Consider the following 142,363-nt stretch of genomic DNA (forward strand, 5'->3'; position numbering starts at 1 on the left):
AGCTAAAGAGAACTTAAACCAAAAGGAGGTTTTGCTGTCCTTATTAGAATGTTCTAAAATGTCAAGGCAGTTGCTTGTGTTTAACTGTGAACAAATAAAATGTATTGTTTTGCACTACTCTGTGTTAAATTCCCTGCAAGCCGACCTCTTTGGGACCAAGCTGTGCCGAGACAAAACATGCAGAAACGAGTTCAGTATCGAAGCATCTTCTGAGTTGTGCGTAGTACAGAGCAGCCAAGTGCTTCTGCCCCTTTTTGCAATGGGGTTCATTGTTAGAAGCTCATTTTTCTGCATGGAGGCAAAGTCTTTTTTCTTCTGTGAAAAACTCGGGGAGGATGTGCCGGTATAATCCCTAACTTAACTGCAAACAATTCAGTACTGCAAATCTGCCTATTAGCTTTGTGTATGGCATTGTTCATGTAGTCTAGAGACTACACAGCAATTAGACAAATTAATAGCTGAAACTGTCAGAGACTGTGGTTTGCAAAGCTGGGGACGCTGTCAGAAGCTGGCTGGCTCGCTGTGTCCTGCCTACGCGCTTTTCTCTTCCGTACCCTGCCCCAGAGCCGCTGTGCATGCAGGAGGGCAGTTTCTCGAACCAAGGGGAGCTTTGGGGCCATTTTGCTGTAGGCTCAGCCTAGGAGGTTAAAGTTGTTTTCTTGGTTTGCTTTTTCTTTTTTCTGGACTGGCACTTTCTTTCTTTCCCCCCCCCCCCCCCCCCCCTGAAATAAATGAATATTTGAAAGGCTGCTCAAAGCAATTTAGAAATTCATACACAAACCTCAGCATTAAGGACTGAGTATAATAATCTTCAGTTTGACCAACGCGTGCATCGGGATGGTGTGAGTGACACACAATCTGTTCGTGAACGCGCTTTGGCCGAGTAACGGTGTTTTTGGAGAATTTTATGTAAAAGTTACCATAAACATTATCTTGGGGTTAGGTGATACAGAAAGTTGTCTGTGGGCCTTCTGCATTGGGATGACTTCTCCAGCCCAGTGGAAGTGAAATGGAAACAAAGCAGAAAGTGACTTTGATTTGCTCTTACCTTATTTTAAATCCATTTTGCATATCCCTTAACAAGCTTAGCATTGAGAAGCTGCACTTGCCAGTGTAAAAAAAAAAAAAAAAAAAATATATTACTCACAGAAGTACATCCACTAGGGTACAAAAAGAGAAAAATAAAGCACCTTCCTTACTGACTAATGCGAAGTAGTATGTTTGGTAGTTCATAACCCAGCTGTAAGTAATAAACATGCAGTAGACATTAGGGAAGGAAGTAATTTCATTTCCTGAATCTAAAGTATCTTTGCTGATTGATCTTGATTTATTGGAACTGCTTAGCTGCTGGTGGATTTTAAAAGTAAGTGGTTACAAAATGGTTTAGAAAATCGGCAAGAGTTGGGTTACTTCCTTCATACGTTCGTAGAAGCAAGAGCTTTGCCAGTAAAGGTTAGTTAGCACTCACGTAGGCTTTACTTTTCAGAAGAAAACTTTCTTCCAAATAATTTTGGCTGATGGTCTTCATGATTTCCATGTTTGTGAGCTTTGCTTGGCGAAACCTTTTTTCTTGAAGTCCTCTTCCGTCCAGGTGCACCCGCTGGTTTTGGGCCCACGGGGCGATCTTTTTAACACTATTTATGGGTTTTTTTCAAAGCGGTCTCTGCTCAGCGATGTGGCGCTTGCTTTTCAGTTGACCAAAAGCTCGGTTTCAACGGGTGCTGCCCCACCGCCGAGGGCACTCGGGCCTCCCGGGGAGCTGCCAGAGCGGCGGGGACGGGGGAGCGCCCACCGCGCTACCGGAGGCGCGGGCGGCCTCGCTGCGGCCTTGCTCGGCTCCCGCAGGCGGCGCAAAGCCCCCTCAGCCCCGCGATGGCGGCGCAGCGGCCTTGTCGGAACCGCTTAAAATCGGTTTTTTAGCAGCCTTTGCCCGCTCGCCCCGCCGCTTCCCGCGGCGTTTCCCGGAGGCGGCCACTAGAGGCCCCACGAAGCTCGCCGCTTCGCCTCGCCCCGGCTGCGGTGGCGGTCTGGGGATGCCGAGGGTCCCCTCTCCCTCCCTGAAGCGCCCACCGCCATCCCTGAGGCCTGATCGCAGCTCCCCGGGGCCTGAGCCGTACCCCGGCCTCTTGGCGGCTGGTGCTGACCCAGGGGTTTAACGCCCGGAGTATTTTGGCCTGGTTACAGGTTGACAAAAGCCCGGTTCGACCCTTGGCTGCATCGAGGGCAGCACAGAGATCCCTCAGAGCCTGTGGAGGCCACCGTTCTGGTGAGATCAGCCACTACCGGCCTGTATCTCGATTTCAGTCTTTGAACAAAAAAAAAGCAGCATTTATTTCCTGGACTGGCTGACAGATCTCTAGGTAAGTCAGTCTGGGGCCCTGCCTGGTTTCTCAGTATCTTGGAATTTTATGCTCACGGAGGCTGAAGTAAAACTTTATTGCACTTCTGTGTTTGGCATTTACATCCTGTTTATGTAAATTCTTCAAACAGCTTGATTTGTAGTAGGGAAAAACAATTCTTACTGTATCTTTTTGTCTTTTGAAGTGTCCATCCACTCTGGAAGAGGAGAACTTGTATGGAAATTAAGTAATTTGTCTAGATGTTTTTGTGAGACTTAACTTTGCAGGCTTCCAACAGATTCTGGTCATGTCATTACCAAACCTCAGACTGCAAGTTTTATGCACTCATTTTTCTGCTTGTGTCTTAAAATTTTGGCTGCATAAGACAGATTGAAAGGATAGGGCTAGGCTAGAAATTATTATTAAGGTTTGGGAACTGTGTTTCTTGCGTGTATCGCAGCCTTTGCTAAGTACGAATGGACAACGGCATTGGCGTTTTAAACAGCAGGGTTCGGAGGTGGTAGGACTGCTCTGACAAGCAATTTGTGCTGTAGCATGGAAGCTGGAAGTGAACTACAAACTGGAGGATAATTTTGGTCTCAGCAGAGCCTGCGTGTTCAAATTTAAACTATATGACAGGGTGAGGAAGGCTGGAAAGAAGATCTGGGAATAGTGTCCCTTGTGTCCCCAACATTTGTCATCTTTTAGTCCACATAGCGTGTACTTGTTTTGAAAAACTTTCCGAGACAGCACCTGTCATCGGACGCTCGTCTTTGGAACGTGAAACACAACAGGGCAGCTGCGAGCAACTTTGATTTTTCTGCCTGAAGCTGCCTCTGCAACAGGGCTCTCAAATAAAGCCTGAGAAGGTGACGGTCACATTTAGCTGGCTGTGGCCCCAGTAGTGCCTAGGAGTCTCCCTGTGACCCTGGCAAGCTTCGTTACCATTTTGAGTTCCAAGGTTCAATTCAGTTGGATCATGATGTCTCCTAAAAATAGGCCTCTGCTCCAGGGTGGATAGATGTGTTGCATTGCAGCACATGTGGACAGGGGAAGGGGAAAAAAGTGCAAAAGAAGGTGGGGTTATGTGAGGAGTACAAATGCTCCTGAAAATACTTCCCATTTCATCTGAGCTACCATTCCTTCCTATGCTCCCTCCTCTGTATTAATTCTCCTTTTTTGGCTGCTTGTTGCCAAAATACAGTTATCTTCAGGCAGAACTTTTCTCACAATTTTAGCAAACTGAGCCAGGTACGCAAGGGGAAATTGTTTATTCAGGAGTGTCTTCCAGCAGGAAGCAAAGAACAGGAGCTAATTTGCCTGTGGGAGGGGAAAAGAGCAGTCAGACACAGGGAAGACACTGCATTATCGAGATCTTAAGTTTGTAGTTAATAGTGCTTGAATAAAAGCACCACCAAAAATGCGTATCGGCTCCAGGGAATGGGGAGAGCCTGGGACTCCGCTGACCCTCCCTAAGCAGGCTGGAAAGCAAGCGGCTTTCAGCACTGGTGTAAAGTCACTGTGCTGGAATTGCAAAGCGCTGGTATAAAAGCAGCGTGAGACTGTTTCAAATGCCTTGCAGTTTTAATGAACTAAGCCTCATAACATCCTTGAAAGCTAGGCAAGCCAGATTCTCATCTCGAAAAAGGGAAAACACAGACATCTCAACTTGCAATTTGAAAAGGAATGATCTGAAAATGGCCTTCTCACTCTCTGCTCCCACCAGATTCCCATGAATCGCGTCGACTGGAAATGACTGTTAGCTTTGCAGAGCTCTGGGGAGGACAGGGGTGTTTTATTCAAGTTTGGATACCGTCATACACCAAACTATGAAGTGCAAAATGAAGTTTGCCCTCCTTTACACCTCTAGCTCTGACAGCAAAGGAGTCAAACGTGTCAGTGAAGGTGTTCTGAGTGGTGCGTACTGGCAGTGGTGTGAGAACCTGCAAGAAGGATGCAGCAGAGCACAGTTCGTGCAGCTAAAGCGCGCTGGCCTTTCCTGTGGCCAGTGGCATGGAAGGGAGACATCATCAGTGTTCTGTAGACTTCGATTCTTTGGTCCAAATAACCAGGCAATTTCAATGGGGGTGAGGGAACTTTAGGGACAAGTCTAAATCGGACTTCTCAGATTAAATCAGACTAAGTCACATGTCTGAATCCATAGTGAGAGGCCTTTGCTGCTCTGCATCACGTCCTTCAGACGTGCAGGTTCTTCACACCTCCGGCTTCGACAAGTGAGTGGGTGTTCCTCAGAAAGAAGTCTGAGAAAGTGTAAAATCCCATTTCAAGTAGCTTACCGAAGATTCGTATCTGAGCAATTAGAACCTGCTTGCTCCTGACTATTCCCTGCTCCCACCGCAGTGCTGGTCCAAGGGACCAGCTGTAGAGCTACAGCTACTTCTGTTGGGATACAGCTTTAAGGAGGGGAGTGGAAACATCAGCAAGGGAGAGAGTACGAATCTGTCCAAGGCTGGCGTACAGGGCTCGCTCTTCAGAAAGCGGACTCAGACAGGAAGGATCTCTAGTATTCGTTTCACTGTCTTTAATCAGCCACCTGATTAAAGGTGGTAAGCAGAAGATGCATGAACTTTGATCCTTTAAAAGGCGTGTCTACCTGGTGGTTTCCAGGGACTTTTAAGTTTCCCACTGTGATTTTCTGTGTCATTTAGATTCTTCTTCCGGACATGCTTACTCCCCTGCACTTGTACATTACCTTTGTTACTAGCTTCAGGGTGCACAGAAGGTGGTGTTTGGGAAATGGCTGCCCTAGCTGGTGCATTCTGGGGTGCCCTCTTCTCAGAGATGGCACCTCCACCACTCACGTTATACAGCGTGTGCCGTGGCAGCTTCTCGGTGTGGGTTACCCACTCCTTCATGCAGTCTAGAACGATGGGGATGAGGCTCACCACACCCCCATAATGATTCTTTGCTTCATGACAGCTCAGGTGATTCACAACATCATGGGGGTATCTGTGGGACAGAAGGAAACAACTGGCAGAGTAGTCCCAGCAATGCAACCCTGGTGAGCCCCCAGCGTCACCCTGAGACCCCCTGGCAAGGCAGAAATGCGCAGCCGGCCATTTCCCCAAAACAGAAAGGCATGGATAGAATTGCATCTTGAGAACTGAGTCCTGCCAAACACGCCGTCCTGGCTGTTGGGCTAGGTCTGGAAGAGTTCAGGAGCATGTACAGCCGCCCCACAGAAATTAGCTACATGCAGAGCGGGAACAGGAGGAAGGAGGAGGTAAACTGCCTGAGCATTGCATGGGACTTCAGGGTACTAACCTGCCTACGTATGCCCTTCCATGCACCAGTAAAAAGAAGGAATAAACAAACAAAACCCCTTTTTGTGAACGGAGGCTGGCAATGTTTTCCCAACAGCTGGAATAGTAAACTGAGTAGCACCCTGTACCCTCACTAAAGCCAGAAAGATGTTGTAACAGAATTGATGGAGAAGTCAAGTGGGAATACGCGTTCTTGTGACAGTCCCCCGGCACTGACAATTGCCGTAAAGAAACTAAGCTGATGGAGAGACCTACTTAGCTCGGATGGTGCTCAGATCGTTGCTGTGGCTAAGGAGCAGCTTGCATCTCTCCAAAATGCCATTGGTTATGTTGTTACCAGCATGCACGGTTTCCAGCTTGTGGCAGAGCTTGCTTAGATCGTTGCAGATGTTTAGGAACATGTTGAGGATACGCCTGTCCGTGGAATTGTTACAGTGATGGTCCATGTAGGACTGTACCTGTAGAGCGCAACATGGGGAAAGACAGTCATGCGTGTTAACTGACGTTCAGCTTATGCTGCAAAGTTGCTCAGGTTAGTGACGAGAAGCTGCTTTCTCTTGTGACTCCGCAGGCGTGAGCCGCTATGGAAACTGCAATACAGTGGCAGGTAGTAAGAGTTCTAGAACATGCCTGAGACGTTTGCTTGTCATTCATCATGACTGAAGAAGGCTGGGGTAACCGATCTGCTCGTCAGCACACCAGGGAGCCTTCCTCCCTCTTTGAAGACGTGTAGGAGTACCGCAGCCAAAGCCACAGCTCTGCTGCAAGCGCTGCAGAAACAGGGTGAGCATGAGGGGGGGTTTCTGTCTGCTCTGAGCAGGGCACCCTCTGCCACTGCCACGGCCGCCTAGGCAGAGCGGGGTGGGAGGTGAGGGCGGCGACCAAACTGGGCCTGGTTTGGAGTAACAGCGTAGATGTGTTTGCACATACGTGCGTTCTCCATGGTTCTTTATTTGGCACCACTGGATGTGACTCCAAACTAAACCCATTTAATCTAAATTGTCCTTCCTAACCTGTTAGAGCAATGATATTCCCTATTTGCCTTGAGCATTTTTGTTACCCAGAGTGAATGGCATTGCATGATGAAATGTTGTGCCAAGAGATTAAGTATCTTCTCCAAAGAAATTACAGGCACTTCAGACGTGAGTGGTCAGAAAATAAAATACTGAGCGGCCGGTTGGCAGTCATAGCTGGACCCTAACACCTTTGGTGCTTTCTGTAAGATTTCAAGACAAGAACGAAGTAGCTGTTCCAACGTCAGTACAGTTCCTGCATACAGAAAAGCCATGCTATGTGCTTGGGCAAATTCTCAGCAGGTTTGTAAGAAAAATAAAAAATGGCCCCTAAGGGTCCATTTCCACTACAGATTCCTCCTTCCACACTGTTCACTGAGCGTTGTGTCCTTGCGACTGGCAGGATTTTTTATTGCTGCTGCGAGCAGAAATAGTCCTAAAGAGAATAGCATTTTAGCCTGGATGTTCACCAATGGGATAACAGGACTTCTTTTTGTCCACATCCACAACAGAGAGTTCATGTACCTGCGTAACCAGGACGGGGACCAGGACCACAGGAACAACGGCTTGCAGGGGCTGCCCAGCTCTGCGGTAGCCAGCTGCTGATGAGCAGCTGAGCTGCAGCTGGGGGAGCTCACGGACAGCCCCTGCACCGGGCCGATGTCATGACCAGAGCCAGGCTCTGCAGTGCTGGGACTCACTGGGTGATTTGAATCTCTGGCTGAAGCAATGACTGAGGAGTTTGTCTCACAAACCCACTTGGGATTTGACTTTACACCCTGCTCCATGTAGAAGTCTTTAAGGAGCTGTTGCCATTGCCTGACCGTGGTGTGCTCTTCGACCTTTCCACCTTACTATGCTCTCCACTTTTTCTCTGAGAAATGTCATCACTCAACACTAAAAATGCTACCACATACAGCTTTCAGGGGTTAGAAATGCAACGATGTGCAAGTGCAAGATCATTTTTTTCTGTACTGTCTATGTTTACATGCAAAGCAAGCTGGCAGTCAAGGCAGCTGTAGGCTGAGCCTACGCATATTTCTGCATTTGTTCCTTTTATTCTTGCGCCCTCCCATGCAAAATTAAAAATAGGGTCGGGCTGATTCAGGAGAATGGTGGTGAAATAAAATGGATGTCTGGTTTTGTCCCCAGTGAGCTTACTTTGGTAGCGGTTCGGTTCCTGCAGAACGCGTCACCAGTGTGCGCTGCACCAACTGCTCCCTGTTCTCCCCAGTGCCTTGCTCTGTTCCCTTTCCCGTCCTCCCCCGGGGTAACGTGGTTGTACCCTCAGGGCTATCCGTGCAGTACAGTTTGCCACCACTAAGTTCACGTTACTGCATCACAAACGATGCCATGGATCAATGTAGTTGCTGATGTTGTTACCTACGAGGTTTCAGCCCCACAACAAGCAGGCCTTCCACCTCCGCCAACAAGCGGAGTCCAAGCTTGCTCAGTACCACTGAAATATCGGCACTTTTAAAAACAGCACAATGTTATACAAAATCTCAGTGCCTATTTTTGGAAAAAATGGTTCAGCATAATGTCTGTCACGATCCTCTTCAATGTTCTGAGCAAAGCCCTTGTATTAGAGAGAGTCAGCCCTTAGAGAAGACAACCAGCTCACTTCCGTGCCTTAATCCTAACAGCAGCTTGGCTTTCACTCTGGCTTTGGCATCCATCTGGGTTTTGTGCCTGGGTTCTGCTGTCTCACATCCACAATTCTAATTTTATTTAGATTTTTCTTCCCCCTCTGCCTGCAGGTGGTCTAAGTTCTTCACACCACCTAAAACATCCCATGCTATAAAAATTCCAAGACAATTCACTTACCAGCTCAGAAAACCCCTAGACCACTTGGGACTTTCAGCCCTCAATCCATCATCCTACCTCTGTAACACAGCCATTATTTTTAATAAGCACTATAGAAAGATACAGCAGCACCAATACCAGGGGGAAGAGGCAAGCATGCTGGTTACTACAAGTTAAGGATTACAGATTCCATGTGTGGCTGGGGAAGGAGGGTTGGTTTGATTGTTTTCTTGTACCCTGTATTTCTGGCTATGCCTCAGCAGCAAAACGATGGTGTTAAACTAAATCATAAAGTGATGCTCAGCAATAAAATCCCTTCCTCTGTAAATGGGAAGGCCTAACATAGGTATTTCTCTCCCCTACTTAATCTTTTGCCACTGATTTGCAGAGTTATACACAAACGTTACTAGAGAGTTTTTGTGCATCTTCCCTTAGTAAAAACATTTATTCATCCCTGAACTAGACCCAAGTGTGTGACAGCCCTGCGTCGGTCCCTGTTCTTATCAGCAGAGAACTTTGTGCTGAATGCTTTGTACCTGGCTGATGCTTGCCACAGGTCTGATCATGTCGTGTGCGTTCTCTCGGGTGCGTTGCAGTGCTCCGATAAACGTAAACTGCTGCTGCAGGAAGAGCTTGTAGTGCTGCTCTATGTTTCTTAGCGCCTCCTTTACCTCATTCATGTTTCCCCCCTTCCTGGATTTTGGGAGAGAAGGAGAGAAAGGAAGCTACTTTTTAGAAATGATGCAATTCTGCATATGTAACTCTATCTTTCACCTGAGTTGGAATTGTGTAGGTTAGTGGAAAACTTTAAAAAAAAAAAGAAAAAAAGAAGAAAAAAAGAGAAGATATGTTGTGTCAAAGCTCTGCAGTCCCAGAGCCCCAAACAGTAAGTCAATGAGGTAGTAATGATGCTGCGAAAAGAGGCAGAGAACCCAGAGGGGACCACTGACAATCAGATGCCATAAACCCTAGTGGGTCTATTGCAAACATAATGGGGCAATGCATCAAACGCAGCGCTGGGAAAGGACCGAAGGGAGAGATGCCTTCTCTTACCCGGCGTAAAACCATTGCCCAGGTGGCTCCGACCCTCCAGCTGGGCAGGCAGTATATCCTGGCGGAGCTGGGGGGCCCGCGGCCGCGGCTCACCCCCGTCCCCGCCCGTTCCCGGGGGAGCCCCGCCTGCGGCCCCCCCGCCGTCCCCACTGCCCGCCGGGGCACCACCCGCGCCTCCTCCCGCCCCCCGGGGCCCCCCCTCCTCCGCCCCCGGCTGCGGCTCCCTACCGGCGGCGGGCGGCCCGGGGCGGCTCGGCGGCCCCGCGGCGAGGGGCCGGTGCGGGCAGCGCCTGTCCGCCCTCCCCCGGGCCCCGGCAGCGCCCGCCGCGCCGCCGTCGCCCCGGCAACCGCGCCGCCGTCTCCCTGGCAACCGCGCTGACGTCGCGCTCCACCTCACCGGGGTGGGGCGCGTCGCCGTTCGATGACGTCAACCCCCGTTGCTGTTAGCCAGGCAGTTATCCCGCCCCCCCCCGCCCGGGGCGGGGCCTTTTTGCGTCGCGGCGTGATGACGCGCTCCTTAGCAACGCGGCGCGGCGGCGGGGCTGGTTGCTAGGGGCGGCCATGGAGGCCCCCGCCCGGCTGTGGCCGCCGCCGGTGGGCGCCTACGCGGAGGAGCGGGAGCTCTTCCGGCTCCTGCAGGTGAACGGGCCGCGCCCGCCCCGGGGCACCGCGGGGACTCCCCGCCCCGGCCCCCTCCGGAGCGCGGGGGTGGCCTGGCGGGCCCGGGGGGGCGGCGAGGGGTACCCGCGACCGCGGGCCTGGCCCCGGGGGGGACCGGTTTCCTCACCGGCGGGAGAGGCCCGAGCCCGGGGCGGCTCCGGGAAGGCTCGCCCGGGGGGCAGCGCCGCGGCCATTTCCCCCCGCCGCCGGTAACGGGCGCCCGTGGAAAGGCGCGGGTGGGTGCCCTCGTCTGAGGGAACGCGCACCGGCTGAGGGCTCTCTTAATTAATTATTTTAATAACAGCCTGGCTGTTGCTGGGGTTCGCACACGTCATTTTTTGCGGGAGAAAGAGGCAGCCTGTGGAAGGAAGGCGTTGAGCCCGGGAAAGGCAAGGCGGGCCGGGCAGGCCAGGGAGGAGGAGGAGGAGGAGGAGAGGCAGTAACGACTTAAGCGCGGGAAAAGGGCTTCGCCCTTCCTGGCGCGGGCCCCTCCTCACCGGCGTTACCCCTTTAAAACCGCTTCTCCGTGCGTTTCTGCTGCTGTTGGGGCTTTTCTGTGGAGATGTGTGTCAAAAATAAAGCAAAAGTACACTCCTAGCATCGTTGTGGTTTCAGTAAATAGCAAGGTTGGTTTCCCTGCCTTAGAGAAAGGTATGGTTTGTTCTGCGGGCTTGGGAAAAGCCCTGCTGTCGAGCATGGGGAGCTTCGTGCGAGGGACTGCATCTTCTGGTGCTGCTCGGTTATGAGAACCTGTTGGAGAGACTCCCCCCGTGTACCGGTGCTAACTCTTCTCATAGCTCGGATTTGTATGTTCTAAGGCCTTTTTACTTTTTCAAATCTCACTGGAAAACACACAAATGCTTATTTTTCTTTCCTTTACTTTTTTCTCCTTTTTTTTCGTGTAACTTTAAGGCCGTTTAGTCTGACCAGCGTGGCATAATATCTGTGGGGTTTTTATGGAAACACTCTGTTTTGCATGCCGTGAGGCACTGAATGCAGCTGCAGGTCCTCATATTACATCAAATGCTTATGGGATTTACTCAGAGTGTTGTTTTCTTTTCATGCTTCAATTGTATTGTAACAACACAACAGTACAAACAAACAAGCTTGCGATTATTGTCCTGAACTTAAACATTGACAAAACTCAAAATGTGAAACCTAAAACGTGAGACCCAAACTGTGAACATCCCCCAGAGATGACTAGAACTGCTCGTGTAAAATTAAACTGGATAAAATGAAGGAAGCACGTAAGTGCACGGTAGGATTTGGGCACGAAATAGCGAAAGTATCAATCGCCGTCAGCCTGAACACTTTGGAATCCTAAGACCAAATGTTCTAGGTTTGTTAATTTTAAAGCTGCTGATAATTGTAGTGCCAAATTCCAATTTCTTAGTTTAAATAAGTGTTGCTGGAAAGTAATAATTTTTAAATTAACTTCCAATAAAAATACAATTTTTATACTTTATGCTATGTGCTACCCAGACCTTGAAGCATTAGAACTTGCATGTGAAATAGTTTATAAAAAATATTGAGTGTTTTAATTATTCTAATGAAGAGGATGAAGCAGAAAAGGAAAATAGGCCACGCTAATAAAAGACAATCAATTGGTTAGAGTATAAAATTTTATGGAATGTACAGACTTTATGGAATTTACTTGCAAATATTAAAGCATTATGACTGATTTTTAGAAAAAGACATCCTATTCCAGTGTGAGCATCTCAATAGGTAATCTAAGGCAGAACATTAGTTGCTGTTTGATATTCAGTTTTAATTACAGAATTCATGGCTGTGCTGAAATGCCTTGTAAGAAAATGGATGGAATTAGTGTTTCTCAGTGTCATTCCTTTCTCTGCCTGGAAAGCTACAATCCTCACTGAAACCAGCGGAAGATCCCCACTGCTATCGGTGGGAGCTGAAGCAAGGCCCTGTATAACCTCAAACATTTAATAGGAAAATGGGCTCCAAAATAGACGTTTAAGGGAGTGCTTTAAGCCTTTTTTTTTTTTTTTTTTTTTTGCCTTCCCCCCCCCTTTCATGTAGGAGGAAGACGGGTACAGTTACAAAAGTGAGATGTGCTGCTTTTGTGGCTTTGGTTAGGTGTTGGTTTTGTGTGTTTTCTGCAGGTCTCATCTGCTCTGCAGTCCTCTAGGCTAGTCGGAAACTTGTGGGAATGTGCTCAAGAAGGAGGTTTAACTTGCCCTGCAGAGATACTAATTTAAGTTGTCTTTGTTTTCAAAACTCCTTGGATGGTTTTTAAGTCAATGCTGACTCAACCATTATTGGCACCAGACTCGAGGTGGTCTGTATGATACGTGCAGTCACCAAACCGTTCTGGTGTCTATACGTATCATAAATAAGCTATAGCAAATAGCTTATTTTTTAATTAGCAATTTTCTGACCATGCTTTACTTCGTTTTTTCAGCATCTAAAGTAGGTTTCATAGTCTCAATTTTGTCTGTGAAAGGGACCTTGAGAAAATGCAAAAACGTTTGTAAACTCTTTAAGATCCTCATTGTAACGGTGCTGCAAGAATGGAATATATCATGACTGCATAGCTATGTTAAATTTTCCTCTGACTTTGTCCTATTTATTTTCAGAACATGCTTGAAGAACTATTAATTCATAAGCCAGATGATCCCATTCAGTTTATGATAAACCATTTAAAGCAAAACAACGACGATGGTAAGTGAAAATTGAGACACCATAAATAGTTCAATTCCTTATTTGTAAACAGCTGTTTGAAATCTGTGCTTGAGTTGGCAAATGATGGATAAAACTTTTCAGACTGTGTCTTGAGGGGAAAAAAAAAAAAAAAGAAAAAGGTGAGCGTTTTGGAATAGTTATAGGTAAGATGCTTTTAATTTCTTTTTTTAGTGGGTAATCTAATAAAAAATGCACTTTAACAGTTATAACAATGAAACCCTCTAAGGGAATAACAAAGAGTTCTAGTGTATCAATTATTAATGCATTCTGTGCCCCATCTGATATTTCCTGTTGTCTTTAAGCTCGCTAATTACTCCTTTTGTCAGGTGTAAATTTGGTTTCCTATTCTACCTGGGCTGGCAGATTCTCTGTTTTTTGATTAGTTAGTTACTGGGTGCTGTTAATGAGTTCCACTGCTCAGTGGCATCTCAGCTGAAGGAACAGTGAGCTTGCCTACTTGTATGTATAACAAAACCTGGTAAATTGAATAGGAAGTCTGTATTCTGCACAATAAAAACGTGTACACTCAATCAAATTATTTGATTTACAAACTGTTCACCCTTAGGCAGATTATATTTGGATATGCACAACTGAACTATAATTTTTGTTCTGCATGAGCTGTCAGGGATAGCTGGTGTCATGTTGCTTTGATGTTTCTTTAAAAACCATAGTAAACCATTATGGAAGTTCTGCTGCAGCATCAATGAAATAATTATCACTAGAGGTGCGGTGAGCTCTTAGTGGTGGTGATCAGATGGATGTTGATTGAAATGCTGCTAAATCTAAAAGGAAAAAAAAAATCAAATCCTGCAAATTGTGTCCAGCCTTTTCTGATGTGGGCAGCATGAGTAATCAATCTGTTTTATAGACCCATGGAAAATATGCGGAAGAATTTCATGCGGTTTGATAGAATGCTGATAAAATTTCTTCGCATCGAGCTAACATTTGTCCTTAAGCCCCACGGTATTATTTGAACAGAATTAGGCAGGTTTCCATTTCATGACTTCAGTACTTAGAGGCTAAAGATAGAACGACAGCAGTTGTTTGTCAAAGGAAAAACGCTGTCTGGTTTTGGTCTGGAAAAACCTATTAAGAAAGGGAAGGAACTCCAATTAAAATATAAGCCTAAATGTTGTTTTAAGAATAAATTATATGGAAAATAATGTAACAGAAATCTGTAGCAGAGTTGATTTTACTTTTTGATCATGGCAGAAGGTGCTGACTATTTAGAAGGGGAAAAAAAACCTTATTAGAGCCATCAGTAAAGTGATGAATTTTCATGATCTTGCCTTGCTAGACAGTTTTAGCCCTAGAGAAAATTTCAAACAGAGATGTGTGGAAAAGGAGCATTGCATCTATCCCAGGTGTGAAGTTAGAAAACCTTTTTAATTAATAATAGGATCTAAAGTACTCTTAAAAATATAAACAAGTCTAATGATGATTATAGCTTACAACTGTCTTGAAAATCTCATAGGTCAAACGTGTGGCTAAGTGTTTGTGCTTAAGGCTCTGTACTATTGTTCTTTCATGTGATCCTTCTAAAAGCCTTAAAGAACCACATGAAGACTGATAATTCTTTCATATACAAAGATGCGAGTTTTCTACATTGTATCTTGGTTTGTGCTGATAAAAAAAGCTTTCAGGATGCAAGTGGCATTTCTGTGAATTCTTCCTTTACAGTCAAACCTCTGAAGAAATGTAAAAAAGTTCTGCAAGAATGTTCCTCATGTACTATGTGCTTTTCCTGTTTGACAAAGGATTTCTCTTACAAGTTAAGCAAATTTTGTCACATATATTAATCATAGAATCTTTTGGACTTAAATGGCACGCAGTGAGTCCAGCTGTTCTTTTGCATTATTCCAGGATTAATTTTGTTATTACTAAAATCATTGTTGAATGTTAAAACTTACTTTACTTGGAAGAGTAAATCCTGTAACACCTCATCAAGACTAAATACGGAATGAAATGTGATTTGTTACTGAAGAAAAAGGCAGTTTCTAGATTTTCCTGACTTCGTTTAGCTGCTGGTCCAGACCTCCAGTACTAAATACTGACTGTTTGCTGATTGGAGGGGGTTAAACATTACATACAGTGGTGTCCTGGTTGTGCCCTTGTGTCATATGTTTAGGGAGAATGCTTTACAGGAGTCTTACAAGTGTGCAAATGAGTAAATCAGTGAATTACACTGCCCCATCTGCTGCCAGCCACTAAGCAGAGAGAAAAACAGATTTAGTACAAAGTGAGCATTTACAGTAGCCCTGGGCAATATTAAAGCATGATATGGTGTATATAATGGTATGTTTCGTTTTTTATCAAACGTTTGTCCAAGAAAGCTGTGTATTAAAGCTTCAATACCTAAGGGTTTTCTTGTGAATTTTAAATCATGCTCCTAGTTAAACCTCAAAAGGATCTGTGGATGGAAAGGTTTTTTGATTTTCTTTGAAGTGGTTTGAAGAAGTTGATTAGTGTTGGCACCCGAGCACTCTTTTATGACGCTGTTTATAAATAATTCCTAAGTACCGGGCTGGAGTTTCAAGGTGTTAGATTAAAAAAAAACCCTAGGATTTAATCACATTACATTTGAAAGAAATTAGGTGATAAAAACAGCTGATGTATCCTTTTAAAGTATTTTTCTACATTGTGTACTAGTTCTGTTGCACTTGCAAGAACCAATAAGGGGGGAGTTTTTCTTAAACCTTCCAAGTCAGATAACTTTGTAAAGATGAATCTGTAATTTGGGTTTCATGTATGTTTAAAAATTGCACCTGCCCAATAACTGTTACGTGCATGGAAGGCCTCATAAAAATACATTTCACATGCTTCCCTGTCTGCTGCCATCAGACCCGGTATCTCCCTTGGTTATCAAGAGCTGAAGAGGTTTTTGGGGTGAGTAGATCCCTCCTCTGTTTTCACCTAGGTTACTCCCAGTGAATACTCATCAATCCCTTCTGTACACATTCTGTTTTGGTTTGGTTTTTTCCCCGAGGTTTAGGGGAAAAAACATCAGCGATGTTAATATAAAATGACAGCTCAAGGGATTGCAGCCCAAGATGTGTTCATGGAAAAAGTCCCAAATACTTTCCTAAGAGTTACTCCATTTTCCCTTGTTTGTCTTGCCTCTAATTCACTCCCAATGAAGCTTACAGCGGTAATGCCTATTGTGTTCTCTGTAGGCATTGGATTAAGAATTCCTCAGAACTGGGATGCATTTTTCCCACCTTGCCCCCTCAGGGAAAGGAGAGGGACATGCAGTAGAGAAACACAAGATACAGAGACAAAGAAAATTGCTTTTAACGATGACTAGAAAAATTGAAGGTAGCTGTCAAAAAGGGGAGAGAGAGTGCTTAATTTTGCAATATCTACATCTTCTCCGAACCCTGACACAACCTATTTAGATGAAACTAAAACGTGAAATTGAATTTTTTGTGATGAGAGCCAAAAGCTTTGCCAAAGTAAAAAGTATTTATACTACCATCCTGTGTAAGAGAAATGAGAGATGATCCTAGGAAGTCCCATCCAATCTCAACCATTCTATGATTATGATAATAGTCACTTTTAAATAGTCTTGTCCTGCATGTACAAGCTAAAATATTTTTTCATCACAAAGCGTGTTACGTCTAAATCAGTGTTTTGGGAATAAAAGTCAAACTCAGATAAGGAAATGTTCATATCTTATGCTCTGGTTCACCCACTAAACTATCCATGTGGTTAAATTGATTGATATATATATATATGCTTATTGATATTTTTTTATATATATATATATATATATATGCTTAAGTGGCATGTTTAGTCAGAGTATTAATCTCATTGACCATGGAGATTAAAGGAAGACCCAGCTGTCACTGACTTAGTGTTTCCCCTTTTTTTTCCCCAGTGGAGCCCAATCCTGAAGTCTCCATTTGGGCAGATATCCAACTGAAATAATTGTTTCATTGTGATTACATTTATATTATGCAATGCAATAGTGGGAAACCATTTGGGATTTTTGCTGTTCTGCATCTTGACATTCACATATTCTTGTTTCACAGCTCCAAGAATTTGTGTACTGGGTCCACCTGCTTCTGGGAAAACTACAGTTGTAAGTACGCTACCTTCAATGTTATAACACTGCCTAGTTACCTTTTTACTTTCTACTGAGATCAGCGCTTGTGAAAATTTTATTCTGAGAAAATAATTTTCAGAATTGTCAAAGCGATAGAAGAGCACACGACAAGTTGAAGGGTGGCGTTCCTAAGGGGTATGCCTGTGTGTTACGCTCCAGGTTAAATGGAAACGTTCAAGCGAGCTCTGCGAGAACTCACGCGGGTAGTGGTAGTGGTACTGCTATAATGCAACAGAATTCTGCCTGCCTTTTTTTTCCCAGCTTTTTAGCAGGCCTGATTAACCTGGGAGGAGTACCATAGTTACATGTTTGTGGTATTCCAATATTGTGGATTGCTTCATTTGCATGGCCAGTTGTCTGCCACGTCCACTGGTACCGCTTAACTGAAAATGTCAAAGTTGTATTTGAAGCACAGAGAAAGCTGACCACAGAAACTTTGCAGATGATGGTGGTGTGTGCATGCTAGGAAGAATGCTTCCTTCTTTAAATCCTGTGTTATAGTGCAGTAAATGAAAAAGACCTTATTCAAAGCTGTAGACTCTTGAACATCTTTATAAGAAACTGCATGAAGTTACACAGATAGTCTGTTTACTTAAATGGAAGGCTAGGAAAACACTCTGTCTTTCTGCAGCCTTCTGAAAAAATGCTTCATTTTCTTTCCAAATATTTCAACATGTATTTTTTTTTCTTCTTCTCTCAGGCAATGTGGCTTTGTAAACATTTGGATGCCATACGTATCTCTCAGGAGACTTTGTTATTCAAGGAAATATTAGCGCTGACAAAGGAAGCAAAGGCATATAAAGAAAGAAAAGAGGTGTGTAAGAGGATATAATAATAGTAGTTCTCATGTCACAGAAGAGGAATTATATGGCATTCCCATGATTTCCATTGCTAGGAATTGAGCAGGTCAGACTCAATATTCTTGTATCTATGGTGGTTTGTATGTTGGTTTGTGTATATGTAGGTACAGGGCCTTTCAGAGAAGAAGGGTAACCTCTGCTAGATGAGAAGATATGAACAAAGATAAAAATGTGTCAGGACATAGAATAGGGGCAGGGGAGGAAGGCAATGTAAAGTAATGGAGGTCTTGAAAACACTAACCCTAGACATGAGCAACAGAATTGAGAGAAGTCCAGGTATGCACAATACAGTTTAAAGAATGGTTCATTATATCATTAAACAAAGCATCTTCTGTTTCAGCATGTTTGATAATCTCAATAAAATAAGCATTAATCTCTGAGGTCTCTTTTGGTACAAAATGCTCTGGAAAATACTTACACAAAGAACTTTTTTTGATCTGACAGAGCTACTTAGTTGTGCATGCTTGATTTCTCTGTAGCATGACACAACTTACTTGGTGCACTAGCTCAAAAGCAGTATGACAATCCAGTCAGTTATTGAAAACCCTAGAAGCTCTCAAGCCAAGGCAATAGCAACCGACTCAGGAGATAGTTCAGTTCTTGGGTTGCTGTGCTCTACCCAACTCTGAGTACCTGGTTTGCTCCAGACAGGTTTTTAAATCCATTCATGCTTCGCTGTGGGCCTCCTAACTAATGTTCAAAGGGGTTGGTCCAAGGAACATTTTTTCCAGATGTCATGACTCACAGGATTAGTTGATCAGCAGTGTAATTGTCTTGTTATTAAAGGCTAGTGACAAATAGATTGGAAAAAATATGTTGAAAGACTATCCTGAATACACAGAAGCATCTCTGCTTCTGATTCCTGCCCTTTTAGCTGATTCCTTTCTCCAGATGTCAAGGTGTTCCATGAGTCATAGAATGGAAGAAGTCTGGTTTTCTGTGACTTTCTCCAGCAAGTCCACTAGTTTGAGTTTCTCTTTTCTCCCTCGTCACCTATTTTCATAAAAATTGAAGCAATTTCATTTCTGTGAGAATGCTACACCGCTGCTAAATTTGATTGAAATTGGCCAACAGATTCATAATTTACTGAGACGGTAGATGGTGTGATACGTGGATTAATTTTTTTTCCTTAGAAAACTAGGCTGAAAATAGGGTAGTGTTTATTACACTGAATTAGTGAATGAAGTTTGGAGATGCCTCAAATAATATACTTAAAGATCTGAGAGGAAAGAACTCACTGAACTTACTGGCAAAAAGATTTGCTCTTGGCTGGGATGATATAAAATGATTCTTATTGAGAATATGTACTTTGAAATCTTTTTCTAATTATTAAAGATTGTTTTGCTAGATTCATAAATTTCAACTTAGAGGGGGAGAATTTAAAGCAAAAATTCCCTTTGGTTTAATTACTGTAATTATTAACATATTTCAGGCTATACAGATGCACTTTCAAGGGTGTCCTTTTGGGCTTATTTGATTTTAAAAGATGGATGGTATGGAAGATGAAAGTCAAAAATGTCAAGGCTAATCAGGTAGTAAGGAGTGCCCGAAGAGCAGAATCTGGTGGTGGTTTCGTACTGTGCAGTTTGCCTTTGTTTTTGAGGCGTTAGATCCTAGAAGAACATTTTCACTAAATCATTTCTTTTGTTCTTTTGTATGAGTTTGATTCTTCAAATGTAACTCCTAAAACTAGGAGGGAACTCCTGGCTTCCTCTTACTCAATGCAAGCTTTACTATGACGTAAAATGTAGCCAAATTGTCATCTCAAGAGCTATATTTTCCCTTACTGATTCATGTCTGCTGGCTAAATCTGCTTTTGCCGTAACTGACCCCTGGTTCTGCTGAAGCAAGTGGTAAACTTGACTCCTCTAGCCTACGTAACATCCATTAGCACTAATAGGGTTTGAATGTCTGTTCGGGAACAGAACAATAGCTGTTTATACTGTCTTTGATACAACCAGGGCATTAAAAAGTTGTAGTCCTGGCCAAAGCAATTTAATAAATGGAAAGAGGAAAAGCGGGAACTAAGACCGTGTTTTTGAAAGTCTGGTGTGAAGATCATATAACGCAATTTAACGTTGTTAGAGGAACATTTCACGCGTATAAGGTTACTGTGGCTAAATTAACCCCGGTGCCAAAGGTCATTCATTTTGAGGTCAGTAGGCCAGTGTTACTAGATCTGGACAAACGCTGCAAAAAGGTCTGCAAATGTTTGTTCACGTATTTTACTTACTTATGTTTAGCCAAGCTTTCATCTCTTTTGTGTTCACTTCCAGTGGACATTAATGCATTTGAGTTTTCCTGGCACAAGAATTCATGGAAGGCGTATTTAAAATATGTGATTATTCTCTGAAGCTCAATTTTGAAAGTTGGACATGCAATCATTCACTAACACACACCTGGCCACTTACTAATGAGCACAGCTCAGGTAGTGAATTTTAAATATTGACTGTTCAAAGCAAAATGTGATCATTCTGCATGTAAAAATATTCTGAAAAGAAGTCAAATATTTTTGAATATTCAATAAATTTGAACAACCACGAGCTATCAATAAATATTCCATGAACAGAAAAAGAGGCTACATTTTTGGATAAATCATTGCAAATTATTCCCTCATCTCTAGTTATTATAATGTTAATAGGAAGCACCTTCAGATGTTTCCTATAGTGAAGTTTAATGATGAGCTATCGCATGTTTCACTTTTCCTGTTAACTGGATAAAATAAGGAGTTGAAACAACTGTGGTAATTGTGGGCTTATGGGATGGGTGTGCTCTTAATGCTATACTAAATTGCAGTTAAGCTGTTTGCATACTACGTAATGACTTAAAACTACTCCACAGTTGCATCATATGCCTGTGCTTTTTAAGAAGAAATATAATAGGAGAGAGGAAAACCAAAGACGTCCTTATCTATGGATGTTCAGCATTCTAATCTATTTCAGGACAAGCCACTATGAAGGAACAAATAGAACTGTTCCAGTCTTGTGTATACATCAAAAAACCCGGCTTTCATGTGTATTTATCTGAACAAGCTAAATCTAAACATTCATGATTTTCAAAATACTAAACCCAATTTCTTTAAACTTGACTGATTTTCTCTCTGAGGTGCAAACCGTAAAACAAACCAAGTCAGAAGTTTTTAGCTGTAGCTGTTTTCAGGGCAAATATATCCAAAACTTCCAATGGAAGGGTCTAGGGAAAGTGCTCCCCCCTCCCTGGCAACAGAAAGCGTAGCAGTTTTATGAAAAGATTGCCAAAACGTAACTCTGAGTCGATCAGGTATGTAAGATGAAATATCATGTCCCTGAAATAACATGGAATGTTTGAAATTAATCAGGAATGAGTACAGTTTTTTCAGAAGTATGGAAATAGTGATTAAACCAGTGTGTATAGAAGAGTGGTCTGAACGTAAAATACCATGGCTTTTGGAAGGTTTAACAATTCAAGCAGCAGGGCTTTCCATTAACTAACCTGGGTGTTGGGACAGGCTCCGAGTGCCTTAGAGAAGATACGGTTCTGCAGTTATCAAACGTATGTGTGTCATTGTCAATTATTGCAGATTTCTGGGAGGTGAAGTCCCATCTACCAGGCTCATGATATATTTATGTGAGTGTTTATGAGAGAGAAATTAATGTGTTTTCTGATACGTATAAAATTTAATGATTTCTAGTTGAATAATTAGGCATTCTACGAGCAAGCTATTGAAAATGATTTTGTAGGCCACTGCTCAGTAGGAAGAAAACTGACCAGGAAATGAGACTGGAATTGAGCCACAGAGAGCAGAAGGAACTAAACCACTGAAATACCCGCATGTGTCTCCTTGATTGTTTTTGTGCAATAAACCCCGCTCAAAAGAGAGGACTAAGAATACCACTGCACTGAAAGAAGTTAGTATAATTTTGGTTTAAATTGGTTTGGCAAGGCTTAGCAGAGTGGACCCCCAGCAGTCGCTAGCCTGTCTTGACGTGACACATCAAAGAAGTAAGCAAGACGCTAGCTGTTTCTGATAGCAGCATGAGGCACCTTTGGAAGGTGACAGACTCAAAGCCACAGACCCAGGCTCCAGCAGCGAGAGGCTGCAGGAGGCTTTGACGCACCACCCTATGGGACCTGCTGACTTTCAAGAAACACAGCAATTTCTTTCTCTCTTACCTTGAATGTTGCCTTATGAATGGCTGATATTAGGAAAGGCACTGGGAACTGGGGACAGTAGAGATAAATAAAACAAGAAAACCCACTGCCTGACTGGGCCACCTTGTCCGTTCCACAGCCGGCCGAGGACCGGTCTCTTTGTGTATTCTGGAGTGCTTGCTCCACTCGCCTTTAAAGTGCCTCCTGTGGTAGTGTGTCCACCACTCCTGGTGAAATTGTTTCATGATCTAATGAAGATGATTGTTATGAAATCTTTCCGCATAGTTAGTCACATTTTCATTATATCTATCTACATTCTTTAGCATTCTTTACATTCATTTACATTCTTTACATTCATTTCATGAGCCTGCAGAAATATTCTTTTTTTATGATTATGTCCTTCAGACTGTTTGTTTCGAAAAAGAGATGGGAACCCACAACATATGGAACTGTGTGGAACAAAGAGTCAAGCTCGCATCGTTAAGTGAAAGATGATAAGTTTTTTGACTTGGGAAGTGGAGAATCTGACTGCGGAATTTTTTCCGAGTATTCATTTTACCAATAATGACAAAATGAATGAGACTGAGACAAGGCATTCAGTCCCGTGATTAACAGCTGCTCTGACTGGCATGGCCGAAGGTTTAGGCTTTGTCAATTTTAACTGCTTAACATAGAGTTTGTTCAACCAAGCTCAGCATAGAATGACGGCCTAAATTAACAAGATAGTGAAGAAAATTCTTACAAGAAGGGAAGAAGGGTATTGGTAATTTCTTGTCTGGAAATCTAATACAATAGTGGAGGAAATATTATGGGGGGGAAAATGCTAAATCTATAGAGGAACTTTGTTCTTCTGTCAGATAGCAAATACTGTCTTACAAAATATCTCTAGATGTGCGTGAAGTAACAGTCACAGAAAGAAAAAGCACTTCTGAAAATCTTGGTACTTGCAGTTTCAATTGCATTTCATGTTCCTGAGTTTAAAAATAAATTAAATTTAACATTAAAATTAACTTTAACATTAAAGTGTACTTTAAATAAACTTTCTGGGTGATGAAAGAGCGAGAGTTACTTGAAACTATGAAACAAATCTCCTGAAAATCAGACTCTCTCTGTTATTTGCTCTGTGTTTGAGATTCTGATAGCTCTTAAGATCACTAACGCCGAGTCCACTGACGTTTGAAGCGGCAGTGGGTCAGATACTTGTGGTAAAAAGGGCTCCTTGTGGATGTGACGTTCTTATGGATCCCTTTGCAGGTTTGAGGTCCAATGTGTGTGTTAGCGTGCAAAACTTGGCACCGCTTCCATGTTAGTGTGCAAAAAAGCGTGGATGGAGGCTTTGTGTTCAGCTTACCTTTAACACTGATTTTTGTGCCCTTATTAACTCTCTGATATATTATGTTAATGACTTGGGACTTGCACAGATTTATTTATTTATTTATTTATTTTTAAGAAGACATCTCAGTTCACCTTTAACCGGAATATGCCTGCATGGTAAAATTCCTTTTGAACTCAATTGTGAATATTCAGCCTTTTTTTGTTCTTTCTTTAGGAAATTCCCAACGCGCTTTGGGCCAATCTGATCCAGGAACGTCTGTCAAACGTGGACTGCATCAAACAAGTAAGAATTGCTCCTCAGAGGGCCGGTGGATAAGCACTTACACAACTCGTGCATAGTAGTTAGCATTCTGAGTCCTGAGCAGAGGAGGGAATGGGGGCAAATCATTGGGGGCTCTGGAGCGGATTGCTTTCTTGAACATCAGCAGAGGGAGTTTGGAGCTTTATTAACAGGATAAAGGGGAGGATGAGAGTATGCATATGCTAATCTTCTAGCACAGAGATGATCAAAGGCTGAACAAGCATAGCTTTGTTGATTGCCTGGGGCAACTGGCAGAGTTATAGTGGACAAAACAGATAAACAGAAAATATATAAAAATCAATATGTTAAGATTTTAACTCTTATTGAGAAAGGGGGAAAAAGAGTCTAGCATTATTCATATCAATTTTCTTTTTTCCTCATTGTGTCCTTTTTTTTCTTCCTGTTTTATGAAAAACTGCATTTGAATATATTGTCTTCTAGGTAATAATTAATATGTTCGCTGCTAGTTTACACAAATAGGCAACTGAATAGGTTTAGCTGTATTCACAGATGTGTGGCTCCCCCTCGCCCTGCTGTGTGCTTGGCCTTAATGTAAGTAGAGACTTCTAACATAGAACCAAAAGGGAACTTAAGTAGATTAATATTGGTTGAAATTCATGTCTGGACTCAAGGAAAGCAAAATCTTTTACGTGTTTCCTTTAAAATCTCAGATGTTCTTGTAGTTTATTGAGTCCCTAATCAGCCCATTATAAGGGATTATTTGTAAGAGACATACTAATCTAATGGATAAAACCCTGTTTCTAAACAGTGCCAAAATATGGACTGCACATTATTTGATGCACTTCTTGAGAGGAAAAAGTCCAGTCCAAAGTAGGTGTTATGTTCATGAAGGACTAAACAGCTTTTTTCAGATGAATAGTACATGTTTTTAGAACAGTCACTCTGTCACACCCTCACCTTTGGGTCAGGGGATAACTAGTGCTTCCTGACCTCATAGAGATACTGTAAGGCTCATAGTTTTATTAAAATCTGTTGTTTCTCAACATCATCATCATCTACCTTGTTGGTTGAATAAAGCAGGGCTGGTAATTAATATTTCATTGAAGTGTAAAAATTGCTTCCTAAAGCTTCTTAGCATTAGGCACTGAAAGAAACTGGAAATGCTGAAAACCTTGTCTTGTACTTCTTTCTCTGTCTCTGTGATTTTTTTTTTGGTGTAGTCTGCAATGATCTGTAGACTGGATCCTTCCCTCCATGTAACACAAAATCATCTTGGGGGCTGGGCCATTGCCTTGTACTTCTTAAGATGGTAATTCTGTAGTGCAGAGGTGTCAATAGGTGCAGAGAAACATCAGCAGAACTAGCGAAGAATTGAAAAAAATTTCTGCCCTTGACGGCTTTGGGTTTTAGAACTCAGATAATGTGAATGATTGCCAAAGAAGTCTTCATGTGCTTCAGTGCAAAGTCAACTATCTTGGCTTAAGCCACTGATGGAAGTGGCTTTCAGTGGTCCTGCCTTGTGTAAGTTAGATCAGATGGTCGATTACAGTGTATGAACTGTGGGAAGGATAACTTGATCGGGATGGTAATGAATAGCTGGAGATGTACTCTCTTAAATTGTTCCTGCCTGAGAGGTTTGCTAGCGGACATCTGTCTGTGTCGTATTTCTGTTGGAAGCATATAGCTGTAGCAAAATAGGTAGTATGCTGCTCTCTTTAAGCAGTAGCTTAGAACTAGCAATAGCTAAACTTTGACCTATCCCATTATCGAATCCACTGGTTGCATGAGAATTTAATTTAGAATACTACCTGCTGGTGTTTAATGTTACCAAGAAAAGTCATCAAGCTAAACCAAACCTTTCCTTGCCCAGCTAATCTTGTTCTTTTGCCAGGTCATAGAAGAGCGCACCACGGTGCCCTTGTTTGCATGACAGTGCCCTTGTTTGCATTGGGAAGTATCTTGCTATAAAAGTCCTTTTCCATCAGTAGAGAAAGCGCTGAAGGAGTAAAAATAAGTTAATGTGGGTGATTTTTGAACAGTTCATTGCATTTTTAGCTAAATCCAGGTTTAGCAAGAGACTTAGTGTAACAAAAATCTGGGGTGCGTTACTGGCTCCCATACGTACTTACAAATGACAGTATAGGGCGCCTCCTCCCTCAGAGGAATGTGATCAATTGTTTTTATGAAGGGAAATTCATGAAACAGAAACCTAGCTCATCTCTAAATTATTGTAGATTTATACCAGATATAAATCCCATTGACATTCATGGGATTGAATTCCTGCAACTTTGGAGTAGCATAGTTATGAGTTGAACCCTATGCTTTTAAACTACAGCAGTACTCGCTTTCATGGGGAATTATCGAGATGTTAGGATTTTAGAATGTACTGGCATTTCTAAACTGTGAAGTGTGAATTTTTCTGATGCCCACTCCTGCCTTCTTTCCACTTACTGTGAACTAATAAAATCTACTTTGCTGTGCAGCTAAGACACAGGTTTTAGGCAAAATGCACGCTGCCGTTAGTTCTAGCTCTTATTTTCTTCCTAAGCCTTCCTGTTGTCTCGCTTTGAATTCCCTTCCTACACTGGTACAATCAAGGCCCAGACTTGGAAGAATTCCACAAGACTGTGGAATAATTTTCTACTTCATTATGTATAAGGACGTGACCCCCTCCCCTTCTTTTCCAAATGGACCTTTTTTTTTTTTTCTGTGATTTAGGATCCTGTGTTTCTTGCTCTACGCTTCATCATCTGGGAGACTGAAACAATGATTTTTTGGATCCTTAGGAAAAAAGGAGTAGAGAGATTGGCAGAAAACTTAAGGGTTATCAATTTTTCTCTACAAAATACTGTACACCTTGCTCCATATTTGATCTATTAATTTTGAATTTGCAAAGTAGAATTCAACTTTTGCATTGCTAGTCACTGTGCTTGAATTATATGGGTCTGTCTGGTTTCTCTTGAAGGTCTTTTTAGGTGAACTATTTTATTTATTTATTATTTAGCACTCCAGATCAAATATCTGGTAGTATTTAATGTATTTGTTTGTCTGTACTAAATTCACACAGGACTTAGGCCTTTCAATTTGCAGGAGAACCTGTTTAAAAACATGCATGTGGTGTACCATCTTATTAATTTTTGTGGCATTTTGAATTAAAGAGTGTAGCTGAGGAACACTTGAGAAACCAGTATTGTCAGCTCTGGATATACTAGCAAATGAGCAGCAAAAAAGACGATGAATGTCAACATTTTTTATGGAAGCAGTGCAATGAGATATCATGGATATACAGCAAGTCAGGTGATTGTATGATTTACTACCTTGTCCTTGTGGAAAGATGTGGAATATCTATCTCAAGTGAAACTTCTCCTCTAGTATGTTTAAAATACCTTTAAACCTGTAGAAATGAAAGTAAGTTAGATGATGAACCCAAGAGAGAAACTGCTCTTCTGACTGTTAGGCTTTAGGCTGGTTTCAGTCCCCAAACACAGCCCCCTCAGCTTAACACTAACAGCTTCGCTGCTTGTCCTACTAGTAGTTAGCAGGTAGGATAGGGAAGATGCCAGGGTCCCCCTGGTATTTTCAATAGTTTTGGTTAAATATTTTCTCACATGATCTCTCAAAGGTAGTAGCTGCTGTGCGAGCTGTTGGATGGCAGTAGTTGCTGTAAAGTAGCAAGTAGGTGAATAACTCTTCAGTTTAGGGCTTTTATAACAGTAGCTCTCCGACAGGCTTATTTTTTCATGTAAGTCTCTTTGCGTGATTAAAAGAAGGTATGTTTTCAACAGCTATTTTTTCCAGTGTTTGTTTTGATGTTGTTAAACTGAGTTTTACTAACCATCACTGTGTAAGAAAAAAATCCATTGCTTTCCAAAGGCTCCATCCACCCTATGCTTTTTTTACCCCACGCTTTCTATAATTGGTGACATGGTTCTAGTTCTCCTTTTAGTAGTGAAGGAAGGATCTCTCAGTGCCTGTTGTTTTAAGTATTAGGTCATGTAAACTCTGAGTAAGGTGACAAGATGGTTAAAATGCCAACAGCTGCATAGTGTCCTGCCTACATTTCATGTTCCTGTTGTTATCACCAGCAACACTGAATCAATGCTGGATGCGTTACAGAACTGGGGGGCAAAACCCTTTATAAAGCTTCCCTGACATTCGGCAAGAACGGAGTGGATGCTATTGGTCTAGTTAAGGTTTCAGCTATTTTTAGGACAAACACATCATTGACTTCTCAAAGTTGTGATGGTCATTAAAAATGTTTTAATTAATAGATAGTAATTTGTGGTCACTAAAACTTCCTCACATTGTGTATGTCTTTTCCATTTGAAAAGGGATGTATGCATTTTAATTGCAATATTTTCCTTGTGTGATTGGAAATAGAATTAATACTGTGGATTTTGTACTTCATTGAACAGATTTATGCCATTTCTCTCAAAGCATGAGTCAGCTTTTTTTTTTTTCCTGAGAATGTTAATAGATTAGGAGCAGTATGTTGGACCATAATACCACCAGCTGTTTGTTTTATTTCTCCTTGTGGTGTCATTGGCTTGGCATTAATTGTACAGCTTTCATCCCACTGACAGTAGGAATACCGAATTTTTTGTGCTGTTGTTTTGACACTCACAGGTTTATAGATGTCACAGGCATCCTCTAAGGAGAACATTTTTATTGATCAACAGCTCTGCTGAGGCTCTGTGTTGTGTGTTGTTCTAATACAAATGTAGGGAGGACTGCAAGGGATCAGACGGGTAGGTGTTCCAGCATGCGCAGAAAACTTATGGCAAGCATTATGTTAGAACCTGGGACTTGTGAAGCTGATATGAAGACTTTTCATCTTACAGGGTTAGTACACGTTGGCTACGGCACCTCTGGCTGCTGGTGGTGTGGAGGGAATTTCTCGAACTGGGAAAGGCTAGTGAAGAGATTGCTACGTGATGAATTTGTGAGAGAGCAAGCTGAGCAACCTTACTCATGGCTTAGGATCATTTAGAAACTAAGCTTAGGCCAGTGATTCGCATGAGTAGTGGCAGAATTACTTTTGATTGGTATTAAACCATTCAGAAGGGTAGTGGCTATCCTTGAAAGGGAAGGCAAAGAGAGCAATGGCTGTTGGTTCTTTCTGGTTTTACCTTGGCAGATGAAGATCATCATGTTGTCTCTGTGAAACTCCGTGCAAGGGTAGTGATGTTACATAGATTTATCTGGGGAGAGAATCTGCCTATTTACCATCTTTTTTGTTTTCCAGGAAGAATGTGGCTTTTTTTAAAGTTTTGCAGCTTATTCAACCTACCAAAATAATGTGGGGAATAAAAGGTTTCTTTCTAATTGGAAATTTGGTAAAGTTAGAGCTTCTTCTGCCATCCATGCTGCTGATGTTGATGGACTGCAGGAGCTGGGTTGACAATATTTTTACTGCACTCCTCAGTCTGCTGTTTTCTGGAAATCTCAGAAATTTTAGATCCATACTGGCAAAGCTATTACTGAAATTCTTCTTTTGCATTATTGTCTGTCCCCTTTCTTCAGATGGGAGTGAAAGGCATGTAATACTATTTCAAAAATACTGAATGATGATGTGGAAAAACTGTTGTGATGAGCCATTTTCGTAAAGGCAGCAGTATTCATGACCTTTGATCTTTATGCTTGCGGCTGAGATTTCTTTCAGATGTGCCACGTAATTCAGCATTATTTCTTTGCGCTATCCCTTTTCATTATTCTAAGGCGGTGTCAATTTTGGATTCTGTAATTTAAAAAAAAAAAAATTGAGACTGTGCAGGTCAAATAAAGAGAGAAATGAATACCCAAGTCATCATTATTGGGGTGGAAAGCGTGAAAGTATGTAGGCTTGGTATTACAGCTGAGACTAGTGCCAGCAAAGGAATGAGATTTACATTGAGGAATGACCTTGAGCATTTCCTTTTCTCCAGATTGCTTAAATCTGGAGAGGAAAGTGATGGCTTTGAAAGTACTTGCTTGTTGCTGACTTTCAGCATGGCAGGGGTCTCCAAGGAGCACTTCACCTGGCATTAAGGCAACAGCAGAATGCGGTATTTCTCCATGTGGGAAAGGACTGAGGTTTCCAGCCGAAAGAGGGGGAACAGTGACCACAGCGTAAAGGCACCGTGGAATTACTCACTTTTAGCCTTTGTTCCACCCTTGATGTGATAAGGTGCAATCCATGCATGGATGTAAGGTTACTGCTATCAAGAACAAAAAATAGATGACTTCTTAAAGAAACAAATTTACCATGTGAAGTTACTAATTACACTTTAATGACAGTCAGGAGGGCAAAAAAGAGCAGTGTTTGCATAAAGCATGATAGGCATATTTTAAGTCAGGTCTTGCTCTGCTGTGTCTTGCTTCCTCTTGCTTCGTTCCCAAGCCACACTCCCTTTTTACTCTTTTTTTTTTTTCCTTTTTCTTTTTTTTTTTTTTTTTTTTTAATCTGTGACATCTGCTTGGAGCTTGTCCCTCCTGTGATACCATACTACTTGCAGCTGTTCAGACCTCCAGCTCTGAGCTGTGCATGGGGTGCCCTGAGCATACGGCCTTTTTGATGTGTGATAAAACAGAACCAAGCCACTGGGGGTATGGAGAGGGAATGCAGCAGAATATCAATAAACCTGTTCTGAACAAAGCTGCAGCTCTGTGGTGGAATAGACATTTCACTGAAGTGTCAAGTAGATGGATAATGTATTCTAATTAGGGACTGACTGATACCCTGGAACTCGGAGACCTTTGGAAATCAGATCCAAAATGCTAACTATTTTTGTAGTGTGTGTTTATTTTGCATTTGTTTAATGCCTTAAAACATATTTGTTGCAGGAAGCTATTTATTGAGCTATGTTTTCCTACATTGCAAAAACTTTTAGCTAGATAATTGCTTATTGCCTGCTTTAAGGACCTTTGAAAATTGTATATAAACCTCTTGAATTTTGCTATACATCGTTAAAAAACAATATTCTGTGTTTACTGCCTGTTGCTCAGTATGTGATTTTTGAGCAGTAAGCTGTAGTGACAGCAGAAGCAATGGTTTTGTGGGGTGGTTTGTCTTTGTTTTCTTTTAGTTTCCAGAAGCGTTGCACTTGGAGTGGAGAAAGTGAGCCAGATCTGTAGTCTGTGTAAATTGGCGTAGGTTTATTGGCTTCAGACCTCTGATGCCATTTCTCCCTAGAAGAGGATCTGGGCCTATATATATGTTGTACAGGCATAATATATTCAGAACTAGTGCTGAAGTTCCTAGCATACCGCTAAAAATATTGTGCAGCCTTGCCTCCTGCAAGTCCCAAGGGATAAATTGATTTCTCAGCACCTGTGTGACCTTAGACAGCGGTTCATTCTAATTCGATAGAGCAAACACTGAGAGTGGCAAAAATGGCTTGCAGTTACTTGAGTCTCTTATTTTCTACAGATATCAGCAGGATGACATGTTCCTGAAACCAGGCTAATTAAGGAATTTTAAATAGTCTACTCTATTTTCTTGTATAATTGGCATGTCCCAATTTCCTCCTACAGAAGTCATGGAGATATGTTTCCCTGAAATACTTCTAAAACCTTTGGACCCCATACTGACAGAGCTTCAAATTTATGTGGGAGATGATAATGATTGCTAGCTAATGCAATATTAAAATATCTTCTTTGTTTCAGTACAAAGATGGTTTCCAGATTTATTGTAGTATCACAAAGTTATTTTGAGGTGTAGGATATAGTGACCAAGGACACGTGTGGTTAAGCAACTAACAGATAAATTAGACAAAGTTGAGAAGATTCAGACTTGAGACTGGGAAGTGGATTAGATTTCAAATACTGCATCACACAGAAACTGAGTGAGGCTGCAGCTCTCCTACGGTATTTCACAGATCTGTAAATGTTTTTTTAAAGATGCTCAATCCAACACTTAGCTGGCTATAACAAGGACTTAAGGGAGCAAAAGGCTCTTTTTTCTTTTTTCTTTCTTTTGCTCTGTTGCTTCATTAGCTTTGGGAACGCTGGTTGCATTACTGTGAGTTTTCCTGTATAATTTAAGAAAATAATGAAAGCGTGCATATTTTCCTCACTGTTCTTGGCATTAAATCTGTCTTTAGATTTGTTTAGCTTCTTTTTTTATACACAGTGTGGGCTGGTATCCTTTTGAATATTTCAAAACTGTAGAAATTGTTTTGAGATGTTTTTTATTCAAGATAGAAGTTTCTTTTTTTTTTTTTTAAGATTGAAACATGAAAAAAAAAATCATTGCTACAATACGTAAGTTCCCATTGCTCTGTGGCAGTGGTATTAGTGCATGCCATTTCACAAAAATATCAATGCTCCATGTTTGCTTTCTCCTCTCACAAGCATCCATAACAAATACTGTGCTGTTGTGCGATCAGAATGAGGTAATTTTTGTGTGAATAGCACTGACATTTAGTGCTAATTTTTGTATTTTCTCTTCCAGGATCAATAACTGTTTCATGTTTGTGTTCAATAGGGATGGATTTTGGAAGGCTTCCCTGAAAATCAGGAACAGGCATGGATGCTGCAGTCATCTGGCATCATTCCTAGGCATGTTGGTAAGCAGCACAAGGTTTATGTGTGATCGCATCCAGTAGGAAAGGCTAGAAGTGTTTCTCCCCAAAAGTCCTCAATAAATTCAATACCGATACTGAAGACATCAGAGTCACCAGACAGCAGAATATTTCAGTATGGTTCAGATTCATTCAAAAACTTGAGGTAACCTCTGAGATTTTAAATCCTGTCTTTCACCCTTTTCTTCTTACACATTAGAGCTCTGTAAGTATTTTCTGTATTTTTTTCGGGGCGGGGGGAACAAAAAACCAATGAAACCACCCCAGCAAGTGTCTCTGAGCAGCTAGATGCAGCTTTGCTTCTGTCCTAGGAGCGGGTCCAAATTTCCTCTGACTTCAGTCTCTAGAAATCAGCCTTTAGTGATCCTCAGGCCAAAACAATTCTGCATGTACTAAATACAAATTTGTCCTTCTGTTGAATTAGAGAATGCAAACTTAGCAAACTTTACTCCACCAAGTGAAGTGGAAACATCATGATTTTAAGCTTGACCTTTCAGAGTATGGGTGGTTTCTGACTTGATTTGAGAAGAACATTTATTTACTGTCAAAGTACTGATAAGCAAGACCTTGACGACTGCCCTTGCCACCTAGAAGAAGCCAGTTGTCTAAGGACCTGCTTAGAATGTAAGAAATCATTATGATTGTGTGGAATACAGTCTAAAATGATAAATGTAGAGCTTGCCAGTGGATAGTGAACAGAATGTTAGCGAACTTGATGAATTGTCACTTTGGATTTGATTTGGATGAGATTTGACTGTTAATGAAGAACTCGGAATCACTGCAATAGAGTTAGGCAAAAATGTTTAATGTCTAGTACTTGCATGTATTTTTAATATAGCTAATAACATTTGAAGTTGAGTTTTGCTCACAATTATATCTGTGCAACCAAGACCTGAATGAGAATCTTAAAGCTCAGTCTGTGCAGTTAATCAAAAAGAAGATTGAGAGGAGATGAGATTTATGGTGTATGAGTACCTTAATAGGGAGAAAAGTGTCTGAAAGAGCTATTTGATACAGAGAAGAAAGTCATAACAAGAACTTGTTTGAAACCTGCAATCAAATGCACTGAAAATAGTAATTAAATTACAGTGTTTAACTGTGAGGATGATTAGCCAAAAGCAACCTAGGGAACTGACAGATTCTCCATCTTTTGATGCTTTCTATCAAGTTTGAACACTTTTCTGTGAGGTTATCGAAAAATAAGTTTCCCTGGTCTCACTACCAAAGTACCTGGGTGAAAAGTAATTGTTTGTGGTATAGAAGAGAATCAGTCTCAAGTGATCTGTGGGTGCTTCCATCCTAGGCTCCAGGTACAACATGAGTGAGGGAGAACCTTGTTAATTGGTATGGATGACGGGGACAGCTAGTACTGGACTGGGTTAATGCATATTTTGTCCCACTATACTGTTTAGGAGGTGGATCAAAACTCTGATTAAAAGTGAAGTAAAGCATTTGCAGGTAGAAGCTGGGAAAGGAGCATGAGGCACATGTGCTTGAAATACATTCATCCATCTTTAGTACTAGGCTACATCTAAACCGTTACAGGAAATAAAGCAAGTAGCTAACAAGAGCTATACTTTTTTCTTTTTTCTTCTTTTTTTTTTTTTTTTTTTGTGCCTAGTTGTGCTTTATGCTCCAGACACTGTGCTGATTGAGAGGAACAGTGGGAAAAGGCTTGACCCCTTCACAGAAGGTGCAGTATGTGTTTGTTCCTGATCTCCACTAGGAACTGGAGTGTTGCTTGGTCTCAGAAACATTGTAATACCAGGGGGATTAAAATTTAAATGGTATCCCTCTAAGAACTAGTAGGCATTTATAATTATAAATTTAAGTGGTTTATAAAAAGTATTTGTTGACCTTGCATTATTTTCTGTGCCAATAAAATATGGCAAAATGTAAAGCTCAGTATCGAGCCTGCAAACTATGGCAGTACAGAATATTTGAAGGTTAGATCTGTCCATATGAGCTTACATTTTGCTATGCATCTTTGCTAGATCCTGTTTTTTTTGAGGTGCAGATACGCTTTTAGATATCTTCCATTACATGACTGTCAAATCGACTTAGCTCTGTATTGTCTGTTGAGTATCAATCATCCATCACGAAATAAAATCCTGACACTGCTCAATAAAAAAATCACGTTGGATGTTTTAGGAGTGGAATTAGGAGGTACGTTCTTAACTAAAGAAATGGCTTTTATTTGCTATAAAGGAGATCTGCTTATCAAAGGTCTTGCTTAAGTTTCAGTCTAAGAATTTGGAGAGCTGCTCCCAGTTCCTGGGTCTTACTCATCGTGGTGTCTTGGCTGCATGGGTGGGCAGTTACCTTGGCCGCTTCCTATCTGTGCATCTGCAAAGCAATAGTCAGCTGTCAGTACAAGTAGGGAGGGAAGCGCACAGGTTATTGCTTGTGCCACAATATAACGCTTAAAGAAAGACCTTGATTTTGTTTAGGAAAGCTTTTGGAGCCGAGCAAGACCTATTAAATCATCCTCTTAGTTCCTAATCATTGTCTAACTTCTAGAGGTGTACCATACGACCTTTGACTGGCCAAGTGATCCACTGGTACAGCAACGCTTGGTGAAACCAGAAGATCTGTCTGAACAGGAGATGTCAAAGAAACTGCTGAAATATCACAGAAACTTCCCTGGAGTTTTCCAGATCTACCAAAAAGTTTTGAAATCCATCAATGCAGACCAGCCTTCCATGGATGTCCTCTCACAGGGTAAATATGTACCTTTATGGCACATCTGATCGTTGATAAACTCTTATTTGAAAGGTAGCTCTGAGCCGTTAGAGCCAGTTTGTAGGATTAGGATTAGTCAACACAGATGGCTCCCAGCTGAGTTGAGTTCTCTCTAGTACGGCGTTTGGGCTGTTCCTGGTAATTATTGTACAGGACTACCATAAGTGCAGATAACTGGGAAGTCTTAGTTCCACAGTCCTGCCAAGGAACAGCTGACTCAGTAGAGCAAATGTCACGGTTATTTCTGCGAGAGTCTCTTCTAAAAGGCTGCATTGTGGCTCAGTTGGCTCCCAAAGGGCTGGTACCTTCCACAAGTCTGATAACAAGAAGTAGGAGTAGTTCAAAGCCGGTAACATTTCATTATTTAAAAGCTGTTTGTGCTGGTAGCTTTTCTGTTCAACAATTCTCGTTTGCCTTTGCTTGACTGTAATGCAATCTGACTTTTAATGTTGATTCTTCAAGAAGAGAATAAGGAAACTGCCAGGAAGACCGATTGATAATGTACTTTGTAGCTGTCAGTCTGTAGATGATCTGTTATAGCCCAGTAATTTTGCATCTCGTAAAGGTCTTTTTTTAATAACAAGTGCTGCACTTTTAAGATAAACAAGTAGGAAGTTTATATTCTGAATTTACACATTAATTACCTCTAAATTACTTAATTAAATTTAAAAGTTCATATCATCATTCATAAAGAATTCATGCCTTGAATTGTAAATAAAAATGTGAGTGCCTGAATATTAATTATTATTAATTAATAATGTAGTGAGATAAATTGAAAACTGGAATGAAAAAATCCTCTCTAGATCTTTTTTCTGCAGTGCATCAAGCAGCCAGATTTTTTTTTAAAGAATAATTAGATGTGGAGACTGTCTAGGGGATCATTACTCCTAATTAACTTGGTTATTTACTGCAAATTAAGCATCATTTGTAAGCAGGGTGCTTTGCCTGTAATGTTTGTGCTTTTCAATACACTGGGTTATGGAAAATGTTCAGAATAGCTAGAGCACTCCTTGGGTAGCTGATACTTCTGTTTTAGGACGTTATGCAGCAAAGACACTATTTTCTGTTACGCTTTTCCAGGTTTTTTTGTTAAGTATTTTTTCTGCTACAGATAGCGTTAAAGAGGAGGTCTCTCATCAATATTAGTATTATTATGGATTATTATGGATTGTTTCAATTATAAAATTTTGTAAACTCTTAAACTTTAATGCAATTACTGCTAACGTACCCTAAGATACGTGACATCAAATTCGGTTGTACAGTGTAATATCCCAGTACAGCTTGCGGCACTGGAGAGAGAGATGTATGTGATCCCATGTGGTTGCAGTTTGAGCTACTTTCGGTCCACTGTCTAGAAACAGCAGGGCTGGAGTTCGCTGGAGATGCTTCTGTATTATGAAAAGATTTTATAATGATACCAAAGTGTCTAGCAGAGTCCTCAGAAAAATTGTTAGTTAGTATACAGCAATGTGTTAACAATGGTAGTTAAAATACTGATCCTTTCCATCAATCCTTTTGTGTTTTTTTTAATATGGGCTTATGATTCATACGAACATTAACGTCTAAGCCTGTCCTATTTGTTAGACTAAAATACCATTTTATTACAAGGGCTCTTTAGTCTAGAGAGTCTTTTATATGAACTGAAGATGTCTGGGCTAACACTTAATTGTGTCCGTTGCAATTACAGAGGCAATCAGCGCCTGGGTAGGTGTGCCCCTGCTGCTGTAGTCGTGGGCAACCATGGCAGTCAGGATGCGGTGGCATGAGCTTTAGCCTTGGCGTTTGCATCTGTGATCCCTAGCAAGCTTGCATGGCTTGTGCTGAAGCTTGAGCTGCTCTCTTTGCTGGTATTGTTAGCCATAAAAGGGGCACGGGGAGTAAGAGTGTTTGGCTATGTCCAAATACGATCTAATTTGTCCTCACTGCCAAGCCGTGTCGTCTTTTAGCTTCTTGGTGATCTATCAGGTTCTCTTTTGAGATTCTAACGAAGCTCAGCTCTCTCTAATACAGCAATGTTGATGATGCTTCATGTGTCCTGTGGTCTTTCCAAAGCTCTTGTAATCTGTAGATTGACCTGAATGTAGTATTTCCTACGCGATATGAAATGTAGAGGAATGATGTCCAGAAATGGAGTGGAATCAGACAGAGAAACTCAAATATCCTTTACATATTATGCAAAAATGATGGACAAAAAAATAAAATCATACTCGGTCCTGTGTTGTCAATGCTGTATTGTGTCGTGACATCCTATGCTACAAGTCTATAATATTGTAATTAGGAGTCTGTTAATCACACACACACAGAGCTGGATAAATGTCATATTAATATAACATCCTGAGTTTTTACACTTAAATATTTGTTCAGAAACTGCAGAAAGTATTAAATGTAATTATATCCCTCTATAATTTGCATGGTAAAATTGTACCTATCAAGCAAAAATTACTTCTGCTAAAAACAACATGGTAAAAGAGCCATTATTAATTAAATCTGCTTTTTAAAATGGTTTGACATCTACTGATGAAAGAAAGTATAGGAGCATAATGAAGGTAAGATTTCTATAGTGCCTCTCAGTGTAAGTTGCTGACATGACAGTTTTATCAGAGTCCTGATTTTGGTTGGAGTATCTAGATGTTTCAGTGATAAAATAAATGATGATCAACATGACAACCTTTTTTTTTTTAAAAAAAAAAAAGAGAGTACTTAATCAATGTTTTTATTATTTTTGAAAAAAAGAAATAGGCTATAAACTGTATTTCTTGCCTTTCTGTCATGTTCTAGTTCTTACCTATGTCCAAACACGGCACCGATCAGCTGCCCCCTTTACACCACGGATTCTCTTTTGTGGACCCCCAGGCAGTGGGAAGAGCCTGCAGGCAGCACTAATGGCTCAGAAATACGGTGTTGTCAACAGTAAGTTCTTAGTAAATATGCACTTTGCTCAATTCCCCCTTTCTCTTTTTGATCATTTATCTTTTGCTGTCTGTCTTTCTTACTTGCTCATAAAATTCCTGTTTGTCCATTGCTATGAATGTCAAATTTTTGAGGGAAGTGAAAAGTATTTCAATGAAGAAATATAAACCAATAGAGCGTATATTCTGTGACAAACCAGCTCTAACATTTTTTTAGTCATCATTTTTTTATACCCTTTACATCAGTATTTTTCCATGTGTTAGATTCCCATAGTGTTCTGAATTCTTCTGTGGATCAGTGGATCATGAGTAATGTCTTTGCAGTTTCAGCCGTCTGACCAAAATTGGGGCACTTTTAAAATAGAATTTACCCTGAACTTTAATAAAGACTCAGGTTCTGTGCATCTGAAGTAATGTATTAGAAAAGGAAGCAATTATTTAAAAGTGCATTCTCTTTCTTTTGTAAAGGAGGCCCAGAAAATTCTGTATGAGGCTTGTTCATGGTTAGCATGCTAATGTTAAAAAGTCCTATAATATGAATACACAGCTTGGTGATAGGATCAATGCAATATGTGTCCGTGTTCTGTAATGTCTTCTAATAGTGGAGTAGCCATAAATTATTTTAAACAAATGTCTGATATCTGTAAAATTTGCTGACGAGTCATATCCTCTTTGTTAAGTAAAATGCATGTTTGTTTCATTAGTATTCTTTCAATGTATACCAAATGAAAAAAATCAGAATTAAGTAGGTAGTGATTTTTTTTATCTTTGGGAGATTCTTTAATTAGTGGAACTCGCTCCGTTGTCCATAGCGATGTGCCAGTTTGCTAGTGTCTTCTCAGAACTCCTGGTGAAGTCAAAAGATTTCATTGCACCTGGATTTGGCTTTACACGTGAATAATAACTTCAAGATCTGAGCAGTATTGTTTTCAATTACAGGTTTAGTAGATCTGCTCAGAAAAGAAATACATTTTTTCAAGTTCAAACTTGAACCTTCAGAAAAAGCCGTATGCTTTCCATATAATCATTCCAACTAATGGCTAATCCTAGGTGTGTGCAGTTCCATTAAAGGCACAGAAACAGCTAGGAAACTGTCTGCCTATCAGTTTGGGGTTCTAGGTTTAGTATTTTTGTATTTTAAATCTTCATTATTATTTTAGTGTTTAAAAAAAACCCATGAATATGACTAAAATGATATCCAGTGAACTTGAAAAAGGTAAGTTTAAATTATTTAAAAATCTATATTACAATACTGGTAAGTACAGATAAAATTGATAGAATGTTCATGCTATCAGTTATTTTAATATTGCTGTGTTTTATGATTTCATTCTAAAAATAAATATTTGTAGATTTATTCAAAGCTATATTTTTAATAATTGTGTAATTGGCTTAATGAAAAATAAAATATGTTTGAATGTGTTAAAGTTTGACAGTATTTTCATCTAGGTCAAAATTTGCATTTTTTTTTAAAAGTGACTACTATATGAGAGAGTTGCAGCTCTCTCTACTAAATACCATTACCACTGCTTTACCCATGTGTTGAATTTTAAGTATACTGTAAACAAACTTAGAAGAATTAAGTATTTAAAACAGAGTCGGAAGACCATCATTTTTCAGAATAGTGTTCAGCAGATACTTAATTTCCAGTTAGGCCACTGGGACTGAAAAACAGGCTTAAAAATTTAATCCTCTGTTCACAGAGTCTCATGAATTGGATTGAATTTGGTGTATACATATGAGTTTTCTTAAGTTGGGGTCTATGCACTGAGTTTCTGTTATGTTTTTACACCATTTATTGTGAATATGAATTTACTTCTCCAGGACAAGTAGTGACTGTTAAAATTTGTGTTCATCCCTTGTTGCTTAAACATTTAACTTCATCAGCTTCATCCAAGAAAAGTTCCTGGGGAGTATTCTTACTCCTGTTTGCCAAACAGTATGATTAACAGTGATAAAGCAGATGAAAGAGCTTGCTTCTTTTTCTGTTAAAGTTGGTGCCGCTGTAGATGTTGGTGCTATTGATTTCCGAAAGGGTGGAATCAACTTACGATTATTAATTGAAAGGTCATGCAGTAGTGTACAGAGTGACTGTTATCTAATATTTACCAAAACTGAGTTGAAACTAGGACTTGTTGTGATGTTGTGTAACCTCTCCATGCCTTAGTTCCCTCTCTGTAAAATAAGGGCCACGACTGTTGTATCTAACTCACCTGGGGCCGTAAGTCTCGATAACTTTGGTCAGAAAGTGCTACCCAAGCCCCAAGCAGCATTATTTCATGTACAGCTGTCCTGACTAAAACTTTAAGTCTGCATCTCCTGGTGTTCTGTGTATTTGAAGTCAATGATAATATTGCATTAGCACAGTTTTTAAAATATAATTCTTACATGATCATTAAATGATCCAGGGAGTCACTTCCTTGAACTGCGTATTATCCTGCACCTCCAACAGTGCGGTTCAGATGCTGTTCAGCAGGTGTAACTTTATTCAGTAATTATAAGTTTATAAAAAGTGAAAACCGCTAGCAATCCCTTGAGTTATTATTTCAGAAACATATTTGATTAATATCTTTCTCTCTGTCTCTGTTTTTAATATGTTCTTTGCCAAATGTATTCTTTTTTATTCAGTATTCTCCCCTGCTCAGTCTCTTTGCTTTTTGCTCTGCTTGGCCAAAAACAAAAAAATCCTAACAACAAACCCAAAAAACCTACAACTTTTATTTTATTCAGTGACCTTATTCCAGTATGCAGCTTCTGGGTTTTTTTTTCTTTTCTTTGTTGCTTCCTTTTTAAAATTTAACCTTGTGTCTTTTTTGTTCTTCCTTCCTGTTAGTTTGCTGTGGGCAACTGCTAAAGGAAGCTGTTGCAGACAAGACAAAACTTGGAGAACTCATTAAGCCTTATATTGACAATGGATACCCAGGTAGGGCACGTTGTTGTCTCATTACACTGTAGTTACGAATTTGTGGTGAAAAATAAATTGTGAGTGAATTTTTCTTGGTCGGATTCTAATCTGAGTTACATCAGAGTAATCTGGAAGTTGATTAATTCCACTCGTTACATGTGATTTGTAGCACTGCATAACAGAAGTTAGATTTCTAAGCTCTTCGATATCTTCAAAGCAAATAGTTCACTGTTCCAGTGAAATTCAGATTTCTCGTACGCATTCCAAAATTTGAATTCCGTGTTTTTATCTCTAAATCAAAATCAGAATTCTGATATAGGTGTATAATTTTAAAATATTTAAACTGTTATTTAAAGCACAGTATTGTGTTTCGTTTTTATTTCAGGTGGGCTGTAAGAAAGACTCTGCTTTTGTGTATGGATTTTGACTTATAGAACGCTACTGTAGATTCCTCTACTTTCACGCAAATATTTTAAACTTAAAAATAAAGTTTCTTTTCACTTCATTCCTATCAGCACTTTTGGTTGTAGGAGGGGACTACCACAAAGACTATCTAAGCATACTTTGCTTTTGGAAGGCTCTGCAGTGATTTCAGATAAATCATAAATGCTGTAAGCTCCTTAGGGCAGCAGCTTAAACTTACCTGTTTGTTAGTTGTCTTGCACAAGGATAGCTCTCTGTATGTGGTGGGTATTAAAAATCAGAAAAGATCTGTAGTTCTAAAGGATAAGTTGTATTTCAGTAGGGTGGAAGAATGTTTATTTTGCCGAATTACAGTGGCCTGGAAGAGGAACTTTCAGTCCTGTTCCTGGCAACAGGCCAAATGGTTACCAATGATACAAGTATAAGGAGACAATCTTGCTGAAGACTGAGAAATCTCGGTTAAGCCTCAGTATTAATGGAATTTTGAGCAAACCCCCCTGAGCAAAGAAAAATCTTCATTGTCTCTTATTTTTGGCAAAGAAAGTCATTTGGTGAGGTGGAAAGCTTGAAAGTCCCCTTTTTTTTTTTTTTTTTTTTTCCACAATAGCTTAATTCTGAGACTGAATTACACAGATCTGAAACATGAGCCTATAAAATTAACTGAGGTTCCCTTGATACCATACCAAGAGATTCAGTACTTTTCTAAGCATTTCAAAAAGACCTTTGGCAGCCTGCAGCTTTGGGCATTCTATCCCTCTGTCAGTCACTTTATCGAGCCACATTTTAACTCTAAACTTCATCTCTAGTGAATGGATTGCATTTATTCGTAATACAGTAACTTGGCTAGTTCAATGCATTAGTTTTCGGAGGCAGCCCCCATGTTGCTGGGACTAGGAGCTTATGTAGGAACCGTGGGAGTGGAAAGCATGAATCTCTACAGCCCGAAGAGAGAAGCTGGGTCTTCTAGAACATGGGCACAGAGATCTAGGAGAGGATTTTCTGATTTAGAGATACTGCTAATCAGAACGGCCATTTAACTCGAAGGCAAGAGATCTTAGCGTATATTAATTGCAATGTATCATAGATCTTTATGTATGGAAATAACTTCTTCGTGGGTATAGCCCAATTGACCTGAATGTGGCTACTTGTGTATGAAGTCTAACTCACATGTGGAGATCATGTTAAGCTCTGGGCCTTTTCTGTCTTTTTCATGGTATCCATAAATTTCAGAATCTTAGGTGTGTACTGTAATTTCGCTTTCTTCTCATCTCTGTGAAGCAGAGGATAGCCACTGTAAATTTTGCTCTCTAAATTTCAGTTATGGCTGAGATGGGAGTTTGGATGATCGATTTATTCAAAGATAGATCCTTTAAGAGCTTTCTTTACTAAAATGCTCTTTGTGTATTTTATGAACTTCATCTTAACCATTAAAGTTCCTTAAAGGAGATACCAAAGCATTCCCAGTAGAGGAAAATAATTGCACAGGCTGTACTTTTTAGCCAGTCCTAAAAATATGCACATCCTCAGTCCAAGGGAGCTGCTTTCATTTCAGGAAAATGAAATTGAAGTTGTAATTCCTTTCTTCCTCCAAATTAGAAATTATTTCAGATTTAGATCAATTTTTTTAATATAGCATGCAAGGATAAATCTGTACAATGCTTCTGAATGTTAATGGGAATCATAACTATATTTCTGTGCATTGTGCTAAAAAATTCTCCCTTAGTTTTTGCTTGTATGCACGTATATTTTATTTGGTGGGACACACTACAAAATTAAGGGCTGAATAAAAGTAAATATTATATAGTAATACCAGAAATAATAAGTTCTGTCATTTTGCTAATCCTCCTCTCCCAGGGATAACAAAGAATGAATTTACATCAGTAAACACTAACAAGAATTCATTACTGCCCTCACAAGAGGCTTGGAGAAAATGAAAGAACATAGTGTACTGAAGAGGAAAGATGAGCAAAGACTCCTTACTGTCTTGCTACAGAGTTACACACAGGTTAATACGAAGGAAAGATTCTCACACTGTTATTGACTACATTCAGTTTCAAGAAAATCACGTTTGAACAGAGTTAGTTTAGTCACTAGCAGACAGTGTTATAACGGGAAAAGCAATTAGAACTTCAAAATTGTCATTGCATTTCTAGTTACCTACCAAGTAAGTGTAGTTGTTCCTTTGGGCAAGGAAACACGCAAGTGATATTATCACAGAATACCCTGGAACCAAAGACAGACCATGAGAAATGTTGCGCTCAAATCGTTACTAGTCATAATGAAACTAGTGCCATAAAATCTTGAGGGCACGCCTCATATATTCTTAAAATGCCTGCCCTGGGGCCTGATCTCAGTGTGGTCTGGTCACAATTCACAGTCCCTTCTTCTGGTCACAATTGATTGCATACGATTAGTCATTTAAGATATGCCAAAAGGGTATGTTGTGGTGTCGTAAAAAGGCTCCAAAACCAGCTTATTCAAAGCTAACTCATTATTGAGGTATTGAGGCTGTCCACTGTCCATGCTGTTCTAGTTCTGGTTGACTAACTCAGATCTCTTCTTGGTTTTAGGATTCACAAACATTCTTTGTATTGCTTTTTCCTGTAATGCTGCTTCATGTATACAGCATGTATTTCAAGAACAGCCCAGACAATTCTATTATTCACCCCAGAAGGCAACTCACTGCATTCCCATTTTCTGTATTTTCTGGTGTTTGCTGTCTCATAAAGACCTTATCTCTTGCTTTATCAAACTTCTCAATTTTGTATATGGTGACTTATTTTGCTTAATGAAGGTAGCATGGATATTTTTTAGCCCATTAATTTTTTAATTCCCAGGACATTCTAGTCTACAGTTGGTGCACACTAAATATTAAAAAATGCATTTTCAGTGAAAAGTTCAGCAACCTGACTGCTTTCTGTCTGTCATAAACATAGAGTTGTTCCTTGGACAACCAGGCTGAAATGCACAGACTTTTCCTTTAGGATATTGTGGTTTTCTGTGAATACTAGGCAATTATTGCTAGCTATACTCTGGGCAGAAAATTACCATCATTGGAGTCTGATACCAGTCTTCTGGTCACTACCTCCAGTTTAAATCTTGGTCAATAATGCTAAATTTAGCGCACACCGTTTGCTTGGGCAGCCTAGGAGGACTTCCATTTGGAGTAAGAGGTGAGCGTAGTGGCCAGAACCCTTCCCTAGACAGCAAGACAACTCACATAAATGAATTAATTCAGTTTGATTCCGAAACGTTGTGAAGAGACTGTTCCATAGACTGGTCCTCCCCTTCTAGTAATTCAGGCCATGGACAAACGCTGCGTATGTAGATAGCCCGTTCATAGACCCTACTGGCTTGATGAAGACCTTTATGCAGAATTCACGTCCCCAGGTTGTTCTAATTCTGAAGAGGGCTAGACTGTGTTCTGGACGTGGGCACGCATTAATTTAAAGTTCCATCTGCAGTATCTAAGTTTACCATTTTAAAGGTGTGTCTCGGCATTTGATACCCTGTGAGGAAAAAAAAAAAACCAACCTGCAGAAGATGTTTCTGCTTCCCTCCTCCCCGTAAATGTCCTCGGTGTTTGCCCCTTGACATGTTTGCATTTTATTAGTGCAAATAGAAGCAGAAGCATTTTGGCATTGGAGGCATCACAAAAATAGGAAAGGTCATCAGTCAGTTGAAAAGAAATTTGCATCCCATTCTGTCTGTTCAATTTTCTGTGTTTTCATGGTGAAATAGCATGGAGTGGTCACTGCTAATTAATATATCCATTTGCAAGGCTGCAATAAATGGAGCCAAGAAAAGTGAAACGACAGGAAAACAGCATGAAGAGCGGGGGGGGGGGGGGGGAAACCCACTCCCAAACCAGTAGGATCCTGCTTTTCAGCTGGGAGAACTGCTATTAGTTTGGGTAATTGTTTTTTCCACCAAAATGAAGATTCAGGTGGTAAAGAGAGCTGATTCATGGAAGACAGATAGCATTGCACTGTTTGCAGCCTGTTAGAGTTGAGCACACACAATCTGTGTTGGTTTTTTCCCTTCCTTTTTCTATTTTTTAAGTAGTAATATCTGAAGCTGTCCCCAATGGCAGTCTGCATGTGGGGGGTAAAATCTGGAATTCCCTAATTTCTCCTATTTTCTAATAAAAACTATTACTGTACAAATGTAGATTTTTTTTTTCCCCCTTATTTTAAATTGGAATGGTTTTAAGGGGGTGCTTTTTGGTGTAGCCTCTGAAAGTTGGGGTCCCCTGGTGATTGTGATCACAGTCTCACTGAAAGCACTTGGGTTTGTTTTTTTGACATCAAATTAATATTCTCGTCACTAAGTGTGAAGTAAAGATTTGACAATAGAGCAGCTTCCTCTTTGTTAAAAACTTGCAAAGAGTTTCAGAGTTGAAAGGCTGAGTAAATCTTTATATCTGAGGAGGTAAGCTTAGTGTTATTTCTTGTTTTTAACAGCGCTGTACTGGCGAGCTGCAAGCTGTCTGAACATTGGAGAGAGACCCTTTGGGAGCTCCATTGGTTTTCAGCAAGTCTTTGCATGCAGTGTGTTTGTACTAGCTGAAGACAGCGCATGGCTCTCTAAATAATTTACAAGTTGATTAATAGACTCACATGGGTATAATTAGAAGAGGGAGAGACAGCAGCTACAGTAACGGGTACAGTGCTTGGGGGAACTAGAGACTTTATTTTTTTTAAAGAAACTTTCTAGGGTGCTGGGCGTTTGAAGATAAGTTGGGAAGAGCTCAGTGCCTCTTCTCTTTTGAAGTGGAAATAGGACAGTTTGAATCCGTCGAGTTTAATTTTTCACAAGCTTTAGGGGCCCTGCAGTGCAACTCCCTTTTTATTATTGAAAAAAACTCTCCATTTTTCTTTCATTTTTCACACACATGCACACACACAGGCGCACACACACACAGAGCCCAAACAGTAGCTAATAAACAAATTGATTTTCTACTTTATTTAAGTTAGTTTTATAACGATGCTGTATGTTCACCTATATATGCACCTCAATCACAAATATACTGTGTAAAGTTACAGAGATATTTATGAATACACCATACTTTAATGTATGCATTTTTAAGAAACCTTCACCTCTGTTTGACAATGCTTTTGAAGTAGCTCCGTTTTTCAAGTCAAACTTTTGACTTTTCCTCTGGGACTGCTACAAAGGTTTTTTTTATGGAAAATAGGTAGCAGTCTTTTTTCCTACTAGGAGAAAATTGGTGGTCAAGAGAACAAAATAAAATTTACATATTTTTTCTTTCTGTTTTTGGTGTCCATATTTTAATGAAAGATGCAAGGTTGTAGAATAGAAAGTTTTACATGAAGGCATATAGGCAGTAAGTTGTCATCTTCTTTCCTGAATTTTACTTTTTTTTGTGTTGAATCACTACAGTATGATACATCAGAGTCCCCTTTTCCTTTATTTGAAAATCTAGAATATATTTTTCTTTATTCTACACAACACGCAACAATCAAAATTGCTATATCTGGCTAGCAGATATTCAGGGCTGAAGTAACACGGGGGAGACTCAGCCTACAAAGACATTTTTAAAGGCCGTCACATTTAAGAGTAAACAAACAAACAAAACAAAAGAACAAAAAAACCCACCCCAAAAAGCCAACCCTAGAAGCCAGACTAGACAACATAAATGGGATTTTTTTATTTAAGAGTCTGGTGCAATTGTTTTCTGGAGCCATTGTGGTCATCGGTCAGTTAGTGGATATGGTCCTGCCTATATAAATTTTGCCGGTCTCCTGGTTTTGCAGTGATATTCACCGTTGTTATTGTTACTGCAGTATCGATAGTCCAATATCAGGCATCCCAGCTCAGAGGGACAGTGCTGCTGAGTCTGTGGGTTTGCATGAGGGAGGGGGTAGAACGGGTTGTAAGCTGAAATATATCAGGTGCCCACAGTTCCCATTTTTGGTCCGCGGGCATCATTGTGCCCCCCCAAAGTGCCACGAACCCTCGTGAATGTGAGTGAAGTTGTGGCCCTTGACCATACAGGGCCTCATGCTTGCCAGGGACTTTCAAACAGCAAAGCACACCATAAATGCTAAGTATTTATCTTTACTATTTATTTTGATCTTCATTGCTGATAGTCATAGTTAAAAAACTTAGAAATGTGGTGTTTCCTTTCCTGGTACTCTGCTTGCAGCGCTCGCTCCTCTGCAAAGGGCTGCTGACTTGAATTCTCTTTGGAGTTTGGGATGGGGAAATCACGTGAGTTTCTATGAGACGACTGGAAGGAAAAGCACGTTGCATGTTGGCAGCATACGGTCTTTGGAGTTTAACATCAAATTCTGGCTTTGGCTCTGTTTCACCGGGTGCCGTACATACAGAATCAGGCTCCTGTATGAAACAGGCTTTTTTTTATGACAAGCAAAACATTGAATAGCTCTTGTGTATCGCTTTACATTTTTGATTGTGGCTTTAATGTGGCTGGTAGGTGTCAGGAAGGAGCAGCAAGGGGAGAGACACAGGACTGGGCAGCTGATCCCACTGCTGGGGATCCGGAGTGCGTCCCGGCACCAGGCATTGCCGGTGAGGGACGACAAACCCCGTAACGTCCGCTCTTCTCATCGCATGGTGAATCAGTATTTGGTATAGAAAGCCAAGATGTTTTTCACCATGTTTATCAGACCAAATTTATTCTTTTTTGAATATTATCAATATTCAATATTATCACTGTCAAAAAGGGTTTTGTAGGCCAAATTCTCTCCTGTCACAAGCCCCGTGTTCTTCTGTAGAGCTGAACTAGTTTAGAAATAAGGAGGAAATAGGGAACTTGGTCGATAATGGAAATGATGCGTTAGATGGGTTAGAACTGCGCTTGCTGTCTTGTGTCTAGCTGTATTCTCTCTGCAGAAGCTGAAGGGGTAAAAAGTAGTGCAAATATACATTTTGTTACCAGTTTTAGAAACTTCCAGGTTAGAAATATCCCTGTGAGGTAATTCAGAGTAGCTTTTGCCTTGCAGGTGGGTAAACTAAGGCAGAAAAGCGAATTCAGCTGGAGCCACGGTGCAGGTCTGGACCTTAGTGTCAGCCCCGGGATCATCCCGTGCCTCGCTGGCAGCCTGCGCCGTCAGGCACACGCACGCAGGCACTGCCACCAGCACAGGGGCTGGTTTTAGGGGAAAAAAAGCTTTTTTTGTGTGCTGGATACGCAATTTGGACTGAATTTCCAAATCTGAAGATGCCACTAACAGGTAAAGCAGCGTAAGGGGCTGGAACCTTATCAAGTCACTAAACGTGATCAGATGTAGATTCCTGAATCTCTGGCTTGATAACTGTGGGAAAGCATGATGCGCTCCTTTAATGTGCATTTCTGAAAGTCTTGATTTATCATGTATCATTTGATTGATAATTTGGGATCGTACCTGCTTTAAAAATGTCATTGCTTCCTCTTTAATACAATTCATTCCTATTTTAAATGACTAACCCCCCCCCCCCCAAAAGAAGAGGTTCTAATATAGTTGAAGAAACAAAAATATTTAAAATGTGGAAATGAACTATTTTATCATATTATTTATTTTACTGGATTAAAATAATTATTCCGATTCTTACAGGAAGCCATTCTCAGCAGTGCTGTATCTGTAAAACGAGCAAGCGGAGGCTGTATTTCTGTGTAAATTTTCCATTTGATGAAATGACTTAAATAAGCGTTTCGGCGCTTGCACACGCCACGTCAATATTGTTATTTGCTGCGCTGCCTCTTTATTTGCCGGCTTCGCGTTAGCCTCAAAAAAAAAATCGGAAAACCAGCGATGTTCAGGTTTTGCGCGGCGGCCCGGCGGTGTCCGTAATTAAGGAGGCCTAAGCGGGCTGCGGAGCGGTCTCCGTTCCCGTGAATTACCGAGGTTTCGGCGGTTAAAGGTCCCTGCCGCGGCGGCGGCTGCTGCCCGCCGGGCCGGGACCGGCTGCCGCCGCCGCCCCGCGCTGCCCGCCGCGCCCGGCAGGTGGCGGTAGAGAACAACCAACGGCGGCGGGGCCGAGCGGGGCCCGAGCCGGGGCCGAGCGGGGGCCGAGGGGGCCCGAACCGGGGCCGAGCGGGGGCCGAGGGGGCCCGAACCGGGGCCGAGCGGGCCCGAGCGGCGCCGGACCCAGCCCCTTCGCCGCCGGGGCTCCGCGGGCTGAGCGCCCCCGCCGCCCCCCGAGCTCCGCCGTCGCCGCCGCCCGAGGAAACGCTCCCCTTCGCCTTGCAGCACCGGAGCAAAACCGGGCCTTTTCCTCCCCCCGCCCCCCCGTTTGCATTGAAGTCGCTCTTGGGTTATTTTTTTTTATTCTTTAGAGTAAGCAAAATTGGCTAGGAAATGGAAAAATAGCTCGTTTTAACAAGTCTGCTGTGTTGGCAGGGTTAAATTAAAATATTCATCAAGCTACCTGATGGTAAAGCACTGTTAAATCGTTCTCAAACACGTTACAAACAAATGGATGCAATCTCTGAAGACCTTAATGGGGACAAGGACGCAGAAGGCTTCTCTGAAAGACCCAAATAAAATGACCCCTTGTGAATAATCCAGAGTTTATAGGGCAATAAGGCAAGCAAATCTCATGCTTCGCTAAATTGAGGGTTGACAGGACAATCCAGGAAAGTAGCCTTTGGCAGTGGCTTATACTCAGGGCAAGATGTTAACTGTCAAGTACTGGGATCAAGCCTCAGGCATCTGAATTAGCTGTGAAAGTCTTCAGACCTAGCTAAAAAAAAAAAAAAAAAAAATCATCTCCAAGAGAAGGATAAAGGATAAATGGACAATATTGTCAAAAGGACCTTAAACTTTTTCCAGCACAAAGCTGACAATTTATATCTGCAAATGCATTTATGCTGTACTTAGAATGGAGGTTCTATAGCTTTGGAGAAGTGAGTCAATACCCTTCAAAAGTCTGTTTTAAAGGGAAATATATGGAGGAGGAATCAATTTAAATATGATAATTGTATAGCTTGGAGCACTGACAGCATTGAAGCTATTGGAGAATAGTGCCCTGTAATCTCTCAAGTAGTGTTTTTGCCTTTCAGACTCTGCCTTTAATGTTCTGTTACTTTTGTCTTGAGCAGATGGTATGATTTTGTCAACTGATTGCCTGATACGGTTTCCTATTAGTCCTGCAGATCTATGGGTTGGGTAGGAGCTAATAGGCCACACTCCTATGAGTTTCACGAGGAAGTACTTTTCATGAGAAGTACTTTATACTTGTGAAAACCTTTGAAGCTCTGGGAAGTAAATTTATTTTTTAAATGGTCTGCTGGAAGGTGCTGACTGACAGCCCCGTAGACAGAAAATCTGTAGGTGTCCACGCAGCAGTGCCAGCATGAACAGCAGCACTTTGAGCCTCGCCTCCCTGTACCCTGCCTGATCATACCCTTGAATTGATTCGATCACTTCTTAGGTCCGCAGCTGCTAATTCAGCTGCATAGTCTAGACCATTAACGTGGCCCAGACAAGCTGGGAGATAAAGGAGATACAGTGTGCGGTATTGATGTTAGGCAAGAATGTATGCACGAACGAATGACCTTTCTGCATGGAGCTGGTCGTGGCCTCATTCTGCTGCGTATACCACTTCTGAGGTTCACCGGGACCTCGGTCCGCAGCTGTGTCCGGTGCCCTCGGCACAGGCGATCGCCGTAGCTCAGCAGCTCTGCAGCATTGCTTCTGAGGGGGGAATTTTACTCCCGTACCTTGATTTCCCGCCTTAATAGAGATGTGCTTCCACATTACCTAATCTGGATATCTCTTTGTAGCACATTGTAATTTTTACAAGAAACTTATCTTTGGACTTCTCTAATGATAAAGTAAAACCTCTCTAGGGCCTCATTCCCCCAACTTTCAGAGTTGGAAACTCACACAAGCTTATGTTGAAAAGGAATTGATTATTCAAAGCTCTTGTGCTTCATAATCTACTTAAAACATGTAGATTGACTGTCTCATCAGAAAAGCTCTCAATTTTACTTTGCTATATAGCCCGTTGGGTCATGTGCTTAAGGCCAGGAGATCTCTGGCTAGTTACTTACAGACTGTGTGCCCCTCCAATTACAGGTTATTAATTTGCCTTACATTCAAGAGACAGTTCCACATGAGCGAAAAGGAATACCATACTGCAGAGTTCTTCATTACCTACTCTGCCTGTACCACAGCAAAATAAGAATAATACTGATTTCTTTCTTCCTTTTTTCTCCCTTTTTTTTTTTTTTTCCCCTCTGGTCTGTGGAAGATGTTTTACAGTTTTAATGCAGCTGTTTTAAGTGTGACTGTTCCTGTTCAAGGGCAGCTGATGTACTTTGTAATGCCATTGAACAGCCAACACGCTATGTTCCCCTATTGTGTTGAAGTGATAGGTACGTTTGCTAATCAAGAGGAGAGCAGAGCTTGCTGTCTGACTTGTTTATGTTTTATTTCTCACCATCAGGCTTTAGAGAGAGGCACAGAAAATATGTAAGCATCTATATTATTCAGTGATGTATATATGTACATGAGCGTACAAGCAATCTAAAGTGTATTGCTGATATCTTCTAGTCAGTCATCGCTGAAATGAGCAAGGCGTCGGGGTTGCCACATATCCCCAGAATTACGCAAAAAACCCAAACCCGGCGTGCCATTAGATAAATTGTTAATTAATTGTCACTGCATCTTGTTAGATTTTTTTTTTTCCCCCCTGTTGTGATTGCTTCAGTTTAAGTTCAAAAACAGTGACCAAAGTAGGGGATTTCAATCATCAGGATCGATTCAATGATCCGGATTGATTTCAATCATCAGGCGGCCTATGGGAAGTGATCAGATGAAGGAGATGCTGCCTGGTTCCCATCACAATTGCTTTTTAATTTTCTCGTAGGCTGTAGCGTTTCCCGTACGCAGGATGGAAGCAACTTGGCCCCTGGAACTGGAGAATCTCCTATGAGCTGCTGAAAGCTCAACAGCACAGTATACCCACTTATTTCTCTGTGCCATTCCTGGGGCTTTCAGCCTCTGCCCTGATTCCCTGTTCGTCTCGCAGGGATGTCGGCTCCAGCAGAATCCTGCCTTAGTGCAGTTTTACTCTTGGGTTTGTAGGTTTCATTCAAATCCCTTGCAAAACTGTCTTTAAGCATTCTGAAAATGTTTCCAAAAAAACCACGTAATTTGGCATCTTTGTAAATCCATGTTAATGATTCCAATAGGAATCATGATAAAATAACATGCATCAAGACAGAAAGTTTAATGCTGCAGCCAGAAATTCAAGACTACCAGGAAAATTCCACTGGTCTTTGTATGGAATGTATTTGGGGGAAAGAGAAGGTGGGATGTTTTTTTTCTTTCTTCCTACCGGGATGTCTCGGGTTTGTATTAGTTCTTGTAACCTGGAGGGCAGGCAGAAGTGCCCTGCAAAGAGCGCTGAAATTCTCCTGTTATCCCCTCTGTACCTGCCTGCAGCTCGGGTCTTGGAGAGATAAGTATCATCTGCCTAATAACATTTCTGCCTGCTGCTGCACTATTGTATAGTTAATTTTATGAATCCCATTTTTAACAGAATGCCTAGTTTTGCATTGTCATTTTGCTCTCTGTCAGGTGTCTGGTTTTATTCCATTCCTTTTTTCTGTTAGCAGATATTACTCTCCTTAACTTGTTTTTTTTTATAATGTGAAGTCGGTATCCTCAATTAATACACTAATCTGTTTTCTAATTAATTCCCTGCGGTTTTCCTCCCTTTTTGCTGGTACATTGAATCCTGAGTGCAATTCTGTAAACTCAGTAATTTGATTATTTAAAGGAGAAGTAATGAATTTCATGATCGAGGTGTAAGTCTGTAGGAAATGTTAAATTTCAGGAAGCGAACGGATTCTATTATTGCGGTTTAAAACCTGCTTGTACCCAGGGTATAAATGTGCACTGATAATAATATACTCTACTAAAATACAGGCGCATTCCTGTCAGCTAGTCCTAAAGCGAATTGCATTGTTAGAAATCTGACGCATATGCGCTCCTACAAGCACTTGTTGTTGTATTTTTGTATGCAGATGCAATGGCAGGGTGAGTATCAAAACATCAACATTCCATGATGTGGATTTATGTAGCATTTTTTATTGCTTGTTTCCAGTAGAGGCAACAGTGTATTAGACATACTGTACAAATAAAGAGAAGGGACTCTCATTGCTTCTTGACAATTGTTTTGGCTGCTTTTTGGAGAAGTAGCTTGAGGTGATTTTGCTGACCTTTCTTTGGGGTTATTTGACACCAAACCCAACACATTGCAAGAGTCCTTGCAAAATTTATAGTCACTCTTGTTGAACCTAATCATCTCATTTTTCTGTAAAAAGAAAAAAAATTACAAGATACGTAAGTTTAAGTATCTATCTCAATTGAAATATTTTACTTTATGAAGGCTGTAGTGAAAATATGCAGGATACCTCCTTCCCACTGTGTCCCATTAAATAGAATTTTAAAAGCTGCATAGTTATTGTAATCCCAGTCAGCATCTTGCTGATGTTCTCCCTTGCCCTAAAGAAAAATAATAATAGAGGAAAGAGAACTTTTATCTCTAAAATTAGGGAGTCATCAATGCAGTAATTACAGTGGTTGAAATACATTTTGGAAATTTATTTTCAGTTATAAAAGCTTCAAGCCTTTGGGCAAATTGGAGAAATACTGCATCTAGCCTGCTGTGGCAGAACCATTATCATCTGCTAAGTTAAATGCAGAAAGCTACAGAAATTTCTTTCCTGTTTTAGGATTTCTTTTACACAACTCAGGTAATTATTTTTGCATTTTGATAAGGTTATGTCACGCTCTTCATTGTGACATCAGCCCAGTGTGGCTGAGAGAAAAAGTACATTGCAAAATTACGTAGGCATCAGTTCTTACCAAATACTTTGCTTTAGTCCTACAGTTCCTTCTGAGTCTGGGGGTTCCATGGTAGCACAGTAAATATGCAAAGTCAACAGTAACTCCTCTCTCCAAAATCTGTCGATCATAAACAGGAATAACTCCCTGTGTTTTAGTTCCTGTAGCAGTCTAACCAGAAAAAGTAGTTTGTATCCTCCTTAATTGCAGACTCAGCATACAAAACAAATGTCATCTTTTTAATCCTTTGCAGTCCCAGACAACCTTGTTACGAAGATCCTGGCAGAACGCCTGAACGCACTAGACTGCACGACCAATGGGTGGGTGCTTTATGGCTTCCCGAGAGACATAGAGCAGGGAGAACAGCTGCAAAAATTGCATTTTAGTCCAAACAGGTAAGATATAAATTTAGCAATCACAACATTACATAGGTGAAAAATTTGTTTATGGAAAGATACAGGTCTTTATTGACATTGTATAGGCTGTTGCATCTTATTTATTTATTCTTTCCTTAGCTAGAAAAGGGGTCTTGCTCCTGGAGAGTAGGAAATAGAGCATTGGCCTTACAAATCCTCCAGATGGCCAAACTGTGGGAGAGAGAAAAGGTTTGTTCTTCTGGTTATTTGTTTGAGTTGCCTCTAAAGGCAAACCATAAGAAATGGATTAAAGTTTGGATTATATCAGAAGGTGTATTTTATTTGCAGCAGGAGGGGGGATCTACATCTTCTTTCTTTAGCATTGGCATAATATCATGGAACTATATTAGTATTGCGAGGAGCTCATTATGAGACTTTTGGGTTTTGTGAAATAATTAAAAACAACATGAGAATTATGTTTTATTTGAGGTATAATGAAGTGTTCAGAAATGTAATATAAGAGAAATGAGCATCAAAAGAGAACTGTTATGACTGCCAGGCAAATAAAATGGAGTTACTCTTTACAGCTGGTCCGAGGGTGGTGTGAATTTGAAATGCTGATGTACTCATCAAAGCTGAGAGGCTTCTCCGTTCCCCTCCAGGGGTTCCTGGTTCAGTCCATACCGCTGGCTGACACAGTGGCCACTCCAAAGGCATACATCAGAAATTTGTAGTCTTTATACTTCCAGGAAGCTTATTCTTATCTAAAAACTAGTAGTGGAAAAGGTATAGTACCCACAGAAGTGTTTAAGTTGGCAAAGTTACTCTTCCTGTGTCTTCTCTGTAGCTGCCCTCAATCCCCTCCCCGCTCCCCGTACAGCGTATAGTGGAAAGATGTAAAAGGGTAAGATTGAGTTGGAGAGAGGTGCTCGTTTTGGCTGGGGCAGAGGTAATTTTCCCTTTGGGTCAGGCTCGCTTGCTCACTCCCCCCGCAGTGGGATGGGGGAGAGAATTGGAAGGGTAAAAGTGAGAAAGCTCGTGGGTTGAGATAAAGACGGTTTAATAGGGAAAGCAAAAGCCACGCACACCAGCAAAGCAAACCACGGAATTCATTCCCTCCTTCCCATCGCAGGCAGGCGCTCAGCCATCCCCAGGAAAGCAGGGCTCCATCACGTGTAACGGTGACTTGGGAAGACAAACGCCATCGCTCCGAACGTCCCCCCCTTCCTCCTTCTTCCCCAGCTTTATGCGCTGAGCGTGACGCCATACGGTGTGGGATGTCCCTTTGGGCAGCGGGGGGCAGCTGTCCCGGCCGTGTCCCCTCCCAGCTCCTTGGGCCCCCAGCCTGCTCGCTGCTGGGGGGTGAGAGGCAGAAAAGGCCTGGACTCCGTGCAAGCGCTGCTCAGCGGTAAGGAACCATCCCGGGGTTATCAACACCGTTTCCAGCATAAATCCAAAACACAGCCCCATACCAGCTACTATGAAGAAAATTAACTCTATCCCAGCCAAAACCAGCAAAGAGAGAAAAGAGGAGAGTGAAAAGGGAGGGAGCTAACAGTCACGCCATCAAGCTTTAAAAATGAAAGTATGTGAAAACAGCAGTAGCTTTATTTATTGAAAGTAAGACAAAATGCATCTTAAACAGGAATCCATTTCATGAAAAAAGGGAGAAAGAATCTTGAAGCTTATGCTAGATTCAGTTAAATAACATTTCCCATGGATTAGTCTTCATGTGCATTTAGAAGGTGGGTCCTGAGTCCCTACGCATGTATCTGAGTACCTGAGATCAGGGTGAATACTCGTGTGTGTGCCATGTGCTCCTTTCCAGGATGGAGACCTCATCAAGTGAGGAACAACAACTCATTATAAAATTGTATGTGTGGAAATTTGGCACTGATCCATTTGCTCAGCTTCCTTTTTCTTTAAAGAGCTCTGCACATTCGTATCTGAGTTAAGAATTTGGCCCCTACTATTTTATACGGGGGTTGAAGTAAGGGACGAAAATAGACATCATGCTACCTGATTGATTTTGGAGCTGATATTTTCCATGAAACTGTAGTAGGTATATAAGGGAGAGAGGGTGATTATAAACAAAAGGACATATTGCAGCATAGGATAGCAGGGCAGTAATTCAGTTTCAGTTGTGATGCTAGTTATAAAACACTATCTGCAGAGGTGGTGTTTCTGACATCAGGAGAAAAACCTGATAGAATTATAGCCTTGAAATCAATCTGGGAATAGGATGCAGAAATCTATAAATCAGACACAGAACAATCTACAAAGTCTCATTTTTAGGAGGGCTCTGTTGATGAAATTAGATTAAAATAAATTTACATATATATCAAGTTTATTATTAAAATCTAGTCACATCAGTAAACAAAATTATTTGTGAAAGAGTATGTTACTCTGTGTTTTGAACTCAAAGTAGACCTCTTTGGTTGATCAGAACACAGAGTTATTGTCTGCTTGTCAAGTCATAAATCTATTCCTTAGAGCTAATAAATGGTTAGTGTTCAAATACTATGTTTTATCTGACTCCCACCTCATAAAGCTAGTACACATAATACTAAATTATACCGCATTGAGCAGGATCAGTCTCCTGACTCCTCCATCTTACGGAAAGAAAAACAAACCTAGTAATTGATGGTAGAAAAGAAGGAAAATAAAGTTATTTGAAAACAAACAAAATGGGCTATAAAGTTTGTTAAAATGTAATAATAAAAAAAACTCATACAGCATCAGCCACTGCATCCAAAGAACTGCCCTGGAACAAAAAGGAAAATAATTCATTTTCCCCTGAAAAAGTAAGGTACAGGGTTTTCTTTAAATTAGAATTTGTAGTAGAGCCCAGGCTTTCTCACAGACTGGTACAGGAAAACCTGCCCGTATCAGACAAAACCTGTCTACCAAAGAACTGCTCTTTCTGTCCTCAGAGAAGACAGGCATTGCTTTCTGTGTTCCTCCCTGTGAAGCAGTTACTGCTTAAGTGGACAGGATCCTAATCGTATTGAACTGTGGCAGCCTTTAGGGCAAATAAGAAGCTGAATCTATTAGTGGTCTCTCAGCTATCTAGTAAAAGAACACCATTAACCTCTTAGTGCCTACGGTAAGCGGGAATCCAAATACAATTACAGGTTGGTATCTGAAGCTCAGAACTACTAACGCAAAGGACTGAATTCAGTTCCTCATCCAAATGAGTGTAAATAGGTATTTTAACTTTTTTTATTGTTAATGCTTGAGTAACAATAGGAAATATATAGTGTAGTCGTGGATAGTTCTAATACATAGAAAACTCTAATATCTACCAAAATCTTTCTTATCCCCTTCTGCTCTCTCCCAAACTTACAGTTAAAATAAGATTCAGCAGCAACAGTGTCATCTGTTATCTATCTCTTGTCATTAGCTTCAGCTGGTTCCTGACCAGCTGTCTGCTGGTTCCAGGCCAGCTTAAGGCAATCAGCAGTTTAAGGATTCCCTGAGCCAGAGGGTCATCTGGACAACTGTCTAATAGCCCATTTTCCTTGACTTTATAGTCTCTTTTTCAACACACTCTACTTTTGGCTTCCACCAAGTTGTATGGAAAGGAGTTTTACTTTTTCACTGGGTGTCGTATGAAAATACTTCAGTGTTTTTCCCCGGTTCCTTTCTTCTATTGAAACACAGTTATAAGCATTCCCTGTTTGTGCTCTCCTAACACTCCTGATTTTATAAGCCTCTTGTATATGCCCATTCAGTCATCTCTTTCCTAGGCAAAGAGCCTTGGTCTGGTTATCCTTTCCTTTCCCAAAAGTCCTTTCACTCTTCCGACCATGCTGTCCCCCTGTTCTCTACCTTCTCTAGTTATTCTAGCTGTTTCTTTTCTGAGGTGGGACAACCAGAACTGCATTCAGTTTTGAGGGTAGCACTGTATACTAGATGTATATATATTACCATAACCATTTTTTTATTTTGATCTTAACTCCGTTACTCATATTGCTGATATTCTATTAGAAGTCACTGTGATAGATTTGGGAAGAATGTCTTGTGTGTGTAAACTATGGTAACTATACAGTGTGTCTTTCACTGAAAATACAGCGAAAAATGACAAAAAGTGTCACAAATCTCAATTGAGCGTGTACAAACTCAGCAAGGAGCCTAAAGACCCTTGAATTCAAGATCTCTGTAGTTAAACTTGTAGCCAGGTTCGTGTTAGAGTTCTCCTGAAGCTGATAAAGCAAGCCCTTCCATCTGTGCTGATGGGCTCTGCTGCTAAGGGTGTCCTGGGATTCCCAGTTCCTCTGCTCCATCATTTCCTTTGTTTTTTCCATCTGATCTGAATCCAGGGTCGGTTGTTTTACATTTCAGTATTGATTAATTGTATTACAGCAGTTTGTTGTCTACAAACAACACAACAAGTGGACAGACAAAGCTGGGCAGGGGAGGGATGAACTTGAGGATTGACCTAACAATACATATATAATATATTTCAAATACCCATTTTTCCAATATTAAAGTTTTTTTCTTTCCCAGTAGGGAAAATAAACAGCAGTAGCTTCTCCAGTGCAAGTTTTCCAGCAGTGTTTTATTTGGTCTTCAAAACGATGTGGCTGTATCCCCAATGATGTCATCTTTTTACATAATATATTTAAAGCTTCTTTTTCATCACACTTCTAAGAACCTGTACTCAAACAGTTTAGGATAATGAAGTTCCTCATTTCTAAGGTAGAATCTGTGAATATGTTGAAAAGGGAAAAATCAGAATGGAAAAACATTTTTTTTTTTTTTTTAACTATTTGGTCTGTACATGGGTCTTTCATATTTCTGCAGCTGATCCCAATGTGGATTAGGGATAATAAACAGCCTATTAATGGAGGCCTGAACTAGGAAATGGAGTTTGAATCAGCAGCAAAATTCAATGGCTGGCGAAGGTTAATAACTCCATTACTATCAGCTCTATTTTTTAGCCGTTTGAAGAGCTAGGTGTTAGCCTTATCTTACTCCTCATTAATTGAGCTAATAGAACCCCGGTGACCCTACCATGCTGCCATTATCTGAGAGTTTACCAGACATGGACTGGAATACTTATCACTGACTGTGTATTCCTCAGATTCATTTTTATATCAGAAATATTTTTGTTAAAGATTGGCTGTCTTCAGGTTTCTTTTTGTCTTTTCATTTCCTTGCTGCCTTCTATTACAGCTACATATTTGGAAATTAAATGTAAATGACTTAATTAAAATCCTATCAAGGAACAAGCTAAGTCCCAAAATAGTTGCATCGAGGAAACATAATAGTGATTGAATTATTCTGACATGGAAAAATCTTACAGGGCATTTTTAAAACTTTGGCCTAATTTAAACGATGGATATTGTGTATTTATAATAGATGTGTTTTTAATTGATGGCATACAAAAATCTGATGAGTAACAAAGAAGAAATGTTATAATTATATCTTCTTATTTTCTCCTCATCTTCAGGGGGAAAGAAAAAACAACAGAAAAATGATGTGGTAATCAAGGTACTAAATCAGTACAATAAAATTTGCCTACACTAGGGAGAGAGAGAGAAACAGTAGGAAAAGTCCAAGTGACCTATGTACGATTTGGCTCAATTTATAAAGAAAGTAGTAAAAATAATAGGCAGACCAATTCTCTGTTTCAATCATTCTCGTTTTTGTCTCTTCTGTTTAGAACGCAGCTCGCTTTTACCAGAGCCATTATGTGGTTGCTGGTTTATTGACTGTTGTCTTCCCTAATGCTAATTGGTTTCCTTTTTATTAGCACTTTGCACAGCAGCGCTCCCATCTCAGCTAGCCTCTTCCTCCTCCGTCGCCTGTCCAAAGTCAAACAGACTGACTGGTTCGGTAAAAACCAAGGGGCAAGACAGTGGGAGCTAAAAGGGCAGGATCTTCTTGAAGTCTATGGTATGCTTATGAAATAAAACCATATTTTGCAGCGTGTGTTTTAGGTGATGAATTCTTGTTTTTCTTCCCCAGTCCAGTGGAGGTACTCACCTCTCATCTACGCTGCCTGTACGTCGGGTACGCGCATAGCCACGCTCTGAGGGAGCAGAACACCCTGGCCAAGGGATAAAAATTGCAAGGTTTTTTCCCCAGCCAGAATCCATTACAGATTGTGCTTCCTGGGCAAAGTTAACGAATCTTCCTCTCACCTGGGCTGGTGAATGACTTGTCTGCTTCACTGGGTGAGTGGGATCAGTTTAATCCACGGTTGCTACCCCTGTAGCCTTTTCCAAGCTACAATGATTCAGTCATTGTGTTATCTCTTGATGCCAGTATTTTGAGACTTACCCTGTTCATTGACGAGATTTTAATTAAGCCATTTACCTTTGTTTCCTGATCTGCCTCTGTTGCAAGAGGCATCGCTGAGCACTCTATAATGGGCAAAATAGATCAGGGAAGCTCCCGTTACGTTATGTGTAACAGCTGCGCATAAAAAGGTATACATTGCTCCGGCATGAAGGCTCTATGAAGCAGTCACGCCCACGGGCTACTTAATAGTGACAACTAAATCTCCGCCTGTAGTGCAAAAAGCTGCGCACACACAGTCTTTTACCCTACACAAAACTGATGGAAGCAGCTCCTTCCGCAGATTTCTGAGGTTTGGCTCTTGGTGGGGAACCCTTATTCTCTGTTCTCCCTCTCTTCCTTAGTAGATTGTGCTCTCTCTTCCCTCATAACACTAATCTGAATAGAAGCTAGTGCTATTAAATAATCCAATATAGAAAATTGGATGATTACAACAAAAAGATTGTGTCACTTCTGCTGCACATTCTGCCTGACCTATATTGGTACCATGAGAGCCTTTCTCTCCTGGGGAAAGGCGTTAATATGCATCTTGAGCCAACAATAGCAAAACATCAGTTTTACAATCCTTCTATGGGCTTTCTGTAGGATGCTGCTTTTGCTGTCACAAGCTTATTCTGCTCCAACAAGAATAGGAGGTATATTTGGCATCAGTTGTGGGAGGCAGGTATTATTTTTAGAAGTTACCTCATACAAGCTCCTTTTGATGGCTGGAGTTTGTTTGGTGAAATCCTGGATACAGCAATTAAGGAGATGTCTGATCTCAGCAAGCTTCCTAAGCCTCCAGGAAGAGAAAGAAGAAAAGCCTCTACTTCTAAGTCAATATTTTTATTTTTGTTTTTTAAGGACCCAAAACCACATCATAATCCTTTCATTCTTTTTGCTGCTGAAAGGAGGGATATTTTTCTGCAGTAGCTATCTCTCACAAATGAGAAGACATTAGGAAACCTGAACACTTTCTATCCTGATTGCCCTTATGTTGAGACCATTTTTCTCAGAAGATGCCACTGGTATCAAGGTTGCCTTTCTGCACTCGATACCTAACTGGGGAGAGAGAGGAGAAAACCTCTGTAAAAGCAGTAGAGTCTGGGCTACTTTTCATGTCTTTGGCAATGGCAGCAAGTTTTAGAGAAGGCAAATCAAACCCACGTCGTCTCTGCTTTCTCCACATGGGAACAGATACAGTCAAACTGTGAAAGCACTGGGCTGAACGTTTATGTTTTCAGCGCTTCTTCGCAAAGTGCCGTGAAGTATCCGTGCTTTCAAGGCAGAGCTCCTAGCTCCTCCTTTGGCTGCCAAAATTAGATGCCAGTGTAGCAGCAGCAATTTGAACAAGGTGACTTTGAGTAGGTGACATTGGGTTGTATTTGAATCCTGCAGGGTTGAAGAACTTTTGAACGATGTCAAATTCAACATTACAGGAAGCTTTCTCTTTGGGTACTTGACTCTGCAGTTTGGACGGAGCTGGCTAAATCAGGCAACATCTCAGAAAGAGTCAAGTTCCAAGAAGGCCTGGTTTGGTCGGCTACACACGAGTCCTGTGCCCTTGCATGCTCTCAGTCACTTCAGGGCAAGGACTGGCTTGCATCCTTATAGACAAAAAAATATTTACTATAGGGTATTATTATTTGAGATTGTCTCTAGTTCCTAGAAGAAACTGAAGATTTTTACTGAACCAACTAGCCAAGTTCTCACACATTTGCATTTAAACCTTTCCCGTGATACTCAGAAAGCTGAGATGAAGGGTGTCCTGGGGTCAGTATGGGGAACCTGCACATTTCCATCTTGTCAGGGGAAAATATGTTATTCTGAGAGGAGATCTGAGAACTGCCTGAAAGAAGAACGAGGCTTTTAAAATCTTAATTCACAATGACAACTTCATGGTACGAATCTCTGCAGATCAACAACGGGTGCTCAGGGCATTCACCTAAGACACACTTTTGTTTAAGAAATAAAATGAAGCAGTTATGGAAATCAAGGTGTTATCATTTAAATAGTAGTCACGTCATCTAACCTGTGCTTTTCCCCTCTGCGCTCCCTTTGCTTAGGTTTTTATTCCCACATTTTGGTCACCAAAGAGCATCCCTGAGAGCTCACTGAACTCCCAGACCTGGGTTCCCTCGGGTCTCCCAGTTTGCTCTCCATGACTGACTCTGGGTTGAGATCCAGCAGTATTCAAGGTGCTGTTTGAGTGCTGTAGCATTGAACCTGAGGGGACGTCCTGCAGCTCTTCTCTGAGGCTGTTTGGTATAGAGTCACTTTTAACGAATAATTTTGCTAAGACAGGTATGCAGGAAAAGATGTAGCTGCACGCAGTCGTGCACCATCAGTGCATTTTGTGGAATGTAACACTGATTCATCTCAGCAGGGTAAAATATGATGTGTTTTGTCAATTCTGAATATTTCTTCATGGACTAAAGCAGTCATTTTCAAAATTTTACCTTAATTTCCTCAGTAGTTCACACGCAAATAAGAACCATATACATGCAAGTCTGATTTTTTAGGATTTAGGAGCTTTTTGTAAGGAAGATACTGGTTTCAAGATCTGACTGGAACCAGAAAAACTTTTGAAAAATAACTGAGGGAGGAAAACTTTAAATGTAACGGTGTGACAGCATTTTAGTTTGCATTTTGTAAGAGAACACATATCGATAAAACAGATGAGAGTTTTGCATGTGTGAGAACTGTGGATAGACACTTAGTGTCTGAGAAAGCGCGATAGGAAAAGGAGGGCTGTCCGGTGTTGTCAGGTATCTCCCGTTGTGTTGATCTCTTACCATTTACTTCAGCAGCGTGGTAGCAAAAGTTGGCTGAATATTATTGAGAGTAGAAAGGTCACCCTTACACCTGGACAGGTTAAAACGGAGTTTATGAAAGTCTGTTACTGCGTTTGCTGTCTGATATTGAGAGCACAGGGGCAGTACTTTTAGAGGAACTACATTACAAATGTACGTTACCTTTGAACTCCTTTGAACTCCTACTACTTGGATTACTAGAATTCAGGAATTCTGGAGTAAAAACTTAGGACAAGATTGTGCCAGCTGTGCTCTGATGTAGTAGTCTCTTTGGATCTGAGACTAATCCCAGAGTAAGCCACTGCTCAGAGCTAGTGTTGCTGGCAAAATTGGCCCATACTGAAAACCCCAGGCAGAAGAGGCATTACACTGCTTTTGCTTAGATTCTCCAAGCTGAAGATCTGGGAAGACAAGTGCATCAGTCTGTAGCAAATATAATACGGCTTGGGTGATTAAAACTGTCAAGTAATATTGCATATTGAATGGAGACTAGTTTGTCATTACCATGAGGATTAGAAAGTGTAATCTTCATTAAAACATCAGTGGATTTACTGCTGTTTGCCTTGGAACAAGATATTTGCTCAGAATTTTCTAGTAAGTAAATTTAGCAAGTGCAGGGCAATTTAAGAGAGCGGAGCTGAATACTGTCATAGCTTGTTCTGCAGGAAAGATGTAGGACCGATCCCTTATGTCTGACAGATGCCCTGGATCTAATTCTATTGGTCTGGATCACCTGCAGGCACATAAATGTATTAATCACCATCACTTACATTGGCTTCCTTTGGCTCAGGTGCAAGTGGTGACCCAGTGTTTTTGTGCTGTGTAAGGATCATCTTTTCTGTCCCTAAATACATTATGTTTACAAAATTCTGTGTTACAGAACTCTGTCCTTTGTAAGGCTTGAAATACATTTTGACTAAGGCTTTTATCCGTCCCACAAGGGCTTTTAAAAGTTATCCTTTTCTAACATGTGCTGTATTTCTGAGCTCAGTAAGACCTCTACCATGCTTTGCATGTGCTAAAAATTATTTAAAAAAAAAATTGTAGTCTAATATTGTTCTGATAGGAATGCTGCTTGTTATCCCACTGATAGGCACTGAGTGAACGATCCAGAAGACAGTCTGTTCTTTTGATATAACTGACCAAAATCAAGGTACAGCACGTTAAAAAAATAATTCTTTCATTTAACCTTCTAGTAAGCGCTCCTACTTTTCTGAACATAAGTTAAGCTGATTTTCAGGCCAAGTATATAGGAAGAGTTCCTCTTCACATACTTGCAGTGAAATCAAAGGATTTGTATTGGCTATGAGTTTGCCCCAACGTCAAAGAAAACAGAAACAAAATAAAGCAACCACATGGTGCCCCAACCCCTTGAGCCCTTTGGACTCTTCATATGTCTTTGGACATATATTTTTCTTAGCAGTGTTTGCAGGAAAACACAAAGCAAAGTGGTAGGTATGGTGAACTTCCCCTATTTTTGTAAAGTTTACTTTCTCCTTTGAAAAGTACGGGTTCCTCACAGAATTCTGACTCCAGTTGTACGTTCCTGACCTCCATGGATGAGACTGCATAGAATTACCTGGTATAGGAGCAAACCCTCAGCTTTCATTCCACCATTCAAAATATAATCACAGCTCAAAAACTTGCTGCCATTTTGTGTTAAAAATGTTACTGCCTGTCCATTATACTGAATCCAGGTTTTTATTAACTTTCTGTTAATAAATAGCTGAAATGCATTTTGCTCAGTGATTATTAAAAAATTCTTCTATTCCAATTCTGTAATTCTTACAGTAAATAGCTGTTACTCAGAAAAATCATGCCATAAACCACAGCAAAGTCGATGATGGCAGGAGAGAAGCTTGGGCATAACGACAAGGGAGAACTAGGAACAGATTCATTTCTTAAAGTCTCTTCTGTGTCCTTCTTTGGCTGCATATTTGCATTACAAACATAGAAAGTTTGATCAGTACAGCTTCCAAATTGTCCTGTCTGCAAAAACTTGAGAGCAGCTTCCTCTGATTTATTAAGCATCACGTTGTTTTACTGCTAAGCGTAGGAGAGCTCCATATTCGGGCTGAATATTTGTTTTTAGTTCCTGCCTTGTAGAGAATTTCTCCAGCGGTTCCCAAGTTTCTCACCACGCTGTCTTCCTTCCCCCCAGCCCTACCTGACCCTGCTATAGATCTCAACTGGTGTTTTACCGTGTTGATGTTTTGTCTATATTTGCTTTAACCAGATGCCCCTCTTTGCATGCAGCACTGGGACTCATCCCCTCTCTCCTATCAACAATAATTAGCCTTGTAAGACTAATGGAAGAAATCGTGTCTAATTACCCTGTTGAAGGCCCAATTATGTTATTAACATTTGTGGGCTATAAGCTAATGATGAGGAGAGCCTCTCATTTGCATAGCATTAAGTTAATTGAGCTGGAAGCTATGGGGTGGATGGCGGTGATGATAGCAGGATTCTGTTACAGAATGGATAATGATGACCGGAGCAGGACGATTCACCTGACAGCTTTATTAATTAACGGCTATCTGATTACCTAAAAGAAATGGCAAGTGGCAGTCCTTCTGAAAGAAGCTGCAGTATTTTTTTAATGAAAGACGCTATATCACTGCTGACATTCTGGGGTGATTTATGGTAATGGCAGTGTAAGCTCTTTACTGGAAGCCTACACAAAACCCTGTTCTGGGGTCCTTCCGACCCTTGCAGAAACGCGCTGCAAAGGTCTGATATTTCTGAATACGCCTAATTCTTACATGGTGCATGAAGTAGGGCTGTGCCAGTGAATTTGTGTGGTTGTATGAACAGGGTATTTTGAAAATCCTTAATCGTTAGGTAATCTGGGAGTTTTGCCCTTGGAAGAACGGGAGGATTTGATTTTGTAAAAAATTTTTTTTCACTATGGTGTTAGGCAGGAATCTATGTTGTATTAGGGAGAAAATAACTATAACTCTTCAGCTTTTCACATTTTCCCAGTATGTACAAACTGCGAGTGAAGGTGAGTGCCCTTACCTTCAATTTATTTCTAGGTAAAAACAGTTATGCAAAGTTGTTAGGCCTTTTAAGGAACGGGAATCTTTTTTATTTAAAACAGTTCTAAGAGTAAAAATCCATCTTTTTCTTTTTGATTAGATGTCAGGTTCTGTCTGGTTAATTCCAAACACGTTGTAATTCACAACAGATTCAGAGAGAGTCTTGTTTGAACTGTAGTATCTTTTCGATGAAAAAAAATCACTGTTTAAAAGTTGCCTGTGCAATCAATCCAAGGCTGCGTAACTTGCTACGCAGTTAATCATTGTTAGAAACCCACACCTCAGTTCTGAATGTATCTATCTGAATGTCAAATATAGCTTCCAGTCAGCACATCTTTTTAGATTTTTTCAGCCACATTGAAGAGCCCATTATTAAATCAGGTGAACTCCAGACCTTACCTAGTGAGTAAGATACCCCGTTCATCCTGGGACAGCCTTTGACCAGACTTGTCCCAGGAAAAAAGAGAACACTACAAATTTTAACCCTCCAGAGAATGACTTTTTATCTATTTAGGTGGCCTGATGATTAGTGTTTCAATAGTAATAGAGTTGTGAAGAATAGAGACCTATAGATAAAATACAATCACCACGATTTTGCTGTTGGAGAACTTACATGCACAAAGTCTCCCTGCATTCTGCGGCTGGCATTTGTTGGGTACAAAGGAGCTGAGAACATTGCCTTGATCTGATGTGGTAAAGAGGCCAAAATTTTAGTTCACTAGATACAGACAGACATTGACAAATCACCACAGGCACTTTTGGTCAGAAGGAGAAGAGAAGAAAAATGAAAAAATCAAAGACGAAGGAAGTAATCTGGGAGAATAGCTCCTGGAGCCAGCTAAGAGTCTGAGCTGTTCACTGGTTGTGAGTGGCAGCTGCCAGCAAGAACGGAGAGAACCAGCTGCCACTGATTGAGGGCAGCCTGCTCTGGGGAGCTGCGGAGACCTGCGTGGCGTGGAGCGAGTGAGGGAGAAGTGCTGGTGTAACATCTACAGGGAGCATCTTCCATCTCCCTCCAGCACGCGATGGTACAGAGCCTAATGTCCGTAGCTGTGTAGAAATTACGTAAAAACATTGTTCAGGAAACCTAACACAATGACTAAGTGCCTTTGCTGGAATTTAAACCCTACAGCCTCCTGGTCCTCATTAGCTTTCTGTAATCACTAACCCACACAGTCAGTGTTGAACAGAAATATCTTTACTGTATAAATTAGTTTTTCTGTAAGGTGTTCTGTAGTTTGCCACAGTGCCTTGCTGTATAAAACAGACAAACACAGCATCAAGCCAAGATCTGATAGATCAGGAATTGCGTATTTAATTCAGAGTTCTGTATAGAGTGCTCATAAAAGCTTGATCATGATAGAGGGGCCAATAAACATTTGGGAACATAAATATTTCTGTAGGAAATGGCTTTGTGAAACATTTAGTTGTTGAGTAATAAGAAGAACAGAGAAAATAAGAAGAGTAGAAATCTCTAGGTACTAATCTGATGGGTTATATATGTTGCAATGATAATAATGTTGAGAGAGAATTTTTATGGGACCAGTAGCAACAAATACATTGAGTCCTGCACTTTTTACTAATGTCTTCATCTTCTTGTGCTTGCCCCACTTGCTATTTCTGCTGCTCTAAAATTCAGCTCTAAACCTAAAAAAGCAGTGGATGCGTGTCCAAAGAAGGGCAATGAAGCTGGTGAAGGGTCTAGAGAACAAGTCTTAGGAGGAGCGGCTGAGGGAGCTGGGGGTGCTTAGTCTGGAGAAGAGGAGGCTGAGGGGAGACCTCATCGCTCTCTACAACTGCCTGAAAGGAGGTTGTAGCGAGGTGGGGGTCGGTCTCTTCTCCCCATAACAAGCGATGAGACGAGAGGAAACGGCCTCAAGCTGCGCCAGGGGAAGTTTAGGTTGGGTATTAGGAAAAACTTCTTCACTGAAAGGGTGGTCAGGCTGGAACAGGCTGCCCAGGGAAGGGGTTGAGTCTCCATCCCTGGAGGTATTTAAAAGATGGGTAGACATGGTGCTCGAGGACATGGTTTAGTGATGGACTTGGCAGTGATAGGTTAACAGTTGGACTCGATGATCTTAAGGGTCTTTCCCAACCTTTATGATTATGAGCCCTAGGGGTGCTGAGCTGCTCCTCTGTTTGGACACGAGGGTGTAAGTTCTCTGAATTTGCATGAGCTGAGTGTTTTGAGCAGGCAGGGCGAAGCCTTGGAGTCTCAGGCCATGATCTGTTCACTAAAGGAATGGATCAAAACCTACAGAAGGCCAGGCAGCGTTTGTTGTCAGGGATGGACTGCCAGGGAAAATATAACTATGTGAGGATTTCAGGGGAAATGATGCTCTCTCTTTGTCTTTTGTTTTTCTGGAACATCCCTTACTTGAGTATTTAGGCATCAGTCCAGCCAGACAGCACAAGGAGATATATTTTAGAAAAGTACGCATCAAACAGTATTTTAAATGGCCAAATTGTAGAACAAAACATTCTGGCAACACAGCTGGTGCTCTTGTCAGTCTGTAGGCTAGAAAATAAGAAAAGAACCTGTAAGAAAAATAAAAACAACCTAGGAATAGCTAATCAGGTTAGAAGGGATGTTTTGGCTGCAAGGATTTTGAGGGCTGTAGAGAAAAATAGAATAAGATTAGAAAATGTTTGTCCATCCTGCATGACAGATGTGGGAGAAGATGTAATCATTTGTTACTTCTCTTTTTTTCCTCTGAAAACAGCAGCAGCAATGAGCTGGCAGGCACAGTGAAATGCAGTTAGCAAAAGTAATGGGAGTTGAAAGTTTGACCTTTTGTGATGGAAATTCGATATGAAAAAAGGGTCTTTTGATAATTTCTCTATCCAATCAGATATGGGAGATGTCTTGATCCTGTTTCCTCATTTGCATGCTGACTGATCTCATTTGAAAACCCAATCATTCAGAAATATTGGGACGTCAACAGAAATGTTACAAGCAAGGAGCTGTTTTATCTGAAAGGTCTGCAGGATGTCATCTCTTGTTTTTCACTCCAGTGGCCTGATCTCTTCTTCATGATTCCATGTTTTTATTGGCAGGATAAGTTGAACATATTGAAATGCAAATAGCCCTTTCCACATTGAACCAAAATATAGTTTTTTCGATATGATTGATTGTATCCAGGGCACTTCAAAAGCAACAAAGAAAATACTTGCTGCAGTGCCTCTCATTTCTTGACATTGCCAAGTTCTGACGTTTCTTGTTAGCAATCATTGGCAGAAAGTGAGTCCTGGGCCTGCGTCTCACCTCTGCATTTCCCCAAGTAAGGGCCACATCGATGCAGCCGCTGTTTCTGGGAGCGGTGCGTGAGGTCATGTAGTTTGCCTACACACGCACACACACACGCCCTTTGTTGTTATCCCAGGTGCCGAGTGTCATAAATGTATTTAATGGATTTTACCAAATTACAGATGTGTTTAATCCAACAACGGTATGATTCAAAGCCTACAAGATCACGTGTTGGCTTTCAACTGTGTGTGTAACTGTCCAGATGATTATCTGGCTAGTCAGATTTCAGATCCTAGGCACTGCCCGCTTAGGTGAGTTTAGGATCAACTTTATCTCCCAGACAATTTAACCTTTCTATTTTCTAGAACAGGCAATCCAATTTCCATTTCACTCAACCACACAGTGGGTTAATGGCAAGTTTTCCTGCTGTGTAACTGGTGTCATTATCCCTTATTTCGGAGATTGCCTATTAAACTAATGTCTTAAGCCAAAGTTTTGCATTACTTAACCCAGAAGCTAGGGACAAACTAACAATATATCGTATTTCTGAATAAAGGAAATTATTTAAAATAACTCTTTTTTTGGCATACTACCTTTTAAACATCAGGGTCAAGCTATATGAGAAATCTTTTTTCTTTAGTATCCCAAGATTTTTTTTCCCACCTGTTTCTCCACCTGGACAACCCCTAGCCTGCAAATCTGAGTGCTGTCCTGGGAAATGGGACACTCAGCTCCTTCTTTCTGGGGCTCCTTACGTTTGCTCTGCTTTTTAGAAAAAAGTAAGTATTCACTGAATGTAAGTCTCCTGCCTCCCTGGTGAACACGCGCATTGGACTGCAAAGATATTCTGCTTTTCTGGTTTGATGCAATTCTTTATGCAAAACAGAACAATTCCAACAGGAGGGCAGAGATGGATTTTCTTAGTTTAGTGTTGCGGCGCTTGGCTGGGAGCTGGTTCGTAACTGGAATGTCAAAGTGAAGCTGGCACATTTTGAAGTTCTCCTGAGCACCAGCTGTTGGCTGCCCCTACCTAACAAAACCTTTCTCAAAACTGGTGCGGTGTTGCACAGTTTTGCTTCTGGCAGACCAGCACACCCCCTTGTTTCTCCGGAGCGGGCAGATATGGAGAGGGGATTTCATGCTCTGCGCCGAAGGATGGAGCACGTGGGGAGGAGAGGCACGTACCGGGGCGTCAGGGAGGGCGCGCCGCAGGGACTGCTCTCCGAAGCCAGATCCTGGAGGGAACGGGCGCGAGGAAAGGGATGAACCAGATTATAAGCTTTACATAATAGGATATCTTGAAAGTCATTTAGTTGGTGTTTGTACAAGACTTGGAAATTTAAAGCTCTAAATTAGACAGGAGGTCAGGATTTACCACAGCGTTCCTCAGGTGGGTGACAATACACCTCAGCAGGGACCCAGAGAAGATCACAGTCTTCATCACTGAGCTACAGAAATAGCATATTTACCCAGCTTGTTCTTTATTCAATAGATTTCAGGGACTAACTACAAGTTAGTGCATGTGTTTGTGGTATTTATCTGATAGTACCTAATTTCTCCGGCAATGCATATACTACTGTATATGGGTTGGGAATTTCATTGCTAGAAGAACGTGCCTGTTTTTGACTGAGGACAGGAGTAAATTGAGTGATAGGCCTCTTCAAATCAAGAGAATCCATTTCGTCAAATCCTGTGGCCTGTCAGCTGGGGGGGAGTGCTTTGTAAAACAGCAGAAATGGTAAATTCCCCCATTCCTTGTGTAATAAACTGAAGTTGTTGGGATGACTAGCTAGCACGATTCAGCAGCTCTCTGAATTAGACACTGAGCATTCTCCCAGATGGGAAATCAACCTCCTTCATATCTCCTGTATTTTAGAATATCCAATCATGTAAGTTAAAACACTATGTATTGATAACCACAGCAATCTAGCTCCTCCCTGCTGGATTTTTTTAAATATACTTCCCTCTCCACCTTCTTCTTTTGCTCCTCAGTATTAAAAGAAAACGCAGCTTGGTGTACCAATATTTTTCTCTGCGGTGAAGTCAGCATAGAATATTAGTGTCCAAAAAGTTGTAAAACAAAAGACTATCATATGTTGCACCTTTTAATCATGTAATTGCTGAGTGACATTTAACTCTGAGGCTTTAAGTTACTCCTTTGTCAGCCAGCCTTCTCCTTCTGCCCCTCTCATTCCTCCCTCCTCCCCAAGCAACCTGCTTTTGCAGAGTAGTGCTTTAACTACACTGAAGTTTGGCTGGGCTTCTACATATTACAGCAGCAACACGAAAGCAAACAATTGAAGTATTTGAGAACAATGAAATATGTATGGCTATCTGTGACAGCCCTATAAAGCAGAGCAATTAGCCGCGTAATCCGAGAAAGCCAAAGCGACCGGCAGCCCACGGTTCCCTATTAGTTAAATGCTTTTTGTACGTCCTCATCCCATCAAATCAACTAACACTTCCTTTAATTGGTTCATGAATTATACAGCTTGGCTGCATTATAATTTAATCACCAGTAAACATTCCTGGGGCCCGCTGTAAAGTGTATAGCGCTCATTAATTCCTTAATTTCAGCAGATGGAAGGGGAGATCGGATGAACGGTGGCAGTACAGAGCGCCTTGGGCAATGGAAGAAGGAAAAAAAGGTGGGGGGCCGTTTAGGTTTTTTAAGGGCTGTCAGAAACTCAATCTGTGAGCTGTCAGCAGCTTGGACCCGTTTTCCCCCGCCTCCCCCTGCCTTCACCCCACCTACTGCTGCAAGTGACTGACGGATTCATATGGAGGCTTGTCAACCCGTCTTTAAACATCAAGCCAGCGGGTAAACCAAGCCCAATGTAAATTAATTCTTGTCTTACGGGCCCCCCTTTCTCTGTCCCCATGAATATTTCATGGCGGGCAGCATAAATATTAATTCTAATAGCTCTGCACAGTGGTTATTATTTCTGTTTTATGACAAATATTCATAAAATATTCAGGAGCCTTTTTTAGAACATTTACACACTTGATTGTGAAATTTTCCAGCTTCCTGGGGACACAGTAAACATATTGGGGTTCTCTTGATGGACTTTTTTCTCTCTTAATTAATACTACGCCACATTAATATTTAATCAGGTTTAGTTTTCTTTTCCCCAGAAGTGAACCCTATTACATTTGAGGATTTATTTGACAGTATTTAAACAGGGAATTTTTATTCCCTATTATGAAATTGGTTTCCTTTGACACATATATAAAATGACACATTATAATCCATTCTTTTATTCCCTCCCCTTGCCCCCAAATCATACATTTTTTTGGTGTCAGTTCTTTATTTTATTTTATATACCAAATATCCTACCAACAACAAAAGTTAGCGTTTAAGTGATGGGGATGGGGGAGTTTAACGTAGCATTTTATAGGAACACTTAAGATTAAACATCATTTACTATAAATTTGTTTCCATTTATTTAATAAGGAAGAAAAGTAGAGGTTTCCTTGTTAGGAGCAGGAGGTACTAGAGAAAAGCTGCAGACAGGTAGCAAAGGCATCAGTTCTGGTATGAGTTTGCTAGTGCTTAACCCTGGAGTTCTTGCTCCGCTCAAGATTTGCTTTGCAGAATCTAATTATTGCAGGGGAGGGTTGCAAGCATCTAAGGAAACATGACTGCATTTGGGGAAGCGGGTTCAGGTTCCTGACCTCGGGCCTCTGGGGCTGCAGAGGCTTTCGATTATCTGAGACTGAGTTTGATTAACCTTGCGGATAGTGGAAATCGTGCCAGCCACATATTACTCTAAAGCGGTGCTGGCTGCCATCTTATTCTGTGATTCATAAAGCACCGCTGGAATGAACTCCAGGGGGAATGCAAAGATGCTAGAATAACAGCTGAGAGTAAGAAGGAGGCAAAGAATAAAAATGAGGGGAGAAATGTAAAGCAGTTTTGAATGGAGGTACTAATGCATCCAAGTCACTTACTACATATGGAAAGAGTTAATATTGCCTTCTCAAAAGAAGCTTTAAAAATGCATTGAAGCCCCTCGTATGAAACCATTTGCTCTGTCTACGCGTGCCTTTCGCTGTGCTTATGTCACGTTTACACAGCCGGTAGTTCTTCAGGCCGCTGTCGTGTGGAATGGCTCTCGCTGCCGAAAGGCCTGGGGTTCTTCGCTGGTGTAAATCCGCGTGACGCCAGTGGAGCTACTTTGCTTTATCCCGGCTCGAGATCCAGCCCATTGTTCTGTAAAACAGACAGACGGTGCTACCCGGCAAGGCGGCGCCTGTTCCCCCTGCCTAAGCTGGTGCGGCACCCGCTGAGATGCTGCTGAGATACCAGGCTGGTGGGGTGGGGTGCGGGAGGGACCCTGCCACCTCGGCTGCCTGGGCTGTTGGAGGCCGAGCACGTCTAACTGGTGGGTGGAAAACATCTAACAGTCATTACTCTGCACTGCTGGCGAAGGGAAGGAACATCTGCAGCTACGAAGGATGTTGTTCATCTCGCTCCCCTGGCCAGAAGCCGTGTCCTGGGAATAGTGCCCCACTTAGCTGCCTTTTGGAGTTATTCGACAGAAATGCATCCATTTGAAAAGAAAGATCCAGTGCCTGGAAATCGCTTGTCATCCCATGAATCATTATAGGAGCTCAATGAGCAAAACACTTGTGCCGATTAACCTGTGTTTTAGTGTTTATGCAATGTATTTTCCCTTATGGTCAAAACCTACAGGGTGAAATTACTTCCCAAAATAGCATCAAGCATCTTTCATCAGAAGATATCCCAGAATTTGAAAGACATCAGTGAATAAAACCTCCCAACAGCTCCTTCCATAAATAAGAGATAAGGATCATTTCATCCATTGCAGAGACGTGCAGAAGCAGTATTTAGGGTAGGAAGAGAACTAAGATCCATGTCCAGCCAGTAGTGCAGCCTCAGAAGATCATTTGTAGTCTGGTTACCCATGGGCAAAATACCTGGGTTATAGCTGCATTGAGAGAAACCTGAACGAGGCTAGGGAAAAGGTAGATGGCACCTATGTAACCAGTTTAATTTTTAAGAGGGGATTTGGGGATGCAGAATGTAATTATGGAAATATAATGTGCTCAGGATCCTGTGGCTGGGCCCCTAGTTCTCGAGAAGAGGCTTAGCCAAGGTTTCAGATTCAAGGTGTCTTTATGCTACGGGAAAGGGAGCATTCTTTAGGGGAACTGATTGATCCAAGTCAGGTATCTCCGGCTAGAAAGTCAATAAAGCAAGACGGCCTGGGTTTTAGCTGGGATTAGTCACTTGGATTCAAATCTGAACTTCCTTGTACCTGTCAGCCTGAACCACTAACTTGATTTGCCATATTATTGTGATAATTCAATGGTGCTACCCAAGAAAAAGACCTTTTTGCAATGCAGATTGTTCTTATATCTGGGCCAAGCCTGCCGTCCCACCCCTGTCTGGCTTGTGGTCCCTGTAGGATCCAGAAGTTTGTCGTTTTGTGCATTTTTGGAAGCTTATAGAACCAAAAAATATGGTCAATTTTAACAATTGTCGAATTCAGGACAGTTGCTAGAGATGGTACTTGCCTCCCTGCCAGTTCAGGCCGTAATGCCCCCCAAGGCTTTTCCATCCTTTGCGAGAACTGTGTTATTTCCTTCTCCGCCTGCTTTGGCTCTGTTTTATGAACCAAAGGGAGGAGCTTGCATTTGTGCCAATGATCACATAAGGATTTTACCTGTGGTAGCCTTTTAGAGAGCTACTGCACCGTACACTTCAACAGATTCATCTCTTTTTTTCAGCTTTATATCTCAATTACAAAAATTGTAGCCCTTGCATTGCCAGAACTAAGTCTTCCGGGAGAGTTATTTTCCATGGGGAATGGTGCCATAGCATCAGATAACATTGTGTTGATATCTCCATGTTGAGTAAGATGTTCTGTGATTTACGAAAGGCTCAATTTTCTAGCCTTCACTTCGACGTTTTCTATTTGTCTGCCTGGAAAAGAGGGTAACTTTGTCTCCTTTCCTCTCCTTTCTCTCCTTTCTTGCCTTCCTCTCGTTCTTTCGCTCACTCTCTTGCTCTCTCGTTCCCATTCTATTTTGCTCTGATTTATCTGGGGTTCTGTCAAAGTTCTGCCAGCAGAGTTTGCTGTAACTTTGAGATCACACAGGCATCTGATCTTCACTTTTTTTTTTTTTAAAGCAAACTGATGTGGTACGTTGTAAACTGCCAGGAGCACTTGCTAATTTAGTAGTTAATGACAGTCACAGAGAGTGTTTTTCTTGCCCCTGGAGAGGTTTTAGACACAGCTGGGGTAGATTTGCCACTATCAATTATGCACAATTTTAAACAAGAATTGGCCAGCAGGGGCCTCTTTTTTTTGCAGAGTGCAGAGCGTGAAGAATGGGAATATGGCAGCTGGTACCTGCCTACGAGGGAGAAGATATATAGGAGTCAAGAAAATAAGGGAAAGATTAATAGTTTGCTATTTTTAAAGTTGCGGTTTCAACTCTAAAGTTCAAATGCTATGTTAAAAGTGGCCCAGTGTTGTTTGGTGTTGTATTTTTTTTTAATTCAAGCATCCTAACTTTGTTGCAAGGCTTGATCTGGCCCTGATATAGCCACAAGCAAGGCAGTAGTCTCTGTTTTTAAAAGCCAGCTAGGGAGTTAGGTTTCTGTCTTAGGTATCACGTTGCATCATTTTTCATCCTTAAATGAAAACAAGGTATGAATTCAATTAGATTTAAAGGTATAGGTCAAATTTCACAGACAATAATTTTACAAAAAGGGCTTGGCTTTGGGCTCCCCTCCACCAATGTCAGCCCAGAGCAACTGCAGGTAATGGGAAATGCCAAGGATGAGAGTCTGACCTAAGTAAATAGCTCAGGTCTAGAGCAGTCAACATCTGGATCCATCTAGGTCAGCCTCATAGAAAAGCTATGTTTACATTACAAGACCAAAACTGGTGAAAGGCCGTGGCTTACAGGCAGAGCTTCAGTTCTCTTGAGATGTGAAGGCAGCTGGCAAGGCAGCGGAGCCGTCCTGCAAGGTGACTGTCAGGACGCAGGAGGAGCGTGCTTTAATCCCGGGCTCCGTGATACCAGGATTCAGGCACACGGCACTTGCTTGTCTTACGGCAACACTCGTAATTTTTCCATTATAGGTGCTTTGAGTCAGTGATGTTACATCCACAAAACAGGAAAACCACCACCCAAAAAATTCTCCTGAGGACAACTCTGAGCACTGTCAGTCGTTAATAACTTGGATTAACTAGGTTGGTTGCCATCTGGAACAAATGCAGTTCAGGATTAGGTGAATGCTGTTGTGTACATCAAAAAACCTTTCTTCACTTATTGTATGGTTGTGACACATTTTTCCAAAAATGCTGTCTCATGATCAGGTGTGAAATCAAACTTCTACCACCCATACTTTTACCTTCTCCTCTCGCCGTCTGCCAAGGGAAGCTATCGGGATGCCCTGGTGACCTCTAGGATCTTAGACGACGCTGTCTGAACAGTCCGAAGGCAGAAGCGGTTGGAATACCCTTTTGGAATGCCAGATGGCTGGTAGGAAAACAACATTGTATTCCAGCTGTTAGGGGCCGTATATATTTCATCGTCATTCGAAGGCGACTAGTTCTCATTTGACTAGGTACACAGTGAAGGTGTCATCAACACTATTAATTTGTTGGAGTTTAATCTCTCTAACGTATCTGAAAGCTGTGATAGATTAGATAAGTGATGTCAAGTACAGTGAGGAAGAGGTAGGATTCTGACACGAGATTTTTTTTCTTCCCTTTTAACATTTGTGTTCACGGTTTTATTATCTGTGAAAGCTAGCTGACAGGACTGGACCTTCTCTCACATCCCTCTCCTGGGAGAGAGAACAAAGGAGAGAGGACAGAGCTTTGCTTACGAATCACTTGGCTTCAGTCCTGCGTCTAGCAGCAGTGTTGCTACTCGGTGGTAGTTAGGGGGACATTTGTCCTCCGAGGCCTGGGCTGAGAGGCTCTACCGAGTTATACCCCGCAGAGCACCAGTTTGTAACTGGATGCCAACGAGTTTGGGTTGCCGCTAGGTAGATGCTGAGCCCGTGATGCAGGAGGGAGGATTTTGGTGCCTCTCTGCCCAGCCCTCCCCGGCGCGCACCTCGCCTTGCTGCTGATTGACATTACTCACTTGTTGCGGAGCTGAGCTAACAGCTTGCCAACTCTGAAAGAGAAGCTGCGCTAGATGCTAATCTAGCAGTATAATGTAGTATACTTTGATATGAGGCTGTGTTTCCTTGCCTCCCTGTCTACCAATTCTGATGACATCTGTTTCATATTTCCCCTTGATAGAAGTTGTGACACATTACAACATACAAAGCCTGGCTGATTCCTAAAGCGAGCTTTACAGAGGATGCATTTATGTGAAAAAAATTACACTCGGTAGTTGAGAGGGGCCAAGCTCTGCTTGGAGATGAATCCAGTACTTGTAAGGAGTTGTTCCAGTTACTGCTCTAAATGCTGGATCAAGGTCGTGGGTGCAGCCCTCTATCTTATGAGGATTTCCAAGAGAAATCCAACAGACGTTACCTGGACAGTTGGAGGGTCGGGTTTGTTATGTGATCAGAGCCATAGTAGCCTGCGAGAGGGACACGGGCGAAATGTTGCTCAGAAATACCTTGAGGAGCCGAAGGAGATGTATCATATGCCCAAGGCAAATACTTCACAGAGAGTGCATACGTGTAAATAGGCTTTACTCATGTGAGTAAGCCTCCTGGGGCTGCATAATAGACTGTGTGTGGTATGTGTCTCCTTCAAAATGATAATAAAGCTTTCTAATTGGAAGTATTTTAAGTCTAGACGGTAGCTCTGTCAGTGTTTTTCCCCTTCATCTTTTTTTCCTGCTTCTGAACAATTTTAAACTGACAGCCCCGGGGAGTGATGTTTTCTCTTATCTATAGGAGATGTACGGTGTGGCAGGGTAAGGCATCCCACCTTCCCCTGCAAGGACCGCGGGATTAGGAGTTTGTGCTGTTGTATAGTGTATTCTGTGTGTGCCATTACACAATGCATGTAGGGGAAAAAAATCCATATTAGCAGGGATGTCTATACTCTCCCACATCTTCCCCCTACACTCTTCTTTAATGGTGACACCAGACTGGATAATAAGAAGCATCTTGTATAAAAAAGAAGGGAATCTCAGACAAGGCTTTCAGAGTTCATTTTGTTGGCAGCTTTTTAAGTGGAGTTTTTTAGGCTCTTCTGTTTCAAATACCGTAATACTTTTTGAGTTAGTATCTATGAATTACGACAAGCTTTCTTGATATGCCAGGTTATAATCCTTTAGTGGTTTTGTTTATTTCAGAATATAATAGGAAGCCGTATCAATTATCATGACTGTATAAATGTTGTTCCTCTCTACTAGAATATTCATCTTGAGACATATCATCAGATGTTACCTGTTCTGACAATCACGGTTTTGTGCCATTGTTGGGCAACAGAAACAAAGAAAAACAAAATGTTAAGAGTGTAAGGGATAAAAGAGTGTTGAAACTGTTGTTCTTTTCCTGTCTTTGGAATCTCCGAGATCTTGAATGTTTTATTCCCGGCTGTTATTTTGTTACCACAGTGTGAATAGAAGTCATTATCTGTAAACATTTGAAAAGAGAGATGATTTTCATAACTTTAAATCCTACAAAGGATTCTAGTAATCTGCTCTGTGCATGCCGAGGTAAAGCTCAGCCTTTCATCTGGTCTGATCCCACCCAGTCAGTGTAAAATGTTCCTTTGGTGAATGTCTAAAGCATGCAGTATCTGTTGTGAGAGGCAGACACAAACAAAAAGAGGAAGCCTGGCCTTGAAGGCAGCAGCAGGAGAAGGTGTATTATAAAGAAAGATGTATTTACAGCCTTCAGGCCATGTTCGGTTGGGAAAAGTTTCTTTCCATAAGTTTTCAAAGGAAGCCTTATATTTTATTTTGTTCTGAATTAATCATTGAATGTGATCTTCGTCCAGATCTGCTTTAGTCTCCTATTGCAGTGGCCTCTTCCAATAGCTGAGGGACAGGGGACTCGCGTCTGCTCATCCTCAGCAGTTTGTCAAGAATTTTCTGCTGAAGAGCTTTTGAACTAGACTATAAAATTCTAAAAAACAGAACCGTTATAATGAACCAAAATGCCAAGGAGGAGTCAACGTGAGATGGGCACACCAGTTTCTGTGCAACAGTGTAATGTGACTGGTGTGTCACATTGTGGTGTATGTTGTTTTCTGGTTCTGCATCCGTGATTGAAATCAGGGCTTTTGCGTAACCTGTTTAAACGAAATGAGGTGGCAAAGTCCCGCTCCATCCTCTGGTGAAAAGCTGTTCGTAGCATGGAACCCACATCACTGACACCGAGGGTCTGACTTTTTAAGATGCTGAGTGCCTAGGTCTTGTTCAGACTCAATGGGAATTGCAGATTTTGATCTTAAAATCAAGCATTAATATTTCCTCTTTAGCTGTCTCAACAGCAAGGCTGATTGTCAAGGGGGTTATGCTGTACCGAGCTGCCTTCTGTGCCCTGGCACTGTTCTCTGCAGGTCAATGCTGGCGGAAGGGACGGGGAATTGTCAGCATCGTAATGTGGCACCTATTAGGTCTTATTCCTCAGTCTGCTTTACGGGATGCGGGACGGGAGTGGGAGACAGGAGGACTCGCACTGTGGGGCTGTGTGGGGAGGCAAGGGCAAAAGAAGTGGACTAAAACAGCAAGAGGAAAATCCCTTTCATGGGCACTGAGTCGTGCAGTGCTGTTATTAGGGAAGAATGCATAATACTGGCAGACAAGCTCTTTTTTTTGTCTTTGACAGAACGGTAGCAATTTTTTATTTACCTTTTGCAGAATGTCATTGTGATTGTATTTGCTAGTTGGGTGGAGACGCTGGATCCAGGGGAAGCTCAGAGGTAACTGCTGGATTGAGAGCGAGCTATGAGACTGAGATCGGCTCCAGCTGTATTTCAGTCACTGCTGCCCACACCGCACTGTCCGTTAAGCCCTGACAGTGCACGCAGCACCTTGATGCGCTTGGAGACTAACCAAGATGTGAGGAGAAGAACCAGAGAAGAGAGGTCCTGTGCATGCGCCAGTGTTCTCTGGTGCCGCAGGTTTGAGTGGTGCTGGCACTTCCACGTTTGTGTGTGCCGTCCGTTTGGGTAAGGATTAACTCATACTCTGAATGTCACAAGTGATGTTCTCAGCATGTTAATGCACTTAATTGTTATGTTCTCCCTAGGGTATTTTTCTTTAATCTCCCCTATGAATCCATCATGGAACGACTGTCTCAACGAAGGATTGATCCCGTCACTGGGGAAAGGTTAGCACTAATGTCTGATGTTTAACATTTTTCAAGACTGCCAGTGAGATGAAAGCACCAGACAGACTTCATAGAAATCTAAGGAAACTCAGGAATGCTGTACTCTTGCTTAGGGACTTGAGCACCAACCCACCTACGTGCTGCAGCAAGCTCCTGCTCTCAGAATAGGGCGTTTTAAAATCTTGGAGCCTGAAATCTACGGTAGCAAGTAGCTCAAATCTAACATTTTAATGGTAACTAAGTTGGTTGGTAAAATAACGCTGAGGGAAGATGTCTGAAACCTAGCCTAAATGGAGATGGTTTTCAGACATTCCCATGGGCATTTTGAAGGCTTCCCAGCCAGGGAAAATGGAAAACTTGCTGCATTTTGCTTCCCCCAGCTCCTTGATGGTTCCGTCTGCTGCGAGATATTAATGTATTTCCTGCTCGGTAGAGCAAACTCATTTGAGTCACTGAGTCACTGCAAGGCTGGGTTCTCGAATGCGGCAGTTCATCCCCCTGGCAGTCACATCGCCCTGTTTCACCAGTGACCTTCAGGTTTACTGTCTCCTCCACCCTTGTTTTTCGGGGAACAAGTAACAATGAAATATCTTCCTAAATACCTGCTGGAATTGGTGTGGATTTGCAACTTCACTTGCGCTCTGTTTGTGTGATTCCCCACACTTAAATTTTAAACCACTATTTGACTTTTCTGATGGTTAAATGCATCCTATTGAATCCAAGACAAATACTGAACCCTCAAAGATTAAGGCCATAAATACTGGATTCGTCCCAAAGTGATACATGATTATACAGACATCTCACTCGAGGTGCGACATTAACTTGTGACGGCAACAGTGATTTGCTGGAACTGTTCTCTTTGTTTTAGCAATAAGCGATGCAGTTGTTCAGAAGAAATGAACAGCGTGAAGCAAATCATTCACACATCTCTGCATTTCTTATCATTAGGATTAGCCTGTTCGGTATCTGCTCCAGTTAACACGCTTTCTTCTTCCAAACTCTGGGTTTTATTCCTTCCAAATTCATAGTGAATTGAATGGTTTTAGATGCTGTATCTAATCCTCGGCATTATGTTAAACCTGCACCGCTGGCCCCAGTGCAGCGAAGAGGGTGGCCTTCGGCTGTGCTCTAAATACTTCTAGTGTGGAATGAACGCTGTGTCCACGTCACTGTACCAGCTGGAGCTGTAAGGCAGTTCTGTGCAGAGACACCGAGGCTCTGCTTCTCTCCTTGGTTTTGCATCGATCCCAACGGTTTCAGAAAATTTGGCTGGGCGGGAAGAGGGATAAACTGGGTTTGTGTTAGGGCACAGGAGACATTTACTCAGAAGTAGAATTAGCATGGCAGGAAATTTAAATATGTGTTTGCAACAGAGCCGTTAGTGATTGCTGGGAGCCTCTGGCAATGCAGAAGCATCGTCAGAATTCTCTTTGGTGTCAGCGGTCCGGGCAGACCGAGCCGGACGGCGGCACTGCTCCAGGACTCCGGTGATGAAGATCCTCTGTCTTGCTGAAGCCTGCTGACTGGTTGAGTGACCCTACAGCTGTGAATTCAGGGAAGCCAAATTCTGGCATTTTGGAAATTTGAAATAACCAAAACCTACCTCAGAGTGAATTAACCTCTTTTTATCTTCAGCTATTATAAAAAAGTGTTAGCAATTACATTCTACCTGGTATCTGCCCAGAAATAGAGACTGAGGTAGAGTAATTGTGTCTTCTTAACTTGTCGATCTTTAGCAAACACAGTACTAACCCGACTTGTCGTGGCTTATCAAGAGGAAGCATACCTGTCTTTCGCGCTGGAGCTTGTGGTGATTTGGAGCCCGTGTCGAGCGAGGGCTGTGCTCCCGCTACCCTTCTGCCGCTTGCTGGAAGCACTCGGCCACATGCGCGCTAATAGGAAATACTTTCAAAATTTAATACTGGTGATCCCAGCCCTGTTGCTGCACTTTTGAATCTTGGCAGGGAAGTCCCCAATGTCTGAGAGCCTTAAGCACATTTTAAGTTACAGGGCCTTCGGCAGCGCCTGGACACAGGGCTGTGCTTGGGCTCGCTGATTCAGCGCAGAGCAAGCACTCAAAGTTTGGCAATTTTTTCCTGACTGACGTCCAGCATCAGCGTAACAGTGAACCACAGCAAAGATTGTTAACAGATGCTAAGGTTTCAGGTTAGGCTTTATTAGATATATTTTTTTAAGATAGGAATCAAAGATTACAAGTAAAGCGTGTTACCTGGGGAGTGGATCTGGAGCAGATCTGGAAATGCTTCTGGACCTGGAGCACTGGGCACGTAGCAGGGATTTCTCCACACCTTGTGCGAAGTGTATAAACGCTAGCAGCACTCGCTCTGTGTCACCTCAAGAGAAACTCTTGGCTTTTGAGTATCCAGGATTCTTGAGACCAGGAATGACAGATTACTTGCCCTGAAATTTCCAATCATTGTTCTAAAACCCCAACCTAGAGTAGAAAGAGGCATTTCCAAGGAACTGGGATACGCGGTATCTTAGGAAATGGCCGCGGCGTCCTCAGCTTGAGCTGAAGCAGTGGCATTTGTATCTCATCCCCAGATACCACGCTACGTTCAGACCAGCACCCACACCGGAGATCCAAGCCCGGCTCAGGCAGAACCCTAGAGACAAGGAAGAAAATATTGAGAAGCGCGTGGAAACCTATTACAGGAACATCAAGGAACTGGAGGATTTTTATGAAGATGCCTTTTATGTCAATGCTGACCAAGACCCTCATGTTGTCTTTGAGTTTATAGAAAGCTGTATCATTAAGCCCCTTCCATGCAAAAAATTAAAAAGTTTATAATTAATAAGGATGATTTCTGGAACAGTTGATTTTAAACTTTTCCCGGGAACGTTTGCAGGCCGGTCACTGACGTGGCAGGTTATCGCACGTGAAGAGGAAGTCCGGCAAGCTCTCTTAAATCTGAAGCTCACCAAGGCTGAGTGAAGTACAGCGAGCAAGAAATTCTGCTTTAGGGGAAATTTTTCCAGCTTTTGTTTTGTGATCCAAGGTACGAAGCACTGCGGCTAGGGAAGGTCCTGTGTTTAATTCAAATATCTTTTTCTGTTTCTGTGATTCAGTGAATAAGTTTTGTCTTAACTATGTAATACCCACAAAGCCAATTTGGAGCATTAAAGCTACGAGACGTGTTTGTGTCTTAATTCACTCGGTGCTGTCCACCAAAACTACCCACGCACGACCTGTCTGCCTCACTGCCACGCTCGCTGCGAGCAAACACAAAAGCAAAGAGAAAACCGAAGCTTGCAGCTCTGCGGTGCGCTTTCCCCAAAGACGACTGCAGTGTCTGGAGGCCAGGATGCAGAGGTTTTTACTCCCTTCTTAACTCCGATTGCTTAAAAAGTCCCGGCAAAGCAGTCGCTCTGCAGATGCGCCGGCCGTCCCCGTCACCCTATTCTGCAGTGCAACCCTGCGGCCGGGCAGAACGACTCACAACAACTAGAAAAAGTATCCCGAGCCCTGGAAAACTGGTTGCAGGTTTCTTCACTTTCAGAACCCAATTAAGGCCATAACGAGCTGCAGGAGCAGAGAGGTTACTAAATTCTGTTCCCTGCAGCTGCCCTGACTGAGCCGGGGCTGGGCAGTGCGGGGGCCAGGTTTTTTGGCTCGGGCTGGATCTGGCTGCAGTAAACACTCAGGTAAGGCTTTCTTCACTGCAGAATCCGTGATGAAAAGCACGGCACGCTGTTAGCTGGCTCAGAGCGTGGCTATGGAAATGCACATCCTTAATACTTCCAAGGAAGGGGCGTGATTTGCTGTTGTGATTCAGAGGAGCGCGGAGTTTGATGCCTCTATTTTGTTTCCCTGTGTTTTCCCTTGTGTACAAGTGTGAATTCCCCTTGACCGGGGGACGGGGAGGAGTTCCAGCTTTCTCTGTGTCTGGGAGGGTGCGGGAGGCGCCTGCCCTGCCCTGGCAGGGAGGCCAGGCCTCCGGGAGCCTTCTGGTTTCAGATGACTTCTCTGATCCTATTCTGTAAATAAGTTTGGGTCTCTGTGGCCGCCTTTGATCGTGCGTGTCTGGGTCTGCATGGAGTGCTGCAGGGACGTACGCGCCAAATTCCCTCCTCGCTCCTGGAGAGTAAATTCAGGTGGGAAGACCCTGGTTATCCGGATGGCTGTGGGGATAGCGTGTTGTTTTGGGAGAGTTTAAGGTCAGGATTTTCGATACCTTTTGGGAGGTTTGGTGAATGAGAATTGGACTTTCCAGCCTTGAGGGCAGCTTTGAAAAAATCTCACAATAAATGTCTCTGACATCTAAGAGAGCCAAATCCTCTGGCACCAGCGGCACGAGCCGAGTCCTCTGTGCCTCCTGCGCCGGGAAGTTCTGGCTCGTAGCGCCGGGCCGAGGCAGCGCCTGCTCCCACGGCACGGGGCCCAGCCGCAAACCCTCGTGTAAAGCTGGGCGAGGGCATTTATAACCGCTCTACCTGTTACAAATGTGCTGTTTGGTAACCTACTCGGGCAGCTGGTTTTTATGCTATTGCTATAAAGATATGCTGTAGCATTCATGCATAATTGGGAGCCCTTCTATTAATAATACATGGGAAGCTCATCTTGCTAATATCACCTTCATCTGAGTGTTCCCACTAAATATTTTGATCGATGAAATGGATAGAGAGTGTATTTAAATACTGTTTGTACTGCAGCTAGGGTACAAAAGGGACAGTGCATCTTTAATTAGACAGGTACATCTGCTTAATTAATTTAGCTGTAAAGCCCTTTTTCCTCTTCATTCTTTCATCTATATGCGGACGCTATATTAGTTCCGCTCCGCTGGTTCCATAGAAACTGAGAAAAAGAGCTCGTCTCATTGAGATGCGCTTGGCATGCCTGGGTACGGAGTCTCAGGTCAATGGTCAACCCCCAAGGGTTTGCAGCAGGCCTGAAGTGCAGAACGTAAGGGTTAGCAGAACATGCTAATACTCATGTAGAACTCTCCCTCAGAAACAACTAAAACAATTGACATTCATTTAATTACTGTAAACGAAACAGCCCCTGCATCACTTTGCATAGTAAAGCCTGTTAATACCAAAAAGGTTCAGTGGGTGGAAGGAGGAATTAGGCTTTTATAATTGGAAGGCAACACTTGAAAACCAATTTGGTAACTACGCTTGATTTTATTAGCATCTTATTCTGGCCAAACAAATGTTGAGCAATGAGAAAAACACGGTAAAGGGGAGGTGGTAAGAACGCAGCAGGAGCCAGACGTTACTTATTGCCCAGCTTGCCCGGTTCTGCAATGGACGTCTTTTATCACTCCGCTTTCCGAAGACGCTTTGCAGACAGGGCTGCGTGGGGGTTGTGCCGTCCCCTATATATTATGCTGTTAATTACGTAGTTCAGCAACAAGACGACTGTGTCCAACTGTTCCACAAACTTTCGTGTCCTCCTGCTCCAGACACAGATCCTTCAGCACGCTGCGGTGGGAGGATGCTGGAGCCCCGATCCTCCAGCGCCGCCTCTGCGGGGACCCCCTGCAGCTCTTGGAAGGTTTCCCCTGCCGCCGCCTTTGGTTTCTCACCTTTCCCGTAAGGCTTCGCTGACGATGCCAGCACAAAAACCTGAAATGTAGCTGCTTTTGCCACCACCCGCTCACCAGGTGCTGCGGAAGCTGCGGGGCTGTAACGCGGGAAGGGCCAGCAGGGTGTGCGGACAGGTCCTCAAGATCTGGTTTAGAGCGAAGGCCGGCTTGGCAGCGCCTGGGCCTCGGTTCGGCTTCCCAGAGGGGCAGCTGGAGCTGGGCTGATCGTCAGGAGGAGCGGACTGCGGTTGTGGCCCTGTAGCTGCCCGGCGGTGTCGCAGTTGCCCAAACTGACCCTGAAAGGGGGCTCTTGCCTCGCCGTGTGCACTTCGTGCAGAAAGCTGTCTAGAGGCAGGCTCTCCCGGGTTATCCTCCTCTTTCTGCAGCAAGAACCCTTTGATTCTGCGGAAGAACAGAAGAGGGGAGGTCAGGCCCCTCTCATCACGGAAAGCGGTTGTGTGGCTGAAGGGCGCTCTCGGGCCCCAGGTCCCCTCCCAGGCTTTGCCACCAGTGTCCTCTGACAGCGGCCGCAGTCAGATTTTTATTATTAAGCTTTTTCTTTTTTTAAGTGTGAAGTCCTGTGCTGAAGGACTGGGTGCTTGACTCCACTGCTCGCTCTTGCCAGTCTCAGCTCATGGCATCCCGTGTTCCTCCCAGGAATTCAGTCCCTTAAAGTACAGACGTTACAAACAAGTACTGTATTTTTTTATTTAGAATAAAAAAGGAGCAGGATTACAATGCTACTGTCGCAGTATACAAAACATTCATCCAGGTTTGCTTCACGTTTACAAAATGCGCCATATACACAGCATGGATATCCACAGCAAGTTTGCCAGACCCTCCCGTGAGCCCAGTCTCGGAGGAAAAATCCAGAAACTAAAGATTGAAACTCAACTTTGCTTTTCATTCAGCCTGGCGACCGCCTGGTCAGCCAGCTACAACACTCGCACCCCAGAACGGAATTAAAGTAGCATGAAGAGATCAACTAGATTAGCAGAGCAATTAAATTAAACTCTCCTCTGAAGGGTTCCCTTCGGGTGGCTCCTGGGTTTTCCCTTTCCAGGCTGGCCTCCCCGTTCCGTGTCAAGAACGCTGCAGGGCTGGCGCAGCCCTGTAACTCCTGCCGCAGGCTCTCGGCAGCGCGAGTCCTCCTGGGTGCTCCAAACGTTCACGTTTGGGTTGATTCAGCCGCGGCCTAGGGCAGCAGAAGGAATGACTCCGCTTTCCGCCCCAAGCTGCGGCGCAGTTCCTGCTACCGCGTGCCCCGGCTGCGCTGCAGCGATGCAAACGGTCCCCCACGGGCACCGCCCGCCCCGCGACAGAGCGGCGGGAGCTCCACGGCTTTCGAGCAAAGAGTGCTAAAAACTGAGTTAGCGTTAAAAATAGTGACAGAGTGAGAATACGCCACCGGACAGCAAGGGTCTGGGAACGTCCCCAGTGTAACGTACGAGTCGGAACCGAGTACAGCCAAAGACTGGCACAGACGGAAATTTAAATGAGAGTATGTACACGAGGCCCTCCTCAGCTAGAAGTGAAAACTAAAGCTCTGAGCATCGCCGTACTCGCACAGTAACCTCGACAAGTTGTGAAAAACTACTCTGGATTGAGACTTCCAAGAGAAGGCTCGACTCCATCTTGTTAAGGTTCCTGCACCTTCGACAGGTAGGACAGGACCCGGTGAACAGAGCCAAGCTCAAGTTGTTCCCGTTTACCCACGTGGGGGAAAAAAGCGGCTTTCCAACCTGGTATTTACCAGCGGAGCTGTAAACTAGCAGGCATCTCCACGCAGACGTTTGTACCAGTTCTGGTTAAAGAGTAAACCCTACCCACGTCGAGGTAAGTCTGGAGTAAAGCCAGGGTAATTTGTGCGTCGACAAGCCTGATTCAGAAAGCGTCAAAAGGAACACAAGCGGGGGATGAGGGCAGATGATGTACTGGTAACTACCTGGAGCATTTCACCCCTATTTACTGAGAATCCATAAACGCCGCCTTCCAGTTAATTTAGCTGCTTACAATAAATCTGACTTTTGCCATGGCTGCCAACGCTCCGAGGCCAAGGCTGCTACTGCCCTTCCTTCAGCTGCAACAATACGAGCTGGTGCTCTGCAGCAACAGATTTTGAAGTTGAGTATATTGTTAAGTACTGGGCTGGTACTGACTGCAAGGTGACCGCCGGGAGGAACGCAGCGAACAGCGGGAGCGAGGCTGGAAGATGCCAACAAGCGCTTGCCCGCACCTGGCAGCAGGACGCAGGCACGCGGTGGTCCCTCGCTGACCCGCCCAGCCCCGCTCTTGCAGAAGGGAGGCTGGAGAGAACGAGGAGGTGCCTTCCTCCTCCCGCAGCCACCCTCCTCCCCCTCGGAGATCATCCATCGGCCGATGGGCCTCGCCGGCCTCGCGCACCTCTCGCGCACGGAGTTCAGATGTTGTCAGAAGAGCGGCAGCTTCAGCGATGAACCCCGAGCCGCTGCGGGGAGCGGGGACGGGCTCTCCCCCTCGGTCTCTCCCCCTCGGTCTCTCTCTGGTGCCGTACCTGTAGGTGGCAACTGAGAGCCCAGCAATTGTGCCTGCAAGGCCACCCGGTTTGTGAAACGGTGGACAAGTAATAGGGGAAGGGCTCCGTATGTGAGAACTTAAACTTGGACAAACAAGTCCCCTGTAAATGTTAGTTTAGGGCCTACCAGCACAAGTGCCATTTGTTAGCCTTTAACTGGGCCTGTAAATGTTTGCGTTCAGTTCTTTCATGTCAAGAAACCCTTAACGAGGACAGAATAAGTGGCGTTACGCTGCCCATAACCACTGATGATACATTAGCCAGTGGAACACCTGGTAAGTTTAAGAAAATCAGGGAAATATTTATTGCCTGTATGTACGCATTAGCAACCAGGCTATTTCCTCTCTAGGAAGATACGATAGGAGTTCTGGGACCGGGGCACATACAAGAGGAAAGGACGACTGAACACTGACATCCCCAACCCATAGCTGAATTAAGGAGCAAGGCAGCAACGAGCTCTGCTGTCCCCGGTCCCAGAGCAGGGGTGCAGGCTGGAGAGCAGGGCATCCCCATGACCCCAAGCTTCCCCCTTAGTTCAGGCAGTGGCATCGAGCACCAAGGCACCGAGCAGCCGTACAGTCAGAGCCGTTCTGCTTCCCCAGCGAACCTGGATTAGCCTGCGTTTCTTCATCCCAGCGGAGGAGGGATAACCTCTTGTTATTGGCACGAGTAGCACATCTTAAATGCTATCGGAAGCTGCTCATCAAGGACAGTGACACATTGGCTTCAGACACAGAACGCGGCATCTCTGGCTGTTAATTCTCAGATGTAACAGCAAATACCACAAGCCTTTAAAAAAAAAAAAAAAAAGGCAAGCAGCGCACGGAGAACCGCTCAGTCGCTCTGCTCACGTTACTCTTCCTCTGGAGATGAGGCACCATGAACAGCCACAGTGTTCACCACCAAATGGCGAAGCAGTTGAGGAGCGCCTTCAACTACTCACTTGTTTGAGCTACCTTACAAAAATTAGGGAAAAACTTAGCAAGATAAACTCGGATTTTGTGGGATTTATTCTTTGAATGCTTCACTTTATGTCTCAAAACAGACTGGGCCTTAATATTGGATAGCTCGGCTATCCATTAGTTTGAGAAGGCAGCGCTGTTAATGGCAAAGTAGCAGGAGGATGTGGGAGCCGGCGCTCGTACCGTCCGCGCCCGCTCGCCTTCCCGGCGTGGGGTGAAAGCAAGGGGTTTGGTTAGGACGACGTGAGGGATAACGCGTCGGGGTGCTGCTGCAGCCCTGCAGCTTGTGACAGTACTCCAACAGGAACGGGACGGACCTCCGCGTTCCTGCAGCTGCAGGCCACGAGTCGGAGACAGGTAAAAGGTTTCCTGAAGGAAGTCTCGGCTGTAGCTGGGCAGAAAAATCCAGCAGGATCAGCATCAGAGGTTAAACGTTACTGGTCTGAGGTGTGCTATACTATTCCAGCCTACGCTAGTTAAAAACACACTTAGGGACCAGTGATGGTTTAAAAAAAAAAAAATTAAATCACAATACCTCTTTACCTGTTGTGAATGAGTCAGGGTGAGAAGTGAAAGCTTTGTGCTAAAGGATCTCCACTGGCATGCAGACAAAGCCGACACCGTTGGCTCTAAAATTCCATTCTCCCAGCAGTCATAAATCAGGTTAAATAAACTGGCAATGGTATACTGAGTATCTACTGCCTTGAAAGACAAGGAAAATAAACATTAATGCTGCAACATTAATGCTAGGTGTACTGAGCTTCTACGTGTCTAAAGCATTAAAACTCAATCCAGGGAAATTCAAGAGAACTGCTACAAGTAATGACCAGGAATTAATCTCCCGATATCACGCTGCACCTTTTGGTCAGCCAGACTTACACTTTGTTTCAGCAGATCGGGATGCTATGGTTCCTACACCAAGATCGAAGAAGTGTTCTTTGTGCCTTTTTTTTTTTTTTTTTTAAAGCACTCAGGCAGGGTTGTGGAGAGCGCTCTCGCCTTTTCCAGAGTGAGGTGAATTTCTGAATCTGAACGTTTGCTCACTGATGAACTGGTCAGGACTGGCTGGGCAAGGACCTGCAGCTTCCACTTCAAACGCTTCTCCGCCACGGTGACTAAACCTGTTCAGCTCATACCGGACACTGACGTTCTGTTGCCCCCACACCCCATCAGCGCCGGGAAGGAGAAGATAAACGCTGCCCCAGGTGCAGTACCTGGCCTCAAAACTACGCACGCATTAGGGACCAAGGTTACTCTTTGTTTTACTAGATGCTATCACGATCTACGTTTTCTTTCTTGGCAGACACACTGAAGTAATTTCAATTTTCAATGCACAGCAATAAAAAACTAAACATTTCTTTAATACAATTATGGTATCGCTTCCAAGGATATTTACAAACAAGGCTAATTATTTTACAGATGAATGTGCTTCTGCTCTTCTAGCCTACTATATTAATATGCTCAGTCAAAGCACTATCATGCTTAATGCATGAAACACTGAATAGTAAGGACAGCTGACTTGTTTTAATGGTAGCTGAAAAAAATTTGCTCCTACTAAAGGTGAAGGAACGTTAAGGAAATATGCATAGTCATTAGATCAAGGAAACTTAAGCACCAATCCACACATGCGCTGTTGGAGACCGATACTCTCGGGGCAATTCCTTGACTTCTCAAATAACTACAGAGGGCTTCACACGCAATTCCAAGTGTCAGGAATCACAAAGAGGGCGGCACATCCGCGTGTCCAGATTGGAACTCTGAAGCATGTAAATACAGAACTTTGGATTATTTGACAACATGGAGTTAAGTTAACAAGACAAACCGTACCAAATAACCACACACATTTTGGAGGTATCATTCCTCTAACACTGCATAGGAAGTTGAAAAGGATTCTCCTGCTCCCCAGAGGAACCAGATGCCAAAGAGAGAAAGATGTTTGTTTCTGATAGGACAGTTAGAAGGCAGAAGGAATTTCTGGGCTCAGCCACGCTACATCGTTGGCGTATTCGTGAATCTCTTGATGAGAAAGTCAGGGTTATGCACAAACAGCTTCACCAGACTCCATGGCCACCTGTGGAAGCTTTATAGCATCTCGGCCATGGCGGTGGTTGGGTTTTGGGTGGTGGTTTGGGTTGTTTTTTTTTTTACTGCATTATTATGCAAAGAGAAACTCAGCTGGGAGTGATAACTTGTGTGCCAAACGTCTGTAAAACTCAGTTTCTGTATGAGAGAGACTCTGAATTCAATTGACAATAAGGTACACTGGTCATGGTTTTGGTAACTGAGTTACACTGGAAAAGATGACTGCTGTGGTAGAGGGTTAAGTGAAACAAAAGGCATACACATTGGCAAAAGCTAGGAAGCAGTTAGAACTTAGTTCAGAAAAAGAAAGTGGGGCAAGAGACTTAGGAGCATTGGAAATTATATATATATATTAGTGTTTAATCTAATTGCTATTCGTTTAATAATTATTACATTTAAAAATGATTCTTACTGATCCATATTTGACCCAGGCAGCCAATATTACCCTTCTGACTGCAATACTGTTATAACAGTTAAGAGGCAGTTATTCTTCTAGACTTTAAGTGAAGCGAATATAATGGCCAATTTCTTTCATATGGCTGTAACTGGCATACGCTTCACTCTGCAAGAAATTAAAACCACAAATTATTTTGATAGTTTAATATTCTGCAGCAAGTGCCAGTGCTTGTTAACAAGCAAACGAGAGCACTACAAGCTGAAGCCTTCTCTACCCACCAAGACCATTCAAGAGGCAGCTCCGCTGTTCCCGTCCTAGCTTTTGGGAAATGGCACAGTTGTCGGGCAGAAAGGACAGCTCACGCTGCGTGCTTAAGACTTCAGTTCCCGTTCAGTCAAAGGAAGCGTGTCCAGCTGCTGATGCTTCAGCGGGGCGCATTTCCAAACCGCTTTCTGAACTCGCTCTTCCAGATGGACTCCTGTTTCTGGAGCATGGAACGGGCTCTGGACTTAGGGATTTTCTAGAACCTCCGATGTTGTATTTACAGGGCTGTGGACAATGTCTTCCCCCTCCAGTAAAGTCTGTATTCCTGTGCTCCGTATCCTTCGAGACTGAAGGGAGCTTATGCAGTAGAGAAAATACTTTCCATCTTTACATAGCTCTTCTCTAGAACACAGGAGAATCACAGAACGTGCAAGGTCCTTGCAATAACCTCTTGATCCATTCAGGATCTGCAAGTAAGAAAACAAGTTGTTTAAAGCTGGAGGTAGAGACGAACGCAGGAATGACACCCGAGATGGACAGACTAAATAGCAATCCCGAAACAGTTTGTATATATTCACCATGCAGGATTAACCGAGAGTTCAGAGGAATCCAGCTCTGTCTTGAAATCCAATTTCTGTCTTGAAATTCAAGTAATGCCAGTTTAAATCCCACTTCAGCAGGGGACAAAATTAAGGTGAAACAGTCCATGCTATATGATTACATACTCATCTAAATAGCTATATAGGAAAAAAATTTAAAGGATCACCATGCCACAAACGTAGCGTTCTCATTTTCTTAACTGAAATTAGATCCTTCGCATAATGCGGTCCTCGGTTCCTGTTTCTTTGTCCCTCTCCAATATAAGGAAATTAAGTTTACAGCCTCTCTCTACAGAGGTTTCAGTTCTGTAGTTGATCCTTAGTGCTGACAGGAATACCCACATTTTATGGGGAGCGGAAAAGTATCACCTACACAGTTTTAAGACAAACTGTTAGAGAACTCCATGGTTTTTTTTTTTTTTTTTAAGTGTACCAAGTTGGGAAGAAAAGAGTTTTCTTGCACAGCTTGTCCTTCCTCAAACTCTGAAAATGCAAGGGCTGACTGGCCCCCACAGCCTGCCATTATTGTCTCCGAATGATGTACGTACGGCAGGTTTGGGACCTAAGCCAGCAAGGTGCCAACTGTTTCTTAACCTGTGCTGGCTGCATACAGCTTGCGCTGAACTAGAATGTCAAAGATCCTCAGCTCTTGCAGAACTGGACGCTAATATATTCAACTTGAATATAAATTAACTGTTGTAGCACTCCAGCGCAGATTAGGTGTTTGCCCAGCTCTCATTAAAATGTAGTATTTATAAATTAGCTTCTGCAGTCACTATTTTGTCACTAACGTATGCCACTAATGCATGGACAACAGGACACTGTGCAACGCAGAGTATAGTGCTTCACGTGATAACTACCTAAAAGGGAAAAGTCAGTGAAACTAATTCAAGCCATTTTGCAGATAAAACTTCAGAATACATAATCCTGCCCCTTTAGGCCACGGGGAACAGTTTACCTTCTGGGGTTGGATGCCGTGCAATGCTGTCGTGAAGCAAACACCTCCTGTACACCAAACTCTGACAGGACTGGTAGGTTAGAAAGCACCTGTGAAAGGATAAGTAGTTTTATCAAGAGGCTTGGGGTTCTACTGTTTTGTGACCTGCTCCTCTGCCCTGACTGGAGGCTGGGTTCTCTTCCCAATAGACCTTGCTTTCTGGGAGTAAAGGCAGTAATGAGCCATATTAAACACAGAAATTAATAATTTATTAATTCAGGTAAATGAAGCTTCACAAGTGTACCCAATTCCGTATGGTCACCAAAATGAAAAAGGCCAAAAATCAAGATACCATTGAAAGAAGTTTCATCATTGGCCAAAAAATTTTAGCATACAGTAGAAGAGGTGAAAAGCTTGAGGGTTACTGCACAGGGGAAGAACCACGGTGTCTGTAAGGCAATGACTATTTAGCCAAACGAGCGCATAATATCTGCCAGGCAAAGGTTTTCCTTTGTGACAGACTACTGACTTGCCAAGTCTCCAGGGACAATCACCATGTACCCGATACATTGATGTTGGAAGAGTTGCTTTTCTAGATGTTCCAGAACTTGTCTGACTTCTCAGTGTGGCTGTTTCCAAGCATTTTTTGTTAAATTACTTTGTTTTCAAATGCTGAAGTAACTATAACAAACCCTCCTTCATGTGCTGTTCCAAAGGATGACTTGCGCTTGATTTTCCCTCACCTACTTTCTCCCTGCCCCCATCCTCCCCCTGCCTGAAGAAAGAAGTTAGACCATCCAAAGCATTTTATTTTAAAAACAGTGTACTAATAAGAGAACCAAATCCAATCTACAAGGCCCTCTCTCTCTCTCTCATGGAAGAGGACAGAAAACAGCCAGCAAAAACTGCAATTAACTGCAGCATGGATAGCAAGCTTCATGACTTCTTACTGAAACACGAAGAAGTGTTTTAGGTTAGCTATTTAAGTATGTTTAAATTACCCAGAGGAGGGCAAAAACTCTTTAAGAACCAATTACCTGAGCCAAATATGTCCATTGGAGCAGACTGCCTGTTTGCGATCAGTGAACGGCAGGATCTCTTTACACAAGCTGCAGTGCTCTGGAAAAGTCTGTTTGTTCATTTTCTTTAAGATATGCCCAATCAGCACCTGGGAATACACAGCAGTCAGCATCATTTATAGCAAGACAGCTGCCTACTGAAAGGTGGAAACGTCTCGCAGGATATTGTGGTTTCAGAATGTGATAGAGGATGCAAAGATCTACGTTCTTCACTGAATTCAAAGAAATAAAAGCATAAGAAATGTAAGACGTTGATTAGTAATTTATTCTGATTTTATTGTCATCTCCTAAAGATTTCTGTCCCACAGTAAAGGGATACAGAAGTTAACGAGCCATAGTATTATGTTAAGCTACTAGCAAATTTAAAAAGTACCGAAGAAATTGGTATCATACCACTTTAGAGGATGCCACTGACCATTATAGCAATGCTTTCACGTTCTCAGGCCTATCACAATGGTTGTGCTAAAAAAAAATCCTGTTCAGAAATTACCTGGATGCATGTCTTCAGCAGTCACCTCAGAGTATACGTAATGTTTATAGCAGAACATTTATGTGATCAAATTTGTCTTTGACATTTCAATAGATATAAACCACATCCCAAGGACCTTTAAAATGTGACAGCAAACTGAACAGATAAAATAGAATTTGGAAGTCAGCTTTTAATCACTATAAAAAGAGGAATCTTGTTTACAAGGTAAGAAAAGCAACCTCTCAAACCTTCAATTCGTAGTAATTGGATGCTAGAAAAACACAGCAGTTCTGCCAGAATACTCTCCTAGTGAATTACTGACGGCCACGCTGCGTGGCCTGCGTGCTTTAAGTCCAGCAGCTCGAGACCACCACGCTACATCAGCGATGGCAACGTGCTTCCTTCCTCTGTCCTTCTGGGTGCAATGTACAGGTTGATTTTTAGAGTTCAAGTGATTTAAGGACTTAGGTACTGAAAAGAACTGTGTTCTGCTCATACAAAGAGGTACAGAGACATCTGAGACGTTCCTGTCATCAGGTCTTAAGAGCCGGGAGGCTGATGGCAGTGTTCCCGCTGAAGCTTCCTTTGTCTGACATCTCTATTCAGAAAACTTCACTGCCCAGCGCAGGCTTCGCTGATCGCTTAGTTCCTGCCACAAATGCTTACTCTACACATTGCCATAGTCGGGGTACTGCCCTTGCAGTGATGCTTTTACTTTGGCAGGGAGTACTGCAAGTTTGGGAAGAGTTCCTATCGTGGCCAAGCATTCAGTTAAGCTTATTTATTGTAGGTCGATAAATGCAAGTGTGCCTGAAGGTTCAGGCCGTGTATGTTATAACAAAGACATTCAGTCAGCTTGGTGAACTGAAAGTCCTGCATAAAGTTCTGAATCGCCGCGTTTAACTCACAAAACACAATCACTTTCTGAACCTCTGTACCTGATCTTTCCACTGAAGGCTCATGGAGCAATGTCAAGACCTGATGTACCACCTGAACGGTCACAGTACTTTCAATTATAAATACTTTAAGAAGTGATACTGCAACTCTTTAAAATTAGAACTGCAGACATAACTGACTAGAAGCAGCACCTCCTAAGTTTAGTTTTGTAGAGAAGATGATAGATTAAATAAGCTTAGCCATGATAACAAATGTCCCTCTCAATCAGTACACGTTCTAAACCCACCAAGAGCAGCGGAATAACCATGGTCCTCTCCCTTGTTCTGCAAAAACCCAGACATGCTTATTCTTTCTTGTACCTGATCCAAATTTCAACATCTGTATTTACATTCCCTCCTACTCCATAATTTCAAGGAAGGACAACTTAGGCTGCATGCTCTATAGAAGCTGGCTGGCAAGGATGACACGATTACAGTTCTCTTGCCCACCCCCAAAGGTGTATTTTCATGTAAGGATATGGAGGGGGGAGAAAGAAGTCACTTGTCACACCGAATCCCCAGAGCATAGAGGTGCACTTACTCGTGCTGTTCTGTCATCATAGCCATCATCGGACATTAAGAAGTCACAGACTCCTCTGGTGGGAATACTGGTGTTTTCTGTAATCCATGTGTGTAGATAAACTTCTCCCAACACCCGTTTCATGTGTTCTCGTGTCAAGTGCATTTCTACTGCCTCAATTTGTGCCTGTATTTCAAGCAGCTTTTCTTCCATTGGCTCACGGCCTCCTACATCACTTGACTGAGGAAGAGAATCATCTGCAGTGTCATCTATGTCCATACCTTTGCCTGTGTCACAGAGGCTCTGCCTGCTGGCTTGTTTAGAAGTTCCTTCCTCTTGGTCGTCTTCAGTGCTGCCCATCCCAGGGGAATCCGATATCAAGATTTTTGCATCCTCGTGTGAAGGTCTCCACATGACCTCTGAGGGAGCTTTCTGCATGGACTGGTACAAAATCCTCAGGAGAAACAGCTTAAACCGCCAGAAGTAAGTAGAACCACAGCTCTCAATCTTTTTATCCAGTGCTTCCTGTAAGAATTGAGGAATATGCTTATCCTTCAAAATTTTCCAGCGTACAAGATCCGTCAAGTCCACTTGCCGGAAAAGGTTCTGAACAGAAGATTCCAAGAGCTGCGCAGCTGCCTCCTCAAAAGTCTTAAGGGTTACAAACTGAACTTGGTAGTTTTTGTTAACCGGGTGAAGACCGTTAGTCATGCCCTCTGTCGTAATAACTGCTAAGTACGCACCGCATGGGCTAACAGCTATTCCGTGAGTCCTGACAGAGCCAAACACTTCCGAGAGCTTAATCAGCTGGTGCTCAAACTTTAAAGCAACGTCTGTGAATATAGGAATCAGCTGCCTTACCTTTCCATCACTGGAGCACGTATACACCGTGCCGTTCTGCTTGTCCGCAGTCATAGATACGATTGGCAAAGAATGAAGCCCCGTCACGTGGGAATTATGGACATTCAGGCCTGCTTTGGATATCAACAGGAGACACCAAAACACATAAGCTCCTCTTGCAGCCACCACTAAGCTACAACTACATTTCTGGTAGGGGTGGTAAAGAGGAATACATTTGATGCTATGCACCGGTAACTGGTCCATTTCTTGCCATAAGACTACGGGTTGTCTCAGCGTAAAGTACCCTTTGACTGCTTTTAGATTGACAGGAAGGATCTTAACCGGTCCAAAAGCACTCCCTACAATAAGTCCACTCATCTTTCGGTTGTTATGTTCATATTCCCACCAAGACAACACACTTGGGGAATTTATTCCGGACTCTATGGTATTGCAGGAAGTAATTGACTCCTTACCCAGAAATGGAAGCTGAAATTGCCAAACTGCAATGTTACCGTTTTCAAAGAGCACTGCTAAGAGCACGCTACCGACATCCCGGCATTCGTTGTTGTGTTTAACCTGCTGCGTGGTGCAGATGCCCGACCACTCCATGCGCACTGGAGTCTGCATGCTGTGCCGCCGCTGAAATTCAGAGAAGTCTCCTAGCTCTCCCCTGGGAGTGTCAGCCTTAGAAAGTTTGTAACTGGCTTCGTACAAACGCTCCCCGTAGATTTCTGTCAGGTCCACCAGCTGCACCCACTGCAGTCTGTTGAGGTTTGCGTGGATGGTCAATCGATTGTCCATGGTTAAAGCTGCAAGCAGGCACCTTCCGTTCGCGTCACAGCCCAGCGGCGACCAGCTGGAATACTTGAATCCTCGCATAGGCGGCAACGACTTCCCCTCGGGATTGAATACTCGATCTAGCATAAAAGTTTGACTAACCGTTGGATCCACGGAACTTGCGAACTTTTCCTTACATTCTGCTACCTCCTTTTTTGGACCAACCTAAAAGACAACAAAAAGAGCTTTTAAAACAACTGTAGAACTTTTTTTTAGGAAGGCTTTCCTGGAATTAATTCCCCCTTGAAATAGAGCATCCTCTATCACAACCTATACTACACTGGTCCAGTGGTTAATTAACCTCACTCTTAAAGACTTAAGCTTCATTGTTGGCCTGAATTTGTATAGTTTTGACTTTCAGTTATTGAATCTTTGTCTGCTGAACCAAAGAGCCTGTTTTCATACTTCTGTTCTCAAGTGTGTACTTAAAGGTACTTGGCGTAACAGTCAAGCTGTAAAGCACTCAATATTTCAACTCAAGTTATTTCATATTCTCAGCATTGTTTTGGAAAAAAAAACAAAAATCAGATCCGCAACAACAGAATTATTATTTAATAAGAGATTCACCCAGACTTGCTACCCCTCTGTGCTAAGGATGCTGTCAGATGCCCCCCTGAAGTCCAAGACAGTCCCTGCTATGAAAATCTTTCAGTTTAGGTAACAAACCAAGACAAATTTCTACTTAAAATGTTAGTGAAATAAGTGTCATCAAAGTACTGGAGCTCAAGTGATTCTTAGAAAAACAGCTAAACTTTAGGATCCCTAAGATCCGCTCGATACGTGCCGGTATCGCACCCTGACGCGACCGGGCTACGTGTGTTTGCGTCCCCCTCCTGCTTTTAAAATCCATCAGCGCAGCGGGCGCTGCCGCCAGCTGTGCCCGGGTCGGGAGCAGCCCGGGGGGGCGGCGGCCCCGGGGGCTCCGGCAGCGCCCGGGACGACAGAGCGGGGCGGCGCCGGTGCCCGCGGCCGGGCTGTGCGGGGCGGCTCACCTTGAGGAGACAGGCGGCGGAGGGCGCGGGCACGGCCGTGCGGTGGATCACCATCTCCTGCCCGCCGCTGTGGACGTCGCTGAGCTGCTCCAGGACGGCGATGCTGCGGGCCGTGCTCACCGACACCCGGTGGTCCTCCGACCAGGCCAGCGGCTCCAAGCCGCTGACGCCGTGCTGCAGCCGCACCGCCGGCTCCCGCCGCACCGCCGTCAGCCGGAACCCGGCGCTCGGCACCGCCGCCGCCGCCTCCTCGACCAGCGAGTCGAGCCCCAGCGGCGGCTCCTCCTCCCCCGCCGACAGCGAGGGGCTGCCCCCGCGCCCCGCCGCCGCCATCTTACCGCCGCCTCACGGGCCGCTCGGGCCGCAGCGCGCATGCGCCGCCGCCGCCGCCGAAGCCCCCGGCCGCCCCGGCTGGGGCTGCCCCGCCGCCCGCCTGCGCCGCCCCGCGGGCCCGGGGGGGCGGGCGGCGCCGCGCCGAGCCCCTGCGGCGGGGCGGCCGCGGCCGGGGACCCCGGGCTGAACGGCCGTTCCCGTGGGGGGGCCGTCCCGGCGCCCCGGCCGCCTCCCCTCCGCCCTCGCGGGCTGGGCCCGGCCCCAGGGGCGGCCCCGGGGCCCTGCGGGAGGCGGCGGGCCATGACGGCCAGCGGGACGCTGCTCCTCAACCTCGGCACGGCGCCGCGGGGCCGCGGGCCCGGCGTCCCCCGCCGGGTAGGTGCGGCCGGGGGAGGCTGGGGGCCCGGCCCGAGCCAGCCCTCGCCGCCCTGACTCTGCCGGGGCCCGGGGTGCCCTGACTGGACCTGGCGGGGCAGCGGCTGGGGGCTGGCCCGGGGGAGCCCGGGCAGCGGCGGAGTCAGCCGCTACAAACTTTATAAAATGGAGCCTTTGGCTCTTTGCCCCCCAGACGGGGTTGAGACCTGCCCGGGGGGCTGGTGGCTCGGCGGGGAGAGCGGCCCGGCCCCCTCGGGTGGTGGCTGTGGAGGGGGAGGGCCCGGAACGGGCGGGAGGGAGCTTCCCCGATCCCGTTCGAGGCGGCTGTGGGACGGCTCTGCGCTCTCCTCGCGGTGTTGGCGGCTGGTGCCTCCTTGGGGGCTGGCTGCCGAAGCTGCGGGGGACGCTCCCGGCCTCTGCTCGTTCTGAGGTGCTTTGAAATGCTGCCAGGGAGGGGAAGTCCTCTTACGTTTTAGAGTAAACTTGTAATTGTAGGAATGCTGTGAGTTGCAGGAATAGGTGCTTTACCCTCATAAGTTTGAGGTGAACAAGAATGGGTTAAATAGCATTTTTCAATTTTAAAGTTATTGTTGTAGTGATTCTGCGTGGTTTCAATTATTATTCTTAATTTTTAAATCGTTCTTAAAGTATTATGCAAAAGTATGTGAGAGTGAAGTGTTTGCCAGGATTTACCCTGATTATGTTAGGTACTTTGAGGTAGGGCACCACCACCATCATTTTTCTGATAGTGAATATTGGTGGAAGGGGGTTGGGGCTTGGTTGGGTGCCAAAAATGTGAAGAAACAAGTGAAAAAAGTAATAGAGCTTGAAAACTATACGGTTCCTAGGAGGACAGAGAAAATCAGAGCATGCAGTTAGGAGTGGGGAAGAGAGAGAAAAAGACGGGCAAGATTGCGCTGGCGTTTCGCACGTTTCAGGAGTTTTGCAATCGCATTGGGAAAAATAAGTTCATTGATAAAGGGCTGGGGGACACTGAAGAACTTTGAGGACAAAAGTTTAATGTTCTTCTTCACTGTTCTGGAGGGATATGGGGAGAGCAAAAGTTTTTCTTAAAGTGATTGGAAGATCAGTAAAATAAACTGATTGCTGCAGAAGAAGAAATAAAGAGCTCAGAAATGCTGAAAGTTGTCAGAAGCATAAGTTGGAGTGAGGTAGAGGCCATCCCTCCTGCCCACAGAAAGAAGGAAGCCAACAGGGATGGCTTTAATGTAAGGAGATTTGCAGAGAGATTTTTAAAGCATGTTCTGCACAGTTACTGGAGAAGCTGGATTAAATCCTTTAGAGATGAGCACTATGTATGACTTTAGATTTCTACTTGCATTTCAGTAGTGTTCAGAGGTCCCAAGCACGGTGGTGAATCTGTTACAGTAGGAACTATCTTGCTGCAAAAATCAAACTTGGTTTCTTTAGTCATGGGGTAGGGGATTCCAAAAATAAGGGATCTACCTGTAGGCTTATGTATGTGTTCAACACGATACCGTGCTGTTAATTCTCAGTCACTAATGAATTCTTGCTATTTGCTTTGTTTGTTAACATTAAAGCAGTCTAACGCTCTGAAAAGAAAGCTCCAGTCACCACATGGAAACCCACCTTTGAAACGTAAACGTAAGCCATCAATAAGCACCTTCAAGAAACGTGCTACGGAAGCTGACATCAGGGAAAAGGGAAGTTCATCACAACAATCTCTTCCTAAGAAGCAGTTGACTGACAACCGAAATGAAAGCCAGAAAAGCAAACCTTTCATTAAGACGTCCAGCCTGTTTAGAAACAACCCTGATATCCCAGAAATTCACAGGTATTTTAGACAAATGGGAGGAAAAAAACCCTTTCAATGCCTTGACATTCAGTGTCTTGAATTCTTGCCCTTGCTTGGGCAAAGCAGTTGCTTGGTACGTGTAGTTTTATTGCTGTTTATGTAGACTACTATTGTACAGTTTTTAACCACGCCATGTGCTTTGTTTTGGTTTGTTTCCCCTAACTCAGAAAAGCAGTACAACAAGTGCAAGAAAATGTTTTCACTACAGATTCTTTTAGCCAGTTGGACCTCCATCCGCATCTGGTGAGTGGCAGGAAGGCTGTGTGCCTTGAAATGTGCTTTTTTGGGTGGGGGGCAGGTTAGAGAGCTGAGAGATGCACCTTTATTCATGGTGACTTGGACAGACTCGCCAGTACTTTGCCTGATTTTGTTGTAGTCTCTGAGCTCAGCATGCTGGCCAGTGTCCTGACCCATCCCCAAACACACTGTCCCAGCACCCTTTGCTGTTTGCAGTTGTAATGCCAAAAAACCCACAGAAAACTCTTTGGGAGTGCAGTATTTTAACAGGTCTGGTATTTCATGATGTACCAGCAATGGTGTAAGTCTGATTAACTAAGAAGTATTTTCAGGACCTGGGAACTTTCACATCCAGTTGCCCTGGACCAGTAATGTAGAGAATAAGCATCAGTCTTCTGGTTTTTGCTCTGTCTTGTGCTACAAAAAGTAGCAAAAGGAACAGTTTGACAATGAAACCTGTTTACTGCTCTTTATTATCTCTCTAGATATCCACAATAAACACTGTCCTAAAGATCAGTAGCATGACCAGGTAAGCAAATTCATATAAAAACTTTGCACTTCGCTGCCCCTTAAAGCCAGTCATCTATGATTGTTTCATTATATGTAATTGGTTTGTGAAGACCACAGTTAAGCTGTTCCATTTACCTTAGGGTTTGTTGCTTTCAAAATCTGGGACGAGAAATAACTTGTAAGTTACACAGCAAGTCAGTTGTCACAGCTGAAGATGGAACCTTGGGGCCCTGCCTTCTAATTTGGTACTTGAATCATAAAACTGTCTTTTTTCAGTTTATCACATCTGATGCCTATCTAGTGATTTTCCTTAGAAATCACCTCCACTGATGTAGCTACGCAGCAGAGGTGAATGCATGGGATTTGGGGTAAACAGTTTTGAAACAGTCACTGTATGTTAAAACCCTAGGATTCTATCCTATGTTGCATTCGTATTTCCTAACCTGTTTTGTTTGTTATGCAGTGTTCAGAAGCAGACAATTCCTGTGCTCCTGCAAGGCAAAGATGCTCTAGTGAGATCTCAGACTGGGTCAGGTCAGTATTTAATTGTCAGTCTCCTTCCCTAAGGCATGCTAAGCTGGATCCCAGATACAGAACCAAAACCTCACGTTCCCAGTACAGCTCATAAAAGTGACAGGCTGGGAAGCCTGGCGTGGGACTGCCGGGACACAGACAGATGCTGCGCAAACTTCTGTAGCAACGCAGCGGTGGGCCTGAACGCTGATGTGCAGCTGCCAGCCGTTGCACCGGGGCCTGTTCCAGGGCTCATGCCGGGGATGCAGATCCAGGAGGCCAGCAGAGCTAAGCAGCACACGCGCTACCGTGCAAACTTATGTGCTTGCTCTACAGCAAACCGTGTCTGGATGTCTCATTTCCGTGGGTGGGTGGGGATATTTATTTAGATAGATCTTAGTGACATACCACCACCTCTCTCTTTTTAATTTAACCCTTTGGTGAATTGCCTGTCAGTCTTCCATTCTGGAAACTTTCTACTTAATTAAAACTTTTCCAGACTCTGACCTCAGTTTAAGAATGGTAGGATGAATGGTACTTTAATTTTCTGGAGTGCTGTAGTTGCCACTTTTTTTTTTGATGGAAAGTCTTCCAATTTTCTCCCTTTTAAAAAAGGTAAAACTCTTGCCTATGGGATTCCGCTTGTGCAGTCTTTGCAAGGAATGGAATCCAAAATACAGGTGGGTGCAACAGAATTAAATATATTTGCTTTTGATATTAAGATTAATAAAAATAAAATCCAGCTCTTATCTTGTAGTCATCACTGTCTCTTCTTCATACAAAGGTCAGGCAGTCTCTCTTCCCCTTCATTTGTACATGTGGTTTGTGTGATCCTCCTCTACTGTTGAGATACAGATGATACAAGAACAATGTTATATGTTCCCCATTACTTCATGCAGTAGGCTCAATTGTAAATAGGCTAAATTGTCAAGTTTGGAGAAGGTAGAGTGCGGAAGAGGCAATGGTCTGGAAGCTGGGAGAACTGAAAACAAAGGTTACTGCCATGTTTCTAATCTTTGTCACGGAGTGAGATTTGATACTTGCTCCCAGTTTGGATCATCTGGTTGACCAGAAAATGCTGCTGCAGATCTGCGATCTCTTGTGCATTTTCTGGAAGGAGATCATCCTGACTTTCCTTATGGGTTGAAACGTTTCCAACCCGTCCTGGATTGCTACTTTCTGCAGGTGCTATCTACAGATTGTTGCTGTGCATCAAACATGAGAGTATTTCTGCAACTCAGAAATACAAGAGTGAAATAATACATGTATGGAATAAAATGTTGGGTGTGACTGTGAGCAGGTTTCGAAGCAGGAAAGAGAAGGCAATGCGCTATTGATATTTGAAAGACTGTTGATTTTTTTAAAAGCTGGGAGGGGGGAAATACCCCAAACTGTTGTGTACAAACTTGTGCTAAAACCTTTCAGAATTCACGTTGTTGGCTAATAGCAGTTATATGTGGAAGTGCTCTGTTTATCACTGCTACATTCTTCTCAGTGGACGTTTTGTCTTCTCTGTTTCCAGCGCAGTGATGGGCCTTATGCACTCATATTAGTCCCAACAAGAGAGGTAGGTGGCCTTTTTTCTTTCTGATTCTGTCTGAATCTGGGTGTTTGAACATTGATTTCTAGTGTGTAGATGTGGGCCCACCAGGGACTGTCTTGGGAAACGTCTGTCCTCTTGCTCAGATCTTGCCCTCACAGAAAGAGCATTTGCTCTCTGGATGTGTGTTTTCATTTTTGTTCCGTGCCATACCAAAGTAAGAAAGAAGGAATCTCTAAGTTTTCCTCATGCGGTTGGAAATAATTGTGAAAATTGGAGAAACTCTCTAGCTCGGTGCATGGGAGGGAGAAGCTTGCCTAGCTCACACAGGGGGAGTAAGTAAAACCAATGAAATCAGCTTTGCAAACGTGTAGGTTTATATAAATGTTTCATTTTTCAAGCCGCTTTTTCAAATCCATGAGTGAATGCTGAAGATGAGGCTTCCAAGAGTTGGCTTCTTCACTGAACTCTCTTGTATTTGATTTATATTATTTGCAATTGCAAAGGCAATTTCAGAGGAGGGTATCAACTTTTTTTTTTGGTATGTCAAATAATAACTTCCATGTGGAGAATTGATTGCAGGTATCTAGTTTGGGGCACAATATTTTATGCAACGTGCAGTGCAATATCTCAGCTCAGTTCCATGAAAGGAGAAAGCTCTGAAGCTATTTAAATTTTTACAGCAGCAAACTTACTGCCTCTCTAGGATGCTGCATGAATACTAAGCATGTAGGAAGCTGTTCGTAAGCTTGTTTAAAGGGCTGCCATTGAGAGTACTTAGGAAGACAATTTGTAATTACAGTTGGTGTTACTTTTACTTTGCATTGAAAGCAATGGCCTTTCTTGAGAGCTTGGCAAATAATAGTATGTAGCATGTGTAGTCAGAGCATTTAAAATAGTTTTACTCCCATTACTAAGCCCTGCTCACATACTCATTCCGTGAATGAGTCATGGGTGGCACCATTGCTTTTCTCGGTCGTCTTCATTGCCACAGCAGAAATGGCTGTCAGACAGCACGTGAAACCCAACAGCTAAATGCTTTGTGCTGACCGGACGTTTAGGTTTGCAAGCTTTGTACGTACCATCTCTGTTCTGCTGGCTGGGAAATGGAGGGGTAGAAAGATCCACTGGTACGATCACTCTGTGGGTCAGGTGAGGGAATAATGTGGTCTGCCCTGACTGCCAGAAGATAACTAACCTCTGGGCTGCGTTTCCTTTTCACAGTGGTTTTCTTCCAGAAATTGTGCCATTTTCCCTTTTACTCTTCCAGTGGAGCACAATCTTCTGTGACTTCAGCTTATTTTCTCCCTGGGGCATTCACAGAAGCCAGCAGAAGTCTCTGTTGTCCTGAGAGCTGGCTTGTGGAGCTGAACCAATAGAGAGGTTTTTTAACAAGTCCAAATATAAAAAAAGGAGTATGCAGGAGAATAAAATAATAAGCAGCTTCTAAAAGAAAAATTAAGGACATATTTAGAATTCTGATGATACACATAACTAGATTATCTTACAGATTGTTGGGCCAAAGGGGCTTGTAGTCTTTGTAGTCCAGGGACTTTTTCAGAGCTCACTTTCTTTTGTTGATTTCCGTAGCTTGCACTTCAGAGTTTTGATACAATGCAGAAACTACTTAAGGTAAGAATTCAGTGCTCTGTGTTCTTCTTATTCCTTGAGTCTCTTGCTGTAAGGTGCTAAGCAACTTCGGTTCCTGTGAATTCAACTGGATGTTTAAGGAAATCCAGCATCTGGCAAGATATATAGTCCTTAAAGATAAATCTGTTTGTCTTTTAAGTGTGTGAATTCCCTGTGGCATGTTTTAAACTATTACATGAACAATTAAGTGGTTAATTATGGCACCTTAGCTGCCCATGTTTTCATAAACAAGCGTAGCTGATTTTTCAACGTTTTGTTTTTAGAAGTACCTACCATTGTTTCAGTCTGAGTTATGAATGGAAGCTCTCACAATGACAAGTACCGCTTTACTGAAACTAATACTAGGCAGATGGGTTTCAGATGGGGAGTAGAACTTGAACTGCTTCACCAGTTGAATGGCTGGAGAAATTAGAAGGCTTTTAAAATCATTAAATGATAGTGCTTTCCTTTTAATTGAGGCAGAGTATCTTACCATGGGGCTAGAAGGTATCTAAATTGTTTATCTGATCCATATTTGCACTCCCTCTTCTGTTTTTTCCTTGAAATAATTAGGCATTTTTCCAGTCTTTTTTAGTGCTGGAATTACCAAGTAAGGTTTTGTTGTGTCATGCCGAGGTTTAAATACTTCGGTCTTCTTCCATAGTAATTAGAAGTTGTTATGAGTGGACTTTTGATGCGCTTCAAAGGATGAAGTCTGGACTGACCTCCTTTAATTTTTCTTTGTTACACATAATGTGTAGTAACCATCAAGTCCAGTGTAAACTGTCGTAGTGACCCAAAGCAGAAGATTTAGATCGTGGCCTGACTGGACCGTGGAAGGGCTGGGCGACTGGAGGGTGCAATGTGATTATGTAGTTACTGTGAGAGAAAAAGGCTGGTGGAGCTGCTCCTGACGCAGTTACTCTAATGCCAGCTGCTGAGGTTATATTGCCCGGATCTTGCTTAGACACCTTCCTTATTTCAAACCTTAAAAAGAAACTCTTTTTGTAGAGACTATTTTGTTGGAGTATTTCTGGCAAACAGTGACCCGTGCAAACTTAAGCCTATTTACCAGTCACGCATTGGTGCAGTCCTTACAAGCTGTGCTCTGCTTCTGTCCTGCATTTCCTCTCGAGTGAGGCAATGGCAGTCCCCTGATTATCTCCCCTGTAAATATTGGGCAATATTGGATTCAGTGAAGGGTTGGACCTCATTAAAGTAAGTGCCAAAAACTCCTGCCAATATCAATGAGACTGACGTTTCATGTTCACAGACATGGTGACCGAGTGCATGTAGGTCTGTGTACGTATACAGAAACTTTATAGATCCTGTGTTTTTCTTAAATTTTCCCTGGCCACAGGAAGATATTGCTTAAAGGCAAGATGAAGAAATAGCATTGTAGCTTGTCTTTGAACATTTAGGCTACATGGGGAGAAGGAAAAGAAATATTATTATGTGATTGGAAGTGGTGCAAAAATGATTGCATTTCTATCTTCCTAGACGATGTGGGAAGCAAGTTACATGGCTAGAACTAAAGGTGCCATTGATATGTAGCTGTGGGTGAGAGAGTGCATGTAGACTGTATCTGTTAGATCAAATCAGATGCACACTGCTGTCAGCCCCAGTCCTTTCTCTTTTTGCCAAGAAACATCATTTTTGGATTAGGCTCTGTCTCTTTATTAAGAAGAGTCTATATTGGTCTCGGTTTCCCTTTCTGTAGCCATTTGCCTGGATTGTGCCTGGAGTGCTAATGGGGGGAGAAAAGAGAAAATCGGAAAAAGCCAGGTAGGAAGCCAACTTCTTAAATTGCATTTTGGGTTCTTCTGCTCTACAGCATTTTTATCTGTTACTCTTCTTTAGAGTGCTTTTCTTACTGGGAGAGAGGATTGTCAGTTTGGATCAAGCCATGATCCCCCTGGATCTTACACAGACACAGGGGCTGGGTCAGCAGGAAGCATTCGCTTCCCCCAGTTGGATCTATTTCTAAAATGTTGATGAGCCTTCTGAGAAGATGATCTCTTGTGTCAGTATTTTTTTTTCTCTTCTGACAAACACCTATATTTGCTTACCACCGAGTGCTGTCTACAGTATTTGTTATGGGGGAAATTGCTTCCTGGAGAAGAGATTTCCTGGTGTTAAAAATCTCTTTCTTTTCCCTTTTCAAGAATTGATTTGTAAGCTGGTAATCCAAAATGGAATTTTCATTTCTCTCTATATAAGCATACACAAAAAGAAGTTTACTCTTGACAGTAAAAAGAGTACTCAATTAGAAAAGAAAACCTAGCTTGGGTGTTTTAGATTTTTTTTTAATATTATTAATATTTCTTTCCACCCTGTCCTTATCACTGAGTATGCATCTGAGTATCCGTGATGATCAAGGATAAAATCCAGCTGTGCAAGAAATTTCAGTTTTAATCAGTGAGAAAGTACTGTCCCTGCTAATTTTACTATGGCCATGATGTTTTCCTCTGTAGGTTGCAGTTCCTCACTCTGGGTTCCTATTCCAGAGTTACTGCTAACCTGTATGTTTTCTTTTATTTTGTTCTTTTTCTCTCTTTTCTTGTTTCTTTTCCTTTTTTTGTGGTTTTTGGTTTTGTTTTGTTTTTTAATCTAAACAGATTGCGTAAAGGGATAAATATCCTCATTTCAACTCCTGGTCGCCTGGTTGATCACATCAAGTCCACAGAATGTATACATTTCCGTCGCACTCAGTGGCTGATTATTGATGAAGCAGACAGGTAAACTTCCAAGTGTTTAGATATGGAAAATAATTATGATACCCTCTGCATCATAATTCACAACATATTTTAAAAAAATAAGAGAGAGAGCGTATGTGCGATCTTAAACCATTCATGCTCAGTGGCCTCAGCCAAGCACCAGATGTCTGGGATTAGGAAGAAATGTCCCCTTTGGACAGATTATTGTACAATTATTCATTGCAGATTCTCTCAGTGTCTTCTGACGTGTCTGACCCTGGCAAAAATTGAAGATGGAACATGAAGCTAGATGGGCCAAAGATCTGATCAGCTCTAGCACTTCCCCTATTCCTAACTGGCTCATGTAGCATTAAGACTTTCTCCTCATTCCTTCCTACAGCATCTTTCATCACTTCTGCTCTTTTTGTAGGATCTTGGACCTTGGCTTTGAGAAGGATGTAGCTGTGATACTCAATGCTTTAAATGCCGAGAGAGAGACACGTCAGAATGTCCTGCTCTCAGCCACGCTCACAGAAGGTAGGTTATAACCTATAGACAGGTGGTGTCTCTTCTAGCTGAATAATGCACAGGCAACTGCAAAATAGTTGGTTGAGTCTGATTATATTACAGCCCAATCTGAAGCCCTTTGCAGAAATGGGGTAATGCCTGTTGATTTCTTTGGGCTTATGACACTTGTCCCTTGTTACTGGAATTTCTGTCAGTGTATATACTTACATAGTCCTTATATACGTCTCTCAAATTCCAGAGCAAAGTCACTGTGAACCTGGGAAGCACTGGTTTGTTTGATTGCTTTACAAATATAGAATTAAGACAAAAAGCTAACGACAGGACAGGACAGCTGTTGTGTAATTTGCTCGCTATCATACAAGAAGTCAGTTGCTGAGGCAGGAATTGAGCCAGGCCTCACGACTCCTGTGCTCTTGATAGAGTGAAGATCTCCTGTTTTTTTCCGCCCCCCAGTTAAAAAACAGGACTGCCAAATGCTGTCTGTGTGGTCATTTATGTAATGTAAAATAGCACAGTTGGCTCAAGTTGTGTCCTGTGATGCCTTTGGTGGAGTCCACAGCAACTAAGCCTGGCTAAGCCCTGAAAAGTCTGAGGTTTGTGGAGGTGTTCTGTCAGTGTCCGAGGCATGGCTCATTAGTTCCTTGCCCTTTGCTGCTTTTCACTGGAATTGCGTTAGTTGGGTTTTTTTATGTGAATGTATCATCGCCCTCCCCAGCAGCACCCCAGACTGGACATCATGTATTTTTCATTTTCTGTGATTTAGGAGTAACGCGGCTGGCCGATATCAGTTTGAATGATCCCATCAGCATTTCCATAGCAGATGAAATCCAGAAGGCACTCAAACCAGCATCACAAACGGATAGACAAGCCAGTAGTTCATCAAACTGCATGGAGCAGGAAAACTTTGCTGTTCCGGAGAAGCTCAAGCAGTATGTCATGATGGTCCCCAGCAAATTGAGGCTTGTCACATTAGCAGCTTTTATCCTTGAGAAATGCAAGGTGAGACTCTGTTTGCATTCATATTACTAAGTAGCCCTTTGCCCTTTCCAACTGCTTTATCTGTTACTCTGTCAAGGATAGCATGGATTAGATCTAGGGCTTCAAAGTGCATCTAGTGTACAGGGAGCTACATGAGAGCCGAGGTGCTATTGTGTCTTTCGTGCTGGCAGTGAGATACCTGTGCAGCATGTACTCATACCTCTTTTGTGGGCTCGGTATTTGGTGTCAAACTCGGTAATCGTTTCCCGGATAGTCCTATCTCCAGAAGCGGAAGCCACCTAGATCTTATAATGATCATGGAATTGGGAGAGGCCTGTGGAAATGGTCACGTGCAATTTTCTTGTTTTTCTTGCAGTTTGAAAAACATCACAAGATGATCATTTTTTTCTCCAGCTGTGAACAAGTGGAATTCCACTATGAGCTCCTCCAAAAGGTCCTTTCAGGAGGGCTAGAGTCAGAACAACCCGAATATTCATCTCTCTCCTCTGCGCACTTACGGTTTCTACGACTGCACGGCAACATGGAACAGGAAGTAAGCATTCTCAAAATGTCAGCATACACAGTTTTATTCCTTATTCCTTATGATTTATTATGTGGTTATTCTGGGGAGGAGGGCAGAAGAGAGGACAGAGAGTCATTTCACCTCTAGGGGCCTCAGTCTTCCATCTGCTAATGGGAATAAGAATATTGTCCCACTTCTGGAAAGTACCTTGGTGGCTATATCTGAAAAACACAGCTGAAGAGGCAAGAGGTGTTATTTCAGCAGGCTGAGGCAGCCGTTCTGTATTCCCAGTGGGTGCGCTTAACCATTTATGTATCCGTGGTGTTCTCTGATGCAGTCAAGACAGGCTTTTCATGCCAAAGGAAAACCTCATCCAAGCCCCAAAACGTTACTACCCAATAAGTTGCCCCCATTAGATGAAGATGGAGCAGTTTGGCTTTGGTTTTGAAGAACAGTGTCTTGACAGACTGCTCTTTTCCCTGGGATGGGATAATAGCAATATAACAGTGATTACCCCAAAATAGGTCTAGGTTTTAGCCAGATAGGCCTGGCTGATGAGGTTGGAGCTGGCTTCGGAGGGCTGAGAGGCCAGGAGAAGAGTGGCAAATGAACTGTCACTGCAGCATTTCACCTCCCTTGCAAGTTCAGCCCCTGATCCTGCCCTTGGTCTGTGATGGAGAGAGTTAGCGCTCTACTCTGAGCTGCACAGCAGAGATGGTGAATGAATAGAGCTCTTCTGATGAAGCAAGAGGTGAAGACCCATTGTTTTTCTCACTCATTCCTATCCTGTGGAGACCAGAAACATGTGCTTTGCTGTCCCTGCAGTCTGGCCTTTCCTCAACCTGCCTGCCTGAGCGAGTGAGCAGGCCTGGTCTGGCCCAACTTTACCCTGACCAGCTGTTAAGCCAACAGAACACCACTAAGTAGCTGGCACCAGGGGAAGGGTTTTGCCTTTTTAGTACCCAGTGTGTAATTAGTGCTTGATGTCTTCAAATTAAGAGCATTAATGGAGCTAAATTGTGGATCCCATATGGTACTGCTGAGCACGGCTGCTGTCATTGTCAACAAGATACAGCGTGCTCTCTTCTTTAGTTCTTGTCAGCAGAGGGTTCAGCGTGTCAGCAAGGCCCAAGTTTCCCTTCTTTCCTAGAACAGTACCTCTAGCTGGGAGCCAAGTATGTAAGGTTTCTTCTATATCATCAACATAACAGGACATTCACTTAACTGGGAGGAGGAAGGCTTGAAACATGGAAGCAAGGATGTTTTGGAAGGAGGAAGCAAAAAGGACAGGAAGGAAAGGGGTATGGTGTTTCTGAGGCCAGAGACAGCCTGAGCTCTGAAAAATGGAATCAGATCAAGGGAGTGTGGGTGTGCGGTTGTTTCCCACAGCTAAGGAGAGGGAGGGTAGGTGGGTAGGTGGTACTGGCAAGCGAAGACCAAATGCTGCTGACGCCTTCGGTTACTAGTGCTCAGAGATTGTCTTGTGTGATAGCAAATATCATTGTGATGCAATGTGGGTTGGAGAATGAGTTTCTGTTGCTTTTATCGAGAAAAAACCACACCCCAAAGTAGTTAGTTAAACTAACTGGAGTGTGCTCAGGGAGGTTTTGGGACTGACAAAGCAGGAGGCTTTTGAAGGTAAGAGAGGAGCTGTGCTGGGGGGTTCCTGCAGTTCTGGGGGTCAACAGCTCAAAGACTGCTGGCAGGGTAATTTGGGATCTGGGGGCTGTGGGCAGCCCTGCCTGGGAGCCTCAGCTCGTGTTAGAAGTGGGGGCTGCAGGAATTCTGCTGGTGCAGACCAGCGATGAGGACAAGGCTGGGGAGCACCTGCCTCCGATGCTTGTGGGAAGGAATGACCTCCTTCCCAGTGTCAGCAGCCCCGTTGGTCGCTCTTGCCAGTACGAGTCGTTTTCTTGTGGGAAGGCTGTGGGAGGGTGCCCTGGGAGCTCTGTGGCAGCTGCCTGCAGGGCCCAGGAGTCCTGCCTCCTCGCCCCCTTGGGCAGGGGTTTCTGGCCAAGGTCTCACCTCTCCTGCCCTGTTGCTTTGAAGACTTATACCACAACAGTTCACTTGAGCAATTGTGCAGCTGAGCATCCCCGATACTCAATAATTACACAGTCAGTCCAGTAACTGTCTGCATGCCCCACTGGGCACATGATGTGCTGATCTCTTGTGATGTGACTATATCGCTGTGTCAACAAAATGGGCTTATCCTGCCCATCGTGTGACTGGCCAGACAGCAATTAAGATGTCCAGCTATTTCTTGCATTCACAAAAGCCCGTGTTGCCCATAAAGTATCTCAGTGCTTCTGTTGCTGCTGCCTAATGCTTTGTGGATCCCCTCTCTGTGCAAAATAGTTACTGCTTTTTGACATACACAGGCCACGCTTCTGTGCGAACCGTGGAGGTGTTGGCTGCTTTGATTTGACCAAATGCATTCAGGCTTGCCCCAGATGCTGTGCCTTCCTACTTGGGACCACACCTGTATGCCATAGATTTCCCCCCCCCCGCCATTTGCAGGAAGAGTCTGACTGGAACTCCTGAAGTCCATTCCTTTGCTTTTGAAGCTGTACGTGATATAGTGAATGAAGCATAGTTGTCAAATTGTTACATTAACTAATTTGCTTTACGTTTGATTGTAACGTGCATAAGCACTCTTTTCATTTTTCTGTTTCAATCCCTTAGGAAAGAACAGAGGTCTTCCAGGAGTTCCTAAAATCCAAGACCGGCATCTTGCTTTGCACTGTAAGTAACTTAGAGTCCCTTTGCAGCTCCACGCTAATGGGCCTGTCTGATACCTAATGGTAGAACAGAGGATTTGGCACTGAGCTCTAATTCCAGCTCGCTGTCTGACCTTGAGGAAAGTCATCTCCTTTTTCTGCATCTCACATCTTAAATAAGGAGTGGTGCCCTCTTTGCAAACTGTTACATGATCTTTTACTGCAAGGTACCATATACAGAAAAAAGTGTATGTCTTATACAAGAGGCCTCTACATATTTTGCATGGTCTTACACCTGGAAAAATCTGTTCATTTGAAGCTGGAACCTTGCCCTCTACATGCAGTCAGTAGAAGGCAATCCTGATTTGTAGTGTGCCCCATAACTGCCAGGTAGATTGGATGTAATGTGGTATTTCCCATCTTAATGACTACCCCAAGGTTAAAAACAAAAACCTGCAGGGACGGAAGGGAAGCCCAACCGGAGAATGGTGTCATTAGAAATGCACATGCTCTGCTGCTCTCCATGCTTTGCCCTTCAAGCTTCCTTCAAGGGTGCTGAGGGAGAAATTCTTGTCCTCTACTGAAGTTTGCTGGCACCCTTGTGTTGTGGTGGCACCTTCCACTTCTCGTTTCTGACCTGTCGGTGCCACAGCTAGCCTGCTGCAGTGGTGCAGAAGGCTGCACGATTTGCTCTCTAATAGTGGCAGCTGTTGATCTGAAAATGTGTGAATCTTGGCGATTTCTACCCACCGCAAACTTGTAAATTACAGCGATCGGGAGTAATTAGAGCTGAGAAACCCTCTCCAGCTCTGAAACGAGTCCTGTTCTTGCAGCACATTATTCTTAAAGGAAACTAGTTGCAATTTTTTTCAGAGAGTGGGGGCTGAATTTTATCTTATTTTTATGCCTGCAGTTCAAACTAGGACTGCCACATATGTAGGAGTGTTTGATTTAGCGTTGCCAAATTATGTATTGTATCACCTGTAAAATTGTACTTGTTACATGCTAGTCTTGGTCCTGCTTGTGTGTACAACCTTTCAGTGATTTGATGAAGGTCAAAATGCATCTTTGCAATGCATCAGTGTAACTATAACTTGGTTTCCCTGTTTACGGAGGTAATACTTAAGTGTCTCACCTGAGGAGGAGAGCATAGCTTAAATCATTCAGTGGTGTAGGTTAAGTGTTTCGAAGATAAAAAGTGTTTGGTAAATTCTAAATAATAAATAGCTAAACTTTGTCATCCTTCATGCATGTGCTGTCTATAACTGAGAAATTTCAGGGACATGTCTTGTTACTGAAATTTCAGTTTAATTTGAGTTTGGAAAGAGAGTGAATGCTCAATTTTAGACAAAGAGAAAATAGAATCATTGCAATCACTGGGTTATTAGTTCCTGGGTGAGACTGTTTGAAGGGGAAATGCAGCCTGTGGCAGGAAAAATCTGCCAGGAAACGTACAGCTGTTGACAAGGTAGGAAGAAGAATTAAGTTGGATAAAGAAATCCCAGTGGATGGGATCCCCCTCTTGAGACACTGGAGATGTGGTTTGATTTCCTGCTACGCCACAGACTCCATACGAGTGGATGTGGAACTGTGGTGACAAGGCAAGTAGCCACATGTCAGCTGAGCAGCGATAGTTGTGTGTTTGCTCCTGACCCGTCATAAATGGGAGGTAACGTGAATTAACCTAGATTGCCGTGAAGAGGGTAGCGTAAGGTAATGCATTTACTGTAACCCTCCTTCGTTTCAATCTAAGCTACTTTGCATTTACTGCAAGGCAGGGATGCAGATCCTGACAGTTACAGTTACTGTGGCTCAGCTGGCACATGGTTAGCACGTTAAGCACAGTAAGTTGTGTGTCTGAGTCCAAAATCTCTCTGTGCTTCAGCTCCCCATCTGTAAAATGGGGATAGTAGCACTGTTCTATCTTACAGAGATGTTGGGAGGACAAATGCATTGAAACCAGGAGGTGGCCTGTTACCACAGTAATGGGGACCATATGGACACCTTAATATAGAGATACACTTTGCGCTAGTCCCACATTACAGGTGCCTCCCCAACGCAGATGTCCAAAGGGCAGCCAGGCACCGTGACCACCTCCTGCCTCCGAGGGCATTGCTTTTTCTGACACTTTTCTTCATATCGGCAAAAATGTTTTGCAGAAAGACGGTTCTGTTCTTTTCACTGCAAAACCGCGTTTTGTGCCCACAAAATTTTGAAACCTGGCTCACAAAAGAGCAACACAAATAATGTTGCCGTCCTTCCCTTGTCCCTTATGCCATGTTCTCCACCCATCTTTCCGCTCTAGTAAGCAATGGGACCTGCTGTTCCTTTTATTAATTTGCTCTGTGTCATATGTATATTAATATATTCCATAAAATATTTTTGCCAGACAATATAAGCTGGCAGACAAGAAAATAAAGAAGGGCCGCGTATCTCAGAGGGTCTCATCCAGATTTATTTCTCTCTCCTTCACTGAAGTTCTCTGCGGCTTCCTTTGGGATGTGCCTTTAAACAAGTTCATCTCTTCCAGGGAGAGAGGAAAGATCATTTGGAGATTGTTTGCTGTTTACTCAGTCACGCTAACTCATCTTGCCAGTTTTCTGGCGGCCCCAGCCAAGAGCTTTCGCCTCTGACAGCTTCTGTGCTCTCTCCTTCCTCCTCTGATTACGCAGCCCAATCTGTCACCCTGCCGACGGGGGTCTCTACCCTGCTGATGGCTTTCCACACTCGGCAGTAATGACTTTTGGCAGGCCGGGAAGGCGCGAGAGCTTCTTCCCCAGCTTGGAGAGCCGTTAGGCCCTCTCTGCCTGTTAACTAAAGCACTTTGTGAGGTTCTTTGGTAAATAAATGAGTCATTTTAATCCAACTGACAGCCTGGCACCTGAGCAAGCTGCCTTCCATCTGTACTTCTAGGCCTCATGTAGGCAGCCAATTGTCAAGCTCAGGGCCTTCAAGACCTCACCATTGAGTGTCTTTCAAAAGCAACTTTAGCAATTTCCTTTGCCCTAATTAGATTGTGTGAGAGGGACTGAGCAAACCAAGGCCCTTGCAAAACTTTTGTGGCTGTGTTGGTTCCAATCTGCTGCAGCGATACACCCTGCTTTTGGTGTGGCCTTTTTGCCCTCCATTCCCTTGCACCCACCCCTCTGTACCCCGCCACCACGAGCACAGGCTGGTAACGTGAATTGTCAGAAGCAGAAATTTCAGCCTTTCTGGGTGATTGTACCTTGATACTGTGCCGTTCTGTGGCTTGCAGTTGGGATCAGAGCAGGAACAAGGCTTCAGATTATCGTGTTTGCTTGGCATCTGGGTTTTCTTTAGAATTGCACTGGTGTAGGTTATTTCTCCTTGCTCCTGTGAGATGGTCACTTAATTCTCCCTTCCATTGCCCATTGAAAGGAATCAGCGGTGACCTGCTGAGGTGTCATATTCTTGATTTCCCTGTTATTAAGGCATGGTGGTGTGAGGTCACGCATGGAAAAGGGGAATGCCGTCCGGGGCAGTGGAAAAGAAGGGAGAGTGGTACATTGGAAATCTATGGGGCTTCTCGAAAGAGCACTGGCAGCAGGTTAGTGCTTCTGTGTGTGGAATAAAGGTAGCGCTAGTAAGACTGGATAATTGTTGCTTGAACTGTACTCTCTTTCCCGGTAAGGTGACCCACAAGTATTTTTCTAAAGATGTGAGAAGCAAGAAGCTCATGGGCTCTGCCAGCAGAGGAAAGCAAATCAACTCAAACTTTTTATCCTAATTCTACCTTGCTGCTGTCTACTAGGGTCTTTGAGGAAAAGGAGCTACAGGAGACGCAGGTGGACTGATACTGAGGAATCTTTGAGAGTTTGCAAAACACTCCAATTACCAGTAAATCCCAAGACACTTCTGAAAGAAAGCCAAGTTAAACCCCAGGAGAATAGCTGCTGATATGTGTCAGTAACAGCTGAGTGGAGTTGGTGGCATTGTGAAAGCAATAGTGAATGCAAGGCTGATGATGGGAGAGAGCCTCCTCCTAAAATGTTGTCCCTGACTGTTAGGCTTTCGGTTGACCTTTTCAACTTTCCTGCTCGCTTTGGCAAATGCACGTGAGAAAATACTGTCCGTGGCAGTAGTTTCCCAGCCAGAGGTGTTGAGAAAAGGTATCTTAGAAGAGGAGGGAAAGAATCCTGATAGATGAGAAGGATGGCTTCTGCCCCTGCCATCTACTTTTCGCCATGTTGGAGGTGCCTGCTGCTGACCACAGGGACAGCTTGGCTATCCGTTTATTTGGGGTAAACTGACCCTGTCCCAAGGTCAGAGCCCTCATCAAACGCAGCCTTTCCTAGACTACTGGATGTGAGAAAGAGCACAGTATAGGAAAAGACCAAAGACTTGTCAGCATGGAAGTATATAACAGAGCCAGCCAGATCGGAATCAGACGTCAGCACTCCTGTCTGATCGTGCTGTAGAGTTTATAATCTTGTTATCCTGGTAACTGCTGTACACGTTCCCCGACTCCTCTTGATTTATTTTCTCCAACCTCCTTTAAATGGCTTTTTGTACATCTGTTCATTCTGACTCTGGGAACAAGTAGTTTCTTAATGAGCGTGTTGGAGCGAAAGTGTGTATTATTTCAGAGTGGGCGCTGTGGAAAGTGTCTCCTCTTTTACTGCAGTTGGAGCCACAAAGCAACCTGGCTAGTGCTTATGGGAAGGCCTTTGCTGCCAAAACATCAGCTTCCTAGTCTTTTAACGTGTGTGGGAGTTGCATGAAAACACTTCACTGGGTGGCTGACACATTTTTAGTACATTAAGCTCCTGCTTACGTTCTTAATATATTCTATTTTGCAACTAGCTAAAAGATACATGTGTTCCAAAACATTTCCTAACAGAGTTAAATCTGCACACCTGCTCTGCTATTGCGCGTGGTGAATGTAAAATCCAAGGAGTATGTGAGGACATTACTAATGAACAGAAAATCAAGAAGGGAGATTGAAACATGTTTGCACTCTCTCTCTCTTTTGAACAGTATTTAAACTCTCTTTTCTCTTTGAAAGGGTATGTTTTTTGAGCTATACTGGCTGTGGATAACTAAAGGGTCTCATGCAAGTCCTTCTCCAAGTTGATGGGTTTTCTCACCAGCTGGCACATCAAATAACACTCCCGACAGCAGCTTCAGACTCTTTTATTTGGGGCTGAGTTTTGTTTCTCCAAACCAAAGCCAGACTGGTGAAAATCTAAGGGACAGCTGAAGTCCCCTCTCCTCGAGCTGTACTCCAGCTTCCTGCAGATTCTGCTAACTCGTTTGTTGGCCTTTTATTGTAGGGCCAGGTGACCTGCAAGTCATCTGCTCCTCATCTTCAGACCATCACCTAGGAAGCAACTAATTATTTGTAGGTGGAGATCAGTGCATCTTTGGGCATTCCACTGAAGGCCTAGGATCCTTGACCATTTGCTTTATGGTCATTTTCCTTTTCATCGTAAGCAGCCTGGTTTTAGTTCTTAGGTTTGCTGTGGAGAAAGCTGTGCTCAGAAATAGTGTTGCCTTCCAGAGATTTAATTCTGCCTCTCTCACTGTTTGGGTAGTACGAGATCTGTTTTCATCAATGAAACAAACTGAAGAACCAAAGGTATCGCTACCATTGACAGTTGATTCTCTCAGATATCATGTAAAGGGACTGTAGCAGACTGCTGTAATTCAACACCACTCTCCTGAAGTAGGTGGTTTTATATCCTCCAGGCTTTGGGCCATACTAGCGGATCATTTTTTATTGTATTAGTCTGTTAACAATATTCCTTGTGTTTTAAACCCTCAACATTATTTCTGACCTTCAGTCCATCTCTCCCCAAACTAGGCACATAAAATTCCTACTTGCATAGCCAGTTGTTTCCTGGCATAATTGCCGTCCTAGAAAGGTTCTTATTTTGCTGATGTCTTCAAAGCATTTTTACTAAAGTAATTTCCTTATTAATTTTAAAGGATGTTGCAGCACGTGGACTAGACCTGCCTCAAGTTACATGGATCGTACAGGTAGGTTTGCTCTGTATGTATGTGCGTATGTATGTATTAAGTGCAGTCTTCCTCAAATGAAATCCCTTTCCAGTCCAGACCCTCGTTCTGCAGTTTGCTCGTCTTTGTGCTGATGCTTACAGGTGTGGGAGACCCATGTGTTCCTGACTGCAGGACTGGGACTCAAGGTTTTGCTAGGATACAGCATTGCTACCATATCTTTGGTTTTGACAGCCTGTTTTCCTCTTCAGTAACTCCATTGTTATCCGCTGTGTAATAATATTCCACTGGCTGGGAGGAAAGACCCTCTGTTTTCCCCCACAGGAAGCCAAATCTTGTCAAGTACTGCCCATCTCTCTTGCAGTTCCGTGTTTCTATTTTTCTGAGCTTTCTGGGGAGGCAGTTCCATGAGGAGTTCAAGTGTGATCCTAATGTTAAACATTGAGTAGCCCAATAGTCTCTGTGCAATGACCTGAATGTTTCAAGTGAGGCTTTGCTGGGTTGGGGCTGGGTAGCTGTAAGCGTGCAGCTTTCAGTAGAACTGCATAGTTCAGATTTTCCCTGGGAAAAAAAAAAAAACAACCAAACAACAACAAAACCAACCAAAAACCCAACACTGCTGCATTACTGTTGACAGAAATATTGTCTTTGGAAAAAAAAAAAATAAAAACTAAGGGAGATGGATTGAACCTTAAAAATAGCAGCCTGTCATTTCAAAGAGGAAGCTGAGAGCATGAAGCAGATTTCATTTTTATAAAAGATCTATAATTAAAAAAGGTTAGTTGAATTGAGGAAAAACTGATCCAGAGATTCTCGTGTATCAAGTGACATCTGGGTAAAAAGAACAGGGCACAGAGCTCAACAAAGCTTTTTAATTTCTACCTCATCCCTTCAGGTAACAAATTTGATTTTAATTTTGTGTTTTTAAAAAAAAGAAAGATTGTGTAGCAGCTAGCTAGTTGGAGAAGGCTGGGGAAGTGAAGTCTTTAATTCCCCGATCTGTATATTAATATAATTTAACCAAAGATATAGTTGCCAGTGTTAGAACGCAGTGCAAATTACCTAAAGCCCTGGGAGACTTCTGTGTGTCCAGAAGGCGAAATCTCAGCTGTCCTGAGAGCTGTGTCCAAGAGCAAGGACCTGCAGGGAGCAATTAGATTGCTCACAGCATCTTACTCACACCTCTAGCCAGTAGAAACTTTGCCAGAGGGCACAGGTATAAACACTAGAGTGGGCTTTGGTTGTTGGGTTTTTTCCAGTTAAACTGCTGAGGGCTCATTTCTGAGCAGTATCTCTGTGCATGTTCATTTTTCCAGGAAAGAGAGGAGGGGGGGAAGAATAGGGGGAGGTTAAAGGGAGGGAAATATGTCACCCTTTGTCAGATCTTGCAAATGGTTGGGCAGTTTTGATTCCCGGTGAAGTAAATGAGAGGCACCGCTATATTAGGGGGGGCTTTAAGCAACATTTTCATAGTGCCTGATAGTTGTGCATGGGAAGACAATTGCTGCTTGTATCATATGCTGCCAAAAGCACTTAACTCCCTCATATCTCTTAGCTGGTTACGGGATAGAAGAAATCTATGATTTGTTTTAATCAAAACAAAGTGATTAGCCCAACTCTAAATTTGAATGCATACTATTCTATGGCTTTTCTCCCAAATGCAGAGCAGGCAGCTTCCCGCACTCTATGGGCAGTCCTGGGGGTTGTTTGGTTTGAGGTCTTTGCGAGATTTTTTTTTTTTTTTTTTTTAAGGGAAGCAAACAGATTCCTGATGTGCCTGTATAGAAATAAAATGTAAAAGGCAAACAGAGACACTGAGATGGGGAAACTGTCCTATTATCTGAAAGTTGGCCAATGTGTCACATTCACATGTCAAAAACTGCTGTGGCTGAGGGGGCTGAGTGATGGTTACAGGGATGAGCCTGATGGGCTCTTTATAAACAGGCCAATTCCAGGGGAGGTACAGCATGTGGGTTTTGCTAAGATCCCTTTTGTTTCAGATGAGCGGGCTGAGTGTCTCGTTTATAATTAACATGCTGTGTTCTGTTAATTCCTCCTTTCCCTTCTCATGTTCCCTTTTTGAAGTATAACGCTCCGGCTTCACCTGCGGAATACATCCACCGGATCGGGAGGACGGCTCGCATTGGCTGTCACGGGAACAGCCTGCTTGTCCTGGCGCCTTCAGAGGCAGAATATGTCAGCTTGCTGGCTTCTCACAAGATTAAGTGAGTCAGAAACGCGAACAAAAGTTTCAGCTCATCCTTGCTAATTAACCTTCCATGGCACTTTCAGCGGGACTGTGTCTTGTGCAGGTTTTAATAAGAATTTATTAATTCTTGTGATCCAGGACCGGCCCCAGACTAGCAAAACGAGAAAAGGAAAGTGTGTGAAAATCATCAGCCTGACAGATTGTGCGTGAGTGAGTGTGTGTGGTGAGGGGCAAAGAGGAGACGATAGTCGGAGATCCTTTGCACTCCGTTGTTACCTCTCTGGCCCTGGGTTCAAATCGTGGCTACGTGGAGATCACAAGTCAAATGAGCCTGTCAAATGCTAACTGGCCATCTGCCTGCATGGCACCATATTGTCAGAGATTGCGCTTTCTCTTCAGGAGAGATCCGGTGGAGAAATAGCTAGGGAGCTGTGGGTTATATCTGGCAGGTAATTGGCCAAGATGCGTTGTGTAAGTGCCTGGTGACAGGAATAGTAGAGGCTTTTGCAAGTGGTGAGTGCCCAGTATGGTCCTGGAAGGCAATAAGGGGGGTGGGCTCTGCAGACCAGAAGTGGGGTGTGCTTCCAGGCTACCTGAGAAAGCTTCCCTTACACTCAGACTGGGGAGCAGACAGTAAGGAGAGCAAGCCAGGCTGGGTAAGGACCGGCCCCAAGTGCAGTCAGCTACCTGATGGCCGACACATGATGAGATTTTAGTCCAGCGCTGCTTGCGCAATGGTCCTTTTGTGGAGAAAAACCCGCTGCTCAGCATTGCTAGTCAGGAGTGCTATCAGGTCTCAAGCCTCCTCAGCAGTCAGCTGGATGTATGTGACTCCCCTTGCTCCCCGCACTGCTGTCTCTCGGCGTTTCAGAACATCAGCCGAGTCGAGTCCCTTTAGTGTTGTACTAGTGTTGATGGAGCCCTGTAAACTCATGCACAAATTAGTTCTCTTTTATTTCTTGTGTTTATGTCGGGTGGAGTTGCTTGGAGTCGAATTTGGTTTTGCATCCTTGAAACAAACAAATGTTGGCAGTAAATACAGGCTTATTCTAGGCTGTGAGCCATTTAGTGGTCTAACAAAGAGCCATCCATCATCCCAGGTAACTATCTATTAAGCAGACACCAGCAAGACATGGAGGGCTAAGCTGACAGGGTTTTTTTTCATGTAACAAACAGCACTGACATTTAAAGGTGAAATCCCATATAATTGTGAATTTTTAACTCCAAGTGGAAAGTTCTATTTTTCTATTTTATAATATTTTGGAAGTGTTGGAGGAAGGAGAGGGAAATTTCCCCCTTTTTTTTATTTTAAATGTTAATGCTTTTATCTGATTTCGTTGTTTTTTAACAAGTTTAAGGAGCAGTGTCACTCACGCTGGTAATTATATCTGCTAAGGAGACCTGTTGTTGAGCTAGCCAGTGTTCTTCAGGAATCTGTAGAAGACTGTGCTGAATGAGCGGCGGGAGGTTTATGTGAATATTTTTTTTTCTTCCTCCACTTCTCAAATCAGTACAGCCAAACAACTCTGGGGATTGTCTTTTCTTGTTTGTTTGTTTTATGTTCTTCATAAAACGTGCTGCCCTGCAGATAAGGCACTTGCCAAAAAAGGAGTGTAATTTGCCTTCCTTGACCCCCGTCTTCAGATGGAAGAAAATGAGTGTCTAATTGGCACGGGTGGGCGATTCGGCCTGTTCGCAGTCATGCGTCCTCCGCTCTTCCTACATAGTAGCGCATGGTGTGAGAAGGGGCAACGGGATAGAAAAGAGAGCTGATGAATTACAGAGAAGATGCAGGAAGGCAGCTTGAAGCTAAAGGCAGCAAGTGCCATCAGCACAAATTGCCGTTACCCTTCATAAACAGAGCATTATGGTGATAATCCTGACAATTTAATTCAGTGCGAGGGCGAAAGACAGCATGTGTTGGACTGTCACCGATCCTCTTAAGCACTGGTAATTTTTGTTTCTTTATCCTAAGTCTTTGTAGCTTTTGACTTGGACTGCACAAGTTACTGGAGTTTGCATTTTTTTTTATTCTTTGCTTAATTTTTAAATCTCTTGGTTTTTGTTGGGGATGAGTTTGTGTTGTGATTTTTTTTTTTTAATTTGTTTTTTCTTTTTTAAATGAAATTCCCGCTGGGTTTATTGAAATGTAAATACTTCATAAAATATGTATTTCTAAGAAGACAAAGCATGAGACGGGTCCCCGCAGCCTTCGGTTGGTGTAAATGAGCAGTGCCGTGCTGATTTACATTGGATGAGGATCTGACCCAGGGTTTTTCTTAAGCCCCTCCACCCACCCCAGCATGCATGGGAGTAAGTCCAGAAATGTTGAGAGTTGGAAGTAATGAGAGCAGACGTGGCTTTGTTCCTGGATGAAAATTCACTTCGGAATTAGGGATGACTGCCTTTGAAATTGGAAATCGCTCGCAATTAATTTTCACCGGTACCTGAAGCCTCTCCTTGGCTTCCACTGTGGAAAGGCAGCGTTAGCCTTTGCCAAAACGCTCTCACTTTGGCTCTGCTGAGATCAGTAATTCCCGTTGGGGCTCAGGGAAGCTGCATGCCTCTCTCTGCAACTTTCTTTTCGGTCTTTGTGTGGCTTGAAGTTGTGGTTCCTCTACCTAACTGTAAATGCGTGCGTGCGCACACATGCACACTCATGTTTTCTGTACATTTCCTCTTTCTTTTTTTCTTATTTTCTTTTTTTTTTTTTTTTTTTTTTTTTCAAAAAGGTTAGACTCCAAAATGTTCTGTCTCGGCTCTAGCGTAACTAACAGATTTTCCTTCAAAGGCAAGAAGCAGAAGAAAGTCAGTGAGGTTCACTTTTTTTTTCCCCCCTTATGTCTCTCTTAGTTCCTTCAACTGCAATCTAGCAGCGCCTGCCTCGACAGCTATCAGATAATTTCTTTATCTCCTAACGGCGGCCTAACTAATTTATAAAGGAAAACGCATCACCGTGAAGGCACGAGTCATTTCTCTCCCTTCTCTGCGGTTGTGCTTGCCCCCCTCCCCTGCTCCCCTCACATGATGCTCCCCGCTGCGAACCGAGTTCACATATCTGTTAGGCTGCGAGCTGGCAGCGCGCCAGGCGAGAGGAGGATCGGAGAGGGGGGGACATCTCAGACAAATCAATGTCAAAGGTTTGACGTTTTCATTCATGGCGGTGTCAGAGCAACCTTTGGGGGGGATGGGGAGGTATACTTTTCTCTTGCTTAAGTGGTTGCCATTTATGTTTTAATTTACTGTTATACTTTTCAAAAACAAACAGAGAAACCCTCAGTTGTCTTTTTATGCTCCATTTCCCATTCTCCCCCGTCACTCCCCTGCCTGTCTGTCTCTGCGTCCTCTGCAGAGGAATCTGCTACATCAGGAGTCCCAGCCGCACGGCGATGGGGCTTGTCTCCCATAGAGGATGTCTTGTGGCGACACTGGCCTGTACCTTCCAGGCTAGATGGCCATTTCTCTGGACCATCTCTTCTCCTTTCCTTATGTTGTGGTGGTGCGCTGGCTGAGGTTGAAAAGGCGGATTGCAAAAGTGAAGGTATTTGTTGCTTTAACTGGGAAGGACTGGGGAGCAGGCGAGGTTCATGGTATCCTGTTACACAGTGTGGCCAAGAGTCATCCATTCCTCCTGACTAGGTGTACAGAGGTCTTTGCGTGAAGAGAAAAGGGATATCCTTGTTGTTATAATTTCTTGCTATACTTTACAAATTGAAGAATATCAGCAATGCTTCCTTGCAGAAACTGCATACATCTTTCTGACCATCTGAGATTCAGGAGTCTTGAGAACTGCTGGACCACCAAGATTTCTCTCTTCCTTAGACTGATGTAACCTCAAATGAACTCCTTGGCTTCCATGCAGGATTTATTATTTATTCTGGTATAAAAAGGAAAAGAATCTCTTTTCGAGAGATTACCTTTGCCCGTTGCTGAAAATTTGGGCCCACAAACTTCAGCTTTTATCATCTGAGTAATTCCCTTGGAAACGGGACCCAGTTTGGATGCAGCTGTTGTATTAATGGCCTGGAGCTGCACAGCTGTTCCTGCATTGTGTCACCTGGTGTGTGTGTGCCCCACAAGACAGTGGTAAAGAGGAGGAAGAATTTCTAGTCTCCTGTAAATGCACCTCTAAGTAGGACCACTCACTTTAAAATTAAGCAGGTTCGTAAGCGTTTCCAGTATCTGGGCCATAACAGTACCCAGCAGTGTCTTGCAAGCAGGACTGGAGAATAAATCATCTGGTTGAATCTGCGGGAGGAATGTGAGTCGACAGAATGAAAATAAATGCCCAGTGTGAAGCCTGGCTAGGACAGCTGACTGAGTCTCCTGTATTTAAAAAAAGTGCTGTGGGGTCCCTAATGGGCCAGGCTTTGGCTTTACACTTCAAATGAGAGGGAAGGTGAGTTCTCAGAATGGGGAAGGAAATCAAACCGTGGATTTGGTGTCAGAGGTGGCTTTTGAAGCTGTAAATGAATTGGATGGTGAGTGTGTCCATCAGTAAGTGTGTCTCTGAGCTTTGACCCCAGCAACATAGAAAGAAGTTGGAACGATGCAAGATCTTATGGGAAAGAGCAATGATGTGACCAGAGGGAAGGAAGCTGCAGGAGAGTTGGCTTGATAGGAAAAGTTCCTTGGGATCCTGTTGTTACCCTCTGAGCTTGAGTCACTATGAGAGGAAGGAGCTGTGTCTCTACACAGCTTTAGTTTTAGCTCTTTAGTTTTGGGAGCATGGTCGCTAAGGTGGGTGGAAAAAAATGTGTGTAAACATCCAAGCACTTTGTTCCTTTGAATGAGGGTTGAGCAGTGGCTCTGATTCCAGAGAATCTGGAAGTTAAACTGGCGCAGAGACAAGATGTAGAAGTAGCAAAGTAAGCAGAGCACGTCTTTCCAGCCTCTGTGTGTACGTCTCAGTCAGTCTCTTTCTCACGCTTGCACAAGCGACCGAATGCAGACACCTTCTGCTCCCTGCCCACGGCACCTAACGTACAATAAAATGTTTGACACCCTGTGGGTTCAAAGTGGAGGTTACAGATCTTGTTGTTTATAGTTGTAAAGCAAATCTACAAGAAGCATTAGTGTTATGAGCTGCTTCAACTCTGTTTTGAGTTTCTTTTAGTGGAAAACATAAGCACATGGTTCCCAGTTGTCTTGGTGCTTCGCAATGCAAGGAAAGAAAAATTATTAAAACGATGGAAATATAATTTAAGGCCTAAATTTTTTCTTTAATGAGTTACTCTGGTTGAGAACCAAGGAGACTCTCAGTGAACTGAAAGTCCACCCTCAGTCGTTTTGATGCTCTATTAGACTTGGAGTGTGTGTTGGTGACTTGTAACGGGGACAAGACTGCGGGTAAAATTGTGTCTCTGTTCCAGTGAAAGCACCAGTTCAGCTGGGGTCGAGATTTTGCAGTAGTTACACTTTTAGGGTTGCTGAGTGAGTGTCTGGGGTAAAACCTCATGTATTTCAGGGATAAATTCTTAAGTTGAATTTGTAAATCTCAGTCTTTTTGCTATCCATTATGAGCCTGTGGCTCGTTACGCGCTGTATTTGAAAAGTAGGAAAAATAGTAATTTTTTGTCTTTGTTGCTTCAGTGTTTCAGAGATAAAGATGGAGAAGGTATTATCCAGTCTGATGAAAGATGATCGCTTCAAGTTGCACAGACCAGGAAGCAAGGTGAGTTATTCTGCTGATTTGGAATTGCTCCGATTTTCATTTACCAGTTAAACATCATAAGTATTCCTCCCTTAGCTTCCATCTTTACAATACGAGGGTTGGTATATCCATGATGTCAGGCAGTGCAAATAATTATAGAACTGCCTTGTATCACAATTGTCCAATCTTTAAACAGTTGTCCCCAAAAAGCTGTTGCTTCTAACTCTTCAGCAAATATTTTTGTAACAGACAGTAAAGATTTGTGGCTGCAAAAGCTTTGTTTTTTTTCCCCACGACGTTTCTGTTCTCCTTGGCTTTTCTGTGCAAAAATATGGTTGAAGATCACAAATGACACAAAACTTCCTTGAAGAAGTAAGGAAAATTTATTTGGTGATGTGTTACGTAGGGTTTTTTGTTATCTGTATTTACTTGGAGCCTAAAACAGCTCACTGGGTTGACAGGCATCTTTTCATTGACTTCGGCAAGCTTTGGGTCAGCCTTCAAGTTGCTAATTCACAGAATTCAGTCATTTGCAATTGATGTCTCTCGCATTTCTGCATTCTGGCAAATTAAATCCTCCAACAACCCTCATTTTGAATGGAAGTCAAGAATGTGTCAAGCATGATGCAGCATGCTTTTTTTTCCCTCTTGTTGCTGTTTTGCCTGCTCGTTCTTTCTGTTATACCATGTATGAGCCTTCTCGTTTCCTGCGGATGACTGTTACGAACTGTGGTGTTCTTGGTAAACATGCTTTTGAAAGATGTTCAGTTTTCCTACATGCGCTATATTTCACAGAAAGCCAGATCTGTGGCTTATATGAGATACAGCTCTAGTTAAAGCTCTTTTCCACCACTGCGCAGTTTTTCACTGAAATCAGCCTGTAATGCCTGTATTTTAAGTGTCTGGAACATGCCTAGGATATGACCCCTTAACTCATTCCACAAATATGTAAAAGTTTAGTTGTGCTTTGTTAATGCAGAAATTATTTTAAATAGTTCTTCTGTGTATAAATACTTTCCTTTTCTCCCGAATGCGCTTATAGGCGGGTAACTTTGGGTTTCCTTTGGTCAGTTTTTCAGCGATTACATTTATGCAGAAGTTGCACTTTTAATTTGTTGCTGACATGGGACAGAATATTATCTGTTCTGGGCTTGAGGACAAATGTTGTTTCATGGAAAGTGGGGAAAAAAAGAGAACATGTTTTTTCTAGGAAATTATGATTTGGCTTTGGAAAATGCCTGCTGAATGTTGTTGAATGTCAGAGCCCAGTACTTGCGGAGGTTCAAAATCGTTGATCCATTTTGAAAATTCTCACCTAAACATCTCGGTGCCTTTGTACCCTTGCCTTGGAACAGCGATAAAGAGCTAACGAGCCTGTTTGCTTCCAGGACTGATCAAGCTGGTATTTCTACCATGCTTTCAAATTGTAAAATACTCTAAACATTTAAGCGCAGCATATTCTAAATACTCCTCTTTTGTCTTACTCCCTTTCCTTCAAAAAAAATAAGCAACCAAACTATATTGAAAGTAGCTATTACTCTGGTTTTTACTCAGCAGTGCTGCCCGGGCGTACCCTGCCCTGCCGGGTGCTGTACAGGAGTGCAGGTACAGAAGGAGCTGGTTCCTTTCACTTGCAGTCAAAGGTGGGATTGAATTCCTCTCTTCCCTCTGCCATCAAAGTGAATGGGATTTTGCTGTTGACTTCACTGGAACTGAGATGTATCCACGCTGGCTGTAGGATGGTCTGAATCTGCTGCAGGAACTTATAAATACAGAACAACCTGTTTTTATGTGACTCAGAATCTGAAAGGATTGAGACTGAGAAATAGAGTTTCTCTTTATGGAAAAAACCCCTATACCATTTAACGGGGATGAAATTACAGGAGTTCTGTCAGTATCAAATAGGCTTCTTCAGGAATTACTTGGAAAAAATATTAAGTGCAATCAAGGACTCATTCTGTTTGTTAGCTTTGTATTTTATTGACATCAGAGGCTCTATAAATGGTCTGCAATGCATTCTCAGAAGCTGCAGGGGCATGTTTCCAAGTTTTCAGGAGGGTTAATCTCTTAAGTTCTGTAAGTTTGCCGTAAAGATGGTACAATAAGCTGGGAATGCGATGGGACATTGCATAGGATAGAGAGTGGTTGAGGGCTTGTTGTGAGGAGCTGAACCTGATCCGTTTGTGATGTTGCCATTCGAGAGAGTTAAGCTTTGCTTATCAGCTCTCCCTGCATTCAGTCATGTATATATTATAGTCGTGCACGCAGGAACCTCATTATAATGCTCTTCGGTTCTCATTGCCTCAACTGAAGTCCATTATAACTACCACGTTGGAACATGTATTTTTTGGGCTTCTGTGTGCAGCCAGGGAGCAAGCTGAAGTGCCTGTAAAATGTATATTTTATATTTAGGTGTATAAAATATATATGTGGCTATGTCTGGGTGTGTGAATGTTCACTTGCCTACAAAGAGAATAAATTTGATCTTTCAACTTTTATGGAGGGGGGCAGGGGGACTTGGTGAGTTCTTGAGAAGGTGTGTGGAGGTTAGTAAAAAGTTGTTATTAAAACAAAATCCTTCATTTTGTTTTGAAGTATAATGGAAGCAGGAGATGTTACAGCCTGGGTTTTGGACTTTTTTTTCCCTTCCCCCTTTTTTTTTTTTTTTACTGTTTTAAGAAAGAACTTTTCTACCTCAGTCTAGTTTTATTATGTTTCAATCCCTTCTCCCATTAACATATTCTCTCAATGAAATCAGAGGCTTTCAGGACTTATCCCAACCTCTCAAACCTAAAAGCTGCAGTCTTTATAAGCAGAAGTTTCTTTCTTCTGAAAGAGATAAGTATGTTTTTTCCTGGTGTAGTTGGTGGTTAGGGGAGTCCCCCTGATGTCTTGAACTGGTTAAATAACACTATAACCAGGCCCATTTCTTCTTTTAGCTTATCGATATTGTTATTGATCACAGTGATTACGCTAGTGGTTCGGGATCTGCCAGAATAGGCTCTGACTCTAAGCAAACACAAGGTAGAAAAAGTTCTCCTATCCCACTATTTCTCCATAATGGCAATAATGCTTCTTACTGAACAGATGTAACAAATTCGTCTAGATGGAGAGTAGATCAAGCAGGCCTCTGGGGTAGGCTTTTATCTTTTGGGTCTTGGAAAAGTGTGTAAGGTCTCAAATTAATTGTCCTGTTCACCCGACCCAGGACACAAGCAGGATTAAAGCTTGCTTGTGCGAGTAGAGCATACAGGATGGCTTCCAGTGCACTTCCAGTAGCACCGTTTTATTTGATCTGCCCAGGCGCTCTCATGGTGTTGCAGGTTTTATTTTCACAGTTTGGCTCTGAGTCAGTTTTAAATTTAGATATTTTTTTTTAATTTTTTTTTTTTTTTTTAGATGAACCTCTCTGGAAGGCAGGAATCAAACACAGCTTTTTTTCATGCCCATTAGGGGGCAATTTTAAAATGAGATCTGTCTCAAGGGGCTGAAGGGGATAAAAGACAAGGTGGAGATGGGAGGAGGGGAGAAGTTGTTTTCCGAGTACATTATGTTTCCTGCCATTTGTTTTTTTTTCATTTATTTCTCTTGGACTGACCTCACACTTTGGAAATTATGCACCTAGTTTTTTATCCCTCATTTTTGTCTTACTTTTTTTTTTCCCCCAGCACCAGGAAGAAGAGATGCCTCATTTTGAAACCTAAAGGGGGGAATAAGAAAAGTCCTTTGTAATATATTGCCATATTATCACTAAATCCCCTGACAGTTGTGACACAGAAGCAAGTCACCTGTCACTTAAGCTTGAGGTCTCTTTAATTTTCTCCTGGAATTCGCACCAGGCTGTCTTTAATTTGAGGCCTTTATTGGAATTCTGAAACCTTTCTGCCTCCCCGGTGCTCAGATCTATTCTGAGTGCTGTTACAGAATGTATACAATAACCAACAGAGGGATTCAGAGGGGGCTGAAGCACTGTTTATTTAACACTCTGGAGGGATTTTCGTGCTTATTCGGTCCTGGCTACCCGGCTTTCAATATCGCTTTGACAACCGTTATGCCCTTCTCATTAATTTTAAACAGTTAAAACACAGGAAAAAGAGAAAAAGTTTTCATTATTAAAGTGCTTTACTTTTTAATAACAGAGGATTCTGTCCGCCAGGGGAAAGGGCAAACCTCACTAATTTCACATTCATATTAAAAAACGCTGGGAAGGTGACACTTTGTGCTGCCAGGAGGCTTAACAAAAGGAAAGTGATGGGGGCTAGGAGGAGCAGGCGGGGGGAGAAAGTTTTATGTTTCACGTCAATGGAAACTTGTTAGTCACAGCAATGAGTGTCCACTTCGGGGAGGCAGCTCCACTTGTAGTTTATTAAACCTTTACAGAGGCCCCTCGACTGGAGACTCTCAACTGATTAATAGGTGCACGTTAAGTCAAACTAAAAGGCATCTGTGAAACGGGCTGTGTTGGGAGTCTTTCTCGAGTGGATTGGGAGACAGCGGCAGAGACCAGAAGTCTGGGAGCCTCTTCATGTGGCCTTAAAATACCCACCGTTGTCTTTGCTGGAGGTGCAGAGGGACAGTCAGTCCAGGTGGTGAGTGAGCAGGAACCCTAGTCCGCACGTGTGTTTGCTTTGTTGCAGAATAACCCGGTGACTGGAAGCTGTGGGGTCTTGAGTTCAAAAGAGGGCACTGTGCACGGAATTTAGACTATTCGGGTGCTGTCTCTGGGCAGATTTGCTGTTAGGCTATAAAGTGGCAGATTTGGGTCAGCAAAACATTTTGTGTAGGGTGCCAGCAGCATTGCCTGGCTTCCATGATCACCGAGGTTCAGGGCGTCAGTGTGGTATGGTTGCCCTGCGCTGGCAGCAGTGCAGAGGTGATGCTCGCAGCTGCAAGGGAAGGAGGGTTGTGCAGCATTAGTATGCAAATCTACCAGGCAGGAACAACAGGATTGTTGCCTTGGCACAGGCCTAGTACGGAGTCGTGGGAGCTGGATGTTTGCTTTCAGTCAGCCCTGGTCAGATGAGGGGTTGACCAATATCAAGTTACTGCCTTGGATCTGGCACTCTTAGACTTGGATGCTGGTTCCTGTCTGAGTGGCTTTTGAGAACTGTGGCCCTTTCTTGGGAGAGGTTTACATCCATGGATGCTTGGCTTTGCACTTTGCTGTCAACTTCCCATCACAAATTCTCTTGTTTTCTTGTCCACTTTTCCTTTCTCTGCCTGGGTACTTTAGAGAGACAGCCAGCCTCTTTTCTCCTCCCGGTAACAGCTTGCTCCCAGGAATGTTTGCTTTCCATTTCCTGAACTGCATCCTACAGTCTCATCCTGGGAAAGCTTGAGCATGTGCAAAATTGCCCTTTTGATCTAAGGAAGTTTCTTCTGTCATGTCTTTGGTGCAAGGCGCTTGCCTTATTCTGGAGGAACCACGTGATGGCAGTTACAGTTAAGCATGACTTGTTGACAGTGAGAAAACTTCATGTAGGCATCAATAGTGAGAGGTTCATTTAGTTGGCTTTGTTCGCAGGTACTGAATTCGGTCCGTTCTCTGCAGCTTGGGGGTGAACATCGCTCTCCTGCCCCACAAGTGGCAAGAACTGGCCAGGTGTTTTGGGGAACTGCACAGGGGAACTTGCAACATCAGTCTAAAACTGTTAGTGTAGAGTCTGGGGGGAGTTATTCCAAATAACTCCATTGGAAACAAGCAGTGGTATCTGGCCTGTTGAATCTAGGGGGCAAAAAAAAAGGGCAACCAAAAAAAAGCGAGGGAAAAATGATACGTGATAGATGTTAGAAAACACAAAATTAAAACTGATTTGCTCTCCTCACCACACAGCGCTCACTGGCTGCTTTGACTTTAACATCTTTATCTATATTTTTTTTTCTCTAGTAATATTGAGAGGATTACCTTTGTTGGCCCCTGGGTGGTTACTGTGTGATTTTACTGTTATTAAATCTATTGTAAACTGCTTCATTATTCCTGACTCAAATTCTCTCTTTCCTCTAATCCTCCCACCGCCCTTGTAGAAATCCTGTGGCACGGACCCTCAGGAAGTCCGGGAGCGGGCCACGGTCTTGCAGACAAAATTTGAAAATTACGTTCACTCCAGCGAGGGGACTGTCCGGTGGGCAAAGAAAGGTCAGTGCATTTCTTTTCAGTTTATTCCAGAAGGGCTCATATAAGCTGCCAAGGTTTTTCTTCTGGGGGAGAGCTTCAGGGAAAAGGCCTGGAAGAAACATTTTGGGGCCATTGGGCTCTGCAGGGGGTTGAGATGGACCCAGAAGGCTTTGCGATGATATTAAATGTTAATTTCTCGCATTCCCGTATTACGTGCAAATGAGGTTTAATCTTGGCTTTCGATAGGATTCACATCTGAGGGCTCTGACCCAATCGCATGAGCAAAAAGATTATGTGTGTTATGCTGGGAAGGTCGTGGGTGACCTGCTTAACCACGTCCTGGTGCAATACCCTTTCGGGATGCTTTCGGTTTACACCAGGGATGAATTTGAAGCCTGTAAGACAGGATGCCTTGGGAGCAACTCTTAACAGGCAAGGATCTCAGATTGGAGGTTGTTGTGTGGGATGGGAGAAAAATGAGAGAGAGGGCGACTACTCGAAAAGGCAGGAAGAAGAAAAACTGGGATGGATTTAATAATAATTGTAGGCTAGGTGCAAATCTGGGATTTGATCTCCCATCTTTGCCAAGCAGGATGCACAGCAGTCGTCACTGAGCAGCACAAGAAACTCTTCCCTTCTGCTTCTCAGTTTGGAAAATCCAGAGGAAGGTGGCTTTTGGGGAAAGATGAAAAACTTGCCAGGGATGTGGTAGGAAAAGGAACACTAAGCGGTCACCTGAGAGGAGCCAAAAAGGTGGTGCAATGTCGGCACCCCTCTGCTCTGTACTATTCTGTTGCCCAGTAAGGCTGATCTGGGTGCACCTGAAAACGGAACAGCTGTTGTAAAGGGAATGCGGGAAGTCAGGCCCCAAAGGTCCTTGACAATTACGTGGAATTTGGTTATTAAATATTGAGACAAGCCCACAAAATTCAAACTCTGTATGCAGGAGACTAAACCGCTCTTGCTCACAATATATAGGACTAGAGCCTTTCCCCTTTTTTTTGAGTCTCCTCTTCCCACATGTCTCCCTTCCTGATTGTTTTCTTTTCCACCTCATCTGTCACTTTGATCTGAGTCAAATCCTGCTGTCTAAGCTTGTGCAGAAGTCCTGTTGATTTCAGTTCTGCAGCGATTCCAGTTAGGTTTGGATGAGAGGGGTCCTGATGAGATGAATGTTAATGGTCTACATCATTTCTGTTTACCATTCTATATACCTGCTGTATGCGTGTGCGTAAGAGAGTACCATAGGTACTAAACTACATAAATCGCGTACTAAGGGGCCCAAAACTAAATGGGGAAATGGGCCTTTGAGCTGTACAATGTCATCGTAGAAACTGGATAAGGGAAGGCTGTTCTCAAGATAGACGTTAAGTTCAGCATTAAAATTGTTTGCAGTCACGAGAAGTGATTGTTCAAGAGGTCAAAGGTGCTGTTTTTCTCTGAATGTTGTACTAACTAGTTAGGTGATGACACAGCAGAACGACTAGAGCTCGTACTGTAACTACCTGCTTACCCCAAATTATTCTGCGTGCTTTTAGTGACGCGTGGCCGTATTGATGGGCGAGGTATTTGAAATCCTACCGTTTCACTCTGCTCTGCTCCCCGCCACTGCGTGTCACTGTACTGATTCTCACCCCCACACCGCCGACAGTTGCAGTGCTGATTTTTTTTCCCTCGGGGTTTTGAAATACCTTTCTCCTAACAGCGAAAGCGTTAGAGGCTTGCTACGCAAACGGCTTGCTTGCACCCATTGTCGGCTGTGTTGTGCTACTTGGCTGGCGTAATTACTTTTATAGCTGCACTTTTAAGTCCACAGTCTCAAAGCACGTGACTAATATGATCAAATCCTTGATTCTGCATGGATGAGCTTCTTGTTACTCCCCTGAGATTCCTCATACCCCATGTGAACTTCTAACCTGAAATGACTGTGACAGGGAGAACAACTGAATGGCTCTGGTCCCACTTAGGAAACCTCCGTGGTTTCTCTCTGTACAGCGTGTGTCACTGTGTGCGCACACACACCCCACACACACACACACTTGTTGCTGGCCTCAGCACGAATAACTTTTTATAGCCACGGACGAGAAGTACAGAAGATAGATCAGGAAATGCTGAAATGTTGTGCATCCCATTTATCGGGTACAGGAGCACTCCACCTCTTTTTCCTCCTCTGCTATCTACATATGCAAATTTTCCACTGCTGAGTGGCTTCCATAAGCCTCCTCTTCCTCCCCTCTGCGCCAGGCATCATGAATAATTAACACGGCAGCTGGCTTTTGCTTTCATGGCAGACAATCAATTGGAAACTGTGCCAGAGATGCATTTGTTTCTCTTTTTCTCTTTTTCTCCATTTTCTGACCCAGTCAATGTTAATAAGCAGTGTTTTGACTGCAGCCTGCTTTCAAAAGGCGAGTGGCTCCCTGCCCACTCGCCCCTTCTGCCTCTTGGTCCCGTGGTTTCCAAACTCAAATGAAATGGTTCAGTGAAGGTGCTGCCCTTCAAACTTGATTGACTGATCAGCGGCGAGGTGGGTGGGAGGAGGGGTACGGCTGGGCCCTGCTACCTGAAGGATGAATCTCATGAAGTGTGGAGCCCCTCTTGGGAAATGGAGGGCTCTCGTCCGAAGGGTCGCATGGTGACGGATACTCTGTTTTGGAGCTGTGGGAGCAGGTAGAGCTCAGGAGACTCTGATCCTTCATGCCACCGTGCCACTGGGGTTACAGAAAGGGTAAGGAAGCAAACCCTGCTTTTCTCCTCCATGTTTCCCCATTTTATAGCCAATAGTTGAGCATTTTGTGTCATCCTTTCTGTCCTCAGCACCCCTCTGTGGAGGGGGACGGCAGAGTAACAGGAGCCCACTGCTGTGGCACAGTGCTTGAATCCATGGCGGCTTTGGTGCGTTCTTCCTCCCCGTTCCCATATGCTCCGTACGCTGGCAAAATGCCTCCACCAGTTTATCCAGCCGTGCGGCTGAGGCTGTGCTCAGGGGCCGGCGCTGGGAACTGGCTGCCAGCTGAGATCATGGTGAACAGGTTATGTCACCTGTCTCACTTTCATATCTCATTACCCTCTTGTCCCCTGTTTAAAAAAAAAACAACAAACCAACCTATCTAACCTCCATCATATGTGGCTCTTTTATTTTTTTTTTTTTTCCCCCTTTGACTTTCCACAATTACATTTCCTATAGAAAAGTGGGGATGCACAGGTGCAAAGGACCGTTCTAAATCCACTTTCTTACATGAGTGCAAGTCTGAATCCCCCCCAGGCCGGTATATATTGCCTTAGACTCATGTTGGTGTGGCAAAAACTGTAACAGCTCAGGCACTTTGCTCCTGTGGCATTAAGCTGAGGTAACCTTTATGTGAATTATGGCCTGACCAGCACTGTTACCAGTCTTTTTGAGTTGTTTTCATAAAGCTTTATCTCTTTAATCACAAAATTATAGAAGAATTTCAACTTTAAAAAAGAAAAAAAAGCTTTTAATATCTGGCCATTATAATTGCACATAAAAGCTGGAAAACATGACTCTGGCAACACTGAGAAGTCTAAAGACCTGATAGTAAAGATATAAAAAAAGAATCTCGCCCACAAAGGTCTTCATTTAAATCTCATGGGTGCTGTAATGAACGTTAGCAGCTCTGAGCTCTTCGGCAGTAAGGCAGTTGCATGAGGCGAGGTTTCGACCCGCTGGTGCGGCAGGGCTGTTAGTTCAGCTTTGGATTAGTGTCTTGCAGCTCTCCCTGGTTTTGCATGCTCTGACTCGGGCCTGGATCTGCCAGTTCTCTGTCAGGACTTTGGGAAGAGGGGGGCCTTGGACTCTTTGATTCTCTAACTCTGATCTGGGGAGTTAGTACCAGCAGCCTTTCCTATCTGAAGAACTGTGGGAGGTGAGCTCAGCCTTCATAATAACAGGATCTTTAGTATCAGCCCTTTCAAATGCTGCGAGACAGACAGCTATATTAGCTCCAACGGGACCAAATTCGGAGCGGGAGCAAGTTCGTATTGTTCCTTTTGAAGAGTTACACCTTCTCATAGCAGGTGAATTTGACCAATAACTTCGTGGAAAAAAAGCAGCAGACTGGGGTTTTTGAGAGCATTTGAACTGGTTCATAATCCCTCAGAAGGATGGCTTTCAGATGAGACAGGGTATTTGGAATTTAGCATTCTCTTTTTGGGAAAATACAGGTCTCTTAATGCTCAGATGCCTCTAAGAGTAGCGTTGTGAAATTGGGAAGAAGGTGCAAAAAACTCAATCTTTTTCTCTCATCGATTGGGAAAAGGAGTTCGCTTTACTCAGTAAACAGAGCTTTGATGGATTCCCTGGGTCCTTCCAGGAGCTGATCTGCTAAAATGACATTTTTATTACTGTTCATAAACTCCAATCTCCGGCTGCTGCCAAGAGATTAGACATAAGCTGTGGGCAAACTTGCTGGTCCGGTGGCTCAACAGGCAAGGGCAGGAGAGGTTAGAGTTTAGAGCTTGCTGCTGTCAGGGGTTGAGAGGGAGATGAAAGCTGTAGGTGGTGGTTGGGGTGAGGGCTGGGGGGACACGGAAGGTTTAGCAAGCAGAGGAGCAGCAGGGGATTGAAGGGAGGCATTTTCTGAGCTGTAGAGTTGCCTTACTAAAAGTCCCTCTATTCCCCATAGCAGAGAGGACAGCCTGGGTGTAGTTAATGTTTCGGGTACGTGGAGGAGTAGTGGTAGTGTTCATATTAGTGGATGATCGTCTTTAGAGCAATGAGCCCTGAGGGAAGGGCATTACAGGAATATAAAGATGTGAAGGGAAATTTGCACGCAATTCTATTATTTTTCCCTTTTGAGAAGGTGAGCTCTGTTCTCAGTGTGATGATGAGTCAGGAAATCCATCTGGCTCTCAGATATTTATAAGGGACTAGCTAGTAACTGGTGAAAAATGCATGGACTACTGGGACTGTAATGTCAGAGGAGTCTTTCTATGCCATCTCCATGCTTCTCCTTCCCTCTCTTCATCCCTGTATCTCTATTCCCTCTCTGCCTTTATCTGCTACCATTTGATGTCAGTGCCTCTTCTTGTGAGATGTGCTACAAACATCACCCTGTCTGGCAGAAGGGGCATCCTTGCAAGAGGCAAACCTAATGCAACTTAATGTAGCTTTGTTTCAGTTCCTAACGCTTCTCCACCACCTACCTTCTCCTTTCGGGATTGTACTAGTGCTATACAACCTTCACAGATTTTTAACATACCAACCTTTTCTACCAGCTGCTGACCAGAAGGTGTCCCAAAGGACAAGACCAATGTCCTTTCAGCTGGAACAGCTGAATCTTTAAGTATATATATATAAAAATGCAGTAGCAAACAGAATTAACTTTTTTTTTTTCCCCCCTCTCCCTCAGCATTGCAGTCTTTCCTTTGTGCCTATACCACCTATCCCAGGAACCTCAAGCACATCTTCCACATCAAATCTCTCCATCTGGGTCATGTGGCCAAGAGCTTTGGTCTGAGAGATGCCCCTCAGAACCTGACTGCTCTTCCAACTGCAGGCTCAAAGAAGAAAACCAAACCAAGACCAAAAAGGTAGGCCAATCTGATGTTCCTGAGCTGAGGAACACCCCATGTCAAGCTATGGTGTGCTTTGCTCCTCAAGGTGGTTGTGCTTGCTCCAGGAATCATAGAATCAGAGAATAGTTTGGGTTGGAAGGAACCTTCAAAGATCATCAAGTCCAACCCCCCTGCCATGGGCAGGTCACGTGTGATTGTTCCCGAGAGGCTAAATCATCTTGAGCCATAGGTTGCACTGCTGTCTGAGCTGTTGTTTCATTCCCTTTTTCTAATGGCTTTCAAAGGCATAAAAATTACGTTCATTAAACCAACTTGGTTGAACATTTAAGTGGGAATTCCGTTTAAAAAAACAAAAAAACAACAAAAGAAAAACAAGCAGCTTGCTTTGTAGCTTGACTTCTGATAAAGATGCTCTTTTTTTGAAGGAAGCTGCTAAGTGTGGAGATGCACCTACATAGATTAGCCTGGGTTTTTCTGCAGCTTTTCCATTTTCTGAGCACTTGGAAAACACCATCTTCTATGAGCCTTACGAGCAGAAGCAGCCTAATTTTTATTTATTTATACTTCACTCGAGAGCTACCTTGAAGGATGAGGAAGGGTACAGGCAGTGTTCCAGAACGAAGCATGAGACTTCCCCAGTATTGGAGTGGTTCTCTTTCTTGTGCAGATCTTGGTTGCTAGAGCTCCAGCAGCAGTCCTGTTGTCGTGGCTAAGCACCTCCATAGTAGAAGCTGCCAGATTTTTTCCATTCTCATCCCCACTTCCAGTCGCATGGTCCTGCAGAGAGCGATGATCCCTGGCTCAGCATCAACTGCAGTAGCAGCTCTTCGTCCTCATCCCTGTCTAGGGAAAGGCTCTCACAGATACAGCTGTGCTCATAAGTACTCACTGTTGGTGTAGGGTGTGGGATGATAAAAGAATCGAGGAAATAGCAGAGAAACGAATATTTTCACTTCTCAAATTTGAAGTTGACTGTCCTGCGCCTTATGAGCAAGGCTCTATGAGTGCTGATTTATCTCACAAGATAGTCTCTTCCTTTCTGGCCTCGACAAATGCCACTGCATCAGGAGCAAAGTATGTGTCTTACTGTCTTTAAAGGCCTTCTGTGGCCTCCTCTGGCCTTTTTTATCACCTTTTCTACACTAGACAGGCAGTCTTTTGTGGGCTTTCTCCTGCGGTTCCACCAGCAGTTTCCTGGCTGTCAGATTTGCCATGGGGCCAATTGTGTCCGTCCTTAGAATGGTCAGCTGCAGCTTGGGCTACTTACTCTTCTCCCTAAGAAGACATTAACTTAGTACCTGAAGGAAAGGGGAGGGCTGCAGTGTATTTTTTTTAGTTATTAATTATATGATTGGCTGTAGTTATAGAAGTACAAGCCCAAATCAAAAGGCAGGTCTGTTGGTAGAAATGATCCTTCTACAAACTTGTGCTCTGCTGCCTGTAGATTTAAGTAGTTCTGGCAAAAGCATTTCTGCAGAATCTTGTGGGATGTCTCCCAGGAAGAGTCTGTAGCAAACCTAGAGTTAGAGCTCTACCCGCTTTGGTGTGTGGACAAGGCTCTTCCTGGGTACTCCTTTCCTGTGTAAGGAATTTGAGACTCCCTGATGCTCCTGGAGGAGCAGAGCCCTGAATCCTCTTCTCTGCTTGAAATGGAGCTGAAGGTGCTCAATACATGCAATCCAAGCTACTTTGAGTTGGTTCCCCAGGATAGATAATCCTCCCTTTTGAGATTACAATGTTAAGGGCTCGCTGTCTTCCGTAGCACAATGGCAGGATACAAACCTCTGGCTTGCCAGTAAAATCACTGCAATAATTCAAAGGAGGAAAATCTTTTTTCTTTTATCAGTATCACTTGTGACTTTTTCCGTGTAATCGTTGCTGCAAACTCCATTAGCAAACGTTAGCCATGCAATTAAAGCACTAATCCACGTAATTGTTCCTGGGCTGATGACATCTCTTGCACATGTACATGTCTTGGAAAACAAAAAAAAATGCAAGGGGAAGGGATTTTAAAATAAAAAGTTGGAGACCGCATTGTCCTTCTTAGGGAAGCCACCAGGGACAGGCCACTGATCTGCCTCCTGCTTCAGCTGACCCTCACCAGCAGATGGGCAACAGGATGGGAATGCCCCTGTGAGCAGGGGATTTAACGGAGCTTTATTTCAGGAAGAATAGCCTGATTAGCCGATAAAGAGCATGTAAGATGGTATGGGGTGGGCTTTGATGTCTTGCTGGCCCAGCAGGGTGTCAAGCTATGACTGACAGTAGCGTGTCACAGGATTACTTGGCCTGCAACAATGCCTCTCTCTGTTCCTATGATGTTGCTACTCTGTTAGAGCTACTTTTTCCCTTGTTACGAACCTCTTTTAGACGGCGTTCCTCCTCCCCAAGTCTTCATCCTATTATAGTACAGACAAGCTCAAGATACAGTAGGTAGTTTACGGCCAGGACGCGTGGGGTTGGGGGATGTGGAGGTGTTAGAACAAATGG

General features: G+C 43.1%; 4 protein-coding genes across 32 annotated transcripts in view; 2 read left to right on the plus strand and 2 right to left on the minus strand.

Moving 5' to 3' along the window:
• Positions 1-715: 715 nt before the first annotated feature.
• SPACA9 (sperm acrosome associated 9) lies at positions 716-9,799 on the minus strand. The gene is made up of 4 exons (XM_082327626.1): positions 9,724-9,799; positions 8,979-9,135; positions 5,879-6,081; positions 716-5,309 (listed from the first exon to the last, which is right to left on the minus strand). Exons 2-4 carry the CDS (start codon positions 9,120-9,122, stop codon positions 4,937-4,939), a joined length of 720 nt encoding a protein of 239 aa, XP_082183752.1. The 5' UTR covers positions 9,123-9,135; positions 9,724-9,799; the 3' UTR covers positions 716-4,936.
• Positions 9,800-10,056: 257 nt separating this feature from the next.
• On the plus strand, positions 10,057-83,756 carry AK8 (adenylate kinase 8; the record flags this gene model as incomplete). Its single annotated transcript, XM_082327370.1, is given in 15 exon segments — positions 10,057-10,134; positions 12,753-12,841; positions 15,700-15,736; positions 15,738-15,744; positions 16,890-16,939; positions 17,664-17,777; positions 23,504-23,572; positions 32,016-32,097; positions 33,734-33,805; positions 34,633-34,833; positions 37,633-37,764; positions 40,594-40,683; positions 54,166-54,307; positions 80,864-80,944; positions 83,510-83,756. Coding segments are annotated over 15 exon segments (1,491 nt in total).
• A 2,417-nt stretch (positions 83,757-86,173) lies between these two features.
• GTF3C4 (general transcription factor IIIC subunit 4) lies at positions 86,174-100,297 on the minus strand. Of its 17 annotated transcripts, none has more exons than XM_082327681.1 (7): positions 99,961-100,297; positions 97,313-99,133; positions 95,326-95,456; positions 94,310-94,398; positions 90,889-93,219; positions 89,655-90,711; positions 86,174-89,026 (listed from the first exon to the last, which is right to left on the minus strand). In XM_082327681.1, exons 1-5 carry the CDS (start codon positions 100,291-100,293, stop codon positions 93,155-93,157), a joined length of 2,439 nt encoding a protein of 812 aa, XP_082183807.1. In that variant the 5' UTR covers positions 100,294-100,297; the 3' UTR covers positions 86,174-89,026; positions 89,655-90,711; positions 90,889-93,154. The 17 variants fall into 17 exon arrangements, with proteins under 17 accessions (XP_082183807.1, XP_082183821.1, XP_082183808.1 ...); XM_082327695.1 differs by having other exon boundaries at positions 86,174-89,060; XM_082327682.1 differs by having other exon boundaries at positions 86,177-86,895.
• A 268-nt stretch (positions 100,298-100,565) lies between these two features.
• The window catches only part of DDX31 (DEAD-box helicase 31), a gene marked incomplete at its 3' end in the record, with an annotated part of 53,832 nt that continues 12,034 nt past the window's right edge, over positions 100,566-142,363 (plus strand). For 2 of the 13 annotated variants that reach the window (XR_014229855.1, XM_082327700.1), the window contains exons 1-20: positions 100,566-100,668; positions 102,231-102,484; positions 102,673-102,748; positions 103,228-103,271; positions 103,716-103,786; positions 104,381-104,445; positions 105,288-105,332; positions 106,896-106,937; positions 108,655-108,719; positions 109,553-109,672; positions 110,061-110,167; positions 110,922-111,157; positions 111,513-111,689; positions 114,345-114,404; positions 120,329-120,379; positions 122,444-122,583; positions 128,160-128,241; positions 129,775-129,825; positions 134,245-134,356; positions 139,708-139,888. Coding sequence is in view for 5 of the 13 variants with exons in the window: in XM_082327700.1 (XP_082183826.1) it covers positions 100,594-100,668; positions 102,231-102,484; positions 102,673-102,748; positions 103,228-103,271; positions 103,716-103,786; positions 104,381-104,445; positions 105,288-105,332; positions 106,896-106,937; positions 108,655-108,719; positions 109,553-109,672; positions 110,061-110,167; positions 110,922-111,157; positions 111,513-111,689; positions 114,345-114,404; positions 120,329-120,379; positions 122,444-122,583; positions 128,160-128,241; positions 129,775-129,825; positions 134,245-134,356; positions 139,708-139,888 (2,054 nt within the window). Of the gene's footprint in view, positions 100,669-102,230; positions 102,485-102,672; positions 102,749-103,227; positions 103,272-103,715; positions 103,787-104,380; positions 104,446-105,287; positions 105,333-106,895; positions 106,938-108,654; positions 108,720-109,552; positions 109,673-110,060; positions 110,168-110,921; positions 111,158-111,512; positions 111,690-114,344; positions 114,405-120,328; positions 120,380-122,443; positions 122,584-128,159; positions 128,242-129,774; positions 129,864-131,888; positions 131,963-134,244; positions 134,357-139,707; positions 139,893-140,540; positions 140,628-142,363 lie in introns of those variants that run through there. The other 11 variants (XM_082327701.1, XR_014229856.1, XR_014229858.1 and 8 more) reach the window with 11 other exon arrangements.

This window comes from Platalea leucorodia, assembly GCF_965183815.1.
Source record: "Platalea leucorodia genome assembly, chromosome: 15".
NCBI classification, from domain to species: Eukaryota; Metazoa; Chordata; class Aves; order Pelecaniformes; family Threskiornithidae; genus Platalea; species Platalea leucorodia.

Bases quoted from the DNA above. Each gene is read 5' to 3' on its own strand.
- SPACA9 (XM_082327626.1), bottom strand. From the start codon at position 9,122: ATGAATGAGGTAAAGGAGGCGCTAAGAAACATAGAGCAGCACTACAAG. The intron at 6,082-8,978 runs GTACAAAGCATT...TGCGCTCTACAG, and splicing joins CTGTGGCAAGCATCAGCCAG to GTACAGTCCTACATGGACCA. The intron at 5,310-5,878 runs GTAGGTCTCTCC...TCTGTCCCACAG, and splicing joins CTGAGCACCATCCGAGCTAA to ATACCCCCATGATGTTGTGA.
- GTF3C4 (XM_082327681.1), bottom strand. From the start codon at position 100,293: ATGGCGGCGGCGGGGCGCGGGGGCAGCCCCTCGCTGTCGGCGGGGGAG. The intron at 94,399-95,325 runs GTAATTGGTTCT...ATCCTTTCACAG, and splicing joins AATGGACATATTTGGCTCAG to GTGCTTTCTAACCTACCAGT. The intron at 93,220-94,309 runs GTAAACTGTTCC...TCTTACTTGCAG, and splicing joins ACGGCATCCAACCCCAGAAG to ATCCTGAATGGATCAAGAGG.